The 144,179-nt window shown below is 36.8% G+C and overlaps 10 protein-coding genes across 14 annotated transcripts; 5 read left to right on the forward strand and 5 right to left on the reverse strand.

Moving 5' to 3' along the window:
- Positions 1-15,530: 15,530 nt before the first annotated feature.
- Positions 15,531-17,115, reverse strand: marveld1 (MARVEL domain containing 1). Its single transcript, XM_007240386.4, has one exon. It carries the CDS (start codon positions 16,713-16,715, stop codon positions 16,227-16,229), a length of 489 nt encoding a protein of 162 aa, XP_007240448.1. The 5' UTR covers positions 16,716-17,115; the 3' UTR covers positions 15,531-16,226.
- A 5,573-nt stretch (positions 17,116-22,688) lies between these two features.
- pgam1a (phosphoglycerate mutase 1a) lies at positions 22,689-25,612 on the forward strand. The gene is made up of 4 exons (XM_007240387.4): positions 22,689-22,948; positions 23,788-24,062; positions 24,467-24,647; positions 24,763-25,612. Exons 1-4 carry the CDS (start codon positions 22,810-22,812, stop codon positions 24,930-24,932), a joined length of 765 nt encoding a protein of 254 aa, XP_007240449.1. The 5' UTR covers positions 22,689-22,809; the 3' UTR covers positions 24,933-25,612.
- Positions 25,613-27,693: 2,081 nt separating this feature from the next.
- On the reverse strand, positions 27,694-29,896 carry mettl18 (methyltransferase like 18). Its single transcript, XM_007240388.4, has 2 exons — positions 29,680-29,896; positions 27,694-28,631 (listed from the first exon to the last, which is right to left on the reverse strand). Exons 1-2 carry the CDS (start codon positions 29,800-29,802, stop codon positions 27,744-27,746), a joined length of 1,011 nt encoding a protein of 336 aa, XP_007240450.2. The 5' UTR covers positions 29,803-29,896; the 3' UTR covers positions 27,694-27,743.
- A 2,034-nt stretch (positions 29,897-31,930) lies between these two features.
- zdhhc16a (zinc finger DHHC-type palmitoyltransferase 16a) lies at positions 31,931-41,736 on the forward strand. 3 transcript variants are annotated; one of them, XM_007240390.4, is made up of 11 exons: positions 31,932-32,287; positions 36,381-36,615; positions 36,726-36,920; positions 37,013-37,101; positions 37,194-37,222; positions 37,861-37,994; positions 38,282-38,377; positions 38,970-39,052; positions 39,154-39,277; positions 40,374-40,444; positions 40,886-41,736. In XM_007240390.4, the coding sequence occupies exons 2-11, from the start codon at positions 36,388-36,390 to the stop codon at positions 40,986-40,988; spliced, it is 1,152 nt and encodes a 383-aa protein (XP_007240452.1). In that variant the 5' UTR covers positions 31,932-32,287; positions 36,381-36,387; the 3' UTR covers positions 40,989-41,736. The 3 variants fall into 3 exon arrangements, with proteins under 3 accessions (XP_007240453.1, XP_007240452.1, XP_007240451.1); XM_007240389.4 differs by having other exon boundaries at positions 31,933-32,304; XM_007240391.4 differs by lacking the exon at positions 38,282-38,377 and having other exon boundaries at positions 31,931-32,304.
- Positions 41,737-43,374: 1,638 nt separating this feature from the next.
- Positions 43,375-52,021, forward strand: ubtd1a (ubiquitin domain containing 1a). 2 transcript variants are annotated; one of them, XM_022684800.2, is made up of 3 exons: positions 43,375-44,160; positions 49,800-50,027; positions 51,291-52,021. In XM_022684800.2, the coding sequence occupies exons 1-3, from the start codon at positions 44,076-44,078 to the stop codon at positions 51,674-51,676; spliced, it is 699 nt and encodes a 232-aa protein (XP_022540521.1). In that variant the 5' UTR covers positions 43,375-44,075; the 3' UTR covers positions 51,677-52,021. The 2 variants fall into 2 exon arrangements, with proteins under 2 accessions (XP_022540521.1, XP_007249616.1); XM_007249554.4 differs by lacking the exon at positions 43,375-44,160 and adding an exon at positions 44,459-45,245.
- A 3,393-nt stretch (positions 52,022-55,414) lies between these two features.
- On the reverse strand, positions 55,415-76,436 carry rrp12 (ribosomal RNA processing 12 homolog). The gene is made up of 34 exons (XM_022684799.2): positions 76,220-76,436; positions 71,994-72,205; positions 71,818-71,901; positions 71,528-71,604; positions 70,501-70,606; positions 70,282-70,398; positions 68,616-68,754; positions 68,238-68,365; positions 68,024-68,122; positions 67,612-67,703; positions 67,398-67,509; positions 67,159-67,259; positions 66,930-67,044; positions 66,603-66,745; positions 65,862-65,983; positions 65,645-65,709; positions 64,585-64,747; positions 64,301-64,455; positions 63,210-63,277; positions 61,371-61,464; positions 61,069-61,227; positions 60,610-60,690; positions 60,420-60,525; positions 59,339-59,446; positions 59,089-59,246; positions 58,870-58,961; positions 58,624-58,782; positions 58,163-58,329; positions 57,932-58,039; positions 57,773-57,822; positions 57,608-57,686; positions 57,395-57,462; positions 56,099-56,181; positions 55,415-55,838 (listed from the first exon to the last, which is right to left on the reverse strand). The coding sequence occupies exons 1-34, from the start codon at positions 76,356-76,358 to the stop codon at positions 55,739-55,741; spliced, it is 3,849 nt and encodes a 1,282-aa protein (XP_022540520.2). The 5' UTR covers positions 76,359-76,436; the 3' UTR covers positions 55,415-55,738.
- Positions 76,437-79,446: 3,010 nt separating this feature from the next.
- LOC111196004 (ubiquitin carboxyl-terminal hydrolase 36) lies at positions 79,447-82,118 on the forward strand. The gene is made up of 11 exons (XM_022684896.2): positions 79,447-79,593; positions 79,885-80,040; positions 80,143-80,253; positions 80,347-80,446; positions 80,601-80,668; positions 80,865-80,935; positions 81,118-81,200; positions 81,300-81,411; positions 81,558-81,698; positions 81,801-81,901; positions 82,013-82,118. The coding sequence occupies exons 1-11, from the start codon at positions 79,527-79,529 to the stop codon at positions 82,020-82,022; spliced, it is 1,020 nt and encodes a 339-aa protein (XP_022540617.2). The 5' UTR covers positions 79,447-79,526; the 3' UTR covers positions 82,023-82,118.
- Positions 82,119-82,724: 606 nt separating this feature from the next.
- On the reverse strand, positions 82,725-120,033 carry antxr1d (ANTXR cell adhesion molecule 1d). The gene is made up of 18 exons (XM_049481613.1): positions 119,669-120,033; positions 117,434-117,505; positions 117,267-117,338; positions 115,794-115,875; positions 115,669-115,699; positions 115,504-115,577; positions 115,307-115,375; positions 114,418-114,498; positions 114,223-114,283; positions 108,755-108,853; positions 107,225-107,294; positions 101,479-101,557; positions 100,886-100,981; positions 99,549-99,587; positions 97,732-97,830; positions 95,939-96,106; positions 95,564-95,644; positions 82,725-85,933 (listed from the first exon to the last, which is right to left on the reverse strand). The coding sequence occupies exons 1-18, from the start codon at positions 119,821-119,823 to the stop codon at positions 85,679-85,681; spliced, it is 1,683 nt and encodes a 560-aa protein (XP_049337570.1). The 5' UTR covers positions 119,824-120,033; the 3' UTR covers positions 82,725-85,678.
- Positions 120,034-121,177: 1,144 nt separating this feature from the next.
- On the forward strand, positions 121,178-125,110 carry prdm8 (PR domain containing 8). 2 transcript variants are annotated; one of them, XM_007249552.4, is made up of 4 exons: positions 121,178-121,424; positions 121,863-122,087; positions 122,230-122,461; positions 123,663-125,110. In XM_007249552.4, exons 2-4 carry the CDS (start codon positions 121,872-121,874, stop codon positions 124,736-124,738), a joined length of 1,524 nt encoding a protein of 507 aa, XP_007249614.2. In that variant the 5' UTR covers positions 121,178-121,424; positions 121,863-121,871; the 3' UTR covers positions 124,739-125,110. The 2 variants fall into 2 exon arrangements, with proteins under 2 accessions (XP_007249614.2, XP_015461327.2); XM_015605841.3 differs by having other exon boundaries at positions 121,178-121,419.
- Positions 125,111-131,981: 6,871 nt separating this feature from the next.
- On the reverse strand, positions 131,982-137,892 carry gdf10a (growth differentiation factor 10a). Its single transcript, XM_007249549.4, has 3 exons — positions 137,373-137,892; positions 133,704-134,605; positions 131,982-133,296 (listed from the first exon to the last, which is right to left on the reverse strand). Exons 1-3 carry the CDS (start codon positions 137,596-137,598, stop codon positions 133,105-133,107), a joined length of 1,320 nt encoding a protein of 439 aa, XP_007249611.3. The 5' UTR covers positions 137,599-137,892; the 3' UTR covers positions 131,982-133,104.
- Between the last annotated feature and the right edge of the window lie 6,287 nt (positions 137,893-144,179).

Here is a 144,179-nt window from a genome sequence, read left to right on the forward strand (position 1 = left end):
TGAGATCTGTTTTATTCCAGACTAATGTAATTTTGTTCAGTGTCTGAAAGCCTGACATGCCAAACTTCAGCACTGAGGTGATGGAAGGACTAGGAGTGCTCTGCTTAATATTAATACAGCCCATTATGCTTCTGCCTTCCAAATATCCTAAAATCTATTTATTCCAAAAAATGGGGAATGTAGATGCTGACTAAAGCTATTTCATGGAGCATTAAATATATGGAAATATCACACACTCCATTCAACAACCATAATGAAACCTGTATTATTGTGTAGTTTGTTGTTTTGAAGTGCCTGGAAATTATTTATTTATTGGACTATACTTTTTTCAGTATTATGTTTTATGTGTTTAAAAAAAAGGCAAGAAAACCATACAAAACTGATCTGCTAGTCTCAAAGTATCTTTTAATAAGACACTTGTAGACAAGTAAAATAAACTTTACATAAAATCATGATAGATTGTATCTTGAAATAACTCTGTAGATTCTTTGACTTCTGTGACGGTGGTAATTTAGCTGCAAACATATGGTTAGTCAAAAATCTTAAATCTTATCTTAAATCTGACAGTTCTTAACTAACAGTCAAGACAAAATAGAAAAAGAATGATCTGTTTCTTACAGTCTACAATTTCCCTGATTTTTGTCCCTCTAAACACAAGTGGTGGTTTGTCCATCTATACACAATTTTATTCTAAAATCTCTTTAAATACAGATAGAAATGATCTGGTGTCCTCTAGTGGACAGCATTCAAAATTACACCTAGACATCTTTTCTGGAAAAAGCTTCAAAGAATAATTTATTTTCTGTTTTTTTGTATAGAAAAAAACACAGACTTTAAAATATTAATACATTATAATTACAACTGTATTTAACCACTCTATAGTTTTCACACCTACCAAAACCCAAAACTTTTTTAGATTCAAACATTTGATGGTTTAGATACAAGAGAATGGTACTTTACACTTCTTTTCTCACCAAAAGTATTTGCACCTGGCACAGCTGGGCGTAAGGAATAAAACAAAATTAAAACATCACAGCAGGCCAGTCTTTCAGTGTGACATCAAGTGTTGCGATTGATTTAGGATCTAGCAGCACAACTTGTCTTCAGTCTTTCTCAACTCATTAGTGTCACTCCTCTTTCCTTTATTGGCTGCCTGTAGCTGCCTGCATCAGATTTAAAATTCTAATGCTTGTCTGAAAGGAATTGTACCAGTGGTCAAACCCTGATCTTTACCTACAACACATTGAGAGTAATGGACGTGTAGTCTTGACCTGCCATCCTTAAGATGCACAGAATTTTATTGTGTGAAGATTCTTCTCTGACCTGGCAACCAAACAGTTGAATGTACTATTCCTGGCTGTCCAATCAGCATAATCTCTAACTATATAACACAGCCATTAGAACACAGATAAAATCTATGAATATACATTAGAAGATATAAAACATTAAATTTGTAAGTACATTTTAGAAGTTACTTTATAAATGTTGACAAAATACCAGATAAAAAATTTCTAATTGTAAAAGAAAAGCATGGTAAAAACACTTCTTGGTATCCAGTTGTGACAAACAGATTACAGCTTGGCAGACATCACCCAGTTATTTTATTTATTACTAAATAAATGCAAAGCTCTTGACCTGGATACTGTATATTATATTTAATTTCATTCACATTTCAGCTTTTGCTTTGCCCGAACACACAGCATTCAGTTAATTATGTAATTATCAAGTGCTTATTGAGCTTAGTCATGTGTAGTCACTAAACTGCAATGCATGAGGTCATCGTGACTATCACTGAGGGCCTCTGATAAATAAATCATGTGACTGCGTGGTATACTGTTATTAACAGAGCTGTACACTATTAAGTGCTGAAATAGAGCAGTGTCTAGAAACAAGAAGCAATAGATGTTTTGTGTTTGTTGGTAACTTCAAATTACTACCCAGCATCTCTTTAAGGTGTCCTTGAATGGGAAAACAGTATTTACCTTGGCATAGCTGAATAATGAGCGTTCAGTGCAAAAAAGTGACCAACCGTCTGAACTTCAGATGCTTTTATGTGTCTTTTTAAAAGATAAACGTACAGCTACATAACAGGGCAAAAGCAAAACCTCTGTTTTTATGTAGAAAAAATGTCTTAACTCATATTTACAGCCCCAAAATGTATATAAACTCAGTCCAATAGTGAAAGCATTTATGGAGAATTTGAAAGAGAATATAAGAGCAAGGCTAATAGAGCTAAGAGCTAATGCTAATCAGTCAGATGAGGCACCACTCAGAGATCAACACTTTCTCCTGTTAGCACATTTCTGAGAGATGCTTCCTCCAGTTGGCTAACATTAGCTTTTAGCCTTATTTGCCTCACTTTCATATTCCCCAGTGGCCAGTAAGAGCACTACAAAGAACAAGGTGAAGTAAACAGGTGCTAGCCAGGTGCTAACCAGGTGATAAGCTAAAAGCTAACCCATACCAGACCTCTACTACTATCAGTTCAGCTGGATGGTGTTCAGTCACACACATTGTTAAAAAAGACTGCAAAAAAAATAAAAACAAAGAGAACAGCAACATCACCTGGTAAAATTGAAAATGATTTAATTATCATATGGACTTACAGTAGTATACTATTAATAAGTATGTACTAAATTAGCACTGATGCTATAATATGTTTGTTATTTATTAGTATATGACCCAGCTCTAGAAAAAAATTAGAGACCACTTAAAAATTATGAGTTTCTTTGATTTTACCAAATTGAAAACCTCTAGAATGTAATCAAGAAGAAGATGGAGTGGCCTACAATCATCCAAAAGCAGTGTGTAAGACTGGTGGAGGAGAACATACCAAGATGCATGAAACCGTGATTAAAAACCAGGGTTATTGCATTAAATATTGACCTCTTAAAACTTTATGATTATGATCTTGTTTTCTTTGCATTATTTAGGGTCTGAAATCTCTGCCCCTTTTTGTTATTTCAGCCATTTCTCATTTTCTGCAAATAAATGCTCTAAATGACAGTATTTTTATGTGGAATTTGGAAGAAATGTTGTTTGCAGTTTATAACAACTATGTTCATTTTACTCAAACATATATCTATAAATAGCAAAATCAGAGAAACGGTCTCTTATTTTTTTCCAGAGCTGTATATTAGTGGGCTAATAGTACATTTTACTACAAACTTAATATTATTGTTTTGTTAATGAAATATGCTACCAGAAATGCTTTACTGTTATTTATTACATTTGATCTATAAATAGTTAGCAGCAGAATTCAGTCCAATGCACAAATAAAAAAGCAACTTTAGATACCAAACATGTCATGACTGACAGGCTACATCTGATGTGAAAGGAATTTTGTGTCAATTAGATTTTATAAGATTTTATACCCTTAATAATCAGGGTGTCACTCTGCAATATCCAGGGGCTCTATTCTTCTTATCTGGTTAATTCATGTTAAACCATCTGCTAAACCCCTGAAACAACTGCACTGAGGCATGTTCCAGCAAAAATATGTGTTACTATAATTAGGCCTACTTATGCAGCAACTCAGACAGGCGTCTCTGCTCTTTCTACACATAGAAGATACACCTGTGAGACCTTGAAAAGGAATGGACATATTACAATGTGTTTTAATAAAACCTTTATAAAGGGCATGTAGTTAACAGTTGGGAACCAATATGTTTTGTCCCCTGGGTTCCATGTTGGCTCCTGGGTCACTGATAGGACCAGGAGGGGATACAGGGCCCCATTTGGGTTGCAAGTTGACATGAGACCTAGATGGTACTCATGAAAGATTAGGGTGGCCTGTAATCATGGGGCCCATTTAGGAGGCCAAACTGGGTCCCAATAACAATACATGTACAAACCACATAAGGGTGCTTTTACACCTGGTTTGATCTGGACTTTTTAGTTTTGTCTATATCAAATTAGCAGGTGTAAAATGCGATGCAAACCATGGTCTACTAAACCATGGCAGTCTGTCCTAAGACTGAACCTAAACAAACCTGATGAAAAAATAATTGATTTTGCACACTGTGCAGTTATGTGCATGTACTGTAACTGTAGATTAACCTTATTCATAAACAGAAATAAATAAAAAATCAAAGGGCAATCTGTTTTGCTCGTTCTGCTGCCGGACATGCCTGCACTTAAAGACTGGCAGGGAGACAGAATTCGGGTCAACACCTGAACAAACATCATTCTACAAACCAATTAATTTGAAGTATAGAGAGACCCAGCCCACATAGGTGATAATGACAGGGTGTAAGATTTTTTTTTTAGTCCACCCAGTAAACTGCAAGTGTTCAATCAAAACTAACCAGACTTAATATATACAGTGTAACAAATACACACAATTAGGTGCAGACTCTGATCTGGGTAATATTATTGAGCCCACAGCTACATTAAAAAACATTTCCTATTACAGACATGGGACACTATGTAGTTGACTGCTACATTTGTTGCTCCAAGAAATCTCCCTTTCATCATATTTTGGAAAGTATAAAATTATACAAATGACACTATACTGATCTAAGCATTGGGACACATGCTCATTTTTTTGTTTCCTAACCAGCTTTTGCTAGAGTAACTGTCTCTACTATCAAGGGAAGACATTCTGCTAGATTTTGCATTGCTGTGAGGATTTGATTGAATCTGGATGCTGCATCTGCATGTTAGGATGTTGCATTATCAGAACACCACCTTATGCCAGACCACACAACTCATCCCAAAAGTATTAGATTGAGCATCATCAGTGGACAACACAGTTCCACAGCTCCACGATGCTGGAGGGATTTATACACCTGTTATTAGGCAAAGCGGTAACAGGTTTATGTTTATCTTCTCCAGAGAATCCTATTCTCTTGGTAATACTTTAGTCTCTACAGAGACTAAACAAGCTGTGTGTTCTTTTCCACATCTGTGTCTGTGCTGGAAGCAAGTTAAATGCATTAATTCAAGTTTATCATCTGTACATACAGTGTAGATATACTGCTTGTGAATGTGTTGTTTAGTATGTTTAGGGGCTGGGTATTTAACATAATCCCATGCAGTATTGTCAAATGCCACTGTAATTATTATTTTATTTAATAAATAATAATAATAATTCATAATAATCATTTAAAATGTTGGTCAATAATTTAATAAAACACTTCTTGTTGTTATATGACATTGAAACAAACTAGTACAAGCAGGTCCATAAAATAATACAGTGTGAGGGTGTTGGTGTCTGACAGCAAGGGTTGATGTCTACACCATTATACAACACAGATGATCATGATGTTATTGAGGTTGTGACCACTTCTGCCATTTCTAATAATAGTGACTGTGATGTACACACAAGGCCTATCTTACTGTATAAGGACAGGTTTAAGAGATAGGTTTATGAGACAAGGCATAAAACAGCCTTAATAAACCACATTTTAAAACTTGTACAGGGGGCCTCATTTCTCTCATCTTTTCCAAAATCATTAAAATCACCCCTGGCAACTGTTTTAAATGTAGTAAATGGAATCATCAAATATCACAAGAATCATATAGGGATTTGTCTTGGTGAGAGACATGTTTATGATATGTGTATGTATGTAACATGTATTAAACTAAGACAAAGAGAGAGAGAGAGAATACAGTACAATAAATGGGAAAGCTGAGAACAGTTTAAAAGCAGAAAAGAGTCTCTGATTTTATCTGCTTTTTCACCGATGTGGAACCAGCAACGTTCTGGTTCGCAAACCTAATTTTGAACTGGTTCGCAACGTTTCCACCAACAAATGTAGCTTCTGAAACCAGAAACGTTCTTTCGCAGCGGGCATCAAAGAATACTAGGTTCTTCAGTGTGAAACGCAACAACATCTGTGGGCATATCTGTTTGTACAGCAGCACCGCCGCTCTGCAGCGCCATCTATTGGTGTGACATTTTGACAGTTCCACATTCACTGAAGCCTGAATGGAACTGATTTAAGAACCAGAGTTATTTGGGTGGAAAAGAGCTACGAGGGAGAGTTTTGTTGATATGTTAGCTACATTAGCTTTGTAGCACCAGCATAAATCTAAAAATGGGCAAACTTCCAAAAAGAAAACATGTTAAACATGTCTTGGCTGATTAAATGTATTTCATTAACCTGACATATTAGCATTGTGAATTCTGCATATGTTTTTATGTGTATATTTGAGATTAAAAGCAATATGTTTAAAAGCCTATGTTCAAAATAAGTTTGTAACATATTTAACAAATAGTGGTGAAAAACTTTTAATTAAAAGATTTAATCTTTTCAAAACTACAAGGTGTTTAAGACAGCCAATGGAAATAATTATTTAATCTAACAACCACAAAGGTATTTACAGCTGAGCAGTCTACCCATATCTGAGCAGCAGCAGTAGCTCTGTACCAGGGATCTTTAGTGAAAAAATCAATAAAACTGCAGTGTTCAAGGTAAAGTATAGTGTAATATCTCTTACAAACTCTTATTAACTCAATGCAGTCAACCAAGCTAAAAAAGCTAAAAAAAAAAAAAATAGATGATAATTTCAGGTTGAAAGTTGGTCATGACGTCAAATGACAAAAATTTTACGTAAGGCTATATTGTCTAATACTGTTACATGTCTGCAGGGAGTGTGCATATATAGCGTTTTTCCTCTGGGTATCTACAGTCTCTGAACGTGAAATGTATATAGAGGTGAAAATAAACTAAATAACAAAAAGAGCAAAAAAGTATATCTTTAAAACTTTTCCATTTAAACCTGCCTAAGATTAGCAGTTTCCTACTGGTGATTCAGACCCTGTTTACTTAATTGCACACGTCTGTGTAATATCCGCTTGGTCCTGCTGCTTTCGTGTGGCTTAAAGGTGTGGAAAAACATTTGACATAATCACTTTACAGAATGCTGTGTGTTCAGAACTTTTCTTTTTTTTTTACTTATTGCTCTACACATCATAGCATGGTGCCCTCAAACTACAATTTGCAGATTTCCTACAGTTAGTTCCACTTTTGTGCCATCTGCTATGGGCTGGCACTAAAACAGAAACCATGGTATTTCCAGAATTCTATAAATAGCAAGTAGCAAGTCCCTCTGCCACACTTTACTCAAACAGAGCACCAATTCATGTAGATCAGAGACAGGATATGAGGTAATTTTCCTCCTGCCTAACAAAGCCTCAAAGCTGATTCTGTCTTCTGGAACATGTGTTCATTTTTTGGCACATGGAAAAATGTCACCACTTAATATTTTAAAATATTGAAATCAAGGTGCCAAAAAGAGTTCTGTCATGCCATGGAAAAACACTTTTTGATAGACTTATTTTAATGCAATCACTGATATTTGAATTTGAATGAAAAGTGCTACTGGAATAAGTGGGCAGAACTTCTGTTTTTAATACCTTAACCTAAACTTTTTGGTAGAGCATATCAACACTGTCCAATGAAAAACCTGTATCTCCAAAACGTTAACTTTACAGGAGAGAGATAAAAATCTATTAACTTTCATTGGAAATCAATATAAAATTTTATTTCAGGTAATTTTGGAGAATTTCTATTGGTACATTCATTAATACATTTTGACAAAGTGTAAGGGACAGTTTGTGTATCCAAATTATGTAGTAAACAAAAAATTAAAAAATTAAAAGTTAGTTTTTTTTTATTGGACACAGATGATCTATGAGTAAGTGTCTTATTAAGGAAGGCATTACATTTAATCAAACATGCTTCTCTGCCATATCTACTAATTAGCAGAGAAAAGTGCGGCTAAAAAACACTAGAGGTTACTTTATTGTTCAATAGTATGTCTTTTCAGTTCTCATCTGTAAATCAGTCCATGTCATCTTCAGCATACTATAATTTCAGAGGGTTTGAGGAATGGAATTATGTAAATTGCTCACTAACCGTTTTTATTACTGCTGTAAGCAAACAACGAGATACAAATATTAGTATAGTCCATTGCTTTTTTCCTTAATGAGAACATTAAAATGTCCAGCTTGAAGAAGCTCCACATAAAAAAGGTTGTATCCCAGTTAAAGTGTATCTTAAGGCCAACAACGGTAAGTAGTTTGTAATAAAGCAGCAGCAGCAGTAGTAGTCCCAGTCTCAGTGTTAAATTTTATATTCCTGCTTCTCATTCAATTTAGGGAACAGTGGGCTGATTGTAATATTGTATGTCCATTACACACTATATTAAGATCTGTCATTCAGTAATAGCTTATAGAACCACATAGGCAATGGGACTGCTTTATCAAACCTTTGTCAAGCACTACAAATATCACTTAAAACTTTTTTAAAAAGCAGAAGCCTTTTACTAATTATGTCCAAAAGCGGTGACAAATTCTCTGGGTTTTGAGGTTTATCTCAGGTGGACCATCACACAGTGGAAACATGTATTGTGGTCAAACGAATCAGTATCCTAGATTTATAGAAGTTCCTCTGTCTTTCTGTAGTGTGATGTTTGTTTGTTTTTTGTTACTATCTATAGATCACTCCACACATGTGAATCGTTTTTGAATCTTCAGTATATTGTAAGAGGTTTTAATGAATGGAATGATGTAATTTATTCTCTAATATGTTTTATCATTGCTCTAAACAAACAAAAATACAAATATTACTATATTAAATATTACTAACAGTTTTTTTATCTTGATGAAGATATTAAAGGGCTACGCTTGAAGAACCTCTACATAAGATAAGAGCTGTATCCCAGTTAACAGTGTACCTCTAGGCTAAGAACCATAAGTAGTGTGTACTAAAACAGCAGCATCAGTAGTGTAATAGTAGTCCCAGTTTGGTAATGGTTGCATGGCTTGTGTTCTGCTTAATTTTATGTTCCTGTTTTTCATTCAGGGAACAGTGGGCTGATTGTAATCTCCTGTGTCCATTTTTCACTCTGAATAGAAGTGAAATACAGGCAAACACTAGAGATTTGGGTTTCTGTGTTGACTCTGCCCGTCCCCTGTCTCAGTGTGTTCCGTACAGAGCAAGGGTGCGTCACTCTGAGGAATGTGTGTCTCAGCAGTGTGTGGAGAGTGTGGTTAGCACTGCTTTGGCGGGGTCCATATGTGCAGCCCTGCTCTAGGCGAAGAACTGCACTACTGCTGCATTAGCCAACAGGACAGGGAAGGAAGGGGGGGCTTATTTATTACACCAACAAATCACAGGGGCAAACGGATATCCTTCTGCAATGACTGCAACAGTGGGGGACTCTGAGATACATGCTGATTCATAAACATGTGGAAAATTATATAAATTCTTAATGCATTCCTGGACTGATCAAAGTGCTATTGTGGCTAAGTTGGAACCGGTCTTTGGGTTTTACCAAGCTGATATTGATTTGTAGACATTATTGTTTGCAGATTTAGAGGTTTCTAGTTCTGGACATGAATATGAGAAATGCGCCTTTAAACGTGTTATGCAATCATTGATTTTGAGCCAAAACTGGATGTTCTTTCAAAGAATTTACAACAGTGTTTTAATGAGGCCCAACTCATTCATTTAACACTGAAAGACATCCTTAGGCTACACTGCACCCATCCATGCTGTACTGTGTACTGTGACTTACTTTAGCCTATATACTGGCATGGAGTGGCATATTTCCTTCCTTAATTCCAATATTAGTTGATACATTTAAAATGTTAAAAACAAAAAAAAATCATGATTGGGTCAGGATAATTATTGGTATGTGGCTGGAGCCTACCTAGAATTTTTGTGGGCAAAATTCAAATTAAATCAAGATTATATTTATTTATATAGCGCTTTAATTGCCACAAAGCAGCTCTAAAGAAGTATGGTAGCAGCACAGAGAATCAAACAAAACATAGAACAACAGTGAGAAAGTGGGAAAACACCAAGGTAGGAGTGTAAAAGGACAATATTAGGGTAAATACAGTGTTTTTTGTTTAACTTTTGTCGAAAAAGCTCTCTGCTTAATTCTGTGAAAATGCATGAATGCTCATTTAGCTGTTGCTAAAAATAATGCAATAAAATTCATGCATTTCCATTCCATTTTTGCAATCTGTTCCCCTATTCTACCTATTAGTTCATGTTCGTCAGACGATTTATTGAAAACTACTTCAAGTCTCAGTCTTTTTTAATAAACTACCTGTGCACTTTTAAAGTTCTTAGTGCCTTGAGCTAAACGGCAGGGCCCTCAGAAGTCTACCAGTAAGGTGTGGAGGTACTTTGAGCTTGTTGTTATTGTAAAAATAGATCTTTCTTGGCATGGAAAATTGTGCTGGGCAGTATACCTGTTCATATGGTATGCCGTAGGGGAAATCAGAACGTAATTAGAACAGTATGCATTTTTCTCATACTACCATACAGCTAGAGGCGCTGTGTAGAACAGCACCGCCAAGATGTTGCTAGCCAGTTAGCATAACAAGCTAACACACTGGAGTTGACTGTAGCTTAGCTCTATGGAGCCTAAACACTCGTCTCTCGCTCCATCCTGCCTGAGAACAGCACCTTATCCCACAAACGAGCCCAGAAACGTTTCTGAGTACAGAGTCATTTATTCAGCAGGTGATAAAACTGCCTAAAACTCAAGGATACGAGGTGAGCAGTAACTATATGCCTGTTTAAATATATTAATACTGCAGCATGAAGGACAATATTAATGCACACTGAACTTAATGTATTTGTTAACTAGAGAAAGAAGGGAATTGTTGCTGATTTTAATCCTGTAATGCCTGTAATTGCTTCAACTATGAATGGCTTAGTAACTTTTTAAAATGTTTAGTTTTAAAAAGGTAGCTGTGTTAAAGTTGTTGGCGTTTCTCTTTTTAAGGTCTATTGTTTGCATTCTTCAGCGTTTTTTCTGCTAATGAAGTCTAATTTCTTCATATATTGCGTCATTTTTTGAGTCACAAACCTATATTAAAGTCCAGTCATACAAAAAAATACAAATAAATTAAAATAAAATTAAAATACCATGATATACCGTGAAACCATCAGAATCTTGAAAAATATTGTGATATCCATTTTTGATCATACCGCCCAGCACTAATGGGAAATGCTTTGCTATGAAATGCTATGACTAGCATTGTACGCCTGTCAGCTAAAAGTGCTGTATTTCAGAATGCTGGAGGTGAACAGAGAACGAATATTCTACAAAGGTTTGTACTTATTATCATGTTTCAATATACCCTACAGTAGGAGTGGGCGATATGCCTCTAAAATAATATCACGATATTTCAGGGTATTTTTGGGATAACGATATACTTGGCAATATAGGAAAACAGAAAAATAATTAATTAATTTCAGGAATATAGTATCATAGTATAAGAGTATAACCATAATGTGGCTAAATAAATAATATAGCATAAAATAATATAATGCAGCAAAAAATATTGCAGAATATTTTCATGCATATAAACTGCAAACAAAAACTATAAACTAAAACAATTATACAATAAATACACTTAAAACTTCTCAGTAAATAATGGACTACTTTTAAGACAAACCATCCCTGTTATCACGATATGGATTTTTAATATCATGATATTTCTGTGTCACGATATATTGTATACGATATAATATTGCCCACCCCTACCCTACAGCTGTTGTTAGATTTGCATGGTATTGTGGGAACTGGAGTACGTTTAGAATTTACTCTTATTTCTCCCTCCCTCCCACAACTCCTCCTTTTCCTTTTTTGTATCTCTTTTCCTCTTGTTGCCTGCCATATACTCATTCTATCTCTCTTTGTTCTTTGTCTCTCACCGTTCTCACATATGGATTTAAAAAAAACTGAAAATAAACAAGTGTTTCAGCAGTATTCTAACTTTACCATCTTTTTTAACTCATGGTGAAATAGATGAGGACAATGGATCTGCATTTTTGTTTGTATGAACACACATTGTACGTACTAATGTTTACAATTTACTGATTAACTAGTACTCTACAGGCAAAGTTAACTACCTTAGCACAAACTTCATTAGATCATTAATATAATTAAAGTTCTATTTAAATGAAATTATAAAAAAACATTTGTTTATGCCATATTTACACCCTGAGGTCCAGATCATGGTATAAACTGAACTGTAATTTTGTGTACCATTACACCAATACTCCCTGGACAAAGTGCCAGTCCACTGCACTCTTCACTTACACCATAGGGACAATTTAGCATAATCAGTTAAATTCCTACCATGTGTGTTTGGGGAAGTAAGAACAAACCTGAGTACCCAAAGTGAAATCAACACAAATATGGGAGAAAACACAAAACTCCTACAGACATCACAGAGCTTTAATATCAAATCAGTAACTCCAGACCCCTGGAGCTGTGTGATGCACACATTACCGGCTGTGCCAGTGTGCTGTCCACCAACCAGACAGTCATATGCAAATGTTTTTTGGCAACCCTGGTCAAGCAACATGCTTTGTTTATTTTCTAAACATAAATAAGGACAAATTGTTTGTATATTTTCTGAACTTGGAAAATTGAAAAATGAATCTTTTCTTTTTTTTTTACTTTCTTACAGACAAAATATGGCACTGAGCATGGCTGCAATGTTGAAACCCCCTCTGGCCTTAGTAGTTTTTGCTGTGTGTTTGTATGTATGTCACTTTCACTGATAAATTGTGTGTTTTATGTTTTTCCTATAACATAATAATAAGCAAAGTTATAAAATGTTTTACATGTCATTAGAACAGGAGTGTCTACAGGTTTGCATATGGCTGTATAGTCTCACTGTCAAATGAATAACAAGTATCTCAATTTCTGTCCATTTTTAGTTTAATAGATAATTTGAAAAAATAAATAATCCCTTACACTATGTGAAAATGTCTTGATGGGTGAACCTATTTACATTTACCAAAATTACCTGATTTTGAAGAAAACTCTTTTATATTCACTTCAATTGAAGGTTAAGAAGGTTTTATCTCTCTCGCTGCTGTTTTGGAGGTATATGCTTTCTTAAATCTGCCTGTAGTATTTGTGCATTAGTTGCTGTCAATGTACTATCCAGAGCTTATGAGAAAAAAAAACTGGCTTGGAGAAAAGAGAGAGAGAAAGAAGATTGAGAGAGAGAGAGAGAGAGAGAGAGAGAGAGAGAGAGAGAAAACAGTGTTGAGGTTGTTCTTGCCATCTAAGTACAAACAGGAAATTTCTTTTTTTTTTTTGTGGATGAGTAGTTTATATAAATAGCTCTACCACATCCCTAGTATGGACTGTTTCGGTTCATTTCTTAGGGTTCATGTTGGCTAGGAATGTCTTGGCAATAGCACCTAACATGGTGCTAAAAGCTTTATTTGTTAGAAATGAAGAGAGGAGAACAAAACACAAAACATTTCTGACAGAAAGCAAATGGTCTTGTTTAGGAAAACTCCCACGCAGAAATGAGCTCTATACACCAAAACGGAGCAGAGCCAGAGAGTTGAACAGTAAAGGACTGAGACTGACACACTGTGAGAAACAGAGCCGGCTTTATGTAGCCCTGCCAACTCGTAGGAATTTGAGAGGCTCACTGCCGCTCTCAGACAGCAGAGTCATAGTTACAAGTGGGGATGTGAAGGATGTAGAAGAATTGAGTCTCTTCATACACTTTTTTTTTCATATATAGCTCATATATATATGCATAGCCCCTTTTGCTATACACAAGAAGTTCAGTGTTCTTGTACATTTTTCAGGAAATTTCCTTTGCATTCTGTGTTGTATCAGCTCTACATCTTCATCAACAAGGCTGTCTTCCTCAGAAGGTTGTCCATCTGTGGTGGGTGTGTGGCACTCTGTGTTCTCCTTGAGCCTGTTCTGTTGTGTTACAGCAGGCTTGGCAAACACAGTGAAGGTAATGAGCCACATCTGTTTCTTGGTAAGTCTGTGCTAGCAGAGTAGTCAATTTGCTATGGATAGAAGGATAACTAACAATGTCCCATATCAAGTTAAATGAACACAGATTACAGATCAAAAGAATAAATAATGAAATAATGAATTATGTAACATTTAATACTGATTCTATATATACAATTTAATACTAATCTATTTCAGCCACGCTAAAAGGTTAAAGGTCACCCCAATTTGGGAACTTGGGTATCAAAACAATTTGAGAGAGTGTTCATGTGCAACTTTCTAGTCTGGAACTCATTTTTACCATCATTCCAACACCACATAAATGCAACATTATTATTATTTTTTTTTTCACAGATTCATACAAAGCTCTAACTGTGCTAGATAATATTTTTTTGAGAATACCAGGTTCTTTATTCATGTGGTAGCAGTAAAAAAGAATTAAGAATAAAGTCAATGAAATGTGAAACACCTGTGAACAAGTGTGTTCACATTCATTCATTTAAGAATTTCTTACTTAATCAAAATTCTGTTTGAGTTTCACTGTTTAACAAGTCCCACCCCTTTCAAATATGAGACTTTTAACTGGTTTCCTATTGGCTCTTCTTCTGGGTGTTATCTTTCTGTTGTTCCACACCTAGCTAAAATATGTAATCTGCTGTATGGAGAGCTATGGAGTCATGCTGTCCAGGAGTAAAGTTTTTGGTAAAGTGGATTTTTTTTTTAATTAAGTGGCTGAACTCTGAGAATGATTGACACTGAGAACATGGATCATACATTTGTGTGGATGGCTGGATTACAATCTTTACTGCGGGCCATATGTTTGACACCCCTGTGTTAAAAGCAGTGGGATTTTGCCATTTGCAGCTGAGGTACAGATCGTAACATGCTTACCCCATGTGGCTGCTTCTGATGACATTAACAGATGGACAGGACTGCAACAAAATGGGGCATCTCAACTAACTTCAGTAACAACTGAAAACATTTAACTGGATTTTTAAGATTTTTGAAAAATGAATCAGTTTTAGATAAAGTTTAGAGCTCTAACAGTGCACTTTTGCAAGCTGGGTACATTGTGTCTTAATTAAATTAATGTAGTAAAAAGAGGAAAAAAGGCTGAATTACACATTTAAAAGAAAGGTGCTGCAAATTGTTCTTTGTGTGAATATTCAACTAATTATGGAGGAACACTTTTATTGGGAATGTGAAGAAAATTTCTTTGTGTTGTGAAGGCTTTTTGCACTCACATAAATCTTTATTACAGAAATGTTTTTTTTATGGATCCAAATGTAATTTATCTATGGCCTCAATGAAACCTTGATTTTATATTATTAACTATTACTCCCTTTATTTTACTTCTATCTGCCTGAGATCAGCATTGTAAAGGCCTTTTTTTTACACTTCTCTGGAAGTACATCCCTCCTCCCTCCCTTTTGTGATTACAGTAAGAAACTCCCCTTTTCATTTCCCTTTGGAGAGATCATGGATTAAAAGTTCATGGTTATAAGTCACAGATACACTATGGGTTTCTCTGTGGACAACGTTCTTATTAAACAATACATAAGTTTAATATTTAAAGGCTAAACCATTCATAATACAATACAAAAGCCTGCATTGCTTTCTTGGTACTCAGCTGCTGTTGCGCTGGTGTGTAATGGCAGCAGTCTGACTGTGATGGAATGTTATAATGGCTGTTGTCTCAGAGGCTTATCTGTGCTTGGCTAGCGTAGCCAGCTACCTCTTACAAATCTCAGACTCACAGTTACAGAGAACGAGAATTAATATATTTCCTTTTTATTCATTCAGTATTAGACATTTGCTTCATGACTGAGAATTGCTTCATGTTAAACAAGACTTATTGTGTACTTTGAATGAAGACATTTTACAAGAACCGTTGCTATGCTCTTTTTAAGCAGAAAAATACTTTTTATATACACACTTACACCCACACATTTGTAGTATGCAGATTTAGTCGTGTAGAAGGCACTGCTTTATGACAAGATCATGAAGACAGACACTGCAAACAAAATGCTACAAACTTGGCATATCTACATGAGGCAACAAACTGATGTTTGTGAGTTTTTTTTCATTGGAACAGTACTATGAAGGAAAACATGACTCTTTGTTACATAAATCATCGAGTAGCTTGAACTCTTATACATATATATATATAAAAAAACGTACAAAAACATACACAACCATAAAATACGTATAATGTTTTAGCACGGCTGCTGAAGTTCTCTGACTTTAAATTACTGTATAAAATCAACAAACCTGGAAGCCTGAGACAAGGGCACTGAAACCTCTGCTTTAAGAGAAAAGAAATTTTTCCAGTCTCCAAAAGCCTGCTGTGAGCTGTGTGCGACCTGGGGAAGGACCAAGGGCCCCTTTTTTCTCTCAGAGAAAAAGAGATAGAGGGGAAGCCTCCCTCCCCCTGTCCATCCATCCATTGTCCTGAGCCTACACTGGGCTGTTTACACCACAGTCTGCTCACCCCGGCACTTTCTGCAGGAGCCATAGATGGCCGAGAGCAGATAGACAACAGCAGTGAGGCAGGCAAACACAGAGCCAGTGAGGTAGACCTTGTATGAGCACGGGGGCCTGTATTGTACCACATTGCAGTAGGAGTTCTTTTTTGTCTTGTAGATCATGATGCCAATGGCAGAACAGTAGAGCAAAGTGGCAGCAATGTCATGGATCATGTTGGTTAACAACCAGCGTTCTCCTCCCACAATGGGGACCAGGTCCTGCTTGTCCAGTAGTGTGACGAAGAAGAGGGCCAGGGTGAGAAGCCAGAAGAACACGGCCACAAACAGCACAAAGTGGACGGAGCCCTCATACTTGTTGGCAGCGATGGTGACCCACAGACCAGCTCCCAGCAGAATCTGGAGAATGCGTACAATCCCGACAAAGCTCTTGAGGAACTCCAGGAAATTCCTCCTCACCTGTGGCTGGGGGGGCATCTCCTTGATGTGGAGAAGAGAAGAGCAGTTCTCCTCTCTTTCTTCTGTTTGGGGTGGAGGCTCTTTGCCACAAGCAGAAGGAAAAAAAATACCAGGAGATGGTGGTATAGGAGAAAAGCAGCACTGGAGATTACTGGAGAGGCGAGTAAAAGATAAAGAAGAAGAGGAGGAATGCACACAGCGCTGCTTGAGCACAGCCTGGAGGTTTTGAAATTAGATTTCTGCGTTTCGTCCCTTCCGTTTCCTCTGTGGCAGCTGGAGAAACTTTGTCTTCCTCCCCCCTCTTTTTCACCCAGCAGCTGGAAGAGGAAGCTCTGGGAGCAGGGGGCCGGCCTGAAAGCTCTAGCCATCCCTCTCTCTGTCCCAGTCTGAGAGAAAAAAGAGAGAGGGAGGAAGGAGGGAAGAAAGAGTGAGACATGCACATTTACTTTTTTTGTCTTTAAACCAATAGGGATGTAAGTCATTTTATAAAATAGATAATAATAATAAGTATTATTAGTAAATGTTAAAAGCCTCCACATTCAGAGGAGCAACACTTTTCCACTGTTAGTTCAGTTTGGACAAAGATGACAAGAACAAGAAGGGAATGTAAAGGGGAGGGGCGCACTGACGTCACACATTACACTCTGTTGAAACGTGGCCATGTCTAGCCCCGCCCCATCCCAACTCTAAGCAGTGGGAGGAGAAAACAGCCTATCTGGCTCTCTGATTGGATCTTCCACTGGTCCTGAATGAATGGCAGGACACAGGCTGGATCTCAGTGAAGGAAAGAAGCTTCTGTTAAAGTAACGGAAACACACACAGCTCATAGTAACTACAGGGCGGATCTTGCTCATTATTAGATTAAGGTAAATTGTCTGGATTCTAACACTTCAAAGCCCCAAATTATGGGCTTGTCCTGAGTAAAGTTCACTAATGAGTAGCCAGGAGCTTTTTTACCATTTACCAGACATGCTAAGATGATAAATGTGTCCACATCAATCAACCTGACACCGATTTGAGTGGAAAGAAAAGCACATTTATATGGCAAACTTTGACATATTACATATTATTTAACTAAAAAAACTACAGTTACAAATACAAGGATTTATTTGGACTTTTATTAGTAAAAATTGGTTCCAGATATCTACAATGTAATTCTGAAATAAAAATAAATTCTATACATTCTAAAATGAATAGTATTTTATTACTAGTCAAAACTTGAATTGAAGATATCTAAAATTATACTGTAGAGATAAAAGACTGTACATATCCAAAAGACGCATTACTATTAGTCAACATGACATTAGAAATGTCTTGAATTATCATTTTTGTTCTGGTGGGAATATGTGGACCTGAACATTTTGCTAGTCAGATTTACTGTGGAGATATTTAACTAGTAAAAAAGCTGTAGATATCTGTAACTGACGTTTTTACTACAAATTACAGATAAGAGAGACTGAAATGCATGTAAACAATGGCAACATAACAATCAAAACTAGTTGTAAAAACTTCTGTATAAATCAATTTTATTTTAATTTATTTTATTTTTGGTAATGTGACTAGTCAGACTGTATTTATAGATATAGTGTATACCTGGTGTTATTACTAGTAAAAGTTACATAGCCAGGATCTGAAATGATAGTTATTACTTGTAAAAACTACATCACAAGCTTATGTTTGACTTCTCATAGGCCAAAATAACCTGCAATAGATTTCCACTATGTAGATTAATGAGCTTCACCAACCCAATCTGCTTTTTTAAATTCAGGATTTAAATTATTTTGAAAAGCACCTTTTTCCAGCCTTTTGCAAACAAACCTGTATTTTATGGTTGCAATTTACATAATAATGGAAAGATTTTAATTTGGAAATGTTTAGTTTGCTAAAATGAAAAATAAAAGTTCTAGTTCAGTGTTCTGATGGTTTGTTTTATTTGTTACTGAAAGAATTTGTATTAAATTCTAAAATCAACTGAATATGAGTTAAACTTTTATAAACTCCACTGAGTATACATTAATGTATCCATTCAAAAATCCTGGCACGGTGATCAGCAAAGATTTTGTAATGTTACAATAAATTTTATGTTCACAGTGACTATTTATTTACTTATTAAGCAGGTCTGCCGAAACAGTATTTACACAGTTAATCGTAGAAACAGTAAAGACAAAAAGATAAAGAAGCAGTGGTTTATTCTTTGTGCTAAAAAATAATCATGTATTCTATGAAAAACTTAAGTCAGTGAGGAAGTCAGTGTCTGCTGTTCATTTAATGATATGACCTTTTACTAGCAGCCAGCCTGTATCCTGTCATTAAAGAGCATGCCATTAGAGCAGTGTAAATCTTATTTAGTGTCTGAGAGTCAGTTACCATGACCACAGCTGGGTTTTTTTCAGTCTACTGAGGTGCCCTTCTTAAAATAATTCACCTGTAATATGTTATCCATGCATTAAACACTATTAAATCTAGTTATTTTAACATCAACTTTATTCAAGTGTATTTACCTCTACATTTGCTGAACAAAGCAGGAATACTTTTTTATCATGCCACATTTTAGGAAACTAAAAATAAGAGGTTTTGACATCTGGTTGCTTAGTTGTTCTTGGGTGCAGCATTTGATTGAATATTAGAGGTGTAAGAAAATATATCCTTATTGTATCAGGATATTTTTGCAGTACTGTATCAACTTTTAAAATCACCTAGTTTACAGCCACACAGTGGTTTATTTTGTGTTGTTTATAAACTCCGCCCACTAGAAAGAAGTATTGTACTTTTATTCAGTGTTGTGCCAGTTCACAGCTTTTCTGAACTAGTTTAAAGTTCAGTTCATTTAACTTTTTTCGTGAGATATTCAAATAAATACTTTTTTTCACACAAGCTAGAAATCACTATACGTTCTTTGAAACTGCTCATTGTAGACATTTGTTCATGACACTGCAATTGTGGGTTTCTTACCAGGTGATGAAAATGCTATCACTTCCACTAGCCTTTTTTTTTAATTGCAGCACTTTCTCTCACTCTCGTCATTGGTCTCTCTCTCTCTCTCTCTCTCTCTCTCTCTCTCTCTCTCTGTATCTCTCTCTCTCTCTCTCTCTCTCTCTCTCTGTATCTCTCTCTCTCTGTATCTCTCTCTCTGTCTCTCTCTCTCTCTCTCTCTCTCTCTCGCCCTCTCTCGCCCTCGCCCTCCGTGCTCCAGCCCTCCGCACTCCAGCCCTCCGTGATTCATCACGGGTAACGTTGTGCGAAAGCCAGTATGTTATTAACTAGCCAACGTTCATTTACAGGGATGTCTGCCGTTCATGACACATAATGTGAACTAATTCACATTCAAGTTCTTTATTAAAAAATGTGTTGCGTTCAGTTCAACATTCACGAAAAAATGAGCGTGTTCAATGAACACTGCTTTTAATATATCCTTTTTTATATTATATTATATTATATTATATTATATTATATTATATTTAACAATTTTTCCAGTACAGCCCTACTGTTTCAAATCATATACATATAGTATTCTGTAAATTAGGGTAGATTTACAAATGCAAATGTACAGATAAACATTTAAAAGATTTAACATGTCCAAACCTCTATGAAATTCAATCATTCCAATGTCAAATTTAATTTGAGGGCATTACTTATATGTGTCAGACTAGATAGAAATCAATCCAGTGCTTTTTAATTCAGGATACTTTTTTAGGGAAAGTAATTTAATAACTAGTTGTTCAGTTGTTTTTTGCCAAATTAACCACAAATTTGACCTAATGATTTAAATCAGAAAAAAAGAAAACAGAAAAACTGTTGAGATGATATATTATAGACTACTAGATACAGAAGATTTCACAAACATAATCACATAGGCAAAACCTGCTAACTTCTAAATACAGATTGCTGCAAAAATTGTAGGAAATTTTGGGGCTTCAATGGAGAAAGGGAAAGAGATGTGACACTTACAGCACTACAGTTGGTTCAAGCCACACAGCATAGAGAACTCACTGTACCACAGCACACTGTGACAGGTATTACCAGCATGTGACCACAAGATGTCACTCATGCTGCACAGATACACCAGCCAACTGCATGTATTAGACCTATGTTTAAAAATAATTATTTAAGTGCATCATTTAGGGTTAATTTTCTATTGCAGAAAGTTTGTTTCCTGGGAGTCAGTCAGTACCAAGGCATGCCAATTATATTATGATTAATTGTGATTATGATTAGTTACAGTAAATACCCATTTGTTGCAAGTGTTATATATTTTTTGCCTCTTAATACATTTTTATTTAAGACTTGATATTTGACATTAGGCACACTCTACCACCATTGTGCAGTAGTAAAAAGCCCCTAGGCTTTGGGCTAGGGTTACAGTTATCCATGACAGTGAACAAACACATTCAAAAACTACAGCAGTAGTAAGAACCAACACCCAGACTGGTGAGCAATCACATCAGTGCCCAGGGATATCAGTTCTGGAGATCAAACCAGTGAAATGCCTGTTCCAAGTGTACTTCTATAACCTTTACACCACAATTAAATAGCATGTTTAAAAACATTTTTTCAAGATCATACTGTGCCAGGACCAAGGTGTTCACTGACATTTTTAATATCATATACCTTATTTGAACCCCTCTGAGCATGCATTTTGCTAACTTAACTTTTGTCATAAATCCCTTACAAATCAGAAAGCAAACCAAGTTGGCTGCATGTTTTGCAATGACATTACTTTTGACTAGTGAATGTATGTGTGGGTTATATTCTTCTTGGCAACTATGCATACACTTTTCATTATTACATACAGGCAAAACTAATGTCTCAGTCATGTTGTGAAAGGTCTCAACAAAGATGCTGTTGTCTTACTCTGCTGTGTCCAGGACTATTTGTGACAATCTAATTATATTATATTGCTTATTCTCTTGTTTTCACTATCAGTAAGGAATTTTGTTCCTATGTGAACAAGTAAGCAAAACAAAGAAAATAATTAATTAGTCACAAACACTCATCTGTTTTTATGAAGAACAGAGCAGTCATCATTGTTTCTCGCCATTTCTGATTTTAAAAATGGTACTTTTGCGTCATATGGTACTAAGTAAATTTATATACGTGTGAATCTAAAAAAATGTAATATTTCACCTGAAATACTCTATATAACATCAAAAGAAATACAAATAAACATAAATACAGCAAAACATTAGCGGAATTTATGAATGTGTTCACAGTAAATAATCTATATCTTGGCTAGAAAAATACAGGCTTGGTCAGTGACTTCTCTTTGAACTTCACAGTCAGCCACAGAATTGATTTATTTATTTTTTTCAGTTCTATCAGTAGCTCACCTGATTAAATAAACTATGTAACTGGTGCTAACTGTTATAGCCTTCATAAAAGACAGAATAAAGCACCTACATGCATTAAGTCATAGTATATTTCTTTATTTGAATTCTGTTGGTACTGGGTTTTTAGTTAGTTAGTTAGATATATTTTTTCCCCACCACCCCTGTCTTCTGAGGACTATTTGAAATGTGTTAACCAAAGTAGCATGTTTGACAACTAAGACAAACCAAAAGATGGTGACCTTAGCTTTATTTGTGATATCTACATATGGTTCCCCTCTTTTGTTAGCTTAACGGACATTTTTTATCAACATTTTAAAAAGAGGAAAAAAGACAACAGCATTTTAATTTTCTTCTGGAGTAAAATTGACTGGGTCTGTTCAAGGAAAACTGGTCTTGATATTGTTATTAATGAACAGCGCCTCTATAGGTAGGTAAAAAGTGGCTTGGAATCATGATTTTCGGTTTTAGAGCAGATATTTCGAGCTGCCATTGCTCTGTGATGATTTCTCCATAGATGCTCTGCTGAGCTCCAACAACCAAAAGTAGGCGGGGCTCCGTTGCCCATTTCCGCGTTTTCGCTCGTTCGGATTGGTTAAACGCTGAGCCAGCACTGACGACGCTACGGTCCCGTTGGTTGAGCAGCCAATCAGAGGAGGGAAGAGGACATTTCATGAAGCGGTCGCAGAGGTCGACTCACTGTATCTACCTGGTGGGTCTCGGACGGAGCGCGTGAGCAGATTTTAAGGATTGCTGCTGCTGTTTGTGCTTCACGAAGGATTTTCCAAATGGCTGCTTATAAATTAGTGCTGATTCGCCACGGAGAGAGCTGCTGGAACCAGGAGAACCGCTTCTGCGGCTGGTTTGACGCCGACCTTAGCGAGACCGGGATCCAGGAGGCAAAGAGAGGAGGAGTCGCTTTAAAAGGTCCGTGTTTTTCTGTTTATTATTAGCTAGTTAGCACTTTGCTTAAGGTTTATAGCGTTAACTACCTTAAATATGGTTATTAATGATGGTAATGCATCGCTACATGTCGCGTATTTTTTAACCCCATTACTTCACCCTGTATTTGTAGCTTAAATTATATTAAAACCTAGCTAAGTGAATAGTGGTGCTGCAAGAACCCGTGGCCATGAATTCAAGCTTTTCTTCAATATTTAGGTATAAAATTTCGCTCAGTTTCGGTGTTTTAACCTACAGTAGACTTTCCAATGTTTCGCCATGAGTAGTATTGATTTCCTGTACGGGGGGCGTGGTTTCCGTGCTCTGGCTCTGTCCCCGCCCTTGAAAAACGTGAATTTTCATTCTGAACCAATCAAAATCACGCTTTGCGGATCTGCTCAGCCCACAAGTGACGCATGGGGCGTGAGTAAGCCTGGCGAACGTGCTGCATGGAGCGTGATCTTTTCATGTACCGCAAGGCCTACTTCAGTGTTACTCAGCACGAGGCCCACTGCTATTTTGCACGTTTTAGAGATTTACATTTTACCCAAACACATCTAATCTAACTATTTTAGGTTATTAGCATCCCAATCTTGAGTTTGAGTTAAAATGAATGTGTTCAAGCAGCAGGAAAGCACTAAAATTAGATGATATGACTGAACCCAACTACCCAAGCTATAATGCAGTAACCCTCCTCATGATGATCATAATCATGACCAGATTTAATTCCTCCCCTCCTCCTTATTTTAATGATGTATGTACTTGTTCTAAATTATTTGACAAGTCTGCCGTGTAAATTCAAGCCCTTTTTTCCACCTCTGCAGATGCTGGATTTGAGTTTGACATTTGCTACACTTCTGTTCTGAAGAGGGCCATCCGCACATTATGGCTCGTATTGGATGGCATCGACCAGATGTGGCTTCCTGTGCACAGGACCTGGAGGCTGAACGAGCGTCACTATGGCGGTCTGACTGGGCTGAACAAAGCTGAGACTGCTGCCAAGCACGGCGAGGCCCAGGTCAAGATATGGAGGCGCTCCTATGACATCCCTCCTCCTCCCATGGAAGAAGAACATGACTTTTATAGTGTCATTAGCAAGGTGAGAATGATTAAACAAATCAGTTCATTGTGTTTTTAATCCTCTCTCAATGTGCCTTCATATAATTATGTCCCAAGTGCTGATCTGGGTCAGAATTCTTACACAACTACACAGAAGCATACACCTGGTTGCTGGTTAATGAGTACCATGGTCCAAAAGCCAAAGTTTAGTGGAGATGGTTTTTAGTTGTGTAAATAGCAGCTCTCAAGTGTTCCCCTAGATAAGCACACAGATTTATCTGTAAAGATGGTACTTTTGGCAAGGGGAAATTCTTAACTAATTTTTGCAGAGTGGCTGAGATGTAAAATGATGTACTGCAACTTGAATTGGATTTCTTAATTATAATGGGTTGACGGTTCTAAGAAAAACTATTCTGAATGCATCCTGTTTTTTTTTTTTTGTAGGACCGACGTTATGCTGACCTGAGTGAAGACCAGCTACCTTCTTGTGAGAGCCTGAAGGACACTATTGCCCGTGCCCTTCCATTCTGGAATGATGAGATTGTTCCTCAAATCAAACAGGGCAAGAGGGTGCTTATAGCTGCTCATGGCAACAGCCTGAGGGGTATAGTGAAGCATCTGGAAGGCAAGTGCTGCATTTTATCAATTCAAATACTTCAGCAGATGTTCTGGTTTCAGTTGTATTATTTATAACAGTGTTTTGAGTTGAGCTCAACATATTTTGTCTTTTGCTAATGCAGGTATGTCAGAGGAAGCCATTATGGAGCTTAACCTGCCTACAGGAATTCCCATTCTTTATGAGCTGGACAAGAACTTGAAGCCCATCAAGCCAATGCAGTTCCTAGGAGATGAGGAGACCGTGCGGAAGGCCATGGAGGCTGTGGCTGCACAGGGCAAGGCCAAGAAGTAGAGCCTTCTTTCTCCCTAGACCAATTTTCAAAGAGGATAATCTTCAGCACTGAACAGCTCTAAAGAAAGCAGTCACTTCTGACCTCTCTTAATGTCAAGATTCAGTGTGCATTTGGGAGTGTTCTGTATGTTAACATTGCTTCATGTGTGTAAACTGTTATTTTAGTGTATCCAAATGACATAGATATATAAATAGTATTTATTGACCAAATCTGTACAGAGGGACCACTAAATTTATCTTTAAAAAAAAACTCACATTCCCCTGCTAAATGTATTTACAAGTTTGTGATAGACCACACAAAATAACCATGTTGTATTAGACTGTACAAAGAAGAGATGTAACAAAGTTTAAGCTCCTTATATGGTTAACATCAGGCTGCGAAGAGGTATAGTCATCTCAGCTTACAAATCTAAAACTGTTTAGGTTGTAAAACGGTAATGTTATGACTGTCCCTCCTACGTTTACATGAAAATGTTTTATTCAGAATTTTGAGGGCATTAAAGAGATTGAAGACAAGCCCAGTAGAGTTGATGATGGTTATGTTGTGCTACACAGAGTGAACACATGAGGCCTCCAATCCAATCCACGAAACCTGTAGTGTTTTGCTCCTCATGCATCAATGTGAACCTGTCTATATGTAAACTGAAAAGAAGAATAAATTTTTCAAACCCATTCAAAAACTGATGCTTTCCATTATTAGTGGTACAGCATAAGGGAACTTTGTGTTATGCATAAGAAATCTTTTTTTTTTTTTTTTTTTTTTAATAGTCATTTAACATCAAGCTGGTATTTAGTCTTATTGAAATGTGTAGTCACCCCAGCTGTGTTGATCTTCTATGCAAAAAATATAAACACATTCTCTTCAAGTTTGCCCTATTCACATACCTGTACTTTTAAAAAGCAAGTATTTTTTTGTCTCTGTTGTGTCCTCTCATCCACATGAAAATGCAGATTTTAATTTTTTTTTTAATGTAATTTTGTAACACTCAATACACTAAAGTGTAAGTAGGGTATAATTTGGAATCAAACCAATGTGTTTGACTCACTGTATGTCCGACTACCTCATGCTCATGCAAGCTTTATAATTTGCATAATTTGCAAAAGCAGAGAAAAAAATTCTTGTTTTAAAAAAATATCTGGATTCAAGTGGGCATAGCCTAAATTTAAAGGGAGTGTGTTAAATTTATGTATGCACTAATCTGTTAAATTAAGCTATCTGATTCTGCTTAAATAAAACATACAGGTGTTCCTGTCTTAACCCCAAAAAATCAACAGAACCTTTGCTTTTTATTTATCACAGCAGAGGCAGATTTTTTTTTTTTGGTTTTGTTACATGGCTTAATATGTTTTACTATTAGTGTTTTGATTTTGACATGTATTAAGCCAGGGGTGTCAAACTCATTTTGGCCGAGGGCCACATTGGCATATTGGCTGTCCTCCGAGGGCCAGATGTAACTTATAAATATAAGAAAATGTAACCAAATGTAATATATGTAAATGAATGTAATTACTCCTTAATGTTAAATAACTCTCAATATATTATTTATTCAATCAAATATTACAGTTGCATGGAAAAAATGTTTGCTTGTTGCTCTATTAACATAAATCCTGTTATGAAATCCAAAAACTCCATCAATCAAGAACGAAACTATACAAGTGAATAGAAATGACATAAAATACAAGTTATATTAACTTTGATCAAAACGTTTGATACTGAAAAGAGGCTTAATAAATATAAAATCAAAAATTGTGAGCTGTGACAGATTTAGCATTTCCTCATCCAACCACTAGTGGGAGCTGCAGCAGCACAAGCCCACAGTCTTTACTGAGTCAGAGCTACAGCCCAGCCACGGGCTACAGGATTTTAAGTTCTTCTGTGTATGAAATAAAATAACCCCACTAACCGGATAATACAGCTCTCTACAGTTCATATTTCAGCCCAAGCAGCTAACAGCAGCAGTTTAGAGCAGCCATCCCGGAGTCACTGCTCGGATTACATTATAAACAGGTCAGTTAGCGCGCTGCTAACCTCAGGATGTTTATAACTACGGAGTTTAGAACACACCACGGCTGCAAGGTTAGACTGTTGAAGGCTACTGAAGACTATTAAAGGCTATTGGAGGTTATTGAAAGGGTTATTGGGGCAGAAATCAGTAAAGGCTGGTTAGATAAGTGATTCACCTCCTCGTCCTTTGCTGAGGTGAAACTGCGACTAGCGATGTCACAGTGATGTTTATTAACGTCATTAAAACAGATTTTATCAGCTATTGTCTTATAAATATTTACACATAATTTATATCTCTTCTAAAAAGCGTTTATTTTGGTCAGTAACACAAAATGCATACCGGTCTTTCGCCTTGAAGCACAGCCGTCCGTCTGCATCAACTTTTCTTTTTCTGGATATTATGGGATAAACATGTCTCAATTCCACCCGCGAAGTTACACCTTCCCTCCGGCAGGGTTTCCACATCAATGACTACACTGCCGTGTAGTGGCAGTAAGCCGTAACTTTGCGGGTAATACAATCGACAAGCATTGTGGGAAATGTATTTTTTGGTCAAAGAACGCTTCTGACCTATTTATTATAGACACTAAGATTTTACAAGCTCTCGCGGGCCACATAAAAGGACGTGGCGGGCCACATTTGGCCCGCGGGCCTTGTGTTTGACACATGTGTATTAAGCTATAGGTTTTATTAAGTCTAAAAGGAGATGCATTATACATTTAGACCCCTATACCTGCATCAATGACAGAGAACCTCTTTATGTAAGAAAAACATTTATTCCTGCTGTTTTACAAAGAGGCAAAGTGCTATGACTGTGATTTATTGAAGGTCAAAGATACAATATGCCTTTTAAGGCCCTGATCAATGTCTTTTAAAGACTTGATTTGGAACACACCCTTTTCTTCCACAAAATCTTGAAACAAATAAAGCCCACCTCCAACTCCAAAATAATGAGACTTTGTTGCCAAATAGACAACTCCATCCTCAGCAAGCAGTTTATGAAATACGCTATGAAGAGAGGGATAGTAGTCTGTATTGTAGATGGTCTCAGATGTGAAGATGATGTCATATTTTGGTGTGGGTTCTTCACGTTCCATCAGCGAGAGATAAGAAGTCCAGTCCCCTGAGAAAAACCTGCAGCGATCTGCAAGTGAATCATGTGATGAATCCAAGTTTCTTCTTTTAGCTGGTGGGCTTCCATCTGTTTTTCCTTTACCCTTTTCATCACACTGTTCTTCACAGTTAAGGAACACATTTGGCATTGTTAACTGCTCTATCACAGTACTGTTGTAGTCCTGAAAGTGGACCTTGCTGGCTCGTCTTTTTAAAGCCAGAATGCCGAGCAGCCCGGCCCCACAGCCTAAGTCCAGGACCCTTTTCCCAGAGAAGGTTTCCCCTTCATCATCAATGTACTCCAGCAGGTCAAATGTGCACTCCCAGATTTTTAGGCCCCCCTCATATACCCCAGTTATGAGGTCTGTTTTTTTGTTCACGGTTTGGAAGAGTATGTTTTCGCCGTCATCACGCTCAGGGGCAGTTTGCTCAAACACAGATTCGTTGATATAATGGAGAGGTGGTAAAGACCCTATGGTGACCGTCTCTGTGACACAGTTGTCAATGTGGGAAAGAAGATCTGCTGTGTTCTTGTGTTCTACTGCTTCCTTTATGGTCTTCTGATCAGAGTCACAGGTCTCCTATATGGGTACAAAAACGTTCAGATTTATGATAAGCTGTATAAAGTTAAAACCCATCATAATATATCACAAGACACAGTCAAGTCACAGGTTGAGTGAATCTACGATGATAACAGTATAAGTATATTTCTCTGCATACATTTAAATTAAAACCTCATCGGATTACCACACAGCAAGTCCTAACTGTGATTATGGAGAATAAATCAAACAAATAAGGCAATAATATTTGACCTGGTAGTTTATTTATTACATTTATTTATTTATCCAATATTACATACAGAATACAGTGGCAGAAATGTTTGATTTACGTATTTGGTGTAACCCTTAAGTGCAGGTGTCTTTGAAGACATTAATAGATGCCCTGACATTTTGCTTAGGAATTCTCTGGTATAATTTAATAATTAAATTTAATAATTCATTGTCCCATTAATGATGGCAAGCCATCCTGTCCCAGATGCAGCAAAACATGCCAAAACCATGATACTACCACCACCATGTTTTACAGACTGGATAAAGTTTTTTTTGTGTTGGGGGCAGTGTTCTTCTTTCTTCAAACCTAAGACTTTTGATTTAAACAAAGAAAAACAAAAAGTTATTTTGGCCCACACCTGCTCATCCCATTGACCTAAAACAACTGACTACTGTTACCATCAACATATTGAATCAGTTCCATCAATAAATAAATGAACTAGTTTGCCTTATTTGCTTGATCTGGTTCTCCCTATCGTCTCTTAAGACCTCAGATCTCTTAAGAAAATCTGATTAAGTTTTTAGGGCAAAGTTAATCAGAAATATGACTGGAACACTGCACAGGGTTCACAAGTTTCAAATACAACTGTATCCGGTTAGCTAGATATCTAGCTAACCAGTTAGCTAACCTAGCCGCACAGTAACAGACTAACCTAGGGACTAATGCATGAATATATCGATAAATGCCGAATTAAATGTTAATAAAACTTTTGGCAAATTATAAAACATGCTGCTTACATTAACAAACATCAGCTAGTTACTTAAATAGCTCGCTAAAGTTAACATTAATGTTACTTACAGTAGGCTTGATCTGGCTCTTCATTTCATCTCGATTTTCACCTGTAACTTTCTCTTCTTGTGAATCTTCTCCACCGCTCTCTTCAGTCTGCAGCGGAACGTCAAAATGAAAGCTGAACGCCATAGTTAAACAACTAAGCAACCGGGCAGCGGGGCGACAGTTCAGTGTTTACACGTGCTGCATTGAGCTTACTGGACTACAAATCCCACAATGCCTTTCGGTGACCCCTCTGCGTCGCTTTTTCTTTACTTTAACACTAAATGAACCACATTCATGAAAAATATACCTATTTATTTATAGATATTACAATAAATATATTGGCTGTAATTTACTATAGCTGGTAGTTTTATTAGGGTTATGGTTCTGGAGTGGTACTTTAAGAGTTTTCTGGCTAGTTTATGATTTTATGGACCGCAAGATGTCAGTCTTGTGCTTTTGCTGCATGGCAGCGCAAAGAATCTGTAGAAAGCAGAATTCCCTTATTTTTTAAGGTAAATATCAAATTCACTGCTGCAACTGGAAAGACTTGACTCCCCCGTTCACCATATGTATAAATGATTTTGCATGTTTTTCAAGTCACTAAAATATATTAAGAAAATGACTAAGAAGACACAATTTGTTGTGTGAAAATTGACTTGTGATCCCTTATTACCCGCATGACAGTTTGGATATTACATTCTATTGTATTCCTGTATTTATTTTATTTTAGTTAATTGAAAAACGTAGTAATATTGTATCCTGAAAAGTGTGTGCATGCAGCTTCTTATATCCTTGTGATTCCGTATTCAGTAAATGAAAAAAAATCATAAAAACGTAATAAAATAAAATACCTACTTTAGAAAGTCTTTAAAGTCTTTTAGAGCTCCTGAACGAGTATAAAATGAAATGAATGGGTAGACCAATCAAGGAAAATTAGAGTTAAATTAATCTTTGATCATTTTTATACTGGAAATTTCCTCAACACTGACTAATAACAAATGCTTCAGTGCTGCAGATATAATTTTAAATGCTTTTTTAGCTCCAGTTATAAGTCTTTTAAAAGCAGTGCTCTAGCTCAGTATCTCAAGTACCAACCAGTCAGCTCACAGTAGCAGTAACGCTAGCGTCTTTACTGCATAACAAACTTGTTTACTGTAGAAAAATAGAAATATGTACGTTATTCTCATAGTCTTTTTTTAAGACGTCGGCATATTCTACTTTCCGAATTAAAGTAAAATCAAGTTAGACACTATTTTATTTTAATTATGAGTTTAAGCTATTTAGTTATATTCACTCCCATTCTTTGAGGACTCACTCGCGGGTTCCCTCTAGCGGTTGTCGTGATGTCTGATATGGCGTGCTATATTGGAAGTGAGCAGTCTCTGCATAAAAAATAATAAATCAGCTCTGGTTAACACTGTGGTTAAATGTGTCTGAAATCAGAGCATCATAGAAAACATGTGATATTTTGTCTTTACTGCCTAAAAACCTTGCTGTAGAAAAATATAAATATATAGGTTATTTTCATAGCTTTTTATCAAACCGTGCTTACTGTACTTTCCCAAATTAAAATAACATCCTGTACCAGCAGTAATGCTGCCTTCAAGTCGTGTCGGAAACATCGTATTTACGAGATGAGAGCACATGAACGCCACTACAAACTCGGATTTTTAGATAAGTCCCGACGTGTCAGTAAGAAGTGCAGACAGTTCGTATTGTAAACTGCTTACACTTCTGTTATTGCTTCACACTAACACTTGCAGGTTGTTATTAGCTAACTAATAAAATCACTAACAATACGTGACAAAAACGTAAAAGTCTAGTATGATTCACGGTTTTAATGGGATAAAAACGTCTCTTGCTTAATGTGTGTCTTATTCGCTCCGTTCTGTTAGAACAGGACAAAACACACCTCCTGTCTTTTATGATAATATACCAAAAGTATAAACAAAATATATTTTTCTAATGGCGTATATTTCCACCTGACCGTCGTAATTACCACCTCCAAACTCCTAAGTAGGAATTTTCGAGGAGGACTTAAAGGAAGCATTAGACACTATATTCTGTTTTATTAATGAGTTTAAGCTGTTTAGCTTAATTCACCCCATTCATTGAGGACTCACTCGCGGGTTCCCTCTAGCGGTTCGTAGTCATGATATCTGACATAGCGTGGTATATAGGAAGTGGGCAGTCTCTGCATAAAAAAATAATACATTAGCTCTGGTTAACACTGTGGCTAAATGTATCTGAAATTAGAGCACCTTAACCATATCGCTGCTGCCAGCGTGTGGACAACAGTCAGACACTATTAGCTAGCTAAGATAGAAAACACGCGTTGTGATACTTTTTTTGTAAGTAGCTAAGGTCGCACTGGGTTGTGGGTTAGTTTGAGAGAAAATACTCAATTTCCCACAATTCCCCGCACTTACAGCCCCCCCACAGACCTCCGCGGCGCCGAGCAGTGAAAGACGCCAAAACGGCTGAAACAACTGGCTGATGTATTAGATAGAGAGCTAACCTAGCGTTAGCGGGCTGTTTGTCTGAAGTCCGCGACTGATTAATATCTTCTTCAGCGCTGCCATGACCTGAGTTTTGGCTGTTGGCTTTTCCTGCGGAGGACGAGAGCGAGGTGAGGACACAGTGGAGGTAATGGAAACGCGTGTGTTTAATCTGAATTCTGTTAAAAAAAGACCCAACAGTGAATGCTGGTTCGGATTGGTGGCGGTGTTCTGTCGGGTTGTACTACCTTGTCAAAACGTGCTACTCTAGTGTGTATTTAAACGTAAAAATGCCAGAAAAAGACCCATATTTATAAATAATACTCTCGGTAAGATATTTGGAAAGCCTGAATTAATATATCGGGCTACAGTTATTGGTTAATAGGGATGATTATAACCCGTTTTTTATTTTGTATTGCTCACGTATTATTATTATTATTATTATTTATACTGTCATTTACACATTTTTAACACTCAGACAAAAATGACATAAGGACAGTGGGCTCAGGTTGTTGAATGCACCCAAGTAAAACTTAGTAGAACTGCCGTAAAACACACATAAACCTAAAATAGATTTGCCGCGCATGCGCACTGGTGTTGAGAAACGCATTTCGATAGGTAGCACAACTCAGACAGAACACCGGTGTGAATTATTAGGGACCACAGTCTTTTAGATACTATAAAATATTATTCAGTATTTTCTGTTAGAAACTCGTATGATAATTTTGTAATTATTGGTGTTTAGTTTATATGTATGCCAGTCTGTACATGTTATTAGTGGAGTGTGGAGTGAGTGATGTGTGAGTAGACAGGTTAGCTAAGCTAGGTTAGGTGAGGTTAGATGGCTGGGTAGCGCTCTGTACCAATAAATGTAACTGGTAGTGCTTCACTCATCGCTCACTGTCGCTTTTGCCACAGCCTTGTATTGTTAAGATGTGTCCACACACCCTGTACGGAATGCGGAGTATCAGGATTTCCCTCCCTCTTAGGGCAGACATCCAGTTACACCCAAAACAAGCAGCCCTTGACCAGTGCTGTGATGTGATGTGCTGTAAGAATTTAGCATAGGTTAGTATCTTTTGCACCACTTAAGTAAGAGTTAAAGATAATAATCAGACCTCCCTGATAAACCCCCATGAAGACATCCCATACAAAACTGCCAGTATATAGCATATGTAGTACAGGGTTGGGTGAGATGGGGATTTTTTTTATATCACAATTTTTATTTTCTATCAATATTTTTCATATTTTAACCTATGAGGTGAATTTTATTTTTGGAGAAAAGAAATCTCACTATTATTTTGGGAACTATTTTTCCCAAAACTTCTTTCACACATTTTTTTATATTCCAATAGAAGCAGGTTAAAACTGCTATTTTAATTATGTCCAATATTTAGTAAATTAGCTTTTTTACTCAAAATGTTCAGTAGTTCTATCCAATTAAACAGGACTAATTATACTCTCTAAAATAAAATGTTTGATATTTTTCAATCAGTCAGTGTTCTTTAAGTGTTTGATGGTGATATCTACGATAATGCTCAAAAAAATGTTATCACAATATTTAAACCTTCTATGGCATGAATTTCATTTTTGAGCAGACATAAAAATCACACCATTATTTGGGAACTATTTCTTTGGGAACTCCTTTCACAACATTTTTTAAATCTAATTTTGATAACAAGCTGATATTTGAATTACCACTGCTTTTTCATGAGAACCCTAACAAAAGTACATGGTCTACATAATGTTGCTCAAAGGCAGCAACTGAAAGAAAAAAACATTTTTTAGTAAGCTTACAACAACAATAATGTAAAAATACAACCTAGAAACAATATAAACCAACACATATACTTTTTTTTTTTTTTTTTTTTTTTTTTTTACATATTCTTGCACATTTTCATATTTTTATTTAAGAGCCTTGTGCTTGTTCATCTCGTTTCACTGGGCGTAAACATGCCTTGTAACATTAATGTAAAAATATGATTACTAAATACATTTGAAAATAAGGATGGTATGTTGTATAATAAAAAAATATTGGTTGTTGCCTGAGGGCAATATCATGCCATTGATGGTTGACATTTTCACAATACACTATATTCTTTTTTTTTTTTTTTTTTTTTACCAGTATCTTGGCAAGTAGACAATGTTCCAACAGAGGCAGGTTTCTAAAACATCTATCCAAATATTTAGTAAATCAGCTATTTTTTTACTCAAAACGTGCAGTAGTTCCGTCCAAATAAACAGGATTAATTACGCTCTCTAAAAGGAAATGTGAATCATGTGTTTGTCAGTCAGTCAGTTGGTGTTCTTTAAGTGTTCACTGGTGAGACCTACAATAATGCTCTGAAAAGCGTTTTATTGTATCATGAATTGATCACAATACAATCTAAAATATATATCATTTATTTTCATATTTCCCACCTCTACAGTGTCATATTATTATGTCACAGGCCTTCCCATCATGCAGTAAAATAATCTGTATCTGTGTGTGGTATATTCATGCGCACTTGTGCATGTGTCTGTTAATCTCCCGTTCAGAAGGGAATTAAGAGCGCAGTGGCTTTTCATCGGGACTATTTGAAGCCTGTCTGAAGATTAAACATCTGGCTAAACCCAGCAATCCAGAGAAAGAAGTATTAAATGTCTGCTGGTCCATGCTAGATTTTTTGGGGTTTATTTTCCACCACAGTAACACTGTATATAGCTAAGGGAGGTCCTTAAGGATTTTATGGTCTAGTAAAGAATTTCATGTGTTTTTAGACTAAGCTGATTATCTCTCTTACAGACACAGTATTGTTGTTAGTAATGTTTCTTTAATCTCCTATAGATTTAGTGTAGGATGCCATATTTTCTCAGATGACTTGAATCAGAATGCCTTCACGATATTGAATTCAGTTCCTCCGCTTTAGCTCTTTGTGATCTGCTTACATAGATCAGATACTTGGTCGTACTAATTGGCTTATAGGTTCAGCAAGAGGGCTACTGGCCATTGATCCAAATGCTGACTGTGCTGAGGTGTCTCAGGGTTACACGGCATTAGGTAGAGCTTGCCTATCGTTGTTCCTGCACCTTGCTGAATTTACTGAATCCCATTTTGTGATGGCGACATGTATGGTAGCCTAAGGTATTTGGTTATTTTTAAATATGAATTTAAAGTGTATGTCACAAACATATTGCCTCATATACTTCACATTGGCTACTCTGCTGGCTTATCTGTAGCTACAGGGCTGTTCTAGTTGTTCATGCTGGTCTGGCAATACTGGGTATACTAACAAAAATAACAAATTTTGTCTGTAAACTATCAGCATTATCAATGCTAGTTTGAACCACTGACCAACCCAAAGTTATCCTATGGTGGTCTTTTTCTATTGACAGATGGAATGGGATGATATGGGGTGCGGGGGTGGGGGTGAGGGTTATGCATTAACAGATGGGCTACAGTGATTATTTTAAACCTATATAGAAAGTGCGTCTATATGGTAGGTTGACTGATAAAGTAGTCAATGAGGATGAATGTCCCATATCGCATAACCAATTCCAATATTTTGTAAACCCTTGTATATTTGTCAGTGTTAAGTGCTGGAGTTGTTTGTTTGTAGTATGAAAGCACTTTGCGATATACAGCTCTGGAAAAAAATAATAGACCATGTAAAATGATGAGTTTCTTTGATTTTACCAAATTGAAAACATGGGCGATCACAATCCAACAAAACCAAGCTAAACTGCTTGAATTTTTGCACCAGGTGTGGCATAAAGTTTTCCAAAAGCAGTGTGTAAGACTGTTGGAGAACAAGCCAAGATGCATGAAAACTATGTTTAAAAAACAGGGTTATTCCACCAAATATTGATTTCTGACCTCTTAAAACTGTATAAATATATGCCCTTTTTAAAAATTGCATTATTTGCTGTCTGAAAGCTCTGCATCTTTTTTGTTATTTCAGCCATTTCTCATTTTCTGCAAATAAATGCTCTAAATGACAATATTTTTACTTGGGAGAAATGTTGCCCGTAGTTTATAGAATAAAAGAACAATGTTCATTTTACTCAAACATACCGGTATATTTATAAATAGCAAAATCAGAGAAACTGATTTAGAAACTTTTTCCGGAGCTGTATATATCCTGTCCCCCGCATTCTTATGACTGCAGTTATGTGCCTATGTGTTTAAAAGATGCAAATGCTAATATTATGTCAACTAATGTAATATTAATCATTACTTTCTAGGGTCAAAATGCGGCTCTGTCCCAGTGTCATGCACCTGTTTGCGAGGTGGCTGCGGAGCTGCTCCAGGCGCAGTCGCAACCGCATGCCTCAGAGACTGAGGGAGCCCCTGAGTTACGTTCAACTTCTGATCAGTTCCCTGTACTTCAACTCCCTCACCAACTCTGATGTGGTGGTAGATTCTCTTTTTGAGCCAGTCTTCTGGATGGTGGATATTCTTACCCGCTGGTTCGGGAAGGTAAGTCGTCAAATTCCTAATAAAATGTTTTGTGTGTTGTCTTTAGCTAAATGCTAATAAACACATGTTATGTCATATTTATAAGATGTTTTGTTTTTCTCTTTTTTGAGGTATTTGTATTTCTAGTGGTAGCTCTCACCAGCTCCATCCTCTTTATTGCATACGTCTGCCTCCTCCCCATGGTCCTTAACACATACACTCCTTTCTGGATAGTGTGGCATGTCTGCTATGGGCACTGGAACTTGATCATGATAGCTTTCCATTACTACAAAGCTACAAGCACATCTCCTGGATATCCTCCTAAGGTCTAATACATATAAAATAAATGTATAATTTTTTTTAAATAGTGATATTTAATTTGAACCCATTGTAATTCTTGTTTTTGTGTGTTTTTCAGATGAAAAATGACATTCCATTTGTGTCTGTCTGTAAAAAGTGTGTAATTCCCAAACCACCAAGAACTCATCACTGTGGGATTTGCAACACGTAAGTCATTGTGGATCCTTATTAAAAATGTTTACTTGTTTTTTTAATCTGAGACATGCTGCTGATTCTTTATGGTCTTCTTTGTTTTGCAGGTGTATACTGAAAATGGACCATCACTGTCGTATCCTTTTCAAGAACTAGGCAGGAAAACCCTTCCTGGGTTATTTTAAAGCTTAAATATCTGAAAGATTGGAACACTGCATTGTTTAGGGTTCCTCTGCTTCAGCTTGTCAACTGTGCACTAATGCAGAGCTTCTTTAAGAGGTTACTAAATGGCTTTTGCCACGGTGCGTTATGTGAGACAATCTTTTGAGACAGAATGTGAACCCTTATGTGAAGCTTTTTAAACTAGGCATGCACCAAAACATTAAATAATCCACCAGTACATTAAATTAATTAAATTAATTGAAAGCCTTAATGTGTAAAATATCACTGTTTAAATTAATTTGTCGTTTCACTCGCCCAAATACTTGTGGTTGCAGAATATTCAGTGCGTCCATATGTTAAATAGATATGGATATATTTAAAAGTTCTTTAGAGCAGTGGTTCTTAAAGCAGTTCTCATGGGCACCCAGATAATACTCATTTTTGCAGGCATAATGTACACACTGTGGGGGTCTCTTATGTGCAGTTTGAGAACCGAGGACATTTGTACTATGGCACCAGACTCATTTTTAACAATTTCTGCAACCTTTTGGAATGTTTAGAATTATTTTTATGTATCCCCTTACATTATTAACCTTAACTGTCCATTTTCAGCTTGGCTCAACAACTGCGTTGGTCATTTCAATCACCGCTATTTCTTTTCCTTTTGTCTCTACATGACTCTCGGCTGCCTGTACTGCAGCGTCAGTGGCCGAACCCTCTTTATAGATGCATATAATGCCATAGATGTAAGAACTGACACTTTTTTTCATTGTTTTTAATTTACAGACTGTTGTACATCTATGAGGCTGTTATACTCTCTTTTAATACATGATTCAAATTTGGGTGGGGGTAAAGCTAACATCTGCTTTAGGGTATGTGTGGAAATATGCAGTTTCTTTTACATATTTTCACTACATTGTTTTATGTTCTTATCTTTCTTTTGGTGCTTTTCCTGCTGTCTTGTACCTGTTGCCAAAAATGGGATCTTTGCATGGGATAACTCTGCAAATTCTGTCTGCTGTTACTCCGCTAGCACTTCAAACACATGGATGTGGAAAAGCAAGGGGTTCCAGTGACAGGTGTAGGCCTGCTCATAGGAATCGTGCCACAAGAGCCCATGACTGTGAAGGTGACATAGGAAGCTTTGCATCCTACTTGATAGTGTCTTTTTTTAAACTCATCATGGTGTTTCTTTGATTGGACATGCACTGTTTAATGCTTTCTTCTCTGTTCTGAAATATTTCTCACCTAGGATATTGTATAAAGTGAATAGGTTTACAGCAGTCATTCTACTGGTCAGTGTAGCTCTATAAAAATAATTTATTTTAACTCCTGATTTGAATTCATTTAATTCAGGCTTTGGTTTGTGTCAACATTTACTAACAGGCTTACTTTGCCATATGCAAAGGTACTTATATCCAGTAACACATTTACTGTTTGATTCCTGTTTGGTAGCCAATAATATTTAGTAGTAAAAAGTAATACAATTTTTTTTTATTATTATTACTACAACAAAAATTTGCATCACAAATAGCAAAAACACTAATATGTTATTAGTGACAGTAGTCTAGCGCGCACACTACTCCCCAAAACCTCCTGGGCAGTTTTTGTGTCTACTAATTTCCACTTTAACTTAAAACTAAAATATATGAGAACAAACAGTCTAAAGAAAGAAAAAGAAAATCTTTTTAACGATATACTAAATGTTTCTTTTGTTTCAGAGTTATCATACATCATCAACACCGTACACCTTTAAGGACCGAATGTTTCATAAAAGTGTTATTTACATGTGGGTCCTTACAAGGTACACGATTTTATCACTCTCTTTCTTTAATCAGTAATTTTACTGTTGAATAGTAAATTGTCATTTTTCTTTTTTTTTTTTATGTCTTCTGTGGTCAACAGCACAGTAGCAGTTGCTTTAGGAGGCCTGACTGTTTGGCATGCTATCCTGATCTCCCGTGGAGAAACAAGTATTGAAAGACATATCAACAGTAAAGAAGCCAAATACATGACAAAACGAGGAAAGGTAGACAGATCAGCACACACCAACAAAGCTTGTTATATTCACTCTGTATACTCTTTAAAAATGGAAAATGCACTTTAAACAATTAAAAATAAATAAAAAACATTAAGATTAACGGGCAGTTTCCAAAACATTGCTTAATCTTATGTTTTATCGACGCTAATTGCTATCTTACATTCTGTCAGCAGTCTTATTTTCATGCCTTGCTCGCACACCAATAAAAATAGCACCAAAGTTTCAGAATATATATACACTATGGGGCATTGTGGTCTGGAAATGAGGTGTAGTCATGTTAATTTCTGGTGTGTTTCTTTCTACGTGGCAGAAAACACAGGTGTGCCACTGCAATAAACAGAATGCAGAGTAAAACATCATTGCTGTTCCCATTAATGACCTGCTTGTGCACCTTCAGTGTAAACAAGCAGGTCAGTTTCCTCTGCTGAGAAGCAAAAAAAAACCCCTAAGCGCAGCAATATCTTAAAGGGAATGGCAAGTAGGGGTGGGCAATATTATATCGTATATAATATATCGTGACATAGAAATATTGTGATATTAAAGATGTTCTGTCTTAAAAGTAGTATATTACTTACTGTGAAGCTTTAAGTGTATTTATTGTATAATTGCTTTAGTTTGCAGTTTATATGCATGCACTAAATATTCTGCAATATTTTTTGCTGCATTATATTATTTTATGCTATATTATTTATTTTGCCACATTATGATTATGCTGTTATACTCTTATACTATATTCCTGAAATTAATTAATTATTTTTCTGTTTTCCTATATCGCCAAGTATATAGTTATCGCAAAAATACACTGAAATATTGTGATATTATTTTAGTGCCATATTGCCCACCCCTAATGGCAAGTGAACCAGATTAGTTTTTCACCTTACACTCAAAACACACTAATAATTAATTAAAATAATTAGCTAATGCCTTTTGCATACATGGCAAAAAACATGCTGACACCCTTAATCAAGCTGCGCTGTTAACAGCTCACCAATATATCGCTAACATAGGGCCATAAATGTTTTAATTGATAGTTGAAATCATTTATTTAATGGTAAATCAACAGCTGTGTGTTTCTGTTTGACAGATCTACAAGAATCCATACAACTATGGGAAACTAAATAACTGGAAAGTGTTCTTCGGTGTAGAGAAAAAGAGGTAAGAATGGATTGGAATTGGCTGTATATATAAATAATGTGTTGAGATTGAATAATGCCATGACCACACATTGACTGCTTTTAATGTATTACTACTACTATTAATGCTGACATGTCAAAAGTCGTGGTAAAGTCATAAAGTAATACTTCAGGGTACAGCTTGGGCAAGTTGTGAGGTGTTATCTTGTGAAAGTGGCTAAACACTAGCCCTTGTGATGATGCCAATGCCTCAGAAATTATTGGAGTTTGAGCGAGGATTGAAAGGAGGCCCCACACCACATATCCCACAAGTGCAGGGCAGCATTGTTTAAATTTCTATTGGACATGGTCGATGTAATGCAACATTTCCTGTCCTTAGTTCATAAATTAGCATTTTAAAATAATGTTAAGTGTCATCTTACCATTTGCACAATGTGGTGTAATTATGATGTTCTATTTACAGTCATTGGCTGACAAGGGTTCTGCTACCATCTGGACATGTCCCTTATGGAGACGGACTGGCATGGGACATCTATCCTCTTAAAAAGGACATGATGCCAGTATGAGTGCTTCGGCAACTGCAGGAACAACGTTGGTAGTGGGCAGTTCTGTCCAGTGGTCACTCAACACTGCTGGCAGCAGGTGGTCCGAAGCGCTGCACATTTGGAGTCTTATCAAATCCAAAACCGCAGTAACAATGAGATGGGATAATTGCGTCATAAGGAGGAAATCTTGACTGGTCTCTTTGTACAACTGCTCATTTGTTTTCTATATTTGCTTAAGGGCAGTTTTACATAATGACTGTGCTCATACCTGTCAAGGCAGTGGTAAAACGGATGTGATGCCTGGAGGTACTGGGGCATATTGCCTTCTGAGGATTGCTGGAAATGCGGAGCTGTGCTCCTTCAAGCTTTAACAGTGTGTTTAACTGTTTTAATGAAAATCTGTCATATTTTATATTTATTGATCTACTGCTTACCATGTGTATATGCACCCTGCCCAAGGTATGCAGACCACCAGAAGGAAATGTGTGTGGATGTTGTAAAGAATGAATTTTACAAGGTTTCCAAAAACTTTAAAATACATACAAACACATATCGTCTTGTATTCACCAAACATCATATTTATTTTGATCAATTATACCTTTCAGTTGTATATCACTTAATTGTGAATTTGTATAATTAAGTTATTATTTTTCTAAATGCTCAGTCACTCTGTCACAACATGTTCTGTGGTTGGTGTTCCCAACATCATGATTTTTTCACCCTTGTGTTCATTTTAGCAGCTGTCCGACCAATAAAGTTGTATGTTTTATGTGTTGTAATAGATTATTTTTGCTATACCTGTTTGTCAGCTTGATGAGGCATATAATAACAGGAAAAAGATAACTACATTGCATTTATAATATTTATAAAATTTTATGAGCATTTTCAAATTACTACAAATTTTCATATACTGCAATTTTAAATGTGTTTTTACATTGGTCCATGTAAACAAAATGCTCCAAACTCAAGTCTGATTTTCTGTGTTCTTTTCTGCTTCTGTTTATAATAGCTATAAAGTAAATGACTGAATTAACAAGCCCTGCATAAGCAGTATACACTTACCTGCAAAAGTAAGTGTATATCCGGCACAATCTGCAGTAGCTGACACATTCTAAAGCAGTTGGCATATCAATTAGCACATCTTAGCACTTAGCAACTAGCACACTACCTTGGACCCATTCCAATAAGCAAGACAATATACAATATGTTCTAACAATATACAAGCATACTCTGAAGTAAGTTGGTAAAAATTGAGAGGTCAGTCTGTTTGTGTGATAAGTGATATAATTTTATAATTGAAAAACTATAGATTTTATTTTTCTAGTCTTGTTTTAACCTGCATGGAAATAATAAGATTGTATAAAGTATTTTTTTTTAACTTTAGTCTTAAAACATTGACTGTAAAGGACAAATCTGACCAGCAACTCCAGAAAACGTTATAGTGTAACAGGAAAAGCATTGTTATATTATTTAGGCTTTTATTTTTAAATATCTTAGTTATATTTATATGTAGTTAGATGATTTTATATATATATATATATATATATATATATATATATATATAATGTCTTTATTTCTTTTATTGTTCATGATTATGGCTTACAGCCATTGAATAAAATTTCAAATATTAGTGTCTCAGAAAATTAAAATATTATATAAGACCAATTGGTACTTTTGGCAGTGAGGGCACTGTGCCAAGTCCTGCTGGAATATGAAATCAGCATCTCCATAGAAGTTGTCAGCAGGGGAACCGACATCAGCAGAGGACATGGCTCCCCAAACATCACTGATTGTGAAAACTTCACACTAGACCTCAAGCAGCTTGGACTTTCCACAGTCAGGAAATGTCACAGCCATGTTATCTGCTGAGATGCGGATTTCATTTTCGAGCGGGACTTGGTCCACTGCACACACTGCCAAAACTAACAACTGGTCTTATTTTCGGAGACACTGACTTTTTTTTATTGTCTGTAAGCCATAATCAACAATAAAATAAATAAACACTTAAAATAGATCACTCTGTGTGTAATACAACTATATAATATATGAGTTTCATATTTTAAACTGAGTTACGGAAATACAGTAGCTTTTCAAAGATATTCTATTTTTTGGGATGCAATAGTGCGTGTGTGTGCAGTTTCGGTTCGGAGACTGATACTGTTCAGTGTTCAGGCTGCATAGTGAAATAAACCCGTTAGGTGGCAGTATATCCCCAACAAACCTGTCACGTGTGGCCACATGCAGGATCACAGTATTTAAACTATTTTTTTTAATAGATTTTATGAGAATATCTATAGTTTGTTTTTATTTTCTAATGTTACCTTTTAAATGTTTAATTCTAAAAATGTTTTTGATATAAATGTAACATCCGGGACTTTTACTTTAAAAGCATTAGAGCTGCTGCTGCTGGTTTATTTTGGTTTTTACCTGAGCTGGAGCCGCTCTGAGGAGGAGGAGGGGATTGTGTGGCTGTATTTGTGCTCGGTGTTTTAACGCTAGGAACTGCTAGAACATTGCGGTTTATATAGCTAAAGCTAAATAACTGTTGGCATTTATTTTTTAATATATAAGTTATATATGTATTATTTAAAAGGCTTGACGCTAAACTTCCTCGTAGTTGCAGGTGTTGTTGGCTGTGTTGGTCATTATAGTTAACTAATGCTAGCTTAGCTGTAGTTTTGTCGGTCATATTGGTAAATTAGTATTGGTAAAAAAGTCTATCTCCAGTGTTCAGGACTAACGTTACTAGCTAGCTAAATACTAAATAATCTCTCTAAACACGAGAAGAAACAGGCACCTGAGAGCAGGAGCAGGAGGAGGAGGAGGAGGAGGAGGGCTGGCTGCAGGAGGGACTGTTGTCGCTAACCGTCAGCCTGCCTGTCTGTGTCACTTTGGATTAACACGTCTCTGATACGCTGATACCGCTTCACACCGTGGACGGAAATAATTATGTAGGGATTTCTTCCGTTCACAGACCGTCCAGCTGGCTGGTGGTGCAGACTCCTGCTCCTGCAGCTCCTGCTATTGCTTAGTTTTGTGCAGTAACTGCTCAGCTGCACCAGTAAAAGGACCTGGAACTGGACATGCCTTCTGAGTAAAAGTGCTGAAATGGGGGGCTGCGTTGGGACTGTGCGAGGTGCTGGAACTGCTGCTTCATCCAGGAGTGCCTCCAGATACAGCAAAAAACGAGGAGGTAAGTGAAGAAAGAAACGAAAGAGGTTTTGAACAAGAAAGAAATGCACCACAGAGTTTCATATAAATCATAGCAAAGTTACCAACTAATGTTTTTTTCTATCTGACTTTATCTCTCTATCTTTTCTTCTGTATAAAATGTATAACTAGCTTGTCTAGCTCACTCTGTGGTTAGTATCACTGGGAAACTAACGAGGCATTGTCAAACAAAAAGAAAATCTTCTATATTCTGTTTTTTAAAAGTAGTTAGCTAACTAATGTCTTCCTGTGTTGGGACTTGAATGGGCTGTAAGTTAATTGGTTTGTGAATGAGATCCTCACTGTTAAACTCATACTTGACTCTCCTGACTCCTTGATCATAGAATTTATTTGCAGTAAATTGCTTAATTGATTTTTACCCCCAAAAGCAGCTTCTACCAAGAAACCAAGTAAGATTAGAGCCTCTGAGATTAGACAGCACCCAGTTTGTTTTCTGGAATTGCTTTGGTGTACCGCTGTGATTGAAGGTGTCTTCAGGATGCCCCATGCTGGACAATCCTCGGATTTACTGTGGGTTTATTTTTGACTCCTAGTCTTGGTCTTAAAGAGGCTTGATTGGATTAGGCCCGCACTTTGTTGAGAAGAGCTTGCACTGTCTCTGTTCCCAAACAGAGCTCCAAGAAGTCTCTGTATTTTTCTCCTTGGATTTATTTTTGTGAGCTGATGGTACACAACAGCCTCAGGAACACAGGTGATGGGCGTGTTCAGAGGGCAAGGAACACTGAAGTAAGCTAGTAGGGAAGTGTCACACCTAACTCTACTATTGATTAGCAACTTGTAACACTGAGCGAAGACAGAGAGAGAGTACATGAAGGGGATGACAATCTGTCAATATTTCGCTCCTGTCAGAAGACATATTCAAGATTTTATCAGGAGTATCAAGGACTAAATGAGTGTTCGTCGGTGATTGAAGTACTTTTTGCAAGTGAAGAAGCTTTACTGATGTAGAATCTTCATTTTTGCTGTGAGACAAGTTTCTGGATCCTGAGACGATGGGTGTTGCAAACTCAAGAGACGCTTACACTTCAGTTACAGTTTTGTTGAAAAGTAAGTACAGGAATTAATAGGGCTGTCACAATATACATAACTAATGATACAGTTTGTTTTGGACAGTATTAGGCCTGTCACAATAATTAAATTATTGACTTATTGTACAATACATGGAAATCAACTCAATAGTGTATGCTCATGCTATCATCTATTGTGTTTGTGTATTTGTTCACATATATAACAGTGAATAGTATTTTAGCCATTCATGCAATGACTTATTCTATAATAACTATAACTTTTACAATAAATTTTACAATATATGATTAATCTATAATTATTTGAACTGTTGTTGTCTATAGATAGATAGATAGATAGATAGATAGATAGATACTTTATTGATCCCCGAGGGGAAATTCTAGAAAGATATTTAAAAGGGTATAATTGCTTTGATATTCTATTCTGTTATTATAATAATCTTTAAATTAAAATATATAATAATAATCTTTAAATTAAAATATTGTTTATTGCAATAATTTTCAGGACAATGTATAAAAAAAATGTTATCATGACAGTATGTTCTATCAGAAATAATTGTGATAAACTAAATTATTGTCATTTTAAGATGATACCGATAATGCACATATATAATGATGGAAGTAATAAAGGTTTATGTATTAAGAGTATTTAGATATTTCAATTGCAGTAAATATACTTTGTAAATATCTTAAATATATAAAAAATAAACATAAACAAAACCATGTGTATAAAACAAATACAAAGGTGACATAATGGCTCATTCACATTTAATTGGATCAATTTTCTAAGTCAACACTATGGGCAATATTGAGGTGATATCTATTTATTGTATAATAAGTCAATAATGGACATAATTATCGTGTGCCAGGCCTAGTAACAGACCATGCTAATGAAGTCAGCTGCTGGTGTGCCGCTTTGTCCTGAAAATTTCCAGTTTAAAGTGTATTGTTTTTGGAATTTCTGTAGCTTGTATAGTCATTTAAACTGCTATCACTCTTTCTCACACTTTTTTAACTAGGCAGCATGACAAGCCGTTCCACCCTGTCACGCTGTTTCAAGAAAAACTAAAGTCAAATTGAATGAATGTTTAATCTTCTTCGTCAAGTAATTGGAAGGGATTTGTTAACATGCAAGATGTCAGACACGCTACAGTAGCTTTGCAAAACTGCTGCCTTCATGCTTCATGTCACTCCAGCTAAAATGTCTGCTACATATTCCAGCAGGAGCTTACTGTTTCTCATTAAGCAGCTTTTGCAATGCAGCGATGCTTTAGCCTATAGGAATCAGTACATCCCTTTATGACACACCTGCTGTCTGAATCACAGCAACGTGCCGTCAATTGCTTACTAATCTGATCGAGGGAAAGTGCGTTTATTTTTATGAGCGTTAAAATTATTTTTAAATGATTAACAGCCATGTTTGTTGTTCTACAATCCTCCCCACCCCCAACCAATAACAGCACATAGAGGAGATTAGTTTTTCAGACCGGTTTACTCTTTAGCTGTGAAGCAGTTAAGAGTAAAAGATGATCGTGCAAAAGGACATGGAGCAGTTGCTCAGCAATATTTCCTAGGATTCGTAACCCTGAGCACATTACAAAACACTGGCAGTTGTTTATTGTGTTCTGTTGCACATGCTGGCTAGGGGTGCATCATGGGAAAGACACGTAAATCCTGTTATGTGTCACCCGATTAAGGTTGTAATCCAAAGCACTATAAATAATTTGTTGGCTTTCTCTCTCTCTTGCTCTCTCTGTGTAGCCATGTAGGTTGAACCTCAGCTCTGACTGTAGAGATCTACAGTTTTATTGCACTTGTTGGATATGATGTACATTTTGTACATATTAAGAATGTCATAATGGCTTATCGTCCTGTTTTTACACGTCTGGTTAAATCTGTGGTTTACAACTGGTTGTGCCTGTTGTGTGCTGAATAGGCCTGTCTCAATAATGACATTTTTGATTTACAATAGATACAGTATACAATATAATACAAACACACACACACACACATTATTATTACAAGTTATTATTATTATTTTACTGCAAGTTTCAGACATTTAGCAGAAACAAAAATGTTCAGCAATTAACCTAGACTCTAATTCTATATAAAATGATAATCTAACATAGAAGACTAAAGTAAAACTAAAGTTTTACAACAAATAGCAAAATTGCTTCTATTGTGTGTATTATTTTATTCTTTTAAAAGTGATACAGTATTAAACAATATGATTTGGTTATTTTTAGGACTAAATGGCCCTAAACAAAAAAGTTATTTTGACAGGCCTAGTGTTGTGTATTAAATATTGAACATTTTAACGGTTTGTTCGGGGCTGAGGTAGAGTTTAGATCAGAGACTCACTCTTATTTGTTTGGTAATGGCAAGAGCTGTATGCCACATATGTTTCAGCATAGTCATTATGATGTGTGCATGCATAGTATCCATATCAGAGGAAATGAAGTGTCACATTAGACACACCATGCTAATGTGCAAATGTCTGCCTTTATACTATTTGTGATGGAACAGGTTCCAGTGCCGTGCTGTAATGGTTTACTACTGTTGCAACAAGTCATTCTTGAAATTTCTTCCCTATTAGATTCTTCATGATAAACTATGAGGAACATTATGTAACAGTAGAAGCGTTTAAGGACCACAGCTATTTTAAAAATCGCTTTAAAAAATTGCTACTACTTGGAGATGCAGATAAACATATATAAGTGAAACTGTAACAATATTTTATCATGAGTTTAGTTCTGTACCCTTCCTGGATGTTGCAGGAATATGGTAAATTATTCTCCCAACACTTACTGAACTGAATGTACTGATTGGCCGTTGGATAACAGAGATTAGGAAAAGGTTAAGCAACCACAGAAACCACTAGATATTTTTACTGTTTGTTGTATTTAATATAACAGCAATTACATACAAATTACATTCACTTCCCCGTAAAATGTTTGTCCCATAAGATTCTCTCAGGTGCTTAAAACATTGAAATGTAAACATAAACAATGTTCAATGAACTCAAACAAATATTGTCAGCACACTGTGCTTTGTTTGCTGACAATCTTTGTGCCTTGCTCATAATACTCAGCTCTGAAGCCAAAATGATGATGCCGCAACAAATTTCCTTTTCTCGGTTTTGCATTCATTTGCCATGATCATGCTGGAAAAATTATGTAGGTTTAGTGTAGTTTATTGTTTAATATAATAGCAATTGCGAAGAAATTACATTCACTTCCCAGAAAAGAAACTTCAAACTTTCTCAGGTGCTTAAAACTTTGGCATAGCACTGCACAGCAATAGCTATTTTTCGCCATGCTTTATACTACAGGTGTCTTTAATTCCTCCTCACTAATCTGGGGTGATGTGTTGGAGGCTTACCTGCCCTCTGCTGGACTCTACGAGGTCCATGTGTCTTGGCTGCTCAGACACTCTGGACCGCAGAACTGTGACTCGAGCCAATTTGGCATCGCAGACGGACAGATACTCAAATTAGAAAGCTGAATACTATTCCTGTCCAGCGTTACTATATACCCTTCATGCTTTAGTTGGTAATGTTTTGGTCACTGGCATATTCACTATATGGACAAAAGTACAGGGACATATGCTCGTTCATCATTTCTTCTGAAAATAAGGATATTAAAAAAATGCTTTTGTTGGAGTAAGTAAATGTCTCTACTGTCCAGGGAAGGCTTCCTGCCAGATTTTTTAATATATATTTATTCTATAACTGTGGTGTCGGGGTGCTTTTCACAGGAGTTCTTCTGGCAACGTCAAACATCTTTACCAACTTGCGTCACATGTACAGCTTCTAAAAGAGGATCCAGCTTAGTTTTACTGAACATGAGTAGCTGGTGGAGCAATGGAGACTTCAGAAGGGGAAACTCAGACCTCAGTAACTCATTCATTTACACTGACAAAATTGACAACTGTATATAATAACTCTCTTAACATCCTCTGAAGACATTTTCCTCAGCATTTTCTGAATGAATGCACTCTTTCTCTGACTGAACATAACCTGGAATCGGATTCATCCACTCTGAAAGGAGACTACACCCGTCCAGTTTAAAATTATTTTTCCACATGCTCGGTGCAATTACCCATTCTCACCAAAGAGAAGGCCCTTAATACTCCAAATCCCACATCAGCTTTAATGACAGTTTACTGCTTCACTGTCCCACAGTTCAATGCTAGCCCTTTAGCCCATGCGTGGCGTTTATCATAGTTCCAATAGGTTCATATTTATCTACTCCAAAGAGTTATATTCTATTACCAATAAATCTTTATAGAAATTAAACAAGCTGTGTGTGTATATTTGCACATCTGCTTTAGCATATGTTGCAATTCATCGAAAGTATTAATTAGTCTTTCCCACCTCAATGATCTTTTTTTCTTGACGTGATTTGTGGATCAATTCTGTTAAACATTATATATTTTTTCTATGTCAAATAGAGTTTCAGATATCGAGCATATAATCTGAATGCATGTCTGGATTTTTTTTTTTTTAGCTTCACCATAAAACGATATTAAATCTTGATTTATAAGCTTTGTGTTAATACCAGTCTTTCTTTTTTAGGACGTAATGAACCCCTTAAAAAAGACAAGCCCAAGTGGAAGAGTGATTACCCAATGACAGAGGGCCAGCTGCGCAGCAAGAGAGATGAATTCTGGGATACTGCACCTGCTTTCGATGGACGGAAAGAGATATGGGATGCCCTGAAAGCTGCTGCTGTGGCAATTGAGTGTAATGACCATGAGCTTGCACAGGCTATCGTTGATGGTGCAAGCATCACACTGCCGCATGGTAAGAGTAACAGCTTTGTAAGACATGTATGTACATATATTTTATATGTTAATTTATTGTTCTTAATGTTTTATAAAAAGATTAGTAGAGTTTGCATAAGCTAAGGTTTTGTTTGGTTATACATTCAATTTCAATTCAATTCGATTTACATTTTTACACATAAGTAATTTACATAAATACATAGTTAATAATGCACTCAGTTATTTTATAAATGTACATTCTGTGTCATGTTCATTTCTACACTTTGACTTTTACCTTATTTGGTAAAAATATGTATATGAATCATAATATTAATAAACATATTCACATACTGCGTATCCTTTTTAGACAGTTGTTGAGTCAGATGTTCTTTACGTTGTGTCATTATTTTATGAATGGATCAATAGAAATGGTACAAAATATTTTCACTTCCAATAAAAGTTAGGAATATTTGTCCTCCTCCTGTAAAGTTGTTGTTTTGGCTATACAGGTTTTAACAACAATATTAATTTGTCTGCAGAACTAACCAGAATGCTTAGAGTGCTGTTTCCATTACACTCAGATTAGGGATGCACCAATGTGGAAATTCCATTATTACACATACAGCTCTGGGAAAAAGTTAAGAGACCATTTCTGTTTCTAAATCGGTTTCTTTGATGTTACTATTTATAGGTATATTTTTGAGTTAAATGAACATTGTTGTTTTATTCTATAAACTACAGACAACATTTCTACAAAATTCCAAATAATTATTTTGTCATTTATTTGCAGAAAATGAGAAATGGCTAAAATAACAAAAAGGTGCAGAGCCTTTAGACCTTAAACAATGCAAAGAAAAGAAGTTCATATTCATAAAGTTGTAGGAGTTCAGAAATCAATATTTGGTAGAATAACCCTGTTTTTTCATGCATCTTGATACGTTCTCCTCCACCAGTCTTGCACACTGCTTTTGAATAACTTTATGCCAAAAATTCAAGCAGTTCATCTTGGTTTGATGGCTTGTGATCATCTTCCTCTTGATTATATTCCAGAGGTTTTCAATTTGGTTAAATGAAAAATCATTTTTAAGTGGTCTCTTATTTTTTTTATTCCAGAGCTGTATATTTGCTGGTGCCAATATACCGTTCATCTATTGAAACTAATAAAAATCATTTAAAATGCTTAAAGTGTGCCAAATGCTAAATCTAATATATAATTTCAAATATCAGCCACATCTAGGCAAAGCAATTATCGATACCAATATTAACATTTTTAACATTTCTTTCTAAACTGCTTCTGTTTCAGGTTCTCTTACGGAGTGCTATGATGAACTGGGGAACCGGTACCAGCTTCCTGCATACTGCTTGGCTCCTCCAGTCAACCTGATCTTAGAGCGCAGTGACATCGATGTGTCTGAAAACGCTGAGCAGCAGGAGAAGAAGGAGAAAGAAGAGTTCCAGCTGAAGGTGCGCCTCTCTACAGGAAAGGACCTGCGACTGAGCGTCAGCATGGCTGACTCCATATGCCAGCTTAAGAAGCAGCTGCAGGTGCAGGAAGACATTGATGCTGCTAACCAGCGCTGGTTCTTCTCTGGAAAGCTGCTAACAGACAAAACCCGGCTACAGGACACCAAGATTCAAAAAGACTTTGTAATCCAGGTCATTGTCAAACCAGCTGTCATTCCCAGCTGAGTAAAGGCATGAACTTTGAGAGGTCGTGGGACATGATGAACTCACAAGGTTGTGAGGAAGCTTTTCTGAGGCTTTGTAGCTCTTGAAATGAACTCTTATAAATGCCTTGCGCTCTTGAAGATTAATTAGAATGTCCTATGTTTGTAAGTCTTGTGTATCTGATTGTTCCGTTCTCTGTGCTGTCTTCTGCATTGACAATCAAAAAAACTTCTTGTCCTGCATGGACTGGAAATATATACAGTGGTAGGTTTTCACACAATGAAGACGTGGAAAGAATGACTTTTTAGGAAATTAATGGAATATATAGACAGGAACATGATTAAAGGATGACACACCCAGTTCAAATCAAGGTCTCTCATAATTTATTTATATTCAAATTTTTGTGAATTGTGTGATATTTGTTTTTTATTTATTTATTTATTTCAATTTTCATGAATTCAAACATGACAGCTTAAAGTTATGTGTAGTTATGTGTAGGCATTATTGTGCCATTATTGAATAGTTCAGTATTCAGGAATTCAGTGTTCTGTCATGTTTGTTAAATTTAATAAGGCAAATATTTGTAGTTATCAAAAAGTAAGCATTATCTGGTAGCCTGGTGTTAGGCTGTATCAGTGACTGGAGTAAACATGGCCATCACAACTTCTTCCAAAAGTTAAGCCATCACTTTACTTTAGAAAACATCTACTCCTACTGGACAAACTGGGTATCCTGAGAGACTCAGTGCAGGTTGTCTGAGACATGCCTGTTCTGGGAACAGGAGGTCGATCTTCTAAATGTGTAAAAAATAAAAAAGTCTGCCTCCACCTCGGGTCTGTAATGAGCAGAGACCAGTTGTAAATTTGACAATATGACATTGACAAGATTTTTGACTTCATTTTTATAGAACAGAAGAGAAGGGAACGTTAGTGTTCATGTTTTCTACAGTCTTTGAGCTGAAGAGTTCTAGGATAAGGTCTGTAACTATTTCAAATAAGCTTGTATAGGGTTTGCAAGGGTTTCTTGACAGATAATTCATTTGTAAACATTTAAAGCAGGTTGTCTTTTGTGAACTTGTGAATTAGTGTAGGCCTCACTTCATAAAGTCACACCTTTTTAAAACAACTGTGATCAAAGCACAAAGTTATCTTCTGCCCTGAAAGTGTGGCACATGTATTAAAACAGAATGTTCAGGTTTGATGGTAGATAGAATGTGGATACCACTGAAAGCTATTTCTTTCAAAAGCCATTTGAATGTTTTTTGTACTTTTATAATGCAAAGAAGATTGCTATGGGCTGGCCAAGTGTACTGAGATAAGCTGTTCTGTTTTCACTTTGTACATCAATCTTTTCTTAGGAGTCGTATTTTAAAAATGCTTAAATGACCTACTGTATAGTTTTCCCGGTTTACTGTATAATAGTACAGATTATTGTTATTATTGTATGATGCAGATACAATTCAATTATATTTCTGAAAAACACAATGGTGTAATTTTTTGAGAACTGACATCCGTCATTGGCACGTTATTGCATCTTTTCTAATCTTATTGCATGGATTCCCATTACACACTTCCAGACTTGTGGTCTGCAGAGAGAACTTTGATTTGAGGACCAGTACATTCGTTTATTTAGTTTTTTTTTATTTGTTAGAAGAATGCTTCTGACTCTAGGGACAAAGGAGAGACCAAACAGTAGGAGAAACAGCTCTATGACACCAGCTTTCATCAGCTTCCCATTCCCCTCGCTCTCTGTCCAGGGAATCTCAAACACAACCCCTATTTGGAGTGTCATCACTTTATCGTCAGTGCAAAGAAATTTAGCCTCTGTGGTTAATCCATCTCTGACAGTGAAGAGACAAAAAACACAGGCAATTACAACGCATGGGAACAGCGTGCAGGATATATATTTTTTTATAATTAAAAAATAAATGGGTCGTACCTCAACCTTACCCACAGTCTTTTAGACTGAGACAATCAGGGATAATTCTGGAACAATGTGATTATAATGTATAAGTTAAAAAACCCACAAATTTCTTAACAGCCTAAAGTAACATGTCTAATTTACAAAAATGTTTAAGAAACCACACATTAAAAGATTCATTATGGAATCAAATGTTGTTGCTCTTTGGTACCCTTAAAATGCTGTATGATACCTTTAATTTAAGAAATGTATGGAAAATACACTTTCACCTACCTTTTGCTACCTTATTAAAATAAAGAACTGAAGAACTATTTTTAGAGATTTTTAAAATTTAAAAATGCCACAATAGTTAAAGAGAAACTGTCCATCATGGGTCTCTCAAAACCCCCCCTTCACCTTTCTATCCATTTGTTCCAACAGAGCCACTCTGTATCTGTGTATCTGTCTGATTCAGTGTGTTATTAAGATGTTCTATAAATAATCAGACTTCTGAACAGATATCAGGGCTGTATCTCATCCAGACTTTTTTGTGGGATTTATGTGATGTAATGATTATGTAATGCTGCTGAAGCCTCTTTCTAACATGGGCAGATGCAACCAATAATCAAGAGTCATAAATAGAGACTGGATTTTTGAGAATTAACATTATGTATTAATTGTTCCTTCAACAACAATTACTGAGATTGATTTGTGTACAATACAGTAGTGCTAGTTTTTAAATAAAACAAATTATGTTTCATTGTTACTGTGGTAGGCTTTGCATATGTGAACTCTAATTTAATCAATGGCTCAATATGACCCACAGACTGTGTATAGCATAGCACTATAAACTTTTTTACAATCTCTGATATTACCCAATACATTTACGACTCACTCAGGCCCTCTAGTGGCCCGTTTTTCAGTGGGTATTTTCCTCTATAGAGATCTGACTTGATTGACTATACTACTCTAATTACAGGTGATCTTAAAAAATAGATGATCAAATTTACTTTATTTCAGTAATTCAATTCAAAATGTGAAATTAATATTATATAGATTTATTACACTCGGAATGATACATTTTTTAAGTGTTTATTTTCTTTAATGCTTGATTATGACTTACAGCCAATGAAAACCCAAACGTTAGTGTCTCAGAAATATATATAATTATATAAGACCAACTGGTACCATTGGCAGTGTGGGCACTGTGCCAATTCCTGCTGGGAAATGAAATCTGCATCAGAGGGAGGTATGAAGTGCTGTAAGATTTTCTGGGAAACACTGCACTGACTTTAGACTTGATAAAACACAGTGGAGCAACACCAGCAGATGAAACAGCTCTCAAACCAACAAGGACTGATCAATAAATTTAGCATCTTATTTGGAAATCAAGGGAGCAGATTGGAGGAAGAGTGGAGAGACACAGTCCAAGCTGCTTGAGGTCTAGTGTGAAGTTTCTACAATCAGTGATGATTTGGAGAGACAGGTCATCTGCTGGTGTTGCTCCACTGTGTTTTATCAAGTCTAAAGTCATACTCTGTGAGAGTTTTCTATATTTTCCGCGTGTGAGTTTTCTGTGAGATTTTCTATATATTCCACGAGTGAGATTTCTGTGAGATTTTGTATAAATTCCTATATAAAGTTTATGAAGTTTTCTTTAAGTCATATTACGTGAGTGAGTTTTCTGTGAGATTTTCTATATATTTTGTGAGTTTTCTGTGAGATTTTCTATATATTTCGTGAGTTTTCTTTGAGATTTTCTATATATTCCGTGAGTTTTCTGAGATTTTCTATATACTCGGTAAGTGAGATTTTCCTTAAGACTGTCTATATATTTTTTGAGTTTCACACAAGTTAAAATAAGTTTGGGAAATATTTATTTAGCATCTCATACATGTGACACATCAATACAATTATCAGACACAAGCATCTTGTGCAATTCACCCTTTCAATGTCAAAAATAAACACTTTAACTTTAGTTTGGGAGGTGTGACTCTAGAAAAGGAGCATCCAAAAGCAATATACTTAGCAGAACAGAAGTCAGTAATCTTTTTTATAGGATAGATTTTTATAGGATAGATTTATCTTCACTTTATCTTCACTTCAGGATCAAGAGATCAGGGAAGAACTGCTGTTTCACCAAAATATTCAACAAAAATGTCTATCTGCACGTGTGTACAGGCCTTAAGCTTTCCTCTTTTTTCCCATTTTCTTCCCCAAAAGGGCTCCTTTTTTTGCTCCTCGGACCATTCCCTTAAACTGGCCCTGCAGTTTGGCCTTTTTCCTGCGAACACAAAATTACCATATCAGACTTGGTACATCCTAAATCAGTGCTAAGGTAAGTTCAGAAAATACTTAAAAAATATTTTTATTTCATCATTAGGAAATATTTGCAGTCCACACTGTGTATGGAATCACAGTTATTAAAGCATTGGTCATTGCATGACCACAATTGTCAAATATTATTGAGGCCATGTTTATTTATTGTATGATAAGCAGATACTATAATTATCGTGACAGGCCTAGATTAAATGATGTTCTTACCTGCGGTTGAGCTGTGCTTTCTGGAGAGGGATGTAGGCAAACGGGTCACATTTCCCCTTCTTCTTAATATCACCTTTCCCTTTCTGAAATTACAGCATGATGTTACAACATGTAATAGAAACATATGCTGACATGCCAAAAGTCAGCTCTGAGATCAGCTTGGGAATGCCTGCTCCTGTACAAGTTGTGAGGTGTTCTCTTGTGAATGTGGCTAAACACTGGCCATGCCAGTCATGCTTTGTCAAGGCTAAGAGTTAATTTGATATTTCTCGATCCACAGTCTCATGTGTGCATCAGGAACACATCATAGAAGACATTACCACCCACAGGAGACATCGGTGGTAATTATTGTGACTGGCAGCATCTGGTTAAAATTGTCCATGCAAACAGACAAGGGCCATTCTACATGCATATCACATAGGTCAGTGCAGTGTTCTCTAGTGTCCTTGGAAAAGGTCATCGTCCATTGTTTCTGTCCCATTGGTTTTGGCATGTCTGTATAATGTTCACCATTTGCTATAACTTTTGTCCCCTCACGTTTTCCATTCATTTTTTTATAGTATGAATGAATGTGGGCGTGAGCTGTTTTTGTCAAAAAATGGAAAGAAAAAAGAAAAAAAAAAGAAAGAGTGCTCCGGTGATCCGGTATAAAACTTCTTTAGTCCAGTGGAGAAGGAAGAAAGATAGGATTTTGGCTCTTACATGCTAACATCGCCTCTGATTGGCTAACAGCACTGCAACACCAGGAGGCGGCTGAGATAATGAGAAGCTCTAAATATTTATTAATTAGCTAATTTTCACTGTTTACTGAATTCTGCTTTTTGCAGAGTTGTTATGGCTTGAATTCCAGGTACCTTATTAAAAGACAATTGAGCCATAAAACAACAATTATAAATGTTCTAAACATACACACCTGCCTAGCTCAATTGTATCTCGCTGGTGGTGTTCCATAGACAAATTCTAACCATTTGTTTCTTAGCTCTAAATTACTGGCCAATCATTTAACACTGATGTGTTACTTGCACAAATAACACAGGAACGAGTTGTTCCGACATGCTGATCCTAGCGCTGTTAACTCCTATCTGATGAGATGGGTGGTCGCAAGCCAAGGTGGGCGTGGCCATGAATACTAATTCACAGGCTGACATAGACTCGGTGCTTTTCCTGATCGACTCGTTTTTCTGAATATTTTCTTTTACTAGCTACTGCAGACAATGAAGGCAGAGGAACACTGTATTTCACAAAGAACAAAATAAAACGTGTATTTTAGTGGAATGTCATATTTAAATATGTTACCTTTGATTTGTACTCAGATCCAGATTCTTGTCTTCCACCCAGTGGTCTATGGATCCCAATTCCACCAGCTGATCGAAAGTAACAAGTCGTTAGCATCATAAAACACCAAAACAATACAGCTTGAATCATTATTTTATATATCATTATTAAATATAACGTTCAAAAGCACGAATTAGAAATAAAAGGCTGCAACAGATTAATTTAGCACATTACCTTTGTATTTCATTTGTGGTTCAACATCCATGTCGTCATCATCCATGTCATCTTCAATTTTCCTTTTCTGTGTCTTTTTCTACCCAAAACAAATACAGATATGATACATGATCATGATGCTGTTTTGCATTTTAAATTAAGCATTGTGATTCACAGCACACTTACTGTTTTGACTCCCGCTTCTTTTAGAATGTCTTCAATGTCTTGGTTGTCATCTGGAGAAGGAACAGGACAGTTAATTGTCATGCTGAGATCAATAATTTTATGCAAATAAAAAAAAAATACAATCAATCATTGTTCACAGTTCTGACACACATTACTTGCCTTTAGCTCCGTCATCTTCATCATCTTCCTTGATGATCAGTCGGCCATCTGAAGTCACCTTGAACCCGTGTTCAACTTTGGCTGTTTTCTTCAGGTCAGGGTTTGTGGCTGCACCAAAGAAATGAAAGGTTTGAAGGCAATAATGTGGCGGTACATTACAAAATACAATTTTCTGGATACCATATACCACAAGTCACCACCCCCAGACACCTAAAACAGAGAAATGGTTACCGAGCACTCTCTGAGATGCCTTGGGGTCCAGGAAGTTGAGTGGATCATCTGACACGCCTTCCTTTAGCCATGCCTTTGCCTTCTGTTTAATTGGCTTCTTTTGGCCCTTCTTTGGACCTTCATCCTCCGAGTCATCAGAGTCCGTCTCTGCCAAAATGTCCTCAATACTGCAGACACAGAGGAAATGTTAAAAACAACAAAATGGAACTTGCAGATTTGGAACATTCATAACAGCATTCTTTTTTCTGAATCCAAAAGATGTGTGCAGGGCACCATCTTGTGGCAGGTTTATTAAGTGTGTCTTATCCTTTTAAGATTAATTTAGCATAGAAAAAAGTTGTCCTAGTATTAGACAGACCAGCACCTCATGGACTTAAATCTGTAACAAGAATCATGACTACAGTAAAGCAGTAGCACAAGCTCTGCGTGTTTCAGAGCCTGGTTGAGTACTAAGCATATACCTGTTAGTCTTGGCTTTGGGGGCGTTGTCTTCGCTGTCTGACTCGTCCTCTTCATCCTTGCTCAGGAGCTTGCGCCTTTTTGTTCTGGCCTCCACTTTACGTATGTTTGCAAGAACCTTGTGATGTTCTGCCGGCAACATGCTCTTCACCAGCTCATAGCTGAAAAAGCAGAGACAGAGAGGGATAAAACAGTCCAGATAGATTCATATATAGCAAAGGTTTTTATAACACTGCAGCTAAACTTACCCAAATTTGCGGACTAATTTAGTGAAAATGCTCTTTAGCTTCATCCTGCAGTGTCGTCTCATGTCTTCTTTCATATTGGTAATGCCCTCCATCTGAGAAAGAAAGTACATACATTAATCATTCTATTATTATAAGAATTAAACATTCATTAAATAGGAAAATTCACAAAGTGTGCCAAAAATAGGGCAAAAGTGTTGAATATTTTCAGAGTTTACTTACAATGACTGACACATGGCTGGCCAGAACCTTCACATCCAGGATAAAGAGGATGACTTTAATGAAGGCCAGACAGGCTTTGACAATCTCCCTTGTTCTACTGGAGAGCAGCAGGCAAACATTGTGCAGCAGCTGCTCCAGTGGTGAAACATCAAGTGTGTCTGAAGGACATTAAAAATTACAGTCAAACCAGTCAGTCATTAGTATCTTCATGTGGTGAGCACAAAATATTGGTAATAGATGCACTGCTTACCTTTATACTGATAAACAAGTCTGGTGAGGGCCAGTACTGTACAGGTAATCATTGTGACTGATCCAGTGAGTCCAATGTATACATGTCCCAAATACTCATTGATGGCTTCTGGAAAAATACAGCATACTAATATTTTAGCAGAAAATTAACAAAGCAGAACAATTTAATTGTTTTTTCTCAAGTAAAATGTTATTTGATCGTTCCTGATGAAGTTCACACATTAATAAGAAAATATTAACATGTCTTAATTCTCTGAAACCAAGAAACCTTCAGAGACATCGGTATGTATGCCTGATTGAGAGCAGGGACATGAGTTATGGACCCTCCACAAAAAAAAAAAAAAAAGACGTGGAATGTTTATTTCCATATATTAATGCATTAAATGTATTAACATCTTAATTTAGCCCCCTTAGTTTCTCCTAAGCAATAGTTTGGTGTATGGATCCACTGTGGATCTCTACCTCGCTCTACCTCCATCTTAGTTACGTCATGTGAGCACAGTCTGCAGTGTTTTGAGCTCCATTTGCTGCTACATGTGCGTAATGCGATGTGTTTGTTATTTAAAGGAGAACTCCGGTGTAAAATGGACTTTTGGTAGTAAAACATCATTAAAAGTACTTACCTTTGAGGAATAGCACATCTCCATTCTTCCACAGCATTCTGAGACCCAGAAATTTTAACAGTTTGTCCAAACACCCTTCAGACTGGGTGACACAGGGCATAATTTTGATTCTAGCAAGGAGGTGTAAAGCTACTTTGAGCCTTGATAAAATGTGGAAAAAAAAAGTGGAAAAAGTGATTTGTCAGGGCAAATTATGCCCCGTGTCACCCAGTCTAAAGGGTGTTTGGACAAACTGTTCAAATTTCTAGATCTCGGAATGCTGTAGGAGAACAGAGGTTTATCAAGTCCATTTTACACCGGAGTTCTCTTTTAAGACATTATCACCATTTTGTCTGTGTCTATCCAGAAAACTACTGTATAAGTGACAAAAAAGTCACTAGAGTGGTGTGGTGCTGCACTGTTCTACTGTGCAGAAACATCTGCACAAATAGGATCTTAATGTACAATGCAAAAACTTACCTTTGGAGTTCCCACTGAACTGAATGAAGGCATTGCCAATTTCCACAAGGAGGGAATAGGCATTTTTCCGTGCTCCAATCGACACTTCCTTTGTGCAAATAATCACCTAACGAGACAGAAACATCAATATGAACAACTCGACACACAGTAACGAACCCACACAAATACACTAACACAGTGTGTGAGGTACCTCAGGAAGCAGGGCAGTGAGGAAGTCTTTGTGTTCTTCATTCAGTTGTTTCACAATGTGAATAAGGCACTTCAATCTGGGCTGTTAAAATAGAGAAATAAAAAAAATCAGTGTCTATATAGATCACTATAGAAAATGTTTCAGTAACAGTAATATTATCTTTAAACATTTTAGATACATCAATATACATTATTTGCAGCATCTGTCACTGACTGACTTACATTATAGAGCACACTGCATTAATTGTCATTTCTTTTTCAGATGTTCTTAAGTACAGTCACCCATTGTGGGGGGTGGTCAAAGGTTTTATTTTTATTTTTTTATATATATTTTGCACATTGATATTGTAATTATATAGTATAAACCAAAAATGTGATAAATTGTGATATAAATTTAAACCATATTTTCAAAATTTGTCTGTGCATCTTTCATGGATTAATGCAAACATGGAGCTCTTACTCTTTTGGCAGGCGAGGAGGCGCTCTTCAGGTTGTCCAGCAGAACCTGTTTGAGCTGTTCAAGATTGCCCTGAACAAACTTCTTACACGTTTCCCTCTCCCCTCCACACATCTCCTCTAGAACCCGGTATGCCTTCTTCTGAATAGCAGAATCCTTACTCTGAGCAGACAGGTCCATTCACAGAGATACAAACACATCAGCACCAGCATATATAAGAAAATGTATTATATATATATATATATATATATATATATATATATATATATATTTATTTCAAAAATTAAGTGATTAAGGGCTTGTACCTCCAAGTAGGGCTTGATTAAATCATATGTTTGTGTCATAGTTTCTCCATCCACAAACGCAGCCATTGTCACCACCAAGTCCATTACACTATGTCTGGACAAATGAAAGGAAACAAGAGTGTCAGGAGGGAGAAGAGAGAGAGAAAAAAATTACACCGTTCTATATTCATCCCACAATAGTATTAGTTTCTTAGGGGGACACATTCCGTAGCTCCTCCATTTCCACTCATCTCCACTGTTGTTTTTACATGGATTGCTGTGAAAACGCGCACCCAAAGGGTAATTATGGTGCGTGGCAGTGAACAAACAGCTATTTTATTAAAAGCAAGCTGACGAATTTGGAGAGGTCAGTCTGGACGGGACTAAAATTACCGGAGGACCACAGAGTTCAGCGAAAAACAGTAGGTAATTCTGCCTGTAATTTTCTCAGAAGACGTCTGAGAAAAACATGTACAGGGTCCTTTCAGACGGTCATAAAATCACAGAGGACCCCCCATAAAAGATTCCAGGACCCCCTGAAAAACTAATCCCGTCTGGATAGGGGTTATAGAAGATCCTTTATTCCGAGAGCCATCAGACTCTTTAACTCCTCCCATCGGGGACGGGATGCTGCTGCTGACTGAGTTTAATCCAGTCACACCACATGGACATTACTCAACCACTTTATTATTAACACTTAAACTTCCCCAACCTCATTCAAGTACACTTTACTCATGATTGGGTATTCACATATTCACATTCTCTTTTTAAAACTATATTTGTTACAGATGCATATTTATATTATATTTCTATGTCACATCAGTCACTTTCATATTCAATGTCATTGCACTTTGCTCTGTTAATTATTTAATTATTTAATGACCATTAGCAACATCTACTGCACTGCTCCGTTTACAGATATATCTTTACCTTGTTTAGTAAGTTTTTTATAGCCTTATATATTTTCTATTCTTCTTTGTTTTAATTTATGTTTGAATATGTTTCTTATTGTATTGTTGCTGCTGGATGCCTAACTTTTCTTTGGATAAATGAAGTGTCTGTCTGTCTGTCTGTCTGTGGCAGAAATGGGTACTCTAAAAATGTTCTTTAGAAGGGGCATCTATGTAGGCATGTAACCTGGCATCCCCACCAAAAGAGTGCTCAATAAATACCTGCTTGTATAGTTCTGAGACAGCATAGAAGCACAATTTTCACTAGTGTCTATGAAATGCATTGTCTAAAATTGTCTGAAAGTGTCATAAGTAGCTAAAGTTGTTTTCACACCAGCACGATTTTGTAAGGATAAAAAAAAAACAGACTCTGGTTGTTAGTACCCTATGTACAGTTCGTTTCAGCAGGTGTGAAAACGGTAATCACAGGAGACCCAGGAGAGAACACTGGAACTTCACAGTGGTTTGTTTGTGGTGAGACAATCTGACCCAACTATCAAATACACTCCCAATATTTAAGCTAAGCGGCTGTTCAGGTGCAGTTAACCTGATTTATTACCCAGATAAATACTACAGCTATTAACTAATGCCATCTCTGCTGCAGCTCCAAGCTAAACTGTTTTCACACTGAACAAAGCATGTGTAGCGCTCATCGTCAATGCACAAATTTGTTTAATGAGCGGACATCTTTGCCACACATCCCATAAAAAAAAGCAGCAATTTTTTCTACATTTGGTGTTACACAACTCTGACCAATCAGCTCATGTGGTTTGCTTGGGGCATTTTGGTGTGTTTAGATTTGTGCCTTTGCGAAAACAAACCAAGCTGAGGGGGGAAATGCTCCAAGCAAACAAACTCATTAACTGATTCGAACCAGAGGAACAAACTACAGGTTTGAAAATGCAATTACCGTGTAAACTCTGTAGAGTCTGGACTGCTGAGCTTCTCTGTGGCTTTCTGCAAAAATGAGCTCACCATCTGGGGGAGAAAAAAAATGGTTTAAAACTTGAAAACTTAAAAAGTCTTGTACCAAAGGGAGAAAGTTATCACAGCATATATGCTCACATGCCACATGTCTATGTGCATTGTAGGTGGGAATGCTTTTTATGATATTACCAAAGTCAAAGTCAAAGTGGTTTTTAATGACATTTCAGCTATATACAGAGTACACAGTGAAACGAAACAACGTTCCTCCAGGGACCATGGTGCACATAAACACAGTGTAGACAGAACAATAAGTGCAACAGTACAAAAGTGCAGACAGACAATACAACACAATACAGACAAAGAATAATAAATAACAAGACAGTGTGCAAAAAAGACCAGTGAGGTAGTAATTACCTCTATTACACAGTGTGCAATAGAGTCCAGTGAGGTAGTAGGGTTTTTAGTGCTTCCATTTTCTGGGGTAAGTGGGGTAAGAATGTGTGTGCAAGTACAGAAAACCATCAGTTCAGTCTCTGCAGTTGAGGAGTCTGATGGCTTGGGGGTAGAAGCTGTTGCAGAATCTGGTCTATTATCCTGGTACAAGTGGCACGGTGGATTGAGGAATGTTAAATGGCCACACAACTAGACCTCACCATTAGGCCTTTCTTGAACGCTGATCATTTAAGGAAAGGCAAGGCAAGTTCATTTATATATATATATATATATATATATATATATATATATATATATATATATATATATATATATATATATATATATATATATATATACACACACACCTCACCATTAGGCCTTTCTTGAACGCTGATCATTTAAGGAAAGGCAAGGCAAGTTCATATATATATATATATATATATATATATATATATATATATATATATATATATATACACACACACAAACACACAACCACCATCCAAAGTGCTTTACAAATTAAAGAAAAATCTAATTTAAAAACATGTAAGAGAATAACAAACAAATAATATATAATTTACATATCACATATCACAATATATCACATATATCAAAAACATGAATCGTTTGGTCATTTACCTTCTGGTCAGTAACAGTCAGGTAGGCTTTAATAGTGTCGAGCACAGCCAGTCGGGATGGGTCAGTCTCTCCGGGCGTGGGCTGCTGGGTGTGCACATTAAACAAAATGGGCAGGAAGTTCTTAGCAAATCTGCCAACTTCAGCCTTCTCCTCCTCTGTAGAGAGAAACCATGAAAGACTGATGTAAATGCACACCGACCATAAGTACCATATTAAACAGTAAACACAATCTATATTAAAACTACCATGTGCTAACCCTCACACACACACACACTGCAGCTGACCTGTTTCACAGCTCTTGTAGATGAGTGTTCGCAGGGATTGGTAAATGCACATTCGGAGCTCAGGTCTTTCACTGATGGCCATACCCAGAGATCGGGCCATATTCTTAAAGGAACTGATCAGGTCAGTGGGCTTATTGCAGAAACCAGGAAGCATTGTCCAAATCTAAGCCACAGGACAAATGAGCAGACATTAACAAATAATATACACAAATCATTTTCTCATGATAAACTCATTTTCAATGTAGGTTAAGCATTTACAATAACCACATATTAAAAGAGGAAAAAATAATCTTAACAGATAAGGATCCTAACTCCTTGATAATCCCAAAATTTTCACCGAAAACATTAATTAATTAATTATATTATTTACAATGACTACCTCCTGCTCTATTGCACATCATATTGCACAATTTGCTTATACAATACACCGTCAGCGCGCCTTATAATCTGGTGTGCTTTATGTATAAATTTTACCAGTCAGGTTGTAAGGAGCAGTAAAGCCACTCCGCTGAAGTACAGAGTTATAAAAGAATTTCAGTTTAGTTCTCCAGCACCAGGGCTGGAGTAGCATTAGCCGCGGACCGCTATTTCCACGTTCAGAGGTGAGTATTATTGGCCTGTAGCCTGCTTCTAACCCTGGCTAGCACTGCTGGAACAGAATTAGCATTACCTGCTAACCGTGCTAGCTCTTTATCAGAGAGCAGCTTGCACATTAACCGCATTAAAACAAGCTAGGTGCGTTGAACCACTAGCAAACATTGATAGCGGTTAGTCACTAATGCTAAATCAGAAATTATTTGTAGTGTCTCTTAAAATGCGCCTTATAATAATAATAATAATAATCTGGTGGTTCCTGGTGTATAAAAATAGACCAGGAACCACTGATAGTGTGCATTATAATCTGGTGCCCCTTGTAGTGAGAAAAATACAGTACACTCATCTATTTTGTGTTATTTAACATCTAAATCTTTGTATTATTTTGTTCAATCTTTCTATCTTAAAGTTCATGTGAGCGAGGATATATGACCATGTATGTGATTTGATTGGTTTTTGCTGTTACCTGCAACTGCAATGTCTGGTATACTTTAGCACACAGTTTCTGTCCTGATTTCTCCAACTCTTCAGCTGAAAACAAACAAAAACACAGGATAAAAAGCCAACAATTTCATAAACATTAAAGCAAAAAAATAATATATGAGTAAAATCAAACAACTGAAAATATAGCAGGCAGTCTAATGGAATCATGCACACTGTACAAACTAATGAAAGACACAAACCTTTTTGTTTTAGAGTTGAAGCCAATGGAAGGAAGTAAGAGGTGAAATAACTGAGCTGAGTGTTTTTCACATGGTCCCTGATCACTGGGATGAGCCAGCTGCGTGGAAACTCCATGTCATCACTAAAAATGCAAACCTCATAGTTAACACCAAACAAAAAATCATACATATTTTAGTTAAAAAAAAAAAAAAAAAAAAAAAAACACCTTTCAATAAATGTTTTAAAAATGTAAGAGCTGGGCAACTGATGTGTCAATGTGCTCATGAACTGTCTAGTGCCTACTTAAAAATATTACTACGTGCATATGTATTTATATGTATGTATCATACAGGTATATGGATTTTTGTTTCATGTGAAACAAAACTTAAGAGTGACTACAGGTTAGGTCCATAATTATGTGGACAATGAATATTTTTATAATTCTGTCACTGAACTTAATCAATTATATTAATGGATAAGAAATTAAGCAAGCAAGATGTGACTGAAGTGCAGGCGGCTTACAGCTTTAATTCAAGCAACTGACCAGAAACAATGCATTAAACATTATAGCAACAAAATTACAGCATTTTATTTTTATTCCCTCCATTTTTACAGGCTCAAAGGTAACTGGGCAAACAAATACACTATCCTCCAGGGTTTTAAGAACCTCATCTGTTTTATGATGTAAATGCAATTAATAACAAAATTTGAATCATGACATGCAGCACTGAAATATTTTTATTTGTGGTGTTTGTACTCACTCTATGCCAGTGATTTGCAGGGGGACAGCACTCAGGACCACCTGTGGGCCCATGCTTTCAACTGCAGCCCCCATGGCCAAGTCCAGTTCACCACAGAAGGGGAAGCTTGGAGTGACCCGCAGATCACTCAAGGACTGCAGACTCTGGAGAGCAGAAACACAAACACACAATTATTAATAAGAATTTGAGCAGCTGCACAAACAAAGCAAGACATCAGTACATTCCACATCCATCAAACCAAAGACATGTTCCTTCTTTTTTCTACAACAGGAGCAGGGAGCCAAATCTGGAGAATTTGGATTGGATGTCTGCAGTCTAAGCTCCTACCTTGATCATTATGGGGTGGGCTTGTTTCCCTGCAGCTTTGTAGAAGCAGCCAAGAATCTGCAGCACGAACGGCCAGGTGGCGTGGAAGCGATATGACAGGCCTTCTTCCACAACACTGCAGGAAATAGAAAGAACAAAAAATAAAGAAGAGGTAAAAAAAACAATAATTACAATACAATTAAATTAAATTAACGATTAATCTGTGAAAAATACAATTGCAAAAACTTACCGGAACATCTTAATGACAGAAAGTCCATTGCCAGTAGATGTGCTGGGCAGAACAGGCCCAATCTCTGCCATATGAGGTGCCACACACTCATTGATTAGGGTCTATAATATGAAAACATAAAAAAAAAATGTACAATGTACAAAGGTAATGCAATTATTAATCACTGCACAACCAAAAAATAAATAAAATAGAACACAAAATAAAATTAAAATTCAGAAACACAAGAATTCTGCATTCACCTTTAGGGTCTGTGTGGCAGCAGAGACCACCTGAGTGTGTGGGGACAGAAGACAAGACATGGCCGCTGCAAAAAGTCGAGGGAGATGGCCCAGACTCAGAGAGCTCTGTAAACTAAATACCACAACACCACATCAGCCACATCACATACTCTACAAATTCACTTTACTTAAAGGCTTATACTGCTTAACTTACAAACCAACAAGCATCGCTCACCTAGAGAGATGGACATGGGCTTTCTCCATAACTGTAAGCCATGCTAGCAGAGGCTGCAGGTCGTTTTCACTGGGGACGTAGTCGTACAAAGCCTAAAAGAAAGGAAAGGTAGTTTACAGAGAGACAGTCTCAGTGCTTTTTATAAAATAACAAGAGTGTTTAGGAAAACAGGGACAAAGAGCAGGAATAAGGATTTGTGGTTATGTGCATGAGTTAAAAGTGACTGTTCAGTAAAATGTGGATTTTTGCAAAAAATATTGCAAAAAGTTTGTCTTATATCTCTTTTATACTTCTACAGTGCTCAATAAAACAAGTGTAAAAATGGAAAGCTACAGCTACAAAAGGCATTAGGTAAAAAAAATGCAAAATCTGTATAAAAGTAAGTGTGCGCATGCTTGTGCTCCATTCTTACCATGATAATCTGGGCATTGAGCTCTGCAGACATGCTGGAGGAGCTGGGTTTAGAGCTGAACAGTTTGTGGAAAGCCTGCATCGCTCCTGCTGTTACCAGCTTTTAAAAACAAAACAAAGAAATGAGCCTAATCAATATCAATAATCAATTCTAGCTTCCACTGTGCACAAATCCATGTTGTAAATATGCAGCTGGAGAAGGGGCTGATTCTTACCACATGACTGAGAGTCATTACTCGAAGGAGTGTCTCACAACAGGACTTCACAGAGCTGAGGGGGAATGTATTAATCAGCTCCTTTATAAGCCCCAACACATGCAGAGTGGTAGTGTCTTCCTTATTGCCTGATCGAAACAGATAGAAGCAGAAAGGCTTAGACAGGTCAGAAGCAATATATTGTTTGGGTATTGAATAGAACTTCACAATACAGGGGTTATGATTTAATATAGTGCAATATGCTGCAATACTGTACCAACTTTCAACATTATATTAATAAAATCTGACCAAAAGAAAAGTTTACTTTTTTTTTTATTTAAGAGTGGAATCTAGCAACATTTGTTGTAAGGTTTTACAGACACAAATCCATCAGCCTACCTCCTGCCTGTTCCATTTCTTTGATGCAATACTTGGCTGTGGTGACCGCAGCAGGGTGGTGGCTGGGGGCATTGTCTATGAACATGCAGTCACTGCCACGGAGAATGGAACAAACACCTTGCTGGGCTGCTTTACGTACCTGAAACACATCAGCAATGACATTCGTTATACTACAGTTAGGTCTGACCCAGAAATGTGTGAACAAGAACAGCAACTATGACTGACTGACCGACACATACAGCGCGTTTTGTCCTTGTTGCTTATGAAGGACTTGTTATAATGAACTTATTTTACACAGAGGAACTACTGTATTTGCAATTTGCAATTTGTTTTTTAAGCAAACTTTTTGTTCTTTGATATGAAGGACTTCCTTTTTGCACTTTTTTTAACGGTTTGTCTTTTGCCGTATTAAAATGCATTAATATGCAGAAAATAGTTGTTGATAAATGTTGGTGCTGTAAACATACAGATATAAATTCATATAAAATTTGTTCTTATTGAAAATCATTTGTAGCGTTTTTCATATTCAATTATTTGAAGTGCGAGGTCATGTGGCCCTCCAATGGTCATGCTGAAAAAAATGTGGCCCTCTCCATCATGGAAGTTGCCCATCCCTGAAGTAGACGATGGATGATCACAAGCAATCAAACCAAGCTGAACTGCTTGCATTTTTGCACCAGGAGTGACAAAGTTATCCAAAAGCAGTGCGTAAGACTGGTGGAGGAGAACATGCCAAGATGCATAAAAACTGTGATTAAAAACCAGGGTTATTCCACCAAATATTGATTTCTGAACTCTTAAAACTGTGATTAAAAACCAGGGTTATTCCACCAAATATTGATTTCTGAACTCTTAAAACTGTATGAATATAAACTTGTTTTCTTTGCATTTTTTGAGGTCTGAAAGCTCTGCATCCTTTTTTTGTTATTTCAGCCATTTCTCATTTTCTGCAATTAAATGCTCTAAATGACAATAATTTTATTTGTAATTTGGGAGAAATGTTGCAAAATCTCAGCAAAAAAGAAACTGATTCAGAAACTGAAGTGGTCTCTTAATTTTTTCCCAGAGATGTATAACCTAGCAAAGATACAACAAGACACCAGCAACATTATAATTCTACAAGTAAGAGAGTGCCAAAAAATTATATTTGCCATTTTACTATACATTAATTACAGTCATTAAAACAAATTAAAACTACAAGCAAAATGAAAGCACTGTTAATCCCAAACCAAACACAAATGCTAGAGGATAATGGATTTAAAACAGAGCAACAATGCTTCTAGGCTGGGGCCATTTTGTGGCTTGTGACAATAAAACAAAATAGTTTAGACTAATTAGGTAATCAGAGTGATAATATAAATACAGAGTGGGTACCACCAAAAAAATCAGCTGCACATAAAAAGGAACTTTTCCAAATGTTTAATAGCTTTGGTAGTGTGTGTAGCCTCGTGAATTATGTAACATGTAAGAGCAACCTGATGGAGAGGAATCTTCACACGATGCGAAAGTTTCACAAATCTCATCTCAATACTGAATAAATAAACTAAATAAAATAATATTCAAAGAGCTGTCCACAAAACCATTTTTCCTAGCAAATTCATCTTCAGGAATGCACACTACTCTTACAATTTCATAAATAATAGATGTAAAGCATTTTGCTGCTGACCTTTGGTTTAGCGTGTACAGTAAAGCTCAGCAGACCATGGTAGACTTGAAGGGTGGATGGATAACCCCATACTGAGAGATCCTGCTTCCTCAGCAAGGTCGCCAGGCATGACAGGATCTGGTAAATTTTGAAACAAAAAATCATTAATTAGGAAAGTCAATAAATGAGGGATTTTAAATACTTTTACATTAAATGTCAATCTGTACCGACTGTACATACCCATCGTACAGCAGACACAGAGTCTGTGCCGGCCTGTTTTGACATGACCTCCATAAAGGCCTTTGCTGTGTCTGAGAACTTCTTTATCAGCACTGCAGCAGGCACCCTACAGAAAGACATACAAGATAAACTTTTCACTTTCATATTTTCAAACAATTTAGTAAATGACAGTGAAAAAAAAGAGATACATTACACACAAAATGTACACAAATGCCTGAAACATTTGCTCACTACTAGAACACTAATATTAATAGTAATAAAAGTAATAACAACAACAACAACATGTTTTTACCAACAGACAAAAACAAATATTTTATTCAGAATCTGACACACATACAGAAACAGAAATTAATTCAGCTATTTGTAATGAAATGTAGATAACAACAATAAGCTCTACATGTTCAGAAAAACATTGATTTCAATATAATTTGTCACGACAATGGTAAAATACAGCTCTGAAAACAAAATGGGAGAGCACTTAAAAACGATGAGTTTCTTTAATTTTACCAAACTGAAACCCTCTGGAATGCAATCAAGAGGACGATGGATGATCACAAGCCATCAAACCAAACTGAACTGCTAGACTTTTTGCACCAGGAGTGGCATAAAGTTATCCAAAAGCAGTGTGTCAGACTGGCGGAGGAGAACATGCCAAGATGCTTGAAAACTGTGATAAAAATCAGGGTTATTCCACCAAATATTGATTTCTGAACTCTTAAACCTTTATGGACATGAACTAGTTTTCTTTGCATTATTTGAGGTCTGAAAGCTCTGCATCTTTTTTGTTATTTCAGCCATTTCTTATTTTCTGCAAATAAATGCTCTAAATTACAATATTTTTATTTGGAATTTGAGAGAATTGTTGTCTGTAGTTTATACAGTAAAACAACAATGTTCATTTTACTCAAACATATACCTATAAATAGCAAAATCAGAGAAACGGATTCAGAAACTGAAGTAGTCTCTTAATTTTTTCCAGAGCTGTATATCACATTGTCTCGCACCAGATTAAACAAATATGACCCACCTTTTCATTACCAGGTTCAGAAGGTAGGCCACAGCAGCCAACGATTCGCTGCTCTCCACTGCCTCAAGAGTAGTCATCTATTACAGGAAGAAGATTTTCAGACCAACTTAAAATCCATGATTAATCAATGCTTCTAATGCACTACTTTTATTATGAGTTTATTATGAGTCATTGTTTTGTTTATAACTAGTACACAAGTGTGATGATTACAGCCCAGTCCTTAAAACCTGCTAAACTGAACCAATAAAACATTGAAACAGAACAAAAGATTGAATATTAAATCTACTCACCAGAGCAGCAAAGTACTCTGTCTCTGTTTCCTTCCCCCCTTGAGAGCGAATCACTTCTGTTACAGCTGCTAAGACAGCACAGATCTGCAGAACATCAGAACCAGCCTGTATGTTAACTGAGATACAGCTACAATACACCCTTTGGATTCACAGCGGTGAACCTATTAGACACAAACCTCTTTGTGTGCTGCAGAGTTGGACTCCCAGTAACGCTGGACTTTTCTAAAGGTGAGATTAGAGCAGTCCGACAGTCCACTAAGAAACGTCCCAGATGTTCTTTCTGTGAATGCTGCCTCCTCCATGGCATCACCATCCCCACCTCTCTCCAGGGTACCTGTCTGAAGCTCATTGTGGAGTTTCAGGGCATCAACTGTAAGGTTGCTTTTCTCTGTAAGAACAAAAAAAATCACATGTCCTGCATTAGCACACAGGAGATGGATAGTAAGCAGTTATATTCAGTCACAGCACTATGTTGTTATGTTGTTTATATTAGATCACAAAATCCAGCCCTGTGTCCGTTTTTGTTTTGCTTTTGACAGACTGCTTCATGTTTCACATTTTCAAGCCCAATCTCAAAAAAAAGAAGCAGAAAGCTTAAAGGAGAACTCCGGTGAGAAATACAATTGGAGTGTAATGAAACATGAAAATGAGTACAACATTTTGTCTAATAGCCCGCTTCTATTCACCCCCAGCATTCCAAAAGAAAACACTTTTAGCCGACGCTAAACCGGGGCTGAAACCCTGATATAATACACATGACAATTTTATAACCTGTGTAAAACCTTTCATTAAAGCATTTAATGGTTCAATGGTTTGAACAGACCTGTAGTAGCTGAAATACACTTTTAAAATGAGCTTTTATCTCCAGCACTAACCCAGTACTGCTACGTTCTGTAAATAAGCTCAGATGAAAGAGTGCATATTCACACACTGTTCTGCAGTGATGCTCCCAGGTTATTCATAGTTCTGAACTGATTTCTAGGACAAAATGTTAAAATTAAAGCTGTCTCAAATAAGCATTAACACATGTGATTAAAACTATCTCTGCTGCTCAAAGCTGTTTACACACATGGTATGTGCAGCGTTCACTGCTCGCAGCCGCGCCTCTCCTTTTTACTATGTGCACATCCCATTGTTAAGATGTTCTAAAGTGCAGTGGCAAATTTTCAGCAGCAATTTAAAGCAGCTTCACACTGCATAGAGCTGGAACACAGAATCTTCTCGCTATATTCACTTTCTTGCTCCCACGCCAGACAGTTTTGACCAATCAGAGGAAACAACATGCTCATGTGGTATATGGAAGTGCATTTTGATGCATTTATGTCAGGGCTGGACTGGTAATCTGATGTACTGGGTGTTTGTCCGGTGGGCCGAAAGTCCTCAGGGGCCGACGCTGTTGGATTTATTTTATTTTATTTCTTTTTTTTTTTTTTTAAGAGACCGGCCTTTAAGAGGGCGGCCCATTGGCCCAACTTCTATATAGACAGCGGACCTAACCAATCAGGATATAGGACGAAAGTGGCCCCTCCCTCTCTCTGCGTGATCCACTTTAATTCTGGCTATGTTCGGTGTTAAACGCATATGTTAAAGGAGAGGCAGCATGGAAGAACAGAAGCGGCAGAAAGCGGGTGCAAAGAAATAGAAGTGTCTCACTGTAGCTGCTACAAAATGTGTTAAAATCACAGACATGTTTGCTGTGTAGCCTCCTCGTCCTCAGCAGCAGCAGCAGACAGAGATGCAGGTTTGTGACGGATAAACCGAGGGACAGACTGAGCGGGAAAGTGTAGCACGTAAACAGGTAACGTTAGCGTAACACAGGTACTTTGAGGTGATGGAGGTAACGTTAGCTCTATTACATGAGAATGATGAGGAATGGCGATTGATTAGTATCAATATTAATTGGTATTTGCATACTTCCCAAAATCTGGCAGTCACGCTCCCTTATCCTGATAAAATAGCAAACGGTCAAGACTGAGAAGTGTTTGATGAGCAGCAGCATCCTTTTTGGGGTACATCATAACATTTTAGATATTTAGGTTAAAGCTGTGTTGAAAGGCTGCATAGTAGTTTGAGTTTGTAGCCTCTATGCTGTGGTTCAACATGTTTCAAACAGCACTCAAACAAGTGAAATAAAAGATTTTACTGATAAATGATAAGTAAAAGATTTGCAATTTAAGCATGACTAAAGAAAGTGTAAAAAGTGAACAAGAATAAGAATAAAACAGAATAAGAATAAAACAGTGTCAGACAGTTGCGTTGCATGAATTCATAAAGCAGCCCTGTTTGTAGCCTGATACAAATACATTTTATAGCTGTTTAAAGGAGGAAGCACCTTTAACCTGAAGAATTAGAATTGAGCTGTTATATCAGAGGAATTCAGAAAATACATATAAGAGATGATAAAAAGGATTTTTTAAAAAATCAATCGGACTACACAGAGCAGACAAAAACGGTGGACTTAATAATAGACACTAAACTAGTTTTGGGCAGTATGACCAAAAATGCATATCACGTATTTTTTAAGATCCATGCGGTTTCACAGTATATCACGGTATTTTTATCATTATTTATTTATATATTTTTGCATGACTGGGCTTTTATATAGGCTGTGACTTACTCTACTGTTTGGAGTTTACATAAAAAGAAACACTAAGGCTTTAAATTAAGGCTTTGATTAGTATTGGGTTTACTTTGACCCACAAAATATATGCGGTAATCAAACTTTATTAGCAGAAAAACAGCTAAATAATGTAAACAACAGATCTTAAAAAGAGATACACCAGCAACTTTAACACGGTTTCCTTTACAAAACTAAATACTTTAATAAATAATGTAAGCCATTAGAACCAGTATTAAAAAAAACAGCCACATTTCTCTTTTTTCTCAGAGCTGGGAACAGCTAGTTAGAGTGACAGTATTTGAACACTCAGCATGTTTCTTTGGTGGTGCTGTTCTACAGTTCAAAATTGTGCAATGGTACACCATATGAACCGGTATACAGCCCAGCACTACACTAAACATCTTATATTTAATATGTTGATGACACATTATGCTTCTCTGTTACCCCACATACATCACATAACCAGCTCTTTTACCATAACCACACCTTTTTTGAATAGAGCTGAATAACGTTTAAAAAAAAGGAATTCTGTGGGGATATAAAAATTTGACAATATAAGCAGAGGTTACACTAGCTGTTACACTTAAGTAATGGAGGTAGAATTACAGTATATTAGAAAAAAACGTGATTGAAAGTTGTCTGTTTTGCCATTGAAACCTATGGGGATGGGTGGGGTTACACAGCTTTCTGCAGCCGAACAGCACTGGGCGCCAGACCTGTGGTGGCTTTACTTTTGAGAGACGATGCTCTGTCCAGCTATATACAGTCTATGGTCTAAACCAAAAATGCCACGGCCGATTTTTTGTCCCAGTCCAGCCCTGGTTTAATTCAGAAATCCTTACAAGCAAGCTGAGTAAAACATAATAACTGTATAACTGATTGTAACTGTACAGCACTTTGTTTTTAAATGTGCTCTATAAATAAATTTTACTTACTTACTTTTACTATGTAAACATCCACTATAAAAACATTGGTCTTACAGGGCCACTTAAACCCTTGACTTTAGATGATTCCACATTCAAATTTAAAAAACGCACCAACAAAATTGGAGGGGTAGATTGGAAGGGCCACTGGGCGATGTATGGGTTTAGAGGCGGGGCAGGAGGGAGGGTGTGCCTCTGATGATAGTGAGATGCAAATGGTTGGACGTCAGCAGGGGGGGGGGGGGGGGGTGTGGTATTATTGATTGGCTGATCTGCATATTGTGATGTGTCTGTGTACCAAAGTATAGCACAGTTGAACCTATGAGGGCACTACAGAGATGGAAATAAGCACAATAAAAGTGTTTTTTAAAGTTTTGGGTTTAGTGTCTCTTTAGAAACAACGATTAATTAATTGCGGTTAATCACAGAATATTTTTGTGATTAATCTGAAAAGAAAATGTCATCGATTGACACCACTAGTCAAAATACAAGTAATAAAATTATTGTTGTGTCATCAGGATTTTAACCGTAAAATATTTACAGGTATAAGAGAAAACCTTGAATAAGCTTCTCCATGAATTCAGCTGATTTAATTTTGAATTTGGTGTCAGTATACAGAAGTGGGTCTGAGCTCTTGCTGGATGTGTCACTTATTTACGAGTCACGAGTTAAAGTGGGGACAAGTATGTGACACATAACATACCTATCCACGACCTGTTTTACACTAAGAGAAATTAAAGCCTAAACTACACAGAAAGCTAACTAGCGAACTTTAACTGCAGCCACGTGCTCCTCCTGCAGGCCAGCTGAGAGAGGGTAAACAGCGGCGGCTGTGGGTTAGTTAGCTAGTCAGCGTTACCTGAGGGGCGGCTGAAAAACCGGCTCCTCGCTGCTTGTCGGTACCGGCTGGTCTGCGGGTTGGAGTCGCTGCTGTGTCCTTTCTTCCAGCGCTTCAGTTTCTGAGAGGCGCCGGAGCGCAGTTTCCCTGTTTTCACCATGTCTGGAGGAGCAGTAACCGCGTGCTAGCGGAGCTCAGCTCTCTCACGCGCACACGCCGGGCCACGCTGGGATAGCGGTCGCTCCTTGGGTGTCGTCATCACTCTGAGCCCCCTCACTGCGCCGCTAGGGGGCGCACCACCACGCAAACACAGCGGTGTTTACTGAGAGAGAAGTCTGTACACTGTGAACTTAAACTAATATGAAGTTTCTGAAGATATACATTAGATGGGTAAAAACTTTCTACCTTTCACCAACAGGTTTTGTTACAGTGGAAAATTCAGTCCCCAATATGGAATAACAGAGTCATACTGAATAGAAGAAGACTGGTGGCAAAAGCAAATCTGGTCTATTATGCACGTACTGGATGAAAATGGTAATACAGTTAATTAGGAGGAATGTAATAACAAGTATGGCACTGATTGTTCAAAGGAAACTTACAAGGAAATAATAGATCAAATCCCAAATGTCATTAAATATATATATATATATATATATATATTTTTTTTTTTTGCCAAACACGACACCTAGATTAGATTTAAATTGATTGTGTGGACATTGTGGATAAAAAAAGTTTCTTAGTCACTATTTAATAAAAAACATTTATACCCAGAAAAACAAAAAGTGATATCTACCTACAAAAATTGGACAAGTCTGCAATTTCTAAAATTAGGACAACCTATTTAAAATTCCCAATTTCTCCTAAATATAAAGAAATTTAAAATCATAAACAATATATACCCCTCCAATGAGTTCATGATAAAGAGATTTAAATTAGATGTAGGAAATTGTGGCTCCTGTAAAACAGAAGTGGAAACTATTGAACACTTGTTTTATGAGTGTGTAAAAGTTCAAAGTCTGTGGAGATCGCTCCACATTTTTTTGTCTTCCAAATCCATAGGTGTAGATTTCTTCTCCTTTCACAATATTCAGTTTGGTATATTTCTTGAAGATAAAACTGTTGAATATTTGATTAATAATGTAATTATCATAACGAAATATTATAAACATAAATATTGATTTGCTAAATGCTCCCCCTCGTTGTCAGCTCTCAAATACGAACTCTCTATGTTTGAAAGGTGTCTGAGAAAGATGCTTAACACAAAAGCTAAAAAGTTTGCAATAATAGAAGAATTTCAGTTATTAATCACTTAGCATATTCCTTTATTTGTTTATTTTTTTGTAATATATTTTGTCTGTGATATGTTCTCTTAATGTTTTGTTATGGAAGAATATTCTTATTACATACTGCAGGAAGGGTGTTGTATATGAAAGTCAATGATAGTTGTTTTGAGAACATCATTGTTATTGTTTTGTTCTTGTTGCTCAATAAACATTTTTACATGGATACATTTTATGAAGTATTTTGAGATGGATTTCTTTTGATCTGTGTATGAAATATCTGTTAGTTGCTTGAAACACTTTCTCAAATGATAGATAAGGAAAATCCACTTTTCCACTTACAAATTCCAATTGGCAAACAGCTTTGATTAATAGTTAATGCTTTTTTTTAATATGTGTGTTGTTACATATTTAATTTAAAATGTCAAAACCTTCAGTTTTGAGCTTTGGGGTTTTACTAGGTAACAACAGATATTTGTATTGAGCCTTGTGAAGAAGTAATTTTGGTGATATGCTCTTACATGGAATGTTATAATCATTCTGTGGCAAATTCCATCCCAAAAGAATTACTTTGATTATTATATTTTATAATTATTATTGTAATGAATTGTATCTAAGCTCTTCACATAGATACAGTTCACCATGTATTCAGCAAATTAGTTACAAACTTTAAACCCTTTTCATACCAATATTTCTTTTATTATAAATTATTATTATTATTATTATTATTATTATTATTATTATTATTATTATTATTATTATTATTATTATTATTATTATTATTATTATTATATAGTATGTGTTGATTATTCCATAATAAATTAGCAAGAGGGGCAAACTAAGGGGGAAGTCAGGTCGGACAGTTTCCACCTGCAGCCGACGAGAACTATAGCAAATCTTGCGGTGTGTCTCTTATAAAAAAATAATCCTCTGATATTATAGCATTAAACTGCATGGATATGAGCTACAATAACAGCTATGGATAACAGCTAGTTTACTATTAGGATTTTTTTTTAATTATAAGCACAAAGTGCTGTGTATTATTTATATGAGAGGAAATTATATTATATCAAAACAATTCAATGTTCTTTTTCAAACATATTTGGCCTGCCTATTTTTTAAATAGTAATATTTATTAGTATAAATTTATATTGATTTTAAAACAACAAAAACAATAATAATAATAACAACAGTTATTCTGATAAAACAAGCTTTCTTGTTTGCAGTTTTTAAACGACAATGATATAAAAATACAAAATACAAAAGGGATTTTAGTGCGTTAATAAAACGACGAATGACACAAACATGATCACAATATCGTTATAATGTGCATTACTTAGTTGAAAGATTTATTTTATATATATATTTTGTATTTTACAATAAACAGAAACAGTGTCAATGGGGATTAAACTCGGTCATCAAGGCGTCTCTCCCCTCGCTGTCAAAACGTTAACTGTTTTCTGAAAATAAATGTTTTTAGATTTGTTGTTCTGGTTGGCTCTACTCCTCTTAATCCATTGCTTATTTTTAAATAGCCATAAAAACATTTTTTGTGTGTTTCTTGAAAACCTTGAAGACAAAATGAGTTGGTGATTAATTTAGGCTGGTGTCTATAATATGAAACCTTAAAAGGTGCTGCATAGAACCACTTCACTGATTCAGTGATTCAAAACACACAAACAGCAGAAAAAAGTGTCAACCACTTTGGTAAATCTCCATTTTTACATGTCATGTATTTAACACATCTGTGTGTGTGTGTGTGTGTGTGTGTGTGTGTGTGTGTGTGTGTGTGTGTGTGTGTGTGTGTTTGAACAGCAGCAACATAACAGTGCCACCTGCTGTAAGAACTTAGAACTGACTAGTGGAACTAGCTACCTAGCGTGGCAGTCGCCATGGTTACCAACCACATGAGTGACATCAATGACAGAACTATTATGACATCACGCATTTAGGCACAGGATCAGTAGTTGTAGTTCAGTTCCAGTCTAGAACAGCTTCAGGAACACAGCAATTTTGAGTTCTTTGCTCTTGACTGTGAAAACTGAACAATGATTTCTTCAAGAGGGTCTTTGTTTAGTGCTGTGCTCTCACCGATGGATCCCAACACAGCTCCTGGTAAAAAATCTGAGAATCTGAGGTTTTATTGAGCTCTGAACTCTGAATAATTGTGTTTACAAAACCAGAGTATCTATTTGCACAAAGTGCAAGTATAGTACCCATGCAGCATTGCACAGTATTTGAATACATGTAAGCAAGGTTGCATTTAATGCAAAAAAAAAAAAAACTAATTGGAATTAGCATAGGACATAAGTAATTACATTTATGTTGTTATCTTTATTATGAGTTTGCTTGTTGTTTGGTTCTATGGGGCTGTTGAGCCTTAACATTACATGGTTTGCATTACAGAAAATAATCTTGACCTCAAATGGAGGCAAGTCCTTCCACCTGGAGCAGGCCTGGAGAGGAGGGGCAACAGCAGCTCTGTGAGAGTTGTTCTCCAGTGTCTCACACACATTGCTCCTCTTGCCAACTATATGCTTTCTGAGGAGCATTCCAGAACATGTGAGTCTTGCATCTTAATTCATTTCATTTTGATGCTTTAATTTATCCACCAAGCTTCATATTTATTAGCTTGATTTGACTTCAATTGCTTTTTTTCCACAGGTCAACAGTCTGGCGTGTGTATGATGTGTGTTCTGGGGAAACATACGATTAGTGCTTTTAAGCACTCAGGCCAGATTATTCAGCCTGTTGGTGTGACCAGTCTACTTAGCCGTAAGTGCAGAAGGGAAAAATGAAGAAAGGGCTTGCGTTTTCTATACTGAAGTCCACAGTGAGTCTGAGACAGTGTTTTATTTACTGTTACAGGGTTATTTCCGGATTTTAAACCTGGACTGCCTGAAAGCAGCATTGGGTTTTATAAGGCTGTGGTGGAAGCACTGCATCAGAGCGACCTGAACGGACGAAAGTGAGTTCTTATGAAACCTACAGCAATGTGACTGTAATGTGTACAGCTTTATCATACACTCTTCTTATTTATGGGCATGTTTGTAAACATTGTAATTCCTTATTAATTCTACATAATAATTTATCTGTAATGCATAACTCAATATTTTCTTTAGACGGAATGGACAAACCACTGAGGACTCTCTGGTCAAGCAGATATTTGAAGGCACCGTACAACATGCATGTATGTCTGACAATGACTTGTGTTTTATAGTCACACTGTGTCTCCTAAATACATTATGTACTTTTGTTTCTGTTTTTTATGAAAAGAAAAAAAGTTTATTCTTATTTAAATGTATGAGTTGAGAATAAAATCCTTTTTGTTCATTTTCCACGTTAGGAATGTAATCACTGTCCTGTATTGTTATTCTATTCCCCAGTGACATGCCCGGCTTGTGGTGAACTTCACCTTGTGTTTACGCCGTTCAGAGAGCTTATTGTCGGTACAGAGGTAATACGCTCATCCCTAAACTAACCTATAGTTCTGATTGGAAGTTTACATACATTAATCATAGATAGACATCATGTCATTGAAACATCCAGTTTTACATTACATTACATTACATTTCTGTAATCAAACTGTTGTTTTTCTGAATTAGTAACATTTTAAATAATCTGATTTTTCCACTACAGGCTCCTGGCAATGTAACCAGGGACCTTACATGGTACATGATGGTTGAACAGCTCGGTTTTACATTGCAATTCAATTGCCGGAGGTACGTTTTGGTTTATATATATATCATAATAATAATAAATATAGAGTATGTAGCATCATGTCATTTTTGCAACACTAAAATCCATCATTGTGCTACTAGGTGTAAGAGATCTGGTCACTCCCACTACAAAACAACATTCCTTCACCTCCCCAATGTGCTGGTTATCAACGCCAAACCCCGCGATGAGGAAGTGACCGCAAAAACTGTAAAGGTAGTGTCAAAGTTCAGATCAGCTAGGATTCAATAGATCGTACTGGTACTGAACTGATCGATTAAGAAATATATTGCATAAATACAAGCAGTGACAGAGTTCACAGTGTGCTAATCAGTGAATGGGAATATGTCTCTGTTACACAGCCTATGAGGTACCCAGAGGATCTAGACATGAGGCCATTTATGTCTCAGCCTAGTGCTAAAACAGAGATGTACCAGCTTTACGGAGTGACTGTTCTAGAGAACTACAAAAAAGACCGGAGCCACAGCTACTGCTACGTCAAGGTCACACAATATTCTGCACTCACTCATCACACAGAACCTGCTCTGAATATACATACACAAACCAGGCACTGACACTGACAATGTGATCACTACATATTTCAGGGCAGCGATGAGCAGTGGTACATTATGGATGATGACAAAGTGTCTCTGAGTAACAGAAGATCTGCACTGGAACAAAAGGCTTCATTGCTGTTCTACGTCAGGTGAATGTTTGATTATGTCATGCGAAAGGAGTTAAATTATTTGTATTTGATTTTATTGGGAATTTTATTCTATTCTCTAAGTTTCAAATATTCTTGTTGTTTCTGTTAAAGGTCTTCTTAGAACCTGCCATCATATCAGCTTTTTCAACACCAACAGAACCCCACTAATGGGCTGTATATTGCTGTGAGATAATATAAATGTACATGTATACCTGCATCGTGTGGAGAGAGTCCTTTACTGTTTGTACCGGGAGGATTTGGGATTGTTGTTGCTTTTTGCTTGTTGTTTTGTTGTCTGTTTTTTGGTCATGGTCTGTTGGGCTATCCGGTGTCAATCTGAGGAGGACAGGTTCCTCTTTTGAGCCGTGCTTCCTCTCAAGGTTTCTTCCTGTGGATCTAAGGGAGTTTTTCCTTGCCCCTGTCAGCTTCGGCTTGCTCAAAAGAGGCTCGGACCCGGATCTCTGTAAAGCCACTTTCTGACTAAATACATTGTGAAAAACACAAAACAAATAAACCTGAATTAAATTAAACTGGATGTACATAAATAGCTAGCTAAAGGGACAGATGGACAGAAACTTATCAAGTTATTAAAGGGTAGATGTACACAAATACATAACTTCTACTTCTATGTTAAATCTTGTAAATATAATGGCAACTATAACTTTTTATATTTTCTAAACTTTAAACTTTTTAGATGAAGAAAAAAAAAAATAGATATGTATTTCTAGAAGAAAATGCCAGTGCAACAATGATAAATAAAAAAGAAAAAAAGTAGCAAATTAATACAAGTATTTAATAAAGAATCATTATTATACACTTTAGACAAAGTTTAGTCCATTTATTTCAAGTAGAAAAAATGGTAAACCATTACAGGCTCGTTGAGCACCCATAGAAAAATATGGGAACCTTAGTATTCCACAGTTACAGTTGTGCATACACAGAGTTACACACAGTTTTATTCAGGGTCCAAATGAAACTTATGTTATTAATTATAAAATTGCAATTCCTAGAGTAAAGATCTGAACTATAGGCCTACATACAGGTTCTGAAGGGTAAAGCACTAAACACAAACAAATGTGATATTACAACAATTACAGGTGGTAATTGTACGGCTTGGAATGCTTTGATTACCACCAGTGGTACCTGTACCACAGTTTGAGAACCACCACTCTAAGCCCATAGTTTATAATATGTATTATATATTTACCTCTCTTTGCATGAAAGATAAAGAGCACATGAAGCTGCTAGGTTCACAGAACAGTCACATATAACACATCACCAACCTGAGCCAGCTAACATCACACATTCAAATATATACTCTAATGTGGAAAGTTAGTCTAAATTCTCATCATCTGTAGCCTAGAATTAGTGACTCAGCTACAGTTATCCAGCATTTACAGTGGTATGAAAAAGTTTGGCCACCCCTGATATTCTTCATGATTATTCTTTATAAATCACTGGTTGTTAGGATCAACAATTTCAGTCAATCATATCATATAGCAGAAGAACATAGTGATATATGAGAAGTGAAATAAAGTTTAAAGGATTTACAGAAAGTGTGCAATTGTTTGTTAAACAAAATTAGGCAGGTGCACAAATTTGAGCACCCCAACAAAAAAAATATATTCATATTTAGTAATACTTAGTCTCCTTTTGCAGAAATAACAGCTTCAAAACGCTTAGCTTTAGCTTCTAATGAGAGTCTGGCTTCTAGTTAAAGGTATAACAATACCCACAAATTACAACACCATATGCACAGATTACTAAATCCTACACACAGATTTATTAACCGTACTACAAATTACTAAACTATACCCACAGATTTATTTGCCGTAGCCCATTTTCAATCTGTGGGTATGATTTACAAATTCCTTTGTACGGTTTAGTAATTCGTGTGTATGGATTTTGCTCTTCAATTACTTTTCCTTTAGTGACCCCTCCAGGGCTCAAACTCCCTCTCAATTGTGGCTGTAACCCTGGGAAAGCAGCACCATTATGGTTTGGTGAGACTTGATTGGTCAAAAGATACACAGACCAGCAAAATATTATAAATAATAAAAATTAAGAAATTGGTACGTCAACTGATGATGTTTTATGCGTGTTACTGGCAAGTAACGTCATACAGGCTTGGTCGGCCATCCTTCAAAACAGTTTATTATTTTAGATGCTGCTGAGTGCCCACACTGCCCCTGACATTTTTTTTGTGTGTACGAACCGAACAGACCAAAAAAAAGTATATCTCTACAGAATAAGCCATTCATAAACTTTTTTTTTTTAAATACACCCAGTTATTCAGCACTAAGGGTATGTATATTATAATATACCTATTTATTTTATTTACAGAAATAAAAATCACCTGAGGGCCTGACTTGAAGTAAAATGTAGGTCCAGCCTAAACAATGAAAAAAAATACACACTCCTACACAAGAGATCCCTTTAATCTTATTCATAACTGTAAATTACTCAACCTCAGTAGGTGAAGTAGAGGAAAACCTGAAGTGTATTTCCGCAATAGCTGTGTATATATGCAGGCAGTGTGTTTGCAGTTCTCCAGTGTCACTTCAGACTGCCCCACAGTTATGCAGAAAGCATGTGCGGAATGAAAGGAAGCAGGACCCCAGACCAGACCAGACTGAGAAACAACAAAGAAATAACATCACTTCTGGGCAGTCCAAAAGCAGTGTGTACATGACCTGGTAACTCCTTGCTGTAATCAAATTCATACACTTACTGTTTTAAAGACATATAACTCCACACATTGAGGGTTACAAAATGTTTAATATTTGGCAACAATATTTACTCAGTCGGTAGCATTAGTGTCAATTGAGAACAACCAATTCTGCCCTACAGGATTTCCACTGTTTTACATAAGACCTTTTTTAATGCATGTTTTGGCTTTGGTAGATTAAGCATTATATGTAAAAGGGTCACCCCCATACCCACCCCATTTTGTCACATGCACAGCGCTCCAATCTCAAACCTATACCACAGAATGGAACTACAAATACCACAACAATACAAAGCAACAATGCACACAACAGAAAGGCAGCACTGGTGATTATAAAAATAGATGGGGTCAGTTGAAACTGTGTCCAATGCTTAGTGTCCCATAATAACAATGGACACCCTGTCTGTCTGTGCTCAAGTGCCTTCCAGGAAACCAAGGCTAAATAAATTAAGAGGATAAAACTGCCCCGCAGTTGCAATTATTCTGTTTGTATGGGTGTAACTAGGTGATCTGAGGATATTGCATTTAAAGCATGAGGAATATCTTACAGCTGACCAACCTGCACTTGCTCCATTCCTTTCAGTTTAAAAATTCAGTTGGAATTCTCTCTATCTTTCAACTTTCAGCATAAACATTCAGTCATTTAGTCACATTCAACATTCAATAATTAACATTATGATTGATCTGACCCACTAAACCACACTCATCAATATTCATAAGCCTCTAAAATAAAACAGAATGCTGCTTTTCCAAAAATATATACACCCACGGACCTAAACTTCTAAACTCACCAAAGCCAACGACAAAAAAGTCAAATTGTCTTTACAGCAGATCCAAAACCCAACTTAAGACAGACTGTACAATCCTATCCATCCAAACTACAGTACCTTTAAGAATAAACTGTAGTTTTAGATGTGATTTTTTTTTTTTGCTGTCCAGCAACAAATATAAAAAATGTTAGCGCTGCAAGCCAGTGGCTTAAAGATAAATACCAGCATTTATGTTGGTAAAGGCAGAGAATTTAGAGTGATAAAGGTTCCCCATTGTTCTCAGTGCCGGTTCCCAGGGCAAGGTGGGGGGCGAGAGGGAGGCTGTCTTGGGGGGCCTGGGGGTGCTCTGGCTGGTGGGGGTCCATGGGGTGTCCGGCTGATAGAGGGTCCGCGGGAGGGTGGTCTGCTGGGAGGGGCTGAGGTGGTGGGGCGCATGAGGGGCTGATGGTCTGGTGGGGGCGGTGGAGGTGGAGGTTGGTGCACTGGTGCGCTGGCTGCTGCTTCTTTTACTCGTGTGAAGTTGATGCATCGACCCTGCAGGAACACAGCAGATGGCAGGATAACTGACAGTTAAGAGCTAAAACGAACACCCTTCAATTTATCCATAACTATGTAGCTCATTACACCCATCATACCTAAAGCCTTACTGGTGATTCAATGCGACTTCAGCCATGTCTATTTTAACTTGTTTAAAGGAAGATGTCATGGAACAGTTTATTAAGTTTGATGTAATATGTAAACATTGTCAAATTTCACTCTCAGTCCAGACACGCCCCTGCCACACAAAACTAATGTCAAATCTGAAAGCTGGTCTCAAAACTTCATGTAAAATCTCTTGTAAAAGAAAAGTGTATTTAACAATATTTTTTAAAAGTAAACTTAACATGGAAAATTACATACTTTTAAAAATTAAAATATGTACCTAAATACATACATAATAATACATATGTACTATTTTGGAACAACTTATGGCAACTTAAGTATATATTTCAATTGTAATAAAGCTATATTTAAACACAACATAAAAGCATTAAATTGTGCTTTTGAGTGCTTTTGTCATACAACTGCTGCAAGTAGTATGTTTTTTTATTTTTTATTTTTAGAATTTTTAATACACTTTAAGTATATTGTAAACTACTACTTTGCGTATTAATGCACATAGTGTACACTTTAATGTTACTGACAAAAAAAAGTATTTAATGCCACTAAATATATTTTCTATCAACACAACGTATAATGTAAAGCATACTGCTTAAAAATACATTTTATAGAAATACAGAGAAAATATTTAATGTGGATTTTTATAAAGTATATTAAATTGAAAATGCACTTTTAGTATTCTTTAGCTAATTTGAACATACTTTTAATGCTTTTAAGTATTCTTCCTTTTTACAAGGGTAGCTACTTTCTCTATTATGTACAATACAGCACAACTTATTTACACATATTCCTAATGGCTAAAAGGCTAATAAAAGCCTGTTTAATTCTATAAAATTAAGAGATTTAAAAAACAAACATCATACAGGACTTAAATAAATAAGGGAAATAAATAAAACTAAATGCCTGTACTGTAGAAAGTACTGTAAAATAGCATTAGAGTTAGCATGTAGAAATGGAGATTTCTCTAGGCTAATGTATTATAGTATAGATTCTAAGAAAGCATGCACACACCTTTAGAGGAGCAATTACACTGATTTGTCCATTCAAAATAACCCATAAAAGTGACATAGTGATGAATAATAATATATAAGTGATAATAGTGAATAATATACAGATTCACACTATAAATATCCTGCAAAATAACATTATACAGTATTTTTGATCAACAGTGTTTTGATACCAATCAAGTCCTTGATATACTGGGGTATATCATATTGTTTTTATTTGTGATACATGGTGTCAAAAATCAATATATCTATTAAAACCTAGGAACTGTAAACTCCCTAAACTCACCTCCACAGTTTGACTTTCTAAAGTTACTGCATCATTATTCCACGTGGTGGCGCTAATCAATTGACTAGGGTAAACCTGCGGTGGAATTTGCTTATTTAGGAGTATTTTATCTTCTTCAGTAACAAAGATGCAGTGAAGTATCATAGATAATTGGCTTGTAATATATTGAGTATCCTAGAATATATACCAGTATTGTGATAATCATAATCGTGGGCAATGTATCGTGATAATATCATACAGGTGTGACCATCAGGGCTGTCCTGTCTTTAAAAAAATAATCTAAATAACTGAAAATATATTTCTGTATTTCATATTTTAAATTACAGTGGGGCTATCTGGCACACTTTCAATGTCATATTGAACAACATTAACACAGTGTTTCACTGTTAAGAGAAGCTAAATCTAGGATGCTGAGGTGGAGCAGATGTTGAGTTAAGTTAGTATTAATGATATCTCATAAAAAGTATACAAGATAGAGGTAACTTTTAAAGGAGAATCCTTATCACAATATCACACACAGCATCCTGCTTCAAAATGGTAGCTGACTTATATAGACCATCACAAACATTTTTTATACATTTTTAAAAAACATTTTTATATAAAAATATAAAATATTTATATATAATATTATAATATTATTATAATATTGAGTCAGTTCTATTATTATTTTGTTTTATTCATGAGTTTTTATGTTGTAAGAGAAAGAAAGAAGCAGGCTTACCCTGTTGAGAAGAGACATTAGTTATTGTGGAAAGGGCTGTTAATTTATTTTAAACTTTCAAATGTTATTCCTTTATATTTACATTTTAATGTTTAAAGTAAAGTAAAAAATACAATTGTTTCACATGAAGCTTAAAATTAAATTAGGCTGAAATTTAGATTATTAAATCATTTGTGGTGTCTCTTTTACTGATTTTAAAGAAAAAAGAAAATACTGACTACTGAGGCTACTTTTTTCTTATTGGTAAATAATTAATGATAAAAACCTGAACAAATAGTTTAATATTCCTATTAAACAGCCAAAACAGCTCTAGGGACCATATGATCCAAGTGGTTAGTAAAATGTAACAGAGGTCTACTGGTCACACAGTGTTGCCTGACTGACTTTGGCCCGCAATGCCCAGGAGATGACCCCCGAGAGGGCATAACACTTCACACACTCAGAACCTCAGCTGTCACCCATAATTCTGTCCCCAAAATCATGGGGGTAGGTTTGAGGGGCTGCAGATATGCAGTTTGGGAAGAATGGGTGCTGGTGAAAATGCCCTTCCTCCACTGAGGACAAGCTGCATTCTTACAAGCAGAGTGATTCATCATTGTCAGGAAGGCCAAACTTTCAGAAGCCATTGTCAGGATGTTTTCAAGAGGAGTTCTAACGACCTAAACAAAGGTATTCAAAGCTTTACGCATCATTTCTTGTGAAAAATGAAACGTTCCGTAATTGTGGACTCGCGTCTAACACTAGGCATTATGTCAATGCAGTGGTAATGCCTTAGCACTACACACAAGAGCTTACAGAGACACACAGCTGTAATTAAATATATTAAATATTCATTTCAGCTTAACTGATATAAGAATATTCCAGATTCAGCAAGGATCTAACTATTTAATAATATAAAATTTATTTATATATTTATATATTTGGATTCAAACTTGAGCATAGAGTTGGCAATATGATATTTTATCGTGTTGTAATAATTCATCAGTGCTAAAAGATTTAATTACAAAGAGTGTGATGAGTGCTGATGAACTGGATGAAGAACAGGGCATTTCGAAAAAAAAAATCACTGTACACTGAAGATCTGCTGCTGCTGAAGCATTTTAACTGAGGTCATGTAATTTTAAATAAATATTGTGTATTGTAAAAAGGTTTTTAAACATTGTGATGGAATATTAGATGTTTTACTTTATTGCCATATAGCTTATTTTGTAGTTTTAATTTAAGACATATTATTTGATATCTACTATAAATTGTTCAGTGCCTACTCTAAATTATTTTGTAACTTTAGGCCTTTAGGGTTTATGGGTTTAATTATGTTGTTTACTTATGGAAAAACCTAAAACATTTATAATTATATTAATCACTATTTTTCAAAATTGGTCTTTTTAGACCTTAAACACTTCCACTACCACTCAAGTTCTGTTAATTAGCTGAAAAGGATGTATGGTTTATAAAAGAAAAGAAAACATCAATATTCCACACAAAGTGTTTCTAGAACATGAACTTAATCTAAATGTTATAAAAAAATCTGTATGAACTCAAATAATTGTATAAATCCAATCCAATACAAAAAGCATTATCTAGATAAATGCTGGGGGCCATGGAAGCTGCTTCCATCAATCAGACTCATTTAATATGATCCAGCCTGTGTTGACGAGGCTCTTTTCAACGGCTAATCGGAACAAAAAAGAGCAGCGCTAACCAATGAATATGTGGCAAGCTTTAAGTCCACAGTCAAGGGGAGAATCTCCCTAAATCCATTCGAATTACTTTCACTCGAGTGGCAATGAGAGCAGCCGTCAGGGGGGTGCCACTTTCTGCCACACTGTTTGATTACTCCTCAGACAAACAGATGGAGAGTTTAAAGGCCACGAGCCCAACTGTGACAGGAGAGATTCCCCTCCTTTTGTTCCAGCTTCTTACAGCACTGGATCAAGGCTGGGACGAGGGGTGGACAGCCCAGCTTCCTTTATTTTTATTTTTATGAGCCATAGCAACAAGAGTGCTTTCACTCCCTAAACGGGTTGAAGTAGTTAAACGGTAATGCTAACTTTCAAAGGATGTCAGTGAAAATAGGCCCCTAAACACTATTGAATTTTTAAAAATCATTTATAATATGTAATATGTATGGGTGTAAGAAAGTCAATGTATTGTAATATTTTTTTCCAATCGTGCAATGATTGAATTTTTTTAACAGTACCGGTATATATTTTTTAATATTAGTTTACCTGTAAAGATTGGTGGCAGACAGTGTTCTATTTTGCGTGTTGTGTTTAAACCCCAACCACTTGATCCAACTGTTATGATCACATAGAAAGTATAAAATAAAATACTTTCTTTACCCTTAACAGGCCATGATTTTTGCCATGATTTTCTTCCTTGACATTACACCACTAAATCTTGAGGATTTCAATTCAAGCATTACATAAAAAGCTTTCATGTCTGATAAGGAACATTACTTACAAAATTGTAATTGTAATAGAAAATATAAAAATCTGCTAATGTCGAAATATAATGAATACAATCATAAAATTGGCTCTTTCCTGAACTTTCCTTGAACTTCAATCAATATTTTCCTGAATACAAATCAAACAGTCATGTCCTCCAAATCTTTAGTTTACTTATGTTTGTCTAGTTTTTACATCTATTTTAGAACATGAACAATTTGGTTTTGATTCCTGTTACACTGGAATTATTAAGTGGAGTAGAGAGTGAACAGACAGCTTCTCCAAGTGTCCTGTAAGAGATTTCAAAGCCCTCAAATTTTCAGAATGTAAATAAGTTATTTTACTGCAGGAAAAAGGGTTTTGTATCACCTACACTTGTAGCTTGTATACAGGACAAGGCATTTTAAGGGTTAGTCAGATTTTATAATAGACCACTAAAGTCGTGTCGTCATTTTGTAGTCAGCGCCATGTTGTTTATGCCCATATTTGGGGTTCCGTGTCTAAGCGGTTCAAGTAAATGGGGTATTTGAATGAGCTTTTCAAAAACTGGCCTGTCACATTCTGTGGTAAATAAATATGTTCAGAACTCCGTACGTTTAAGTCTGTGTTCATTTACCTCCTAAATATCACTGGATCCTCTGAATTTCGAGATCTTTTAAGGGTGGTAATTAGAAAAATGCTAACTTTAAGCTAATGCTCAACTAAGGTCACAGCACAGCGGCTGGAAATAAAAACCGGACTGGAATCTGCACAACAACAGCGATCTCCGGTCAGATCGTGTTTTGGATTATTATGCTTCTTCACAGAGGATCATTAAAGCATTTAAACACGCAAAAACTCTTTCAGTAATGTTGAGCAGTGTGATGTTGCGCAGTGTAGTCTGTGTTAGAGCTTTAAAAGGCAGATAATAAGAGAAAGTGGCTCTCAGTTCAGCAGCGCTTCCCTGCAGGTTTAGTATTTACTTACGGTCATTAGTTTATACTAATTACAACACCTGACCCAAATAATCAACTAACAACTAACTAATCAACTAATCAACTAACTACCTGCCCTCACTGAGGCGGCAACGAACCAGAAACCAATTTATTTCACTGCATAATAAAGACGGTAAAAGTTAAAAAGTGTTACAGCTGGTTCTGGAGTATCACTGTCCTGTTTTAGTGATTTTGAAAGCCCTATTCATTTTTCTCATAGGGAAAACCCGCTTAGACACGAAAGCCATACAATGACTACAGAATAACGCACAACTTCAGTGGTCTATTATGATGGTTTGTTTTCTACTATGAATATCCGTTATCCTTAAATTTGATTTAAACAGTCATGATATATCGCCCACTTTTAATTTTTACAGGTACCTAAAACTTTAGCATTTTTTTGCCCTGTGTTTATTAATAAATATAATTAATATCAAATCCCTACCCCTGGACATGCAACACAGCAGTTGCAATTTAGAGTCATCAGTATAGTATAGGCAAAATCCAGTAGTATGTACAGACATGCAGCAGACGCACTGTGTTAAATGTGCTGTGGTCTGGCATGTCTTGCTACAGAAACTGCTGTCCAACTGCTGCAGAAGCTTAAAGCCTGTTGGGGGCCATCCACAGTGGTTTAAACACCATATGGACTGATTTCTCTCAGTTTCCCTTCTCCCTCCCTCTTCCCCTCTCGGTCTTCTCCCTCCACCACATCTGCACCGTATTCATGAGGCTCCATTCTCATTCGGCCCATATGTTCACCCTGGTGCGGGGCTGTTGCTGTACTGCTCACCAAATTGTCCCATTCGCTCCACACGACTGCCAGAGTGATGGCTTGACCCTTCTAGCCAAGCAGCCCTGAATTAAACTCCACTACCCCCACGCTGGGCCAACAATGGCCCTGGACAATAAAATGCAGGCCCTATACCCTACTCATTGGCCCCATGTCACATTAGAGGGCCCTCTGTTTAATAAGGTGTTAAATCAGACCACCAAGTATCTGCGTCAGGCCCATCCAAAACAGGAGAGAAGGAAATAGGTGATAAACTTTGGGTTACGCCTTTTTCATTCTCACTTTTATGGGAATGTAATCTTAAATGGCTAATCCCTTCTGCTGCCCAGACTGAGTCGTTTTACCTTTACATGCCAGAGAGTCATTAACAAAAAAACAATCCAGCACAAAACCTTGGGTCCCTGCCTTTTACTCAGATGCACTTTGTCTTAGCAGTTAATGGGCAGACCCAGACCATGCAGGGTTACTCACTTTCAACTGGAGAGGTCTTGTAAACAGGCTAGACAAAAGAGCCAACAAAGACTTCCACAGACAAGAACTCCTTTCTTCAGTAGGTAATAAAACAAACCTGTCACTTCTGCATCACAATGTGTGCACTGAAGCTTCTGGATAAAGACTTTAACCTGAATGCCATCCATGTTATATATTACCTATAGGGTTGTACATGTTAATGTCGAGCATTAATATTTACTTCCTATTGAATCAAAAGCCTCGAAAGAAAAAAGACACAAACCACAAAAAGAAGAAAACTGATGTAATGATGTGAAGCATATGTATCAGGACAAAATAGGCTATTTTTGTTGCATATTAATAAAATTAGTTTTAAAAAGGTTTTCTAAAAAGTTTATTAAAGATCGATCAGCTATTCATTTTGCGAAATGTTTCTCATGCAGGTAAAACCAGTTAAGAAATCCTTTATGTCTCCTACATAAGTTCACATGCTTATCTTATTGTGTACAAAAAATTACAACTGCCTGTCACTACTGAATTCAGCTTTAGGTTTGTTTCAAAAATGCAGAAAATACATAATGCAAAAATAGCCATAGAACTGACTGATGATGTAAAATCAGGATATTCCGAATGTTAGATTAATATAAATATATATATAAGATTAGGACAATCAACAGAATGGAAATGTCTGATTAAATCCATACACATACCCATGAAGCAGTTACTGCGTATACTATTATTATTATTTTTTTTAATGATTTTATTTGCTTGGGACAGCAGTTGCATGCTTCATGTTATAAAGAAAAACAGCCAAAAATGAATGCTAAATTCAACAGATCATTTTGGCTTCATTTACAGTGTCTGACTGCAATAGAAATTTTCAGATACTAACATTTTTAATCTCAGAGTAGAGGAGGGCAATTTGACAATATCATAAAATCATAAAGTTTGCAATTGTGATACACAATATACTCTCTTGAGCATATTGTGGGTAACTTCAATGCTTAAAAACATTGGTAAGCTGATATATTGTGGCTAACCCTGTTTTATTGGATATATAATATGAATAGCAATTATAAATTTAAAATCTGCTGCTACTGATTCATATTTTTCTGTGTGGCAAAATATCCTTAAATATTGTTTACTGCCAAAATCCCTTTAAATACTGTGATGATATGCATATGTATGCTTTAATGGCCATTTTTTTATTAATTAATTAATTATTATTTATTTATAATCTGGACTTTCTACAGCTTGCAGGGATATATTTACACTTATAGAACACAGCCTCTGAAATAAGAGGAAATAGAAATTAGAAAATAATTAATGGTCTATGAGATCTTCCAACTCTGGACCCTCAAGCCAAAGAAGCTGAGCTTTATAACACACACCCTTGAGTTTTTAGAACCACTTTAAAAGAAAAAAAGAAGAAAACCAAGGAAAAGAAAATATACAAAAATACAAAACATATTAAATAAGATGTGGTAAAAAAGGGAAGTATCAGAAAAGGATATATAATGAAAATTGAATTAGAAAGTAGGCCAGCAGTAAGAAAACAGAGACAGCAGAAAGTTAGTGAGTGTAGCCACTGTTTGTGTGTATTCTGTGCCAGCAGAGTTGAAGGGAATTGTCCTGCAGGTGGGCATGAAACACACAGCTCAGTGTGAACATGCTCAAACCAGTCTGAATGCTACAGCTGTTATCAGCCAAGCCCTTTTCTTTACTGAGTCTGCTGCTTTTCCCAACGCCTTTCAAAGCTCCTGCACAGTATACAGAGCAGCTGGGCACAGGCCCTCCCTCACACAAGCAGGCCATTCTGCAGCGCAGTTCAATAAGAGCAGGGTAAATCAGATAAGTCCATCCACAGTGGGAGTGGAGCAGCGGTCTGTCCGGCTGAATGGACTCAGACTGTATGGCCCACAGCACTCCGGCCCACATGAAAGATGCCTTTCACGGCCACGCAGATGTGTTGCCATGGCACACTTTGCTCTGGTGGAATAACGCAGTGAGAAATGCCTGGTCATAGAAACGGGATGCTAATGGGCTTAAAAAAGAAGCTGTTCAGAAACAGACTGACTCCACTCATGAAGGAAATACAAACTTGTCTTATTTAAAATGTGTTTTAAACAAATTCTGTCAGGTGTAACTTGCCTTTGATGTAACTTTCTGCTACTTACATTTGTCAGCAGTGGCTCACCAGTCCAAAAAAATCTTACCTTCCATTGCAAAACCTTATGAAATATCATAAAACTGCAATTACAAAACTCTGCAGAATACTTTTATTTAAAACAACAAATACAGAGAGTGGAGTCTTCCTATTGTTTTTCCTAACTACCAAATAATAATGTACATTTTATATACCTATAATATATATATATTTTTTTTACATTTTTATCATTTACAATCAATATGTTATTTAGCATTAAAAAAAATAAAGAAACTTAACAGTCTCAATTTCTTTTTGTTTTTTTTCAAAAATAAATTTCATACAATATTGCAGCACTATCCTGGAATTTCACATTCCATGGGAAAGTCATATTAAAAGAGCCTAAACTGTACTGTACTTCACCAGACCAGCTGTGTTCAACACAGAGCCAGTTCAAACATTAATGTAAGAAAGAAAAACACAGACTCAGCATTTAAAGGGCACCTTATAAGGCAATGAGACTTGCAACCTCTTGGTATTTCAGCACAATCCAATACTTTCCAAGGCATGAGGCTGAGGAATGAGACTAGATATATATCTCACTAAGATAAAGTCTGTTTAGACGTTCTGCTATGCAGAAAGAGAGTGTACTTAGATATGAATTTAAACTGGATTTGTACCTGATCTCCAGGCTTGGGTCTCATGAGTGACACTTGGTCGTATCCACGGCGGAACAGTGCCCACAGAGCATCTAGTTTTCCCTGAACAGAATCGGCAAACAGAAAAACATTGAAAAACACGGGTGATTAATAGATGATATATGCTAAATAAATAAAAGTATTGGCATACACTTCTTAATAACTAAATTCAGAACAGATCTCATTCTGTCCTGTTGTCACGGATATAGAAACACCTAACCATGAAAACCAGCAAATCTACTCAAATATATATATATATATATATATATATATATATATATATATATATATATATATAAAAAACTAAATGTTACGTAATGATATAAATGCACAGCACAAAAGCTAGGAATGCAATACCTTAATAGGAGTGTACCACCTCCTCCTCGAGGAGGCCCGGCTTCTGGGAGTCCTCATGGGCTTGGACTCAAATGGCTCAAATTCATGTTCAGGCATCTTCACCACTGCATTTTTAGGCAGCTCCAGCTTAGCCCCTTCTTCAGTAGAGCCTTTATCCCCCCATCGCACCTACACAACATGAGCAAAACTTCACAACCCTCTCAGGCTAAGAGAGAGAAATTTACTTAAATATTATGAATCTATAAATGCCCTATCCAAACCTTTGGTCTTTGACTTTATAGGAAAAAAGAAAGAATTTTTGACCACATCTTGTCTTTAGTACTTTGTAAAAACACATTTTTGCTAGTGTACAAATGCTAGATTTTATGTAAAGCTCTGGACAAAAACAAGAGACCACTTTAAAATTATGAGATTTTTTGATTTTACCAAATTGAGAACCTCTATCTATAATCAAAAGGAAGATGGATGATCACAAACAAGCTAAACTGCTTGAATTTGTGCACCAGGAGTTGCATAAAATTATCCAAAAGCAGTATGTAAGACTGGTGGAGGAGAACATGCCAAGATGCAAATATTGATTTCTGAACTCTCAAAACTTTATGAATATGAACTTGTTTTTTTGCATTATTTGAGGTCTGAACGCTCTGCATCTTTTTTGTTATTTCAGCCATTTCTCATTTTCTGCAAATAAATGCTCCAAATGACAATATTTTTATTTGGAATTCGGGAGAAATGATGTCTGTAGTTTATAGAATAAAATAAAAGTGTTCATTTTACCCAGACATATACCTATAAATAGTAAAATCAGAGAAACTGATTTAGGAACTGAAGTGTCCTCTTTATTTTTTTTCCAGAGTTGTATATTCACTCATTTGAAATGTTTATTGTTTTAAACACTCAAAAAAGCACCAAGAAGGAATCAGCTGACAAGAAATGAAAAGTCGGTAGATGTGCCAGATAATTATGACGTGGCAGGTCATTTACAGCGACTAGCCTCGTTTTGTCTTGGTGGAAAATCCATGTGCAGATGCACCGTGGTCAGTGCCAAGATCAACTGTTTGTTGCCACTGGTAACATGTCCAGAAGTTCTGACAAATTTATATAATGTCAGATCACCCTTGGTCCTCATTACAGGCAATTTCATAGCCCAACATTAATTAGTTAATGCAACCAGTGGCTCTACCTTTCTGAATGCATTTCAACAGGACCATGTCTGTCCACAAACTGTTGTCATCTAATGAGCTTGCCTTGAAGACAAAGTTGTTATGCCATTGAATACCATAGACAGTTTCATTGCCAAACATATTTCTGATTAATATGTGTGGTTTAATGTAAAAGAAAAAGTTTTGTGTGATTGACTGGATGTGCCATCAACACTGCAAAGTCTACTGGAATTGTTTTATTATTCAATATGCAATGGGATAGATTATTATCGGACACCATTAGGAACCTCTAAAATTCCATGCTGAGAGGTCTAGCGTGTGTCTTACAAGCATCACATGTTACATTTGACAATAAATAAACACGTAAAGCCTAAATCTTCAGGCAAAAGCGTAAATTTGGCACTGGCAAGAAGCACACATGGTGAATTTCAAGTCACATTACAGGTTCCTTTTGCTTCAGGGCTCATGACATCAGTTGTCACATCTGGCCTATATACCCCTGTAGCCCCTGTTAACCTAAGTTATACCATATTAAACCTAAAGCAGATTGGTAATGTGACTGGACAATACAGCACAGAATATCCACGGCAGAAATGCCTGTCACTGTTAGCATAGTTAGCATAGCATTACCTCCATTCTTTTAATGCCTCCAACTCCCCTGCCCCCATAGTATGAGGCATCCACTGTAGGCCACTTCTTCTTTGGCATCCCATCTTCATCCTCAGACTCCTACGTATGCACATGGTTGCACACACATGCACAAACACGCACACACACACACAGTTTTTATTTTTTCTTCAGAGATTAAATCAAGGTTTTAACACATCTACTGATACATCCGTGTCTAAAACAAACTGGTATTGTCTGATCTTTTTAAAGGACTCTGTTTTAAATTCACTGTTAGTGCACTCCCACGCAAACAGGATAAACACAAAGACACATCAAAATAATGCCCGAGACAAAAATAGCTTCCTTATTGTGATTGCAAATCAAAGGGAAACTTCCACCCAGTAAAGCTGTGGAGACAGAGCTCCTTGTTTGGGGAGTCAGTGTAAGTGGCGCAGATGCGCACTCTAAGGCCAGTTCAACAAAGCTCTTTTATTTCACATCAGCCTTGCCTTTGACCTCTGCGAACAAAGCAGCGCACAAGAGGGCCTTTCTGCATATTCTGCTGCATGGTGTGAGTGTGTGTGCTGTCTGCATGTCAGCCATGCTAGAGCACAGCCTTTCCTTTGCTCTGAATCCTCACACTTGTTCTTATGCTGCTGCTGCTGTTGCATCAGTCAGAATGCCACAGCCTCTTTTTTACTTGTCTTAAAGTGAGAAAGCCGATTTTCCCACAGTGTAGAATTACAATAAAAGGAAGCATAAAACTTCAAAGTCATTGTTATCACTGATGCATTAAATAAACTCATCAAATCAAGTTTTTTTTTCTTCTTCAGTTTTTTTATTTATTTCACTGTACAATACTTAGTGCTGGGCGATTGTGGCCACAAAAAAAAAAAAAAGATTTTTGATTATGATCAATTATTTTCCCCCCTGCTAAAAAACAAACTACAGAGGACAAAGAAATGGTTTAAAAGTAGGTTTACCTGTATAAAAAAATTAATAAATTGGTGTTCAGACGCTTTGGGATGAGTCGACTCATTGAGTGAATCAACGATTCAAAACAATATTTATAAGCCCACCTGTTCATATCACACAGCCAAGGAGAAACTCACACACCGACGGACACTGGATTATAATTTAGAATGCAGGTTTGTGACTTAAAATTGCTAAATAACGCAGTCAGAAAAGAAACTTTGAAGGGGTGATTATTATTGTTTCCCACAATTAATCAAGGATCCTCACCGGACAGCGTTGGTGCTGCAGTTTTTAGAAAAGGTAAGATGTATTTCATGCTAAATATATGCTTTATCCCACCGGCTGTTTGTGTCGCAGGTGCTGGAACAGTGCTGGAACTTTTTTTGGTACGAGTTTAGTCTATTTTAGAGATTACTCTATTTTGAAAATCGCATTAAAACTGTAATTCAAATAAACAGGATTTATTGTGAAATGTGAAAATCGCCCAGCACTTACAATACTATAACTTACAACTTTATCTATATCTAATACTCATTTACTGTATGTATATTTCTTTCTTTCTATTAAACAAAAATGTTTATGGTTTAGCTGATGTAACAAAACTGGTGCTTCAAGAATCTTGGAGGAAGCACATGCTAGTCATCACCCTTTAGACACTGGTGGAGTCATGTGACATGGAAGCACTGCTTAGCTTATGGGGGTTGTGGTGGACACTAAAAGTCTATTCATCTGCTCTGTGGCTTTTGAGTGTGATATCAGACCTGTTGTAGACACCAGAATCACTGGAACTGCACTCAAACACACACATTAAAAATTACATATATATGATTAGGCCAGATATATTTAGTAAAGACAGAACTCACAGGCTCAGGTGGGGGAGGTGGAGGTGGCTCTTTTATTACCTGTTCATAAAAAAAAAACATACATTTATAAAAAATACAAGAGCACCAAGTATATATTAGCATACTCTCAGTACCATAAACATCTTTTAAAAAAGGGTCCCTAACACATCTGCCATAATGATGGGACAGGTTCTAGTATAGCTATAAAAGACAGCACTGGTTTGCGTGATATACATATGGGGCTTTCTGCAGTGAATGTAGCTGTGATTTCTGTCCATGTGCCTCTTTGCACAGACAATTTTTGCTAGATCCTGCTGGCCACAATCATTACCAGCTTTGAATATAAAATGTCCCATCTATTTGGTACCAACTGTCTGTCCTTGTTCAAACCTATGTGATAATTCACGTCACCTTGTCATGAGCATGTTAGCTAATATTAAATCATAAAAATTTAAGGTAACACCACATATACCTTATTTTGACATGTCAGTTGGCAAATGGTCCAATACTACTTTCATTTTCATATATAAAAAAATCATGGCCTTTTCTGAATCCAATACTGTTTACTTGTTATGGCCTATGCACCAACAAAACAAGGGTTTACATAGTGTTTCATAAGATTTCACTCTGTATTATTTAACAATTAAATATATAATGTTATATCAGAAAATGACTGCTCTTGAGGGAGGCTGCAAGTGAGTACAAAATGAATGGGGCGAATGGAGCTAAATGGCTAAAATTTATCTTAAAAACAGTAACCAACCACTTAACCAGATTTTTCCTTATATTTTGGAAATAGATTGATGTATTGGTAAAAGGCAAAAAGAGCTTACTTATATGTTTCAGTTTTCTACAGTAATAGGGTTGTTGGCAATAAAGATTCTAGCATTACTGCTACTGTGAGCTGGAGTTACAGCCAAAAAAAAACTTTAAAAGGTTTATAACTGGAGTTTAAAAGCTTAAAAAAAATTGTTGTACTAAAACCTTTGATATTTTTTCTGCATTGAGGAAATAAGTACAAATTTCAGTAATAAAACCAGCCCAGTATATTTATTTGGGGAGTAGCAATGATTTGGGATTTTGGGCTGGTGATTGATGTGTAGAAAGGGGTTTTATTATAAAAGAAAAAACCCATCCCATTTATTAAGGGAAAAAAAAATTAAGTGACCTAGTACAATTGAATTAGTATAAACTGAACTTTAAACTAGTTCATTTTAAATGTGAACTGGCACAACGCTGAACTAAAATATAAAAAAACAAAGTCTCCATTATGGAGATGTAATGATTTGTTATGGCTGTAAAGATACAAAGGTCATGAAATTGATATGTTCCTGCCAGGCACGGACATCTGGACTCACCACAGTGCAGCACAGAGGCCAGAACCACCACAGCAGCAGCAAACCCACCAGCAGAAAGATCACCATCAATGCCAAGAGGACGATGGTGCCATCATACTGCACTCAGACAAGGGGAAATACATTCCATAAGCATTTACCCATCAGCACTGTCTACACAACAACATTTCACACGCAGTTAAAAAAATAAAAAGGCAGGAAAAGGAGAGAGGTATGTCTGGGACGTGGCTGGGAAGGGCCTGAGACAGACAACCACATGAATCATATCATATAATCCCTGAGAGCTTGGCTGAGATAGAATGTAGACTTACCTGATAAAAAAATGCCTCTTCTGATGAAAGAAAGCAGAAGAGACTTGAAAAGAGAGAAAATGAAAAAAGCAAAGAGAAAAAAGGGCAAAGCAAAACAGAAGAATCACAAAAGATACAAAAGAAAAGTCAAAGAAAAGACAGAATTATCAGCTGGATCACCTTCTTCAAACTGCTTTTCTGGATTGCACTTTTTTGCTCTCTTTTACAGAAGCATTTTAATTTTTTAACTGATTAAGAAGAAGCAGAAGGTGTAACATCCATGTACAACAAGCTGGATGTACTTACACATTCTGTGGTAGTGATGTGCACTGCACTAGTGATGTAGGACAAGCCCTCATTCATGCTGACCTGGAGATAAATCACCCTGCACCAGAGCACAAACACAGATCCCAATCACGCCTTGAGAAAAATCCACAGCCAAAACAGACTAAGAACATTCCTCTGATGGCTAGTGTAAGCTTGAAGTCACGTTATTATTCTAAGCCGTGGAGCTGAGCTCAGCTCTCTCGCTCCCATCAAACCCTGGCACAAGAACAGTCGAATCTTAAGCAGGATAAAACGGCGTGTTCACATTACTTGGTGAGCGACCATTTCCTACCAGCTGCCTCAATGACTTCTACTCACTGAACTCTCCTCTGCCGCCTATCAGCCACGAGCATCAGAAAGCTGGAAAATTGTAGGAAAGGCAGTTTAGAAGATAAGAACTGCCGAAGTCAGTCCATTCGAGCATGCATTTTAAAATTCATCCAGCAATTTGCTAGAAGGTCGTGGATAGGGCTGCACAACACAGCGGCTGTTAATCTTTTTCACAATACTGGGTTTTTCACTACAGACCAAGACTGCAATATGCATATGAGTGTCTAAACATGCAAATAAGTCTTTTGTGCGGTGTGCATCTTCACTGTTCACAGATTATAAAGAGGTGCTACGTGATTCTGGACACAAGTCCAGACAAGTCATTCACAAGATCGAACCAATGTTCATTTTGGCCAGAATAATGTTTGTCAGCCTTTAAGATACGTAATATAAGTCACAGATTTTATATTTATACTAGAAGATCGGCAGCAGGCTTTCTAAGAAAAACTGGTCAAAATTATTTTCTGCAGAACATGTTAGACAAGAATTTGAGACTATAGTAACATACCCTCTGTAGATTATTCCACATTAGTCTTTTTTAACATGCTATCATCCAAAAGAGATCTGATCAATGCATTTACTAAATTATTTCTAAGAAACATTTGCCAGCAGTAAGATATCTATATTTCTTTTCTGTAATATAGAAAAAATGCATTATTTTGAAAATTTTGATAGGAATAGGGTGCGGCAGCGCTGCATATCCACAATACCACACTTCAAAAGCTTCTCTAAATAATACCAATACGATAGCACCTTGTTTATTTGGACTACAGTAATACTTAGTAACTCTGAACTGCAGGATTTTTCTTATACATAAACTACAGTATGCTGTTGTTTTAAGAACTGACAAATACAACACTGAAAAAAATAAGAGACCACTTAAAAATGATGAGTTTATTTGATTTTACCAAAATTGAAAACCTCTGAAATATAATCAAGAGGAAGAGGATCTATCTATTCAGCATGGAATGTTTAAATAACAACCTCATTTACTTTTTTTTTAGGAAAATCTGTGTAGTATTAACCAACAAAATATTGTGATACAGTATGATATTGGTATTTTCTGACACTCCTATTGAAAAGCTGGTCTATTTATATATTAAATAAAAATTAAGAGACCACTTTGGTTTCTGAATCAGTTTCTATGATTTTGCTATTTTAGGTATGTTTGAGTAATATGAACATCGTTGTTTTATTCTATAAACTATGGACAACTTTTCTCCCAAATTCCATTTAGAGCATTGATTTGCAGAAAATGATAAATGGCTAAAATAACAAAACAGATGCAGAGTTTTTAGAAAAACAAATAATGCAAAAAAACAAGTTCATAATCATAAATATTTAAGAGTTAAGAAATCAATATTTGGTGAAATAACCCTGGTTTTTACCCACAGTTTTCATGCATCTTGGCATGTTTTCTACTCCACCAGTCTTACACACTGCTTTTTGCTAATTATGTGCCACTCCTGGTGTAAAGATTTAAGCAGTTCAGCTTGGTTTGATGGCTTGTGATCATCCATCTTCCTCTTTATAATTAGGTAAAAATCAATGAAACTCATCATTTTAAAATGGTCTCTTATTTTTTTCAGAGCTGTACATTGTAATTCACTATATAGAGACTAAAGAGCTTATTTAGATTTAGCCAGAAACACGTTTCCACAAACCTCAGTTTTCTTCATCCTCATGACAATACAGAGTTTTCAAAAATCTTCAACTTGAGAGAGTATTTTTCAAAAAAAACCAATTTTAAATAAGTAAAAAAACTGTTTTGAAGTGAATGCAAGGTTAATACGCAGGCAAAGTTTTTTTTTTTTAAATGTCTACATGCATGTGGATGGGCCCTTTACTAGAAGGCACAACATAAATGTAAAAATAAAAAAGGCTCTAAATTAATCAGCATCAGAATGTGCTCTATTGTACTGTAATGAATGAGTACATCCTACACATCCTCATTTCTCAATCTCAGCTATTGTAAGACTGGCTGATTGTGATTTTGGGTTTTCTTTGTTTACAAAGGCTGTCACTCTGGTAATTTTTCCTTCTGCCTCCTAAAGCCCAACATATTATCTTCCTTAAACTAATCAGAACAACACAAAACAACAGCGCATACCAAGGTTTACAGTCAGAGAAAGAGGGATGTTTGTGAGACAATAAGACGCTGGACAATAACAGCCGATTCTTATGGACATCAAAGCTGTCAGTGTCCCTCCCAGCAGCCCTGACTTATGACAGCTTTCTCAAAAATGAAATCTCACCCAACATGAGAGATGCTTCCATGTTTGGCTCCACCATGGGCACTAAAGAAACTTCTAGCCTGGTGGAAATATCCGCTGCTTTCTCTTCCAGGGATATCCACATTCCATTCCATACACAGAAAGAATGAGGGGACATATCTGTCAATAAGTTACTGTAGGGGTCTTACCCCTGACCCCTCTCTCTCTCTCTCTCTCTCTCTCTCTTTCTTCCCCTGCCTGTGGAAGGCATGGCGAGCCCCTTGGCAGGGGGAGGGGGGAGAAGCAGGACGGGGGGTCCGGTGACAGAGCCATCTCATCCTCCATCAATCAGGCAGTGGCTGGCCCTTTTTAAGCACGTCTTCTGAGAGCCTCTCAGTCACCACGCGTTTGGGTGACAGCACTGACAACTTCATCTCTCCTCTGAAGTGAAGGGGGGCATGACAGGGAGTCTGTGCCCTAAAATCATCTTTCTTTCTCCCCCCCCCCTCACCCTTAAACATGACAAAACACCCCCCTCTCATATGTCCATCCACAAATCTGAATTAACAAATCTGACATTCTTTATTTAACATATCGTAGCTGTCTCAGAAAAGCATGTTTTTTAACTTCAGAGGAGACTCTAAGCAACTTGGAAGGAAGTCAGTAGAAATTAATGTTAAAAGAATGAAATGCTGCAAATCAAGTAAAAAATTGAAACAAGAAAAGTGGAGATTTTTTAAGACTTATTTCAATTTTTTTTCCCCACCATTTTTCTTCCAATTTAGCTAGTTCAATTGTCCCACCCATTCAGCTGCTACTCAGCTGTATACATCCACCATCACTAGTGATACCACAACACACGGATGAAGGTGAAGACTAGCACATGCCTCCTCCGATACAAGTAAATGCTGATGTAGCATAGCAGAGTAGCATCACAGTACTCTAGGAGGAAAGCGCAGCGACTCGGTTCCCGATCTGTCATCTCACATACATCTTGTGCTGATCGACATCACCCTAGGAGTGATGAGGGGAAAGAGCACCATCTGCCCACCCAGATAGAGCAAGGCCAATTGTGCTCTCTCAGGGCTCCGGCAGCTGATGGCAAGTTATATAAACAGGATTCGAACCAGGTTTCGCTTTTTTTTATCATATTATTATTCGGTTTTACACTATTAACATCATGATCTGATTTTTTTGCCTTCACCATTTAGCACTTCTAGCCAAATGACACTACAAATTATAGTTCTTTTTTCTTTCTTTCACCTTTTCATTATTTGCATCAGAAGTGGCTGAGTGGAGTGGCTGTACACAACTACACTGATCCGTGACATTGGGTCTTGAATAACAAGATCTTTCACCAAGAGGAACATGCAACACGTCTGCAGGCAGCAGGGATGTTTGGAACAGATTATACAATATGACTTCACCCTCAACTTTTTCCTATTGGCCTTTTTACTATTGGCCTTTCATTGGCTGTAGCTACTTGCTGCACTAATTCAGGTCATGACAGTCTGGGCTATATGGGATGTAGTGTCAACCTGGCATTATTTTTTTTATTTTTATTTTTTTAGATTTACATTAGTGCGTAGTGTGTTAAAGCCTGTTATGTAGCTCTTAAACTTTTTCATGCTTTTTGCTAATCATGACAAATACAGAAACTCTTTCTTTTATAAAATCCTACCTACATTATTGAAATCCATGGGTAATTTTTCAAAAAATGTCCACTTTTGAGGATAAATCGTCATCCTCCTAAGCTATGGAACCATTTAGCTGTTCTCATAATATGTTTAACCTGTGTTGTTTTTCTCCCATGTTAATCATGTGTGTAAATAATGTAGAACAGGGGTTGGCAATTAAGTTTGGCCGTGGCCAGATATTTTCCAAGCCATTACGTGGCGGGCCAAAAAACAAACGGGTTTGGAAAATAAAGTGTAATGGGATTAAGTGCTACAGACTAGTAGCTCTCCAGCCCAGATGGTTGTTGAACCCAATTTCAAAACAGCTGATCTCAAAGCAGGTAAACCCAAGAAGAAAGAAGAAATAAAATAAATAAATAAAATAAACACACCGCTCCTCAGGCGGGATCGAACCCATGTTGTCAGGGTCGCGGTCCAATCTATTAGGCTGGTGAATTTTGACATGGCTGGGAAAAAAAACGCCCTTATAAGGAGAAAGAGTGGAAAAACGAGAACAGGCTGGCTGCCTATTGCCGACCCCTGATGTAGAATATGATTTTGTTGTCTTAATGCCTTATAGTATCTAATGAGAAATAACACTGCCCCTCTTTTTAACTGGATTATAGTTAATTATGCTTAGTTTACAAAAAAACACTATGTAATAAAGTCAACTTTTATAGATACTGGCTCTATAAGTATTTTCCCCCTACAAAGACATAATGAAGCTCTATTTAAACTTTCTGTTGCCAAAGCTTTATTGTCCATTACTAAATAATGTCTTTGATCCCATTAAAGAAAAGTCAAAATAAGAAAATGTCAGAGTATGATCAACTAATGCCAGTGTTTCATTAGACTATCCTGACAGAAAAGCCCCAGTGTGCTCAATGGTACCTGCTTTTAAAAAGAGACAACATTATGTATTATGATACAGTAAAGTGTAGATACAGATGTACACAGACAGAGTGTCAAGTTGTGTAGAAAAACACCCCCTTTAGCTTCAGGACCAACATGGCTCTCCCTCACTGCGAGACAAGAAAAGCTCACACGGTCTGAGGAAATCATCTTGACAAGAACAAGACGCGAATTCCTCAAGGTGTCTAGAGCCGGCGGTACTCATCATTATGCAGGGAGCTTGCAGCACAGCGGGCGGCTGCTCGCAGCTCATTTGCTGTGAGAGCGGAGAGCTAGCAGGGAGCTAAAGCCACTCTTCAGGGTTCAGCTCTATCTCACGTGGATACGGGGGCTCCATGTTTCCCTGGATCTGCTCAGGGTACAGGCCGCCCTAGGCTCGCACACACTCACTTCTTCTCACACGAGACGCGCCCATGGTGGCTAATCTCTCAGCAATGCTAATTAAATGCTCGCCTTGCTTTCTGCAAAACACGCCTGGTGTCTTATTGTGTTAGGAGGCGTAAAGCTTGACTGATAAGAAGAATTTCAAATAACATTGACCCTAATTTTTCAAGGGTACCAATTTGTGAAGTGATGATTGGCTTTAACACTTACTTCCCGACTTCATTTATCACCGGTGCTGGACAAAGCAGGAGTGTGTCTTCGATGTTTACAGGTTTCTCGTCTGTAAAAGAATATGTAGCTGCATTATACGTATTACACAAACACAGAAGGGAGGTAGGTTTGATCATTTATGTGTTAATAGTTGTTTTAATTTGAGAAAATGTACAAACTAAGGCACCTACTGTGTGATAATTACATCATTTTTTATACACAGAACCTCCTGGGTTTGTTAAATTGACACTTGACACTATATATAAATATATACACACACTTTAATATGTGTACTATATATACAGCTCTGGAAAAAAATAAAAGACCACTTAAAATTATGAGTTTCTTTAATTTTACCAAATTGAAAACCTCTGGGATATAATCAAGAGGAAGATGGATGATCACAAACCATAAAACCAAGCTGAACTGCTTGAATTTTTGCACCAGGAGATTGGCATAAGATTGTCCAAAAGCAGTGTGTAAGACTGGTGGAGGAGAACATGCCAAGATGCATGAAAACTCTGATAAAAAACCAGGGTTATATCACCAAATAGTGAACTTTATGAATATGAACTTGTTTTCTTTGCATTGTTTGAGGTCTGAAAGCTCTGCACTTTTTTGTTATTTTAGCCATTTCTCATTTTCTGCAAATAAATGCTTTTAATGACAATATTTTTATTTGTAATTTGGAAATGCGTCTGTAGTTTAAAGAATAAAACAACAAAATCCATTGCTGCGGCACCCAGGAACTAGTCACTGGTGCTTTCTAAAGTTTTGACCTTTGTCTTTCTTCTTGTTTTGCTTTTTTCAGCCTAATAATGGCCTCAATCACTGACATCATCACCACTTTGGGTCACATACTGATTGTCTCCTTGAATGGCTTTTAAATGTAAATTTGGAACCATTTCCAGACCTTTTATCTCTTGATTTGGCCATGAAACACAATAGAACAGGCCACGTCTAGCCAAGTGGATGACAAGCAGTTTCATGGCCAATTACTTCTGAGCCTGTGAAAATAGAGGTGCTATGTAAAAAAAGGCTGCAATTTTAATTCAGTGTTTTTTTTTGTTTTTTTTTAAATAAAATTTAAGAATGAAATCGCAGACAGACTGCTTCATTTATATCTATTGTAGTGGTGCACATAGGGCTGTATGATGGGGCAAAATCTATATCACAATACATTTCTTTACTTTGATCAATATGATACAATTCAGATATTGATATGAACAATATAAAAAGCCACCACCCTTGATGTACTTAATCATGCACTGGGTGATATGGTAAAAATATTATAATCACTATATTTAAATACATTTTCACGCTAAACAGTATTTATCATATTTTGACACAAATAAAATGCATACAAAAAAAATCTATATACTGTGCAGCCCTACTGTGGCACTGTCCAAATATTTATGGACCTTATTGCAGCTTAAAATACTGAAGATTTTAAATAAAAGTATTTAAATATGCCACACATAAAATTACACATTAAAGATATGGAAACCTCGGAGACTCATAGGTACTCACCCACAGTGACTGTGTCGTTGATTTTGAAGCTGCACAAGACCTGATTGATGTTTCTAGCGTACAAAAATCCATTTCCCCTCACTACCACTTGGAAGGACTCTGCAGGAAATACACACCAGAATCATTTAAATAAACATGCGAGATACCACTATTTAGAATAAACATATTCTTAGAAACGCGTAATTTACTGGAGACAAATATGTAAACAGTAATCCTATAAAAAAACTATGATTACAAATACTTAACGTGTATATTTACAATAAAATTCCACCACTCTGTAATAAAATTCCTCCATGAGGCAGTGCCAGTGCTCATGCAGATCTTTCTCGCATGCAGACCTTTTAGATAAAAGCCACATGCTGTGAAATCATAAAGTGTGCACAGCCAGAGGGCTGGTTACCATGCCCACTTATTTGTTCCATCCCTAACCTTTCAGGAACACTCAATTCAACCGGAGAGGAAAAAAAAAAACACAGCATATGCTCCAGTGGTGCTAATAATAAAAGTGATGCGGTTCTCAAATCTCTAGGAGTCCTCTGGCTGGAGGGGGGAACTGTGTTGGTGGCTGGCAAAGCTGACTGGCTGACCTTTCTGCGTCCCTAGGCAGTGCTGGAGACCTACTGACGGCTGCTACGCAGCATATGTTAGAGAGAAAAACACGCTCGCCTAAAATCTGCCTCGGTGGGCGTTAGTGGATACAGAGTGAACGTGACCTTACTTTTGCAACTCAGTGTAAGGTCAGCATGGGTCAGTGTGAGCAAGCAGGAGAATATAAGCAAATCTAGGATCTGTCAATATATGTAAAGATAGGTTATTCTTTTTTTTAAACAAATGCTCTGCTTGTATCAGCATGCAGTCTTCACGCCTTGAACATTAAACCGCATGGAGAAAGTTCACTGTGTAAAAAAAAATGGAAACAGGAAACACTGCGGTGTGTGAAAAGGTCAAGCGAAAACCAGCGCTGTAAGAAATAACCTTATGTCTGCTGTCATTCTCTCCCTCCTGCTAAGCCACATAATCTCTACTTTCTTTCATATAAATATAAATTACACAAACACTCAATTGTGTTATTGTCTATGTGTCTCACTATAAATAAAATGTTTGGTTGCAAAACCCATTAAAAGCTATGCTTTGTTTTGCAACTTGCAATAGTTGTAAAAATACAGTGTTTTTATTAAGATTTAAGCATAAGAACCAATAATCACTGCATTAACTGTAAAGGTTCAGAATATGAAATATATCAAAATGATATGGAATGAACCCTCTTTAAGATCAATCTCTCAACAAAATATAGATTTTTGTTAAAAAATATTCCTAGCTGTAATCTGCAACATGGTGAAATTTTATGAGTGGACCAAAAGAAATTTTCCAAAATAGAATCTTGTTACACTGAAATAATACATTACTGTCTTGTAAAAGGTACTTTAACTTTTTCTTTGTTCTTTTGAAATTGTACAGTAGCTTTACCGAAAAGTTTTTCATTTTTAATGGTTCCATTCTTCCTTTCTTATTTATTTATTTGTTTTTATTTTTTTTCCTAAATGCATTATATGGACAAAAGTACTGGGACACCTAATCATTCATCGTTTCTTAAGAAATCAAGCATATTTTGTTGTTGAAAGTTGTTGGGAAAAGCATTTTCTATTGTCCAGGAAAAGTAATCTACTTGGTTTTGGAACATTTTTTGTGAGGATTTGACTGCATTCAGCAACAAGAGCTTTAGTGAGGTTAAGATGTTGGGTGATCCCCTCCCAGCTCACCACAAAGGTACAAACTTTATAATCCTCTACTTTACACCTGGCTTCATGCCTGGTTCAATACCTGTGCATTACAGGCAGGTAACTGCAGGCGGCCTCACAGGCCATGTGTGATCCACATGTAGTGGTTTGAACAAAGTCTGATTTGCTAATAGAGAGTAAACGTTTCACTTGGTGTCAGAAGTGGAGTTTTATCCTGTTTACCTTTAAAAATATAAAAATCCATATGAAAATATTGCTAGGCGATATGGGAAAAATCATATATCACGATATGGAATTTTTTATATCACGATATATATAATGATATACCACATTTGAGTATGTTTTCAGTTTTTCTTCGACAAATATGACTAAATAATATCATTGCTTACTTTTTTTCCAACTTTATTTCAAAGTGACATTAAACCAAACTTTCACAAATGAGAATTACTACCTTTTAAAGCAGCAATATATATGTATCAAATGAAAACAGATGATGTCGATGCAGTAGCTAATTGTTTCAAAATTATACAGGTATTTAAATTGAGTTATCAAAATAAACTCAATTAACATTTTTTAAAGTATCCGTCAAATAACGTAAAGCAGCATTATGTCGCAAAACCATATTATGAAGCTTTTTTTCAAAGATTACTTTATTATCACTTATATAAACCTAGTTTATGCAAAGTGACCACGCCAATACATTTAATCATAGCCTACTTTATATATTTGCATGAATAATTGATGAAATTACTGTAGAACTGATAGGGACAATAGAAAATAAGTAGCACAATTTTTTCTATCGTCCCCTCGATATTTATCGTCATATCGAACAGAGGGGCACAGAGGGGGCATCACTAATTTGAGGGATTTCTGTTCTTACTAACAAGTACTACACATTTTCCAAAAACAGGGTGTGGTGGTAGGAACAAATATTTTTTCTCTCCCGATTTGATAATTTAGGAATCTGGTCTATTCCACACAAAATCCTTTGCACTATATATATTTTTTTTTTACATTTTGCACACAACAACAAGTGTGGTGCAGCTGATTGAACAACCTTCTTCAGTGATATCAGACTAAAATCTTGAGATCTTTGATGCTGTTTCATAAACACATTTACATAATTTAGATTATTGATGGTATTTCATGTACATTTGCATAATATACATCTACATAAATTCCACCCTCTTCCTATCAAATGATCCTGTCACTACCTTTCTAATGAACCCTGTCGGATATGCAAATGCTCCTCGTCTCCCCACCACTGCCCAGCGAACCTCAGCCCGGCCTGCCTAATGCGTCGTCTGCATGGCTGAAATCGTTAATTCCTTTTAATTTCAGGGGCTGCAGCATGCACGTCCTTTTCTTCCCGTGTTACTGTCAGACGTGTGTGTCGGGTTGTGACAGGGCAGCGCGGGGGGAGGAAAGGTCATCCCTGGGTGGGCGGTGGACAGTGCTGGCAGCAAGATGGTGGGCAGGGGCTGGTAGTAGGCTGTCGACCCGCGCCTGCTTCTACACGCCGAGCTGACGATTCCCATCCACACCTGAGAGTTTGACGAGCGGGGCCAGTTAGGGAAGGGTGCCACATCCAAGACTTTTCAATCACTGCCACAGCAAGGGGGGCTGGGAGTGGGGGCTGGACAGGGTCTGCACTGGGACCATGAGCATTAATCAAAGCAACGATTGCTGTCATGTCAGATAGTAAGCTCTGTTCTCCGTGTGGACAGAGACGGCCTGTTAGCAGGCTGTGCGGCCTGGTCACTTCACATCAGTCTGATCCAGGAGATGGCAAGCCATGACACGGTGCACAAACTGAACAACACTGCGGCTGTTCTGCAAATTACCTTAAAGAAGCCTCCTAGAGCAGGAGCAGGATCTGTCTATGTACTGTAGAGGTGAACAATATCACAATATTGTGACACATTTTCCTATTGTATCAAATATCTGTCACTACTAAAGCATTTTGACTGACATCACATTTATCATGATAAACACTGTATTTAAATATAGTGATATAATATTTTCACCATATAAGCTAGTACTGGGAGGGTAGAAACCTGTAAAGAACACTTTTTATGCACACTTTTTTTCTTAACTGAAATATAAGAAGGTTATTTCTGCACCTTGTTCAATATAAAAAGCTGCTTGCTTTTCTTAAACCAAATCCTAAATTTAACTTTTGTTTTTATACTGTTATTTTGTGCTTAGAAACATAAGTTTGTATGTTTGATAGCTCTAAACAGTGCTCCTTATTAGTATTTAATAAAGAATTAAACTAAACTGTATTTTTTAGTTGTTATATAAGAACTAAAAAAAAAAAAATCGTAATTGTAAATCATGAATTGCTCATATATTTGAAGAACTTACTGAGATTTTGCCCAGCCCTAATGTCCTGTTGGTCAAGGCTTCCTCATGTGCATCACCACTTAATACATATGTATTTTAAAGGCAGGATGAAAGCCAAAATAATACTAGTTCACAGCACAGCAGATTTATATATAAACTTCCAAATAGAATAACATTCATTTCTGGACATTACTGGATGTTGTACTGATAATTACATTCACTGCTAAAATTTGACATTTAAATTTCTTTTAAGACAAAAGTCCATTAATTAGCTATGCCAATTTAACTGATTTGGGGTTGTTAACGCAAGATTTTGACTTGTTAAGGTCTAGTGACATTGTATAAAAAAAAGGAATGACAAGCTATTGGACTAATAGCAATTATGTATGATTAAGATAATATAATTTGATTAATTAAACATTCATTTACTTTAATATCTCAAATCACAACTTGATGGATCTACTGTAATAACACGGCTGAAGAGCAGTAACATTTCTTTGCTTTATCTATCACTCATCTTTTGACAGTATTCCAAGAACCTGCACTGCACTGCTCCCACTGATGTCCCACAAAGTGACAGAGAACTTATTGTTAGGAATGATCAAGTGATATTAGAGAGCGGCATTTTTTGCCTGGCTGGTTCTTCTTGGCCTAGTTTGCCACATCCGATCTATTATAAGGTCCTGCACTGCTGAATGGCCACGCTGCAGCCTGGCCTTTAACAGTGAAATGCCCATTTGTTTAATTGACTGCTGCTCGCTCGGCGGACAGGCCTGCCACACTGAGCGCTGGTGTGTAGAGAGCTGAGGATGGATGCGGCTTGACATGACCTTATTAGCATGCACTTACTGCACGAGAGCGCACTTACAGCACAGTCTTGGCAGCAGTGAGGCTTAGAGGATTAACTCTGCCCGGACATGATCAATTTTCATTTTCTGATGAGTGCACACTACACCAGGGCAGCTAGCCAATTAGAACAGAAACATATTCTCACAGTGCATCTCAGACTGCCTTAATTTATTCAGGCTCCATATATTTTTATTAGGACTACACAATATATTGTTTCAGAATCATCAGAACAATGAGTACATGCACAATAGTCACATCACAGAATGTTCAGCTCTTGCTATACCTGATATACATCAGATCATATCTTCTCAAAATTTGTTGATCATGACCAGCTGGATCACTTCTGGAGAAATCTGGTGAACTTTTCTACATTGTTATTTTGCGATATATAGCATAAAACCTGAAAATATTGCAATTCCCCTTATTTCCAATATCGTTCAAGTCTAATTTTTACTGCCCATATTTTAGATTATTTATGGGTTTTATTTATCCAGGAAAAATATACAACAGTGGCACTTTAAGAAGAATATTTACCTCCAGCACACACACTTGAGGGCTCGGCTGCCAAAATCTCAATGCACGACTTTTTGATGATCTAAAAAAAAATAAATAAAATAAACATGAAAAACAAATGAACACAAAATCATACAACACACCAACTACCATTTGTAAAAAGCATTAAAAAAAGGTTAAGATCATCATGTTTAAAACGCTAAAAGATGCACTTACAGAATCAATCATTCCCCTCAGGGCCTGGAAACCTCCCACAACAGGAAACACATGCTCAATCGTGTCTGCAATGGTGGCCAGCTAAAAAAAAAAGAAACAGCACAATAATACTCAGTGCTGATTTCACTCAGTACTCAGTACACTTCTACAGTTATAAGATTTGCAGAACAAAGGGTCGCTACTTACAGTGATTATATAAATAGGATATTTGTTTTATATTGTATTTGATATTTTATAAATGTTGTCTTTTCATTTTCAATCTAAAGCTCTGGAGACCATTTCAGTTTTTGAACCAGTTTCTCTGATTTTGCTATTTATAGGTTTATGTTTGAGTAAAATGAACATTATTGTTTTATCTAGAAACTACAAACAAAATTTCTCCCAAATTACAAATAAAAATATTGCCATTTAGAGCATTTATTTGCAGAAAATGAGAAATGGCTGAAATAAAAAAAAAGTGCAGAGCTTTCAGACCTTAAATAATGCAAAGAAAACTAGTTCATATTCATAAAGTTTTAAGAGTTCAGAAAACAATATTTGGTGGAATAACCCTGGTTTTTAATCCACAGTTTTCATGCATCGTGGCAAGTCCTCCTCCACGAGTCTTACTTACTGCTTTTGGATAATTTTATGCCACTCCTGGTGCAAAAATTCAAGCAGTTCAGCTTGGCGTGATGGTTTGTGATCATCCATCGTCCTCTTGTTTATATAACAAAGGTTTTCAATTTGTTAAAATTAAAGAAACTCATCATTTTTAAATGGTCTCTTATTTTTTTTATTTTTCTTAATCTATTTAGTTTCTAGGTTACACTATTAATGAGGGTCACTCTCAATGTACTCCAATTTTTAAAATAAAGGTTGATTGGTTAAGTGAAATTCTATTTTGTACCTGTGCCTGATCGAAGTCTTTCACCCCCACACAGTACACTATGGCTCCCAAAGACCTGGCCCGTTGTGCCTACATACACATACATAGAAAGACAAGGGAAAAAAAAAATAAAAGTGAACCCTAATAATGCTACAATACATTAAAGAAACACAGAGAACAGCTACATGCAGAATGACACTGCCAGCTTGTTTACTTGCCTCTTGCTGGGCTGTGAGTAACTGATTTGTATTTAACTCTCCATCCGTCAGAGCAATGATTACACTGGCTGTCCCTGCAAAACAAAAATCAGGCACCCCTTGTTTTTTTGTTTTTTTTTAAGAATTAAGGAAACTGAATATACTGCAAGCCAATGCGGCACTTACCATAATTTCCATAATATATTTGCTCGTTGGCCTGTAAATGCAAAGTAACTATCAGTTCTATTGAATAGAGGCACAATTTGGTAGATGTTATGGACAAAACCAGCATAAAAACAAGCATGACATACCTTCTGCAATCCAAGATTCATAGCCGTGTCACCACCCGGTACCTCTTTTTTCAGTATGTTCAGGCCTTTGGTAATTTCACCCCTATTCATTTGAAAAGAGAAACAATTTTAAAAATTGTTGTGTTTAAAAATATTCTATAACACAATTGTTTTGCCCTATTTTCACCTCAATTTACTCATCTTAAAACCTCGTCTCTCCCAAAACACAATACTATCACCACTATGTGCACTATAATGACAGTAAAGACTACCATGGGCTTTCTCTGAGTCACCCGAAGCCAGGAATCTGCATCTATTCAAACTGCAAATGATGCTATGCTACTGGAGAGCTGATCGCGATTGGATGAGAACACTTTCAAGACCAGTTATGTTGCTTTAACTAACAAACAATCATGCTAGTATGCATCACTGTTTACACAGGGCCACCTGTGATCTACTAATGTAGGCGAGGGCAATCGCAACTGTTGTGCAGTCAAAAGCAATTTTTGACCAATTTACATGGTCAATTATCCAACCCACTCATAGAACTCCCCCTATCACTACTGGGGCCCCAACACCAGGAGGGTGAAGACTAGCATATGCCTCCTCTGATGCATGTGAAGTCAGCCACCGCATCTTTTCAGACTGCTGCTGATACAGCATTGCCGAGTAGCATCACAACGCACTTGGATCCGATACATCAGCTCACAGACACCTTGTGCTGATCGACATCACCCTTTGGAGTGATGTGGGGGGAGAGTGCTATCTACCCACCCAGAGAGAGCTTTCTCAGGGGACCGGTAGCAGATGGCAAGCTACATGAACAGGATTCAAACTGGCGATCTCTTGATCATATTGGAAGCGCTTAGCACGCCGGACCACTCGGAGCCCAAAAGCAACCCTTTTTTATCTGATTTATATTTATATCTATATATTTTCTTTCAGATTTTAACTGCACATCTTAAGCAGTTTTCTTGAGTTCAAGAGTGTGTGATCTGTGTCTGTATACAACTTTTCAACGGATGCATGGTTTCCTGTGGCAACAGTTTTTCTTGTTTTTCATTTAGGAATGAATCAGGTTTTAAAGTGTAACGATTATAAAAATAACCTTATATAGCATCCAACCATCAACATGGAGTGTCACAGAAACCATTTGGCAACACCTGAGCAACCACATAGGACACCACAGCAACCCTATGAAATATCATAGCAACTGCCTAGCAACACCCTGGCAATCACAAGCATACCACTCATTTGGAATACCACAGTAACCACCTAGCAGCCACTTTTGCAACACCAGGGTTTACCACCTAGGATGCTACAGTAACTTATTAGGATCCTTAAAGAGGTCACCTGACAGCGTCTTAGACAGCACAGTAACCACTTAGGCACACCATAGCAACCACCTGAGATTCCAAACTACTCTTTCAAGCATTCACTTTAGTTTTATTTTTAGCTGCATGGATTATACTGTGTGGTGTTATGAAGTCATACCTATTCTCTGTTAGTTTCATTATGGTGTTTCCACGAGTAGAGAAGACAATGAATGACATCCTTAGCATTGGGCTGAAACATCAATTGTAAATAGAAAGTCATTTTAAAACCAGGCAGTTAGATATTATCAAAGAATAAATCACAACCAAAACAAAAACGAAAATTACCTTATGAATTTTTCTGCTAGATGTTCCACAAACGAATAGATCTCAATCCAGTGGTTTTTGACACTTCCAGACCTGCATTAATAAAGAACCAAAGCAAAGTTTACTGTTTGTCCAGGAAACTGGAAATATACCATAAGAATAATTATTTTCTTTGTAGTAGCTTTACATTAGAAACTTTTATATTTTTACAGAAAATTCCGATCTGAGTGAAAAACTCCCCCTGCCATTAATTACAACTCCCAAATCCCTCCTAACCAGGGCTAATTGCTTTAGTGCCAGACGATTCTGTCTCTTGCTAACAGGGAGCAAGACCCCCTCCTGCTGGAACAAGTCATTTAAATTGGAACAGATGGCAAGGGCCAAGTGTAACAGGTTGGGTTCCCCCCAAAACATGGCTGGCATCTACATCAGTTTCAGAATGGTTTAGGAATTTAACTCTGGATTAGTATAGAAATATTTGTCTAAATATGATAGTTGAAACTGATTGTGATATTCACAGACCAAAAAGGTTTTTACACAAAAAAAATCTGGATTTTTAATACTAATACTAAAACTACTACTAACACTATATAACCACTCAACAAAATGCTAGAGTCAGCTATATCAGAATCCATACTTGTTTTAAACTGCTGAAATAAGCAAGCAAAGAAAGTCATGTTCATTGCTACCAAGTACATTCTAGGTGTACAGCATGTTAGAGCATGTTGTGCTATTCACACTTCCCAGGTGCTCAAGATCTGTGCGATCAAGTGCAAACTTTAACAACCCTGAAGGTTCTGCAGATGCCAAGCGTGCTGGATTAAAAGGTCAATAAGGTCAAACCCCTGAATAAATATTACAAAGTAGTTCTGATTGAACAGATTAACGCCATGCATATCAGAAGCATATGTGTGCGGTAATGACTGCTGTAAATGAGTAACAAATTTTATTTAAGATATCAGGTACAGTAAACTTGTAAAAAATAAATATACTTAAAATAGTCCTTTAAGTTTCAGAAGAAACACATTTGCCTCCCTAAAATAGACGGGATTAAAGAATTGTAGAAAGTGTGAAAAGTATGAGTGTGGAAAAAAAAAATTATCTTTACTAAAGAAATGGACTTTACTTGGTCAGAATTCTTAAAAATATACCGGAAGTACTGTAGTTTAGTCATGTGCCATATTGTATTGTACCTGGTAATATCGGCAAAATCTGTTGACACTATAAAACAACTCTATAGTGATACTCTTTTTTTGTATCTGTTTGTTTTCTAATTGATTGTTTGCAGTTTCTATGTACTAAATATTATGCAATTAAATTTTTGGTAGATTATTGTTGTTACTTTTTTTGTTGCAGTTTTTATTCTATGCAATTACATTACAGTCTCGGTAAGTTCCTGATTATGAAATATGACATATTTTATTGTTATATTAATTAGTTATATTAATACTAAACAAAACATTTGTTTTGTTGCAGTAGTATATACTTAAATAAATAAAAAAGACGAATATATAGTAAAAATACCATGACATATTTTGATATTATTTTAGGGCCTCTCTCACCCCTACTTTAGCTCGAAGTCTAGGACTTAAATCTAGATTTTAAAGTATTATGTTTATATTTAAATTCAGCTGCTGAGAGAAACTCATAGATAAACCCTAATAACAAGCTGTAGAATATTTGTGTTGTTGTGTCCAGTGGCACTGTCTGGAATGAAAGAAAGGAAAAAAATCTACTGTCTGAATAATTAAATAAATAAAGTAAAACTTGGTTTCAAGTAAAACATTTGTACAGGCAATTAGACCACGTTATTTTTTTTTTTTTACCCAGCCACCAACAACACTGTTAGGAGCTCATGTTCTGTGGGACCTTGCTTACCATGTGCAGTGAAAAGCTAAAGCTAACATGCAGCATATTAGGTTTTACTCTGGACACATCCTGCCTGCTGCCCTGCGGGAATATCTCCAGCTGGATAATGCATTGACTAGACATCAGGACTGCTTTTTTTCAGCGCTGGATGACTGGAATGCATTCAGCCTCTAATGCAATTGCAACTAAGTGGCAGCAGGACTTGTTTACAATGGGGGGAAATGACAGTTCTACATGCTGAACAATTACAGCTTCATGACACCGGGCGCTGAACTATTGAGGAATTCAAGATTTTTACTTTGTATGACTCTCGCGCCTCGAGGAGAAACCCAGCTGCACGGCAATATTAAAGACTGGAGATGCGGCTCTAATGCGAGCTCCACTTACTTGTCGAGGACAAAATACAGGTCGAAGGCACCCTGACAGGACCTCTCCTCCGGGCTGACACTAGGCTCGGCTGCACCGTGTGGAAGTCTGAACAGCACCAGCGCGACCAGCACCACCGCCACAGCCAGACCAAAGTTAGCCAGCACGCGCGCCATCTTTTCCACACACTTTTTTCCCCAAAAAAGGACAGACACACGGCAAAAGTAGGCCTTCACATAATCCCCCCGAGAGGAAATAAATCTCTACCGGCAAATGTATTCCGCAAACCTGACACTGATTCGTTCTGTCACGGTTTTAAACGGCCGAGTGATGCGGGAGTCCGGCGCTTCCAAAACATAGTGGAACAGCCTTCCTCTACACAACCCACCTGAATTCAGGCAGGCCCCGCCCCCAGCACGCTGATTGGTTGACAGTAAATCAATTAGCAGTGTTCTAATTGGCGGGCCGCGTGTGAGTATGAACTATTATCCAATCCGAGGGCAGGAGGAGGGATTTAACAGAAAACAGGTGGGAAAACAACACGATTATAGCATGATAACAGCATGATCCCCGTTTCCGTGAGAAAAAGTGCCAGTAGTCTCCCTGAGATGTTCCTCAACGACTCACTTTCATACAATTAACCTATAGGCTATACTAATAGGCAGTACACTGATTTGAGAACATGCCAGTTTAACAACATGTAAAAAAATAATAAAATAAAATAAAAAATTGGGGCCTAAAGTCTAAAAAGCGTAACATGGCTTTATATAATAAAACGTAAAGAGTCTTATAGCAACAGAATGAGCCGAATGAGCGATCAACAAGAAAATAAATATATTTTACATTATGCTTTTTTTCCTTGGGGATCTAGGTCGTTGTTTGAATACATTGTGAAGTCAATAGGCAGAAAAAAATGTAAATTGTATTACTTGTTATCCTTTCAGTAATTAAAAGTACTGATAAAGTACTTATAAATAAATGAGTGAAGTTTAGCCAGTTTAGTTGGTCACTGTTTTAATACATTAGGTCACGTAAACTTTATAGATTCTCCCGTACAAGTTATGCATTTTATACGTGTGTCTGGGAATATTAAATGAGAAGAACGCAGTGCTTTGATTTTCACACACGAACGCTATTCATATACAATAAATCACTTATCATAGTGTAAACCTATTTCTTGATAGCTGTAAACGTTAATTAGCTTATGATCAGATAAAGGTGCAGTAGCCTAATAATAAAAAATAAAATTAAATAATAATAATGATAATAATAATAATAATAATAATAATAATAATAATAATAATAATAATAATAATAATAATAATAATACAAATAAAATATTTACATTTCTATGTATCTATCCTAATCTAATCTAACTGGGAGAAAGACACATTAATATTTAGTATACATGAGTCTTTCTCCCAGCAGGAGATTTTTTTTTTATATATATATAATTGTAGAACAGCAGTCCATTGTCAGCCTTTAAGCGGAGACAGTAGCCTACACTGCCTCTGGGGGCTGCTTATTGGCGAATTCTCTGGTCAGCTCTGACCGCCCCCTTTTCTAATTAGTCCGCATGAAAAGACTGAAGCTCCGGAGACACGGAGCAGAAGAGCAGCAGAAGCTGCGAGGAACAGCAGCACACCACACAAACGCACACACACGCGGCGCTGCATGAGCTCAGTCTCAGCTCGGACTATAGAAGACATCGCCGATCACACGCCCACACACACAGGACTACACCGCCTGTTCAGAGAATTAACCATCTAACTGTAAGGTGAGCTCTTGCACTTTTCTGTATTATAGATGTGAGTAATTAGTAGCATCTTCAGCAGGTGCACGTGAGTGTGGAGGGACATCTTTTCATACATAGAGATAAGGAGCAATTGGGTTGTTTGATGCATGTCTATTTAGAGGCTCAACAAAGCAAAAAAAAATATTTCCTTATTTATTACAGCACGTTTGATACTGATTTTATACGTGATGGCCTGTAACATAAGGCTGTGTCCACGAAGGATTTTATTTAATGCATTTTATTTAAGAACAAACCCTACTAAAACAATCCGGATTTAAGCTTTAATATTGTGCATTTTTTCCCATAGTGGAACAAATAAATGATTTTTCTTATATTATTTACACTAAATGCACGCTGATAATACAGATGGATGGTGTTCTGCTGGTCTATTCAACCTAATTTTTAATGATCACTTTTCAGGATTTGGTCATGGAGCACACGCTCACACCTCGTTCTTTGTGGACTAACGACAGCAAGTTTCTCCATCATCACTCCACGGATTTGTTCACTAGTGTCCAAGTCACTCAGGACATCCCGCCTGGAGCTACTTTCGGACCTTGCCTCCTCCACAACACCTTCTACGACACTATAGCTTTTATTGCTCTGAAGTCGTTTGATAAGAGAGAGAAATCCTACGTCTTTAGGGTGAGTTTTTCACACGTATAATTTGAGTCCCAGCAATGATGAAATACTACAAACATTTTGTTATTCCTGAGTGAATATGGCCTAGAACTCCACTGTTAAATGAACATAAAAGTCTGATGGGCATGTTCTCATTCATCAACAGGTAGATCCTGAAGCTATGAGGAGCTCACCGTTGATGGTTCCCTGGCTCAGGCTGGTGCAGGCTGCGATGAACACAGCCGAGCAAAACACTGAGGCTTTCCTGAAGTCAGGACAGCTGTATTTTCGGACTACCCGTCACGTGACGAGAGGAGAGGAGCTGTTCGTGTGGTACGATGAGGAGCTCTCTCATCTTTTGGGCCTGAGTGATATTAAACCTCGAGCTGTAGCAGAAGGTAAGAAGAAAACACGGTTTAATTATTAATACAGTCACGGTTTTATTAGTCATGCATGACACGATATTAGTACAGCAAACTGAGATCAAGCAATTTATTAATCCTCATATTTAAACATTTAGGGTTAATTTCAGAGACATTGATTAAGCCTTACATGGGGCCGTTTTTCGGACAGGGATTAAGACTAGGCGTAGACGATATTTTCCTTATAATGGGAAATCTCTATCCAAAATGCTTTATAGCAGTTACCTAGACATGGGACTACACACGACTACGCTTAACCCTTTTATCGGAAAATCTGTTGCTTAATGGATTAAAACATATGCATATACACTACCTGAGCTTTCATTAAAACCGTCCTAATCCAATGGTGCTCATACAATGTTTATCAATCGTTGAAAATTGATATGTCACACACGTTCAATACATATGTTTAATACATATGTTGAATATTAGATGCTTGACACTCGGACTTAAATAACACGTTACGTTTTTAGTCAAATTTGGTATCTCAATTCAGTAGTATGACGCTGTCACGTAACACAAAACCAACTAAATATCAACTAACACTACCTGTTTTAACAAAAATCACAAAAATGTAAACATAATTGTGAGAAAAATATATCACTTTTTTTGGATGGTATATTATAGATATCTCAACTAACATTGAAAAGCATGTCTATTCAAGTCAAGTCTCTATTGAACGTACACACCAAACTCTAACCTGAACTCGTAATCGTAACATTTTTGGGTTAAATGTATAAGGTTTATGTTAAGCTTTTGTTCAGGGTTAGGTTGATTCATGTTTGAGGTTATAGGTTAGGTTTAGGTTCTATAGATAATTATTTAAATTGCATTTAATAGACATTCAGTTGCAGGTTAGCTGAATGTTAACCGAGCATCAATGAGGAATCTATAATGGACCATCCAAATAAAGTGTTACCAAAAAAATCACGTGGCCCACTTAAAATAAATTTTACTTGATACCAATTAGAGGGTATAATTTTCTTAGTGGACAAAAAAATTATGAATTGGACTCCAATAGATTCCTGAATCAGCCTGAAAATACATATATAGACGCGTGTTTTTATATTTATTCCACATGGTATTTTGTCCATATATTATATTTCCTCTGGAAGGGGAATAAAATCACAGTAGGCTGTATCAGACTGACAGGACTGTAATGCCCGTGTCTCTGCAGGTTTGTCGTGTGGAAGATGTGGTCAGGCCTTCAGGAACGAGAATCCATTTCTCGCTCACTGTCGCTTTCTGTGCGCTCAAGTCAAGCCGGCCGTGACGCGCCCGGACACGGAGCAGAAACGACAGCGGCGGGTCACCACCGACTTCCACAACATCGCCAGAGACCTGGAGCACGTGGAGCAGCGGAAAGCCGAGGACGCGCTGGCGTCGCGAAAACGTAAACACGAGGAGTCTGCGAGCCCGCGCAGCAGAAAGCCCGTTTTACTGGAGAAGACCAACATCGACCACAACACCACTGTAACTCCCAGCCACAGCTCAGCAGACTCCAGCGAGAAACTACTCGGCATCAGTGAACCGGATTTCGTGCTAAAGAGCGGCAAAAACAGCGCGTTTGGGGAGATTAATGAAGTCCTAGAACATAAAAGAGAACCCCCTGCCCTGTTCAGGGATGTAAGGAGGGAGCTGGAACCGGACACTGGCCTCCAGTCTGACTCTAGCGCCTTCTCCTTCGTATTGCCCGGTAGTGCGCATGCGCAACAAAAGAGCGCCTTTTGCAAACCGCAAAAGCGCGCCATTAGTTCCACAGAAGGCCTTCAACATCCGGGTCCTCCACTATGTAATCCGCGCGATGTGCTACAACAACAGGACGACCATATGGACACTTTCGGCTCCAAGACCACCGTCGGCTACAGGAACCTGCTGGCCTCCCACCTGTTTCAGGGGGACCATGCTAGTGCACAGACAATGGCGGCCGCCCCGCTGCTGTACGCGCCGGAGCAGTGGAGCGGCGGTGGGGTGAGCGGGCAGCTCCGACCCTCCGCCTCCTCGCTCACCCTCCTGCCCGCCACCTTCGGCTCGCTGCAGGGCGTCTCTGTGCAGAACTGGTGCGCCAAGTGCAACCTCTCTTTCCGCATGACCTCCGACCTGGTGCTGCACATGAGGTCGCACCACAAGAAGGAGTTCGCTGCCGAGTCCCAAGCGCGCAGAAGGCGAGAGGAGAAGCTCACGTGCCCCATCTGCCACGAGTACTTCCGCGAGCGCCATCACCTCTCACGGCACATGACTTCTCACAACTGAAGGAATTATGTGACAGAACCATATCTCTCTGCCTTTCATGTGGGTGTGAAGGGATGCACTTCAGGAACGCTTGGAGGTGAAACTGTGGCTTCGTCCAGAAACTTTTGCTACTCCATCTCTCCTACTCTTCCTTTCCTACTCCTCCTCTCCTACCCCGGAAGAAGGTGGAGGAATCAAGGAGAGGAGAGGAGGAGGAGGAATGGAGGGAAGGAGCTGTAATTGGGGAAATGGGACAGCTGATCCCTTTTAGATAGGAAGTTGACTACCATTGAACTGAGCCAATCACAACGCACACTTTCAGCACGTTTCAGAACATTACTATCACACACAGCTAAAAATTCAGATATTCCAATAAAATCCTGAGTACTCCCAGCCGCATTTTTGGCTGCATCTCTGGCCAGTGAATCTGGCAGCCCTGTCTGACCTCAGCCTTATGAGGGTTTCAGTTTCCACATCAGTCCCTAGGTAAAAATAAATAAGTAAATAAATTAGTAAATTAAAATTATATATATATATATATATATATATATATATATATATATATATATATATACAGTGCCCTCCATAATTATTGGCACCCCTGGTTAAGATGTGTTCTTTAGCTTCTCATAAATTGAGTTTTGTTCAAAATAATATAGGACCACGATGGGAAAAAAGAGTAAAATACAACCTTTAACTCAAGTGAATTTATTCAGTAGGAAAAAAATCCCACATTAAGAAATAATTATTTAACATCAAATCATGTGTGCCACAATTATTAGCACCCCTGATGTTAATACTTTGTACAACCCCCTTTTGCCAACAAAACAGCACCTAATCTTCTCCTGTAATGTTTCACAAGATGGGAGAATACAGAAAGAGGGATCTTTGACCATTCCTCTTTACACAACCTCTCTAAATCATCCAACGACCTGGGTCCTCTCCTCTGCACTCTCCTCTTCAGCTCACCCCACAGGTTTTCAATGGGGTTGAGGTCTGGGGACTGAGATGGCCATGGGAGGAGCTTGATTCTCTGTGCGGTGAACCATTTCTGTGTAGATTTGGCCACATGTTTAGGGTCATTATCTTGCTGAAAGACCCAGTGACGACCCATCTTCAGCTTTCGGGCAGAAGCCACCAGATTTTGTTTTAAAATGTCCTGGTATTTTAGAGCATTCATGATGCCATGCACCCTAACAAGGTTCCCAGGGCCTTTAGAAGAGAAACAGGCCCACAGCATCACTGATCCCCCGCCGTATTTCACAGTGGGCATGAGGTGCTTTTCTGCATACTCAGCTCTTGTGTTACGCCAGACCCACTTAGAGCATTTGTTGCCAAAAAGCTCTATCTTTGTTTCATCTGACCAAAGCACACGGTCCCAGTTGAAGTCCCAGTACCGCTTAGCAAACTCCAAACGTTTGCGTTTATGATTGTGAGTGAGAAATGGTTTCTTCTGTGCATGCCTCCCAAACAGCTTGTTGGCATGTAGATAGCGCCTGATGGTTGTTTTGGAGACTTTGTGACCCCAAGAAGCTACCTTTTGTTGCAATTCTGTAACAGTGAGCTTTGGAGAACTTTTTATTTCTCTTATCATCCTCCTCACTGTGCGTGGTGGCAAAATAAACTTGCGTCCTCGTCCAGGCTTGTTTACCACTGTTCCAGTCGTTTTAAACTTCTTAATAATTCCTCTGACAGTAGATATGGACAGGTGTAGGCGAGTAGCGATTTTCTTGTAGCCATTGCCTGACTTGTGAAGGTCAACACACATCTGCCTCACTTGAATGGTATGTTCCTTTGTCTTTCCCATGTTGAAGATAAATGGCCTCTGTGTCACGTCATATTTATACCCCAGGGAAACAGGAAGTTGTGAATTACTAATTAAATGTTCCTACATACTCTGATCAACTTCGTAAACTACTGTAGAAGTGACAGAAATACTTTTTATTAAATTTATTTCCTAAGAATTGTTAGGGGTGCCAATAATTGTGGAACAGGTGATTTTATGAAGAATAATTATTTCTTAGTCAGGGATTTTATTTCCCCCTTAAAATTTACTTGAGTTAAAGGTTGGACTTTACTTTTTTTCCCATCGTGGTCCTATATTATTTTGAACAAAACTCAATTTATGAGAAGCTAAAGAACACATCTTAACCAGGGGTGCCAATAATTATGGAGGGCACTGTATATATATATTATAAATAATATATGTATTTATATGTATAACATGATACACATAGGGTCATAAATATAGTTTTACTGAGCATACAGTTTATCTAAACTATAAATTATATTACTGCTTTACTGGCTGTTTAATTAGATAAGGAACCTAGTTAATTAATATGTTTATGACGTATATTTGGGCGTTGCCTTCTCCATTTTCGCGTGCTCTGTGGGCCTGGATGCAGTGATGTCATTGGAAAATCCTTAAAAGTCTTCTGGAGTAGGATACACTGATGTACCCTCCATTGGAAGCCCACTACAGGTGGATTTTAAGCGGCTTCTTTCCTCTCCTACGGTATTCGGACAGGCGGCAGCGCCTGCTGCAGCGCGGATGACAGTAACTGAAGAGCGCGTGTTCATCTTAGAGTCGCCAAAAGTCTCCAATAACACCACAAAAACTCGCTAGATTTGTCGCTAGTCGCTTTTTTTTTTTTTTTTTTACAAAAAAAGTCGCTAGAGGGTCTGAAAAGTCGCTAAATATGGCGACAAAGTCGTTAAGTTGGCAACACTGGCAGCTCAGTCGTGCTACATGTTTCTGAACGTGATCATGCGTTAGGAGGCAATTTTTTAGTCTGATTATTGGCTTTAGTCCCAGAGAGTCCTTTTCTGCAATATTTTGGGCCACACCTGGATCAGGTGTAAAGGAATACTAAGCAGGAGTGTTCAGAGGGACAGATTCTTATACAATTTAAGTAACTCCTGATATTTTCCTAAATCACCTGCTTTAACTCACATGATAGGTGTTAGGTTTAGCAGCAGGTCTGTTAAAGCAGGGAAATCAAACAGTGCTGGCCCCTCATTGAGAAACCTATACCCTATCTTAAGAGAAAGATTCCTTCACAAGACTGTCGCAACACCAAGAGCAGGCCTGTGGTTTATCTTATTGGTTTAACTTAGTATAAGTGCTTTAAATGCTCCTGATATAAAAAATGCCTAATTAAAAATATAAATGCATTGTTTTTACAGCAACCTGTAGCCAGGTTGTTGCTTATCAACAAAATGTATCTTCGGATTTTAAGCTAGGGTTACCTACACTGACCATTTGCTTGGGATAAGTATTCAGTGATCTGGCACCAGCTGTATGTGTTAAGACTCGTTTTTAATGTCTTCAGAGCAGCATTCTGTAGTTTCCCTGCATTTTGGTGCCAATACTGTGTTCTACGTGTCAGTGCTAAGCATGTCCACAAGATGGCCACAGAGATCCATAGAGCCGTATAGGAATATCCAACGTTTGGTCATAGAGTAAAATCGTGCCTTATAAATCTCAGGAAGAGTACATGTAAATATTAGAGATGGGATACATTTGATAGTGTCCTAAACATTTCTGTTACTTCACTAACAGCCTGACTAAACTATTTAGTTCTAGCATTAATTACAGACAAATGTCCTCAGTATTTGCTGACTCAGTGAGTAGAGCTACTGTGTCTCTAACAGTATTAGTTGTTGCACTATATGATAAAAATAAAAATATTTAGGACTTGTTTAGTGATCATTTTATCACCACAACGTCAAAAGACAGAGAATATGTATTTATTGTTTTTTTTATAATAGTGATATGGAGCTATTGTGTCTGTTGTGGCACATTGTGATTAAAAGTATTTCACTCTGCGTATGTTTGACATTTGTTTTATTGTCATTTTATTATTGTGAGAGTATAAAAACACATAATTTAATGTGTAAGCGGTTATTTGCCTTGTTAAATGTTTAAATGAAACATATTGTAGATGTTCTTTAACCCTTTTCACAGAGAATTTATTTTAAAATGTCAAGTTGACCAATATGGCCAAATTACAAATCATTAAACTAAACCAGATTTTTAGATTTTTTCCCCTTTTTAAATATATAATAAAACCCATCCTACCGGTCCTGAAAGGTTCTTAACAAATGTATTTCTTGTACCAAAACACAAGACCCAGTTTAACTCATTATTAAGACCCACATGAGCTGAATCAGATGTAATGGGCAAAGAGTTAGTGGGAGCTGTTAATAGTCATAAGTTCACAAAACTGTAGCTGAAGTTACGGTGGGGGTATTATCAGTAAAAGGCCCATCTTTAATTTTTCAGTTATGCAATGCATTTGGTAATACAGACCCCTGCCTTTTTTAACCTGAAGTGAATAATTTAAAGAGCAATTCAATATGTAAAGAATATTGTCTGTTATTTAAATTCTTACATGCTAAGCTAGAATGGCTAAAGATGTATTAGCCTAATGGACATTTAGGAAACTGGTCGGTGTAGCTATATATTTTATATTAGTACTTTACAACAATTACCTCCAAATTCAGATAAGGCAGCATGTTCATCCATTACACTGAGTGTCTAGCTGCTGATTCTACTATATCATATGTCACTTTTATCTGAGTCTGGACTGAGACAATGTTAACAGGCCTTATGGGTGACACACAATGTATTAAATAAATGGGCAAGAAGGATCACAGTTGATATCCATTACAGTTATAGTTGTCAGCCAAGTGCCAGCCATAAATCTAGTACTATAGATCTAGTATCTTTAACTGCACTCAAGAGTTCCTCAAAGCTTAGGTCGGTTTGCTTCTTCAGTCTCAAGAATTCATCAGAAAATGAAACTGATAACATTGTAAGACAGGCAAGATTTGTAGATTATTTTAATCAATGTATGACATACCCATTAAGGTAAATATTCACCATTTCATGCTTCCTACACACTAAAAAAATCAATACAATTCTATTTTGCAAAGCTTATAAAGTTACCAATTAAGGCTGAATTTTAAGAAATCAATTTTTCATTTTGAATTTATTTATATGAACACAAGATCAATCTTTAACTTCAGCTTATTTTGGACAAAAGCAAAGCTGTAATAAAAATGCTTTATGATTTATTTGTGTTAACTTTATGAAACCAATAAATATATTTTTATAATGGTAGGTTGAGTGTTCTGTGTACAATCCCAACATTACTTAACTAAAAACAAATCTAAACAAATCCTAATTGAACAATATTGAATAGAATGGAACAGAGCAGTGATACCCAGAGCAGAACATCAGCAGTGATACCCAGTCTTATTACTAATGTTTTCTTTTTTTGGACTTGTCAAGACAGCATGAGGATGATGTAGAATTGTTAGGACTTCTCTCAAGAACACATTAACAAAAAAAACATGGGAAGAAATTGGTGAATGGGACCCCAATATTGTTTTATTATTTATATATATTTTTTACAATTTTAAAAGTTCTTTACATTTATACGTCTGTCTTGAAAACCAAGTTAGCCAAAGTATCATTTGTAGCACATATTTTCATATAGGGTGTGAAGTTAATTTCTGTGGGGAAAAAAAGAAAAAAAAAAGAAATTATTTCTATTAATCTAAGAAATACTGGTTAAAAAAGTAGCCATTGATTATTGGACACAAGATTACTATACACTCAAAGTCCTGTAGAGTGTGCCCTCATGTTAATTTTGTAGTAGTGTGATTGAGAAAGGGTTGGTAAGTTTCAAACCAGAGCATTAACACATTAATTAGGAAACAGGCAGTTATGTGTAGTACATGTAGTTATAATGTCTGCCTTGTAATAAAGAACTGTAACTATATGCTTTCTATGTACATCTGAAATATCCTGAGGCTTTCCTTACCAAAGCGACAAACCACCTCTGTGACTGGTAAATGAGGCGAGTCCTGGGTAGTAAGCAAGCATTCAGAGAGAGTTCATGTGGAAGTCAAACCTCCAGCCTCTCTGTTTAAAATGTTCTAAAGACTACATGTCGTCATTTTGTGAGAAAATCAAACAGTCAAGAAAAAAGCAGCATAATATTGGCATGATTAGTGGGGCGGCTGTTTTTGGTAGACTCTATAATCAGTTGAGGAAAGAGCTGTTTCAGATATACACAGACAATCCTCTGTCTACTACTAGAAGGAATTCTTTCTTATGCATTAATTGATTTACCTCCATTTGGAAAGCCAAATATTGGTTTTTGGTAACTGCGTAATATTGACACGCTGATGAAGCCTCTGGTGTCCACAAATTGATCTGAATGTTATTAAAGTACTTCCCGAGAGAACTGTGGACTGGGAATTCCCTCTTACAGATCCCATCTCATTTGCCACTGGTTTTTAAGTGGTTTTAGTGGGTAGTGGTTCCTGGCAGTTGGACTGAAATGTGAAAGAGAAAAATTTAGCAGACTCATGGAGGGGTGAAACAGTATATAGTGCTGCAAGCTCAGAAAATAAAGCATAAACTGTCTTGACATTCTGATTTCTTTATAATTATTGGAAGAGGGAGTGTTTTTGTCTGGCACTACACTGTTAAAAATTTAAGTTCCTATGGTTCTTGGCTTGGATGCGTCATTCTAGGTAAAACCTTTAATTACTGTAGTGACCTTACATTATGCTGTGGTTTGTTAAACTTGAGAACGTTTCATCACATTCTCATGTATGGTTTAACAATTTTTTTCTTGAATTTTTTTTTTAACAATTCCAAAAGTGTTCTTATATTGCATTGCTCTAAAGATTTTTTAAACCTTTACTTGGAAGAATGTTGAATAAACAATAGCTGCGACTGGATAGTATATCATGAACATACAGGTAATAAATAATAAAGTAGTTAATCAAGTTAACGTGTAGCTACTTATTAAACTTTTATATGACTAACTAAACTACATTTTTCAGCAATGCTATTTCTAAACATGCTGGTATGTTGAAAGGTATAGACTGTTTAGCATTGCAAATGGACCTTGGACCTTTCTTTGTGCTGTGTTTTGAGCCAAAGTGTGTTTAAAATTGATGACCTCATTTGTTGGGGGAAACGTGAACATCCTGCTCTTGGAGCTTCTGGTCCTTGAGGTGGGTTTGAAATGGAGACTGGGGGGGAAGTAAGGAGTCACCTTTGATGTTCGAGTGCAAATTGGTGCTTTCTTTCAGAAACACATATGTAATGTTGACTCTTCATTCTATGGGCTATTCAGTTATTTTTATTTAAAAAAGGCTTCTTAGTTAACTTACTGTGTTGAAGTGCCTCACAGAACAGCACATTTTAATGAATAAAAAATACAAGGCTTTTAGTAACAGTTTGTACTTTTATTCTACATTTTACTATACATATGGCTAATTCATTTCATTTCATAATTTAAAACACACAATGTACAAAAATACATCCTCTAAAATACATCATATGAAAGCACAGTCATCATATGTTTTATATACACACACACATACAGACACATTCAAACACATTCATTCAAAATATTTCATACTTAAGTCACTTTTTATTAAATACTATTATGTAAAAAGGAATAGGGAGATAAAATAGCAGTAACATTCTCCTCATAATCCACTGTGGAGTCTTAGGATTCTTGTATTACGTCTCTAAAAGTAACACAAACTCTTAGAGGATTTAACGCATCAGTGACCTTGGTGAGTTGTCTACTTTTGATACACATCCACTTTGGAAATATTCCAAATATAACTTCTGAGTATGAGTGGATTACTGTTAGTTCAATGCTTAACAGTCAGGAAACCAAAGCCTGGATTCAAAGTCTCTTTATTAGTTTTGAGACTGAACTGTTTGGAATTAGGTTTCTACCAATGCTTTCGGATGCATGCTTGACATGAAAGCACAGTTCCGAAGGAGTGTTAAATATTTTATACTATTTAAAGTAACTCAAACCAAGTACTTTGTTTACTTAAACATGGGCTTCTTGTTGCATGGGAAGTGCTACACTATGGACATTGATTTTCATTCCATTCCAACATTTACATGAACTCACTTTCCACCATGAAATTTCTACATGGCACTTTACAAACCAAGCTTTTGTACTACTTAATGTTAGAATATAGACCGTAAGGACCATCTTTAAATAATGGCTCATTTTTAGGTTTTATGTACATAGAAAGCAGCAATGCAATAACATCTAAACCACGTCTTCAAACAAATATACACACGTGGTCTTCTCATAGACAAGACAAGTTCACCAAAATAAAACGCACATCACAGATAAAAAAAAGTACACAGAATTTTCTGTACACTGTTTACTGCAACTAACAGAAAACTATAAGCTGTAATAAAGAGTGTACATGGAGGGAGCACGTCCTTTAAACAACATAAAAGACAATATGCCTCTTGTTCACGTTTAGTTCTTTTAGTGTTGTAACCACAACACTTATTTCTGCCATCACTGCTTTGATCTTCAGGACTATCGACAAGAACACGTCTCCACAGACATGTTAGGGTAAACCTTTAGTACGATGTTTCTGGACTCATCCAGGAAGAGGACGCTGAGGGGGTTCATTTTCTCAGGTACACAGCAGGGCTCTGGGATGCCTGGAATGATACCGACCGTCTTCACTATGCTCTGGATGGTTGCATGGTTGGAAGGGCGAACAATCTAAAAGGAGGAAAAAAAATATTAAAAGCGTTAAAGTTGTTAAGCCAAATAGCCAAAATTGAAGCTAATGAATCCTGCTTTGTTTTAAGACGTTACAGGAAACAATGTCACTTAACACCTCCCGTTCTGAAAAACTCCCTTACTGGTCTATTTCAAGAATGGGAAAGAAACGAAATCCAAAAACCTCTAAAACACTATTATGGTTAAAATTATGTGAATGTAATTACACATAAAGCTTGTGTGCTTCAGTTATGCTGGAACTGAATACCCTCTGAAGGGATTCTTTGTTCACAGTTCCTGGCCACAAGAGTCTTTCTAAGCCATTTTTAAATACTTCAATATGTCTGAACTATTTGCCCTGACATACGCGAGGTCCTTCTGACCAGCGCACTGTGGGGTTTGCTGACCTTAGGTAAGGGGAATTCACAGGTTCCTGCGCAGTAGTATGCATCGAAGGACTTCGGAGACAAGATCCATTCGCTCCAGCCGATGTCTGCAAAGTCCACCTTCAGGTACCTCCTGGTGCAGCTGCGAGGCTCTTTCCATTGTCTCTTCCTTGCTTTCTTCATGGTTTTCTCATCAAAGCTGAGAACCTGAGACTTGTTCAGTCTGTCAGGGTGCTCTTGAACTTTCTTTCTCCTCTCTTTCTTAGAGGGCTTTGGCTTTAGTGGTTGATAAGTGCTTTCCCACATATCGTGCTGCTTGAAGCTGTCGTACTCCACCTCAGGGAGTTCATTGTTCTGGATGGGGTCAGGAAAATACAAGTCCCGCTTGACTCGCACGTCAGGCGAAGAATTTGGAGAGCGAGTGGTCTGCTCATCTGCGACGAAGGGGTCATACCTCTGTAAGCTCATAGCCACACTGTTAGGTTCAGATATGGCCAGGTCATTGGCATACACCAGCATGTATGGTAGGCTGGATGCTGGCAACTGGTCCTGATACTTCTGGTACTTTTCTCCATAATCAAACTCCAGTGTTACAACAAGCCGATTCCTGTTTCTCGCCTCCTTTATAATGTGTGAGACATCTTTGGTCTGCCAAATCCCCCGTCTGTGAGGATACAAGGTGATGTTTCCAAGCAGCAAGTCCGGAGAAGAGCCAGACAAAGGACATCGGAAAAGGATGCGAAAGGAAGGCAGCTGGTGAAGGTTCTGGATGCGGCAGGAGGGGTTCTTGAGGCGCTTGCAGAACCAGGACCTCTGGCGTGGGCGTTTATCGAAGAAGAAATGCAGTGTGGTTGTGAGAATCACCTCAGACTCTTGGAGGGAGGTTAGATTCAGACGGTACAAAACTCTCTGCGCCGTGTTTTCTGTAGGGAAATAGAGAGAGCAACTGCTGAGTTACATATTCATTATGAAAATGGACTTGAACAACAGGTTTTTTCTTCAGTCTGTCGGTTTCTGAGGAAACACAAAGAAGTGATATGTTACTCCTGGAGCAACTATAACCATATGGACATGATATTTTATGAGGCTGCTTAGAATGGCAAAGGAATATGATCTCATTAATATTATCTTATTAAGTACTTTTCCAGATAAAACCATTATTCTGAAATATTGAGGTCAGAAAAATACCGCAAGTCCCACTTCTTTGCAGGAGTAAAATATGTCAAAAAAAAGAATGAAGTGTTCACCCCCCCTTAGGGACACTTTTCTGTTTCTTCAATCAAAATATAATAAATTATAATACATTTTTAAAATAAGTATAGTATATTTATATTGTCATTTACATGTATATTGTCACTGTCCAAAGTGAAAAAAAATGTGCATCTCTTTTTGACAATTTTTAAGCTTTTACTACAATTTGTTTTTACTACATCATTTGAACACATGAGCGGTACTTCACACCATGTAAACATTTCATGATGAATGGACCAAAATGCTCCAATATGACAAATGACTTCCATTAAAAGTTAAGAGGGATTTTTTCCTTGTCCTGTTAAGTTATATTCATGTGACATATGCTTTATTTAGACAGTGATAAGTGTTTTGCCCTTTTTTCCAGTTTAAAGTTTTTTTTACAACCCCACACAAACATCTCAAATATGGCAAACCTGTCTCACTATAAAAACAATTCTCCTTTTATTCTATGGCATACCTCAAAGAAACATTTGAAGCACACGTAATGTATGTAACATCACAACATCACAATATTTGCATTGGCTGGTGTATAGCTATAGGTACAACCTATAACAGCTATCTCTGTAGGTCTTGCTGCCTGACAGCTTAATGAACTGTCTCCGAGACCAAAGCCTGAACATGTCAGAAGTATTTTATCGCAGGAGTGAACAGCAGCATACATATACAACCAAACAGTGAAGTGTTTTATCACTAGGCTTCACTGTGTGACAGTGCATCCTTAACATCAGTGTAAAACTGGACTTGCACTGTCAGAATACACTTACACTGTCACCAATGTACATATTGTTCAAATGTACCTTCAGGGGTGCAACATGATCATTCATAAAAAAAAGTACAAATATAGTACAAATCATCATTGTGCCATGGAAAATACACTGCCTAGCCTTAAAAAAGTCACCACCTGGATTTAACTAAGCAAATTATCTGGGGATGCTGCAGTTGGTCAGGTCTAGGTTCAGCGGTCAGGTCTAGGTTCAGCAACAGTATGTGCTGAAAGAATAAGGTCAGCTGACTAACTGAATATACAGAATATAGACCAGGTTATTCAATCAATGGATTTTTTCTTCTCTGATGGCACGGGGCATATTCCAAGATGAAAATGTCAGGATTTATCGGGCTGGAACTGTGAAAGAGTAGTTGCAACACTGGATTGAAATAAATATTGTGATATTGCAGAAGCTTATTCAAACTATGCCACAGCGAATGTGTTCCACAATCAAAACTAAAGGCGGTCCTACGAAATATTAGGGTGTGTGACCTTTTTCTTTTTTGGTTGCAACGTTTTTTTTGGACAAGCAGTGTGTGTACCTCTAAACAGCAACTTTACAGAAGAGAAATAAAACCTTATTTTTCAATGGAAGTCAATGTAAAAAGAGTTTCTTTCTGGCAATTTTGAAGAATTTAGAAATGTTGACACATTTTGACAGTGTAAGAGACAGTTTGCATGTTCAAATGATGTAGTAAACTAAAAATCGACAAAAACGGAGATACTGTTTTTACCGGACAGCGATGAAATATGTAAAGGTATTAAAGACATTCCCTGCTGCCAAATCAGCTGGCTTCAAATGGTCTAAGTAGGTATTCCCAGCTGGCATTTTAACGTTGAATCAATGTCCCTATAGCTCACATTAGGGATGCTTAAATTTGTATGGAAAAAAAACATGTTTGCCATGATGAACAATTACCAATTTTATTTTTCTTTTCTCTCTCTGAATAAACATCTTTGAGAAGCATGGATTGTACAACTACAAACAAAAAATATTTTATTACTACAGGAGCTAAAAAAGGAAATCCTATGGTTAACAGAGTGTTCACTTATAAACTTACTTAATGTAGTAAAGCTGAGTATAAAGAAGGTTACCCACCAATACCAATCTGACCTCTGAACATTTTATCATCTGAACATCTCAAAAACACAACAGTAAAACAAATAGAACATGAACATACAACAAGGTATGGTAAAGAATTTGTGTCAAATTGAAAAGCAATTCCTGCAAATGGAAGTAAAACTCACTTTTTTATCCCTTCATTTGACTGTTTTTTGAAATTGTATAGTGTTGAAATGCAAAAAGGCTTATTCAAAAGGCAAAAGGTTGAGGACATCATGTTGATTCAACGTAAGCACAACCATTTAACATAAACTGTTTTTTCAACGTTGTTTCAATGCTAAAACAACAACAACAAGACATTACTCCAACCATATTTCAACATAAAAGGTCGGTTGTGTGTCAGCTGGGTTGGATATACTGGCTATCAAGCCAGATAATTTAACCACTACACGTAAACACAAATATACACCATGCTGGTCAATATTTAAGGTGGTCAACCAGATTAAACATGCTGTTGTTATCAGCAGGGATACCCCTGAGGTTAGCTTATCACTGCAATGCCAGTTTTGTACCATTATTTGTGAGAGTATAGAAGAGAGCTACTTACCAGTCTTTGCTTTAAAACTCCTCACAGTGTTTCCTTCTTTAGGTTCCTGCGCTTCTCTGCTGTATTTCTCGTACAGTTTGAACATGTGTTGCTCCAGCATGTCGGTGGTCGTGCTGTCAGTGCGCTCCTCAGCGCTGGGGGCTTCTCCCAACACGGACTCTGACACCAGCAGCAGCAGCAGCAGCGGCGGCGGCAGGTGCAGCAAAAACAGGCGTTTCAGCGCCATATTAAAATAAATAAACCACAGCAAGTTCAAGGAACCAACTAGGCTTCAAAAATACAGCACGTGAGCGAGTCAGAAAGCACTAAAAGTCTTTTAAACGCTCAATAACCGTCTGACCATGCGCAGTAAACTTTCCCCAGAAAGTTATCTTCCATTCAGGCCTACGCTGTTCCCGTTTCAGTCGTTTTCTGGCCTTTTTTCTGTCGTTCTGAAGCTCTAAAAAAACACAACTCTCCCCAGTCGCCTGATCCGCTACGTATCACTCAACCTGTTCACTTTACACTTGTTTCTTCTGAGCGCCACACAGCGTGGGACGGCCCATATGCTGCCGGAGGCGGTGACGCCAGCGCCCGTCAGCCAATAGGAAGCGGAGGGATGCGGAGGGGCTACACCACACCCACAGCCTGGTGGGCCTCCAGAAGAAACTCTGGCCCACGCGTGAAACCTGAAGCTCAGCAATGAAGGTGACATCAGAGGAGTCTGCAGAGCTGAGGATGAAATACTGTTTCAATCTAATCGTCACTGTCACTTCAGACACAGATGCCCTCCTCTCTCATCCTCCACTGAATAATTTGGTTTGATGGAGGATGCTATTATTACAGAAAAATGTAGATACTGCTGGTACAGTACAACTTTATAGAAACTAATTTATAAGTAAAGAAATTTCATTTAAACTCATTAAAGCACTACATTTTATATAAAAAAACATACAATTCTGAAAAGAAATTAAAAGACCACTGATATTGCTATTTATAGGTTTATGTTTGAGTAAAATAAACATTGCTGTTTTATTCTATAAACTACAGACAATATTTCTCCCAAACTCCAAATAACAATATTGTCATTTAGAGCATTTATTTGCAGAAAATGAGAAATAACAAAAAGATGCAAAGCTTTCTGACCTCAAATAACGCAAAGAAAACAAGTTCCTATTTATAAAGTTTTACCAGTCCAGAAATCAATATATGGTGAAATAACCCTGGTTTTTAATCACAGTTTTCTTGCATTTTGGCATGTTCTCCTCCACCAGTCTTACATTATACCACTCCTGGTGCAAAAAGTCAAGCAGTTCGATTTTGGTAAAATCAAAGAAACTTATCATTTTCAATTGGAACTTAGGGTGTTTTGCCACCTGGATCTTTTAGTCCACTCTGGTTCTTTTTAGCACTCAGATGCAGAACAAAACAACTAAAACTGGTCACTTTAGAGTAGTTGGTGGTTTTGGTCCAAACCAACTCTAGAGCAGTTTGTCTGTGGTGAGAACATAATCTGACCTCGATGCGACTCAACCACCAGACATACTCTGCAAAATTTGAGATAAACAGCCAGTTTCACTTGGGATATGGTCCATATTAGTACTAGTTCAAAAAATAGTTTCATCTCTGCCATCATCCTGGTTTATCTGCACAGAAATATGCACAAGTCTTAAACACAGGACATCTTCTTGTATTTCCTTACAATTACCAATAAGTAAAGAAAAAGATTTGCTGTGATGCATTTTGGTGTGTTGGATTTTTTCCCCTATCTGAACCAAAAACAAACCACAGGAAAAATGCTGCACATTTACAAACTCATTAACTGGATTAACTTTGATTGGATCAGAGAAAATAAACTATAGTTTTTACTCTATGGGTGATTGTTGAATTAAGTTGTATTATAATGCTGAGATCCAAACAGCTCTGTAAGTCTTGTAAGATATTTAAAAAGATTTAAAAATCCTAAAATAACATCATATGATGTCAAAATACAGCATCTACCATGCACAAGGTTAATTTTCATGAGAGATGGAACCATTGCCGTCAGAAAGAAAACAACAGGCCGAGACATTAAGCTTGCTAAGGAACAGCAAAACAAACACAATCACTTATCGAACAGCATGCTTTAAGTTCTGAACAGATGAATGCAAAGTTGAGCATGGTTACAGATGACATGTTTGGCATTTGAGCTCATAAACCCCCTTTTTGAGCCTTTAGGTGAACCTTTATATTAAATGTATCTTTACCCACTGTAAAGTTCTCAAGGAAACCTAGCAAGAGTATGGAGAAGTGAAGCGTACTCAATGTACTATAACAGCCCTTTGTGTTGCATGTATGTAGCTTAAGCTCAAACGTGATGCTGATATGAGAACAGTCCTTTATTATAAGATGGGCTCAGTGCTCTTTGTCTGATTTCATTGATGGCGTTCAGTCTATGACACCCCACCAGGGGAATGGCCCAGTCACCTCTAGTTTTATTTATTTATTATTTATTTATTTTCCTTTGGCGCGTCGGCAGCGCCATACCAACAATGCGGTTCTGTGAAAGCTCCGGGCTACAGTGGAGAGGCTGTAACGAGGCCTGGCTGTTTCAGTGGCAGTGCACCATTAAACACCTCCTCTGGCCCTTGGGGAGCCCACTGGAGATTCCCTTTCACTTCACACTTGAATGTGTCTTAAATCTGCAGTAAAACTCTGGAGACCCTGCCCACTAGGACACTGTTACCGAGTGAATCAGAGAATAAATCATGAAAAGGGGGGGAGCTAACACTTCTTTTGCTGTATTTCCTCCCAGCTTTTTATTGTCGAACTGTGGGTAGGCTGAGCTATTAAGCTTCAGAATACTGCACCTCTTTCAAAACACAAAGAAAAGAGTACAGGGGTGAAGGAATTCAAATGAACTCCGGGTCATGGAAGATCTTCCATTCTTGAACGTAACTGATCAGCAGCATGCGGTACCTATGAAAGTGTTGCCCTGTTTTGGCATGCCGGGGCTTTTTCCATTAATGTGAATGGTTTGTTAAATAGGTCTATTGCCAAGAAGATTCTTGGCTGAGAAGACGTCTCAGTGGGACTAATACTCTTAATATGTTTGTTGCTTATTACCAAACAGCTAGTGGCCCCATGGTCTCATAAACCGTTCTATTATTTTCTGTTTGGACACGGTTCTTCCATTCATTCATAGACGCTGTGATAGGTTTCCTGTGAGAGCCATATCTGTCAGTGGTTTAAATTCAATACAGATGCACAATTATTTACTGCTTATCTTAAATAATTTCATGCTTATATTGGACGTATGATATTTATTTCACTTAATTTCCTTACAAACAGGCATGTATGAACAGTACTAGTATTGTTCTTAAATCTCTAATGAGATCTACTTAATTAAAACAGTATTACTTTGGTTTGATTTGCAGCTCTGGTTGCTTCACATCAGTGAAAGTGGACGTTTGAAGGGCAGGGTGGAAGGGTTTGTGCCTTCCATCCAACTACTTTTAAAAGTTCAGTCATTTGCTATGTGGTAAACCACTCAGAATTAGGAGCATGTTGTTTATAGAAGAGATTTAGGGGCGAGTGGTGCTGCTATGCTTGCATGCCTCAGAAACTGAGCTGGGGCCTTTGAAATGGTCGCTGTGGTTTGAATGGTAACTGTAAAAGGAGTAGTCAGTATACTGAGGCTTTCTTTAAGTACGTAAAGTGTTCATAATGCACAAAAGCTTAGTTTTACCGTGTGGTAAAGACCGCAATATTTTATATTATTGTGAAAGATTTACAATGAGTTCACTGCTGTTATTATTAAAACAACATAGTCTCAAATGAATGATATGCAGTCCTGTATTCTCTCTCACAGTAATGCCGACATTCTCAATTTCATATACCGTTCAAGAAAAGCATAGCATAATTGCTATCATTGAGAATCCCACTTGGCTTTGACTTTTCCACAAAATCAAGTACATATTTTGCTTCAAAGATTTAAATAATCTACTCATATCTATTACACTAACATGCCAGAAGTCAAATAACCAAGGTATTTAATAGAAGATGTTTCTAATAAAACATGTAACCATTTGTGCACTGACATTCCAAACTCACGGGATAGCAGTATGTAAACTGACCTCAATGCTTAATGGGAACACACATACCTGTTTAAGTTATGAGGTGTTACACTGTAAGGTCTGATAGTAGGTGCCAGTTTAAAATAAATGAATTGAATTAAATTAACTTAATTAAATTAAATTCAACACTCCATATTTGAAATTGTGCAGTCGTTTACCATTCCTCAATACTTACAGCTTTGGAAAAAAATAAGAGGCCATTTAAAAGTTATGCAGCAGGAGTGGCATAAAGTTATCCAAAAGCAGTGTGTAAGACTGGTGGAGGAGAACATGCCAAAATACATGAAAACTGTAATTAAAAACCAGGGTTATTCCACCAATATTGATTTCTGATCTCTAAAAACTTTATGAATATAAACTTGTTTTCTTTGTATTATTTTAAGTCTGAAGCTTGGAATTCATGAGAAACGTTGTACGTAGTTTATAGAATAAAACCACAATGTTCATTTAACTCAAATATATACCAATGAACAGCAAATGATTAATTATTAACATGTTTCTTTAGAGCAGCGGCTCTCAAACTTGGAACACAATAGGATGCTTGGGTGCAACAAAAACATTTGAGGTTGTATTTGTCCTAATTAGTTCCTCTAATTTAGCTATTTATAGGTATATGTTTGAGTAAAATGAACATTGTTGTTTCATTATATAAACTACAGACAACTTTTCTCCCAAATTCCAATAAAAATATTGCCATTTAGAGCATTTACCTGCAAAAAATGAGAAATGGCTGAAATAACAAAAAAGATACAGAGCTTTCAGACCTCAAATAATAATAAAGTTTTAAGAGTTCAGAAATCAATATTTGGTGGAATAGCCCTGGTTTTTAATCACAGTTTTCATGCATCTTGGCATGTTCACCTCCACCAGTCTTACACACTGCTTTTGGATAACTTTATGCCACTCCTGGAAACATATTTGAGGTTGTATTGTCCTATACATAATTTTTGTTTTTTCAATTATCATTATACAATTTGCTAATATCTTAGAAATTAGAGCATGATAAAAAATATATATAAAAAAGAGAGAAACCATGCAATGCCTATAGATTTTGTTTCTTACCCAAGGTAGGTAAGGGTTTGAGGGCCGCCTCCAACTAAAAAAGCATCAGTCCAAAAATGATTAGCTGTACTTTTGTTAAGAGTGTATTTGATTTGAATGAATAACACATGTTTTAGCTTATTAAATTTAAAATTAAACTCCTCACTATCATCTCAATGATCACCACAGTTTTTTAGAACTGCACATTCAGTGTGTGGCTGTTCCTGATGATTACATGGTTTCCAAGTTTCTTATTAGGACTGTACATTGAGCGTGGTTCTAGTGCAAATATATTTTAAACAGCCATCTGTAACTGTCAGAAATGGCAGGCTATGTCTGAAAGGAGTAAGTAAATTATTGGCTGCCCTTCTGTTTGTCTTTGCCCTTCCCAGTTTGTATTGGCTATACAGCATTTGAGGGAAACACAATTAGCCCTGCAGTGCTTTACTCTACCCGGCTGTTCATCAATCACTTCATTCTTAAAAAGTTGCGCCTTTTACACCATCATGCACTCAATGGAACAGTCAGTTCGAGTGCTACAGTAAATGTACAACTGAATGACTGTGCTGTGCTGTGTGGAAATGTTTTAAAGTTACTTATGTATATTTTATTGTTACATATATCTAGATTTTTTGTCATTTTAAGTTAAATCAGATCTGAAATATAAGGCAATGTTGTATAAAGACCTTTGAAAATGTTTTGGGTTTGTTGAACCATGTAAGCCACGCATGGTTCACACGTGATGACTGGGATGATAGTTATTCATATCTACATGCATATGATATAAACACATAAACACATTGAATAAATACAAGTGCATACCAAACAATGCTGCAAATGATGAGAGAGTATTACATAAATATGTAAACTTATATTTCAGTTTACTTAAAGTTTCAGAAAAAAGATATAACCATATCACAACTATTAGTGTGCAGGTTCTATTTTAGTGTTAACATTTGTTTTTTTTTAACAGTTTGGTTAAATTTAAATACAGCTTAGGCAAAAAGGAAGAGACCACTTTAGTTTCTGAATCAGTTCCTCTGATTTTGCTATTTATAGATATATGTTTGAGTAAAATGAGCATTATTGTTTTATTCTATAAACTACAACAACAACATTTCTCTCAAATAAAAAAAAAATGTAATTTAAAGCATTTATTTGCAGAAAATTAGAAATGTCAGTTTTCTGCCATGAAACAAGTTCATAAAACAAGAGAAATCATTTTTTGGTGGTTTAACCTGGATTTTAATTACTGTTTTCATGCATCTTGTCATGTTCTCCTCCACCAGTCTTACACACTGCTTTTGGATAACTTTATGCCAATCCTGGTTCAAACATTCAAGCAGTTCAGTTTGGTTTGAAGGTTTGCGATCATCCATCTTCCTCTTGATTATATTTCAGAGGTTTTCAATTTGGTAAAATCAAAGAAGCTCATAATTTTTAAATGGTCTCTTATCTTTTTCCAGAGCTGTATATTTTAACTATCCTAACTGAGCAACTGGATTTATAAAACAAATTAAACAATTACAGTTTACAGTGAAACCGAAACCGAAACACAGAGAAAAGAAACAGAGGCTATACAGAAAAAAAGAAAGAAAAGTTGTAACATAGAAAAAAGAAAGAAAGAAATTGAAAGAAAAAAGAAACAAAGAAAGAAGAAGGAAAGAAAAAC

Source organism: Astyanax mexicanus, chromosome 7 (genome assembly GCF_023375975.1).
Source record: "Astyanax mexicanus isolate ESR-SI-001 chromosome 7, AstMex3_surface, whole genome shotgun sequence".
Taxonomy (NCBI): Eukaryota; Metazoa; Chordata; class Actinopteri; order Characiformes; family Acestrorhamphidae; genus Astyanax; species Astyanax mexicanus.

Bases quoted from the DNA above. Each gene is read 5' to 3' on its own strand.
- pgam1a (XM_007240387.4), top strand. From the start codon at position 22,810: ATGGCTGCTTATAAATTAGTGCTGATTCGCCACGGAGAGAGCTGCTGG. The intron at 22,949-23,787 runs GTCCGTGTTTTT...CCACCTCTGCAG, and splicing joins AGGAGGAGTCGCTTTAAAAG to ATGCTGGATTTGAGTTTGAC. The intron at 24,648-24,762 runs GCAAGTGCTGCA...TTGCTAATGCAG, and splicing joins TATAGTGAAGCATCTGGAAG to GTATGTCAGAGGAAGCCATT.
- gdf10a (XM_007249549.4), bottom strand. From the start codon at position 137,598: ATGGCGCTGAAACGCCTGTTTTTGCTGCACCTGCCGCCGCCGCTGCTG. The intron at 134,606-137,372 runs GTAAGTAGCTCT...ATTTCCCTACAG, and splicing joins GAGTTTTAAAGCAAAGACTG to AAAACACGGCGCAGAGAGTT. The intron at 133,297-133,703 runs GTCAGCAAACCC...TCCTCCTTTTAG, and splicing joins GTGAATTCCCCTTACCTAAG to ATTGTTCGCCCTTCCAACCA.
- rrp12 (XM_022684799.2), bottom strand. From the start codon at position 76,358: ATGGTGAAAACAGGGAAACTGCGCTCCGGCGCCTCTCAGAAACTGAAG. The intron at 58,330-58,623 runs GTATATGCTTAG...CTGTGTCTGCAG, and splicing joins CCCAAAGCCAAGACTAACAG to TATTGAGGACATTTTGGCAG. The intron at 58,040-58,162 runs GTAACCATTTCT...TCTTTGGTGCAG, and splicing joins GGCATCTCAGAGAGTGCTCG to CCACAAACCCTGACCTGAAG.
- marveld1 (XM_007240386.4), bottom strand. From the start codon at position 16,715: ATGCCCCCCCAGCCACAGGTGAGGAGGAATTTCCTGGAGTTCCTCAAG.
- ubtd1a (XM_022684800.2), top strand. From the start codon at position 44,076: ATGGGGGGCTGCGTTGGGACTGTGCGAGGTGCTGGAACTGCTGCTTCA. The intron at 44,161-49,799 runs GTAAGTGAAGAA...TTTCTTTTTTAG, and splicing joins ATACAGCAAAAAACGAGGAG to GACGTAATGAACCCCTTAAA. The intron at 50,028-51,290 runs GTAAGAGTAACA...CTTCTGTTTCAG, and splicing joins AAGCATCACACTGCCGCATG to GTTCTCTTACGGAGTGCTAT.
- prdm8 (XM_007249552.4), top strand. From the start codon at position 121,872: ATGGAGCACACGCTCACACCTCGTTCTTTGTGGACTAACGACAGCAAG. The intron at 122,088-122,229 runs GTGAGTTTTTCA...ATTCATCAACAG, and splicing joins AGAAATCCTACGTCTTTAGG to GTAGATCCTGAAGCTATGAG. The intron at 122,462-123,662 runs GTAAGAAGAAAA...GTGTCTCTGCAG, and splicing joins ACCTCGAGCTGTAGCAGAAG to GTTTGTCGTGTGGAAGATGT.
- zdhhc16a (XM_007240390.4), top strand. From the start codon at position 36,388: ATGCGGCTCTGTCCCAGTGTCATGCACCTGTTTGCGAGGTGGCTGCGG. The intron at 36,616-36,725 runs GTAAGTCGTCAA...CTCTTTTTTGAG, and splicing joins TTACCCGCTGGTTCGGGAAG to GTATTTGTATTTCTAGTGGT. The intron at 39,053-39,153 runs GTACACGATTTT...TGTGGTCAACAG, and splicing joins TACATGTGGGTCCTTACAAG to CACAGTAGCAGTTGCTTTAG.
- antxr1d (XM_049481613.1), bottom strand. From the start codon at position 119,823: ATGGCGCGCGTGCTGGCTAACTTTGGTCTGGCTGTGGCGGTGGTGCTG. The intron at 115,376-115,503 runs GCAAGTAAACAA...ATGTGTATGTAG, and splicing joins TACTCACAGCCCAGCAAGAG to GCACAACGGGCCAGGTCTTT. The intron at 99,588-100,885 runs GTGAGTCCAGAT...TTTTATGAACAG, and splicing joins GGCCTCTGTGCTGCACTGTG to GTAATAAAAGAGCCACCTCC.
- mettl18 (XM_007240388.4), bottom strand. From the start codon at position 29,802: ATGGCGTTCAGCTTTCATTTTGACGTTCCGCTGCAGACTGAAGAGAGC. The intron at 28,632-29,679 runs GTAAGTAACATT...GTACCCATATAG, and splicing joins AGAGCCAGATCAAGCCTACT to GAGACCTGTGACTCTGATCA.
- LOC111196004 (XM_022684896.2), top strand. From the start codon at position 79,527: ATGATTTCTTCAAGAGGGTCTTTGTTTAGTGCTGTGCTCTCACCGATG. The intron at 80,447-80,600 runs GTGAGTTCTTAT...TATTTTCTTTAG, and splicing joins AGCGACCTGAACGGACGAAA to ACGGAATGGACAAACCACTG. The intron at 80,669-80,864 runs GTATGTCTGACA...TCTATTCCCCAG, and splicing joins AGGCACCGTACAACATGCAT to TGACATGCCCGGCTTGTGGT.